Consider the following 143,744-nt stretch of genomic DNA (forward strand, 5'->3'; position numbering starts at 1 on the left):
TGACAAATGGCTGTCCAGCCTCGTCTTAAAGGCCTCCAGTGTGGGAGAGCCCACCACCTCCCCAGGTAATTGGTTCCATTGCCGTATTGCTCTGACACTCAGGAAGTTTTTCCTGATGTTCAGCCGGAATCTGGCTTCCTGTAACTTGAGCCCATTATTCCGTGTCCTGCACTCTGGGATGATCAAGAAGAGATCCTGGCCTTCTTCTCTGTGACAACCTTTCAAGTACTTGAAGAGTGCTATCATATCTCCCCTCAGTCTTCTCTTCTCAAGGCTAAACATGCCCAGTTCTTTCAGTCTCTCTTCATAGGGCTTTGTTTCCAGTCCCCTGATCATCTTTGTTGCCCTCCTTTGAACCCTCTCCAGCTTGTCTGCATCCTTCTTAAAGTGTGGTGCCCAGAACTGGACACAGTACTCCAGATGAGGCCTAACCAGTGCTGAGTAGAGGGGAACTAGTACTTCCCGGGATTTGGAAGCGATGCTTCTATTAATGCAGCCCAAAATAGCATTTGCCTTTTTTGCAGCCACATCACATTGTTGGCTCATATTCAGCTTGTGATCGACGACAATTCCAAGATCCTTCTCGCTCGTAGTGTGGTTGAGCCACGTATCCCCCATCTTGTAACTGTGCATTTGGTTTCTTTTTCCTAGGTGCAGAACTTGGCATTTGTCCCTATTAAATGCCATTCTGTTGTTTTCTGCCCAGCGCTCCAGTCTATCCAGATCACTTTGAATTTTGTTTCTGTCTTCCAAAGTATTAGCTATCCCTCCCAATTTTGTGTCATCTGCAAATTTGATCAGCATTCCCTGCACCTCCTCCTCCAAGTCATTAATAAAAATGTTGAAGAGCACTGGGCCCAGGACTGAGCCCTGCGGTACCCCACTCGTTACCTCTCTCCAGCTTGAGAAGGTCCCATTGATAAGCACTCTTTGAGTCCGATTCTGTAGCCAACTGTGGATCCACATGATCGTTGTTTCATCTAGCCCACTTCGAGCAAGTTTGCTCATCAGGATATCATGGGGCACTTTGTCGAAAGCTTTGCTGAAGTCGAGGTATATGATGTCTACAGCATTCCCACGGTCTACAAGGGAGGTGACTTGATCAAAAAATGAGATCAGATTTGTCTGGCAGGACTTGTTTTTGACAAATCCATGTTGGCTTCGAGTAATCACGGCATTGTTGTCAAGGTGCTTCCAGATGGATTGCTTTATGATCTGCTCCAGAATTTTCCCAGGGATTGATGTCAGACTGACTGGTCTGTAGTTCCCAGGTTCCTCCTTTTTACCCTTTTTGAAGATAGGGACAACGTTAGCCCTCCTCCAGTCATCTGGCACTTCCCCGGTCCTCCATGATTTCTCAAAGAGAATAGACAGCGGTTCTGAGAGTTCTTCTGCCAGTTCCTTTATTACTCTAGGATGCAGTTCATCTGGCCCTGGAGATTTGAACTCATTCAAAGTAATGAGGTGTTCCTTGACCATATGCCTGTCGATCTCAAGCTGCAATCCTGCCCCTTCAGCCTGTACTTCGCCTTTGCCAGGGGGGTCATAGACCCTCTTTTGGGAGAAGACTGAGCCAAAGTAGGAATTGAGCACCTCTGCCTTTTCTTTGTCATCTGTTATCATTTTGCCATCCTTATTTAATAGCTGAACAACAATTATTAGATCCTTATGCAAAAGCTGCCATATACTCAAGACCATTGCTCCAGCCCTCGCCAACCGGGTGTCCTCCAGATGTTAGACTACAACTCTCATCAACCCCAGCCACAGCCTTTCCCAGTCTTGACCTCAAGACCCTTTTAACACCAGGGATTGAACTCGGGGCCTTCTGCATGGCGCTCCACAACTGAACTGTACTTCGTGAGCCACCAGTTGTCAGCTAGTCAGTTGTTTCTTTCAAGTGCACGCAGAGACTGCCATGTGGCCCACTTTTAACACCCTGCTGTAGACCATGCTGGCCCTGATCATTCAGAACATAGCTTGCATCCACTGGGAGAGAAGTCCCTGGGTATTAGTCCTCTCAGGTAGGCAAAAGGGAGGCCAAGAGAGCCTCAACAGCCCCTATTTTAAGTGACTAGGTCAAAGGCGACTACTGCAGGGTTACTTTGGGCCAAGCCAGCTGGTCTAGACTAACAGACGGATGGACACGTGGGGCCAGATAGTCTGATTGTTCTCACTTCCTCTCTAGGGCCTCTCTGCAGGCAGCTGCTGCCCTACATCCCTTTTTCTCGAGGCTGTTCCTCTTGAACACCACCCCAGTCTAAACACATGCATAAGACCGTAAGAAAAGCCATGCTGGATCAGACCCAGGGTCCATCTAGTCCAGCGTTGTTCACACAGCGATGAACCAGCTGTCGACCAGGAACCCACAAGCAGGGCATGAGCGCAACAGCACCTTCCCACCCATGTTCCCCAGCAACTGGTGTACAGAGGCATACCAGCTCTGGTACTGGAGGTAGCACATAGCCATCAGGACTAGTAGCCATTGATAGCCTTTTCTTCCAGGAATGTGTCCAACCTCCTTTTAAAGCCATCCAAGTTGGTGGCCATCACTACATCCTGTGGTAGCGAATTCCAGTTTAACTATGCACTGTGTAAAGGGCTTCCTTTTGTCTGTGCTGAATCCTCCACCAATCAACCCCATTGGATTCTAGTATTAGGAGAGAGGGAGAAAAATGTCTCCCTATCCACACCATGCATAATTTTGTAGACCTCTACCATGTCTCCCTCATCTGCCTTTTCTCCAAGCTAAACGATCCCAGCTGTTGTAGCCTTCCCTCACAGGGGAGGTGCTCCAGCCCCTTGATCATTTTAGTCACCCTTTTGGGCAAACAGGGCTCACCCAAGGTCTGACTTGTTGATGCAACTACACCGCACTGGCCAACTCCTACGGAGCTCCTGGCAGATATGAGGTCTGAAGCGCGGGGGGGGGGGGGGGGAGGAGACACAGCTCAGGTTTTGGATACTAGGCTACACCAACTCTTATTTGCAAACAGGGCTATTTGCATTCAATAGTTCTGGGGCGACATCCAAGCAGCCACGAAAAGCCTGGGCCATAGATCCCCAATCACCCCATCAGGCCCAGGGGCCAAATCCAGCTCTCTGGGATTCCCCAGGAGCCCCCGCCCCTCGCCGGTCATTTGGTGGTTACCTGGCTTTTGTGCAGTTTTTTCTCCCAGTCCAGAAGGTCGAAATGTTTCTCCTGAGCTTTAGTTGCTGGCAGTAAGAGCTTTAAGTTTTTGGCCCGCCCATTTTGGCCCGCCCATTTTGCCTTCAGCCCTGCCCACCGCCGGAACGCAGTCCCCGAGAGCTTCTCCGAAATGGGATTCAGCCCTCGCGCTGCACCCTTGCGCTATGGGATAGGAAGGACAGATAAAAAAGACAAAGGAAGACAGGCAGGCAGGGTGGCAGATGTTTTGGTGTTTTTTTTTTAATTGAAACCAGACATTCCCAACTTTGCAGAGGGAGGCGGCTCTCACCTTGCAGGGCTTTTTTCCATTTTTTCTTCTGTAAAAGATCCTTTCGTTCCCATAACTTATAAACATGATTTACACTCAGTCTCTGGCGGTGAGAAGGAAGGAGAGCATGCAGAGATCCCCCCCACTATCTCCGCAGGGGGGGTGGCGGCAGGCAGGGCAGGTGTGTCTCTCTCTCTGTATGGTCCCATAGAGCTTCTCTGTCCACCGGGTGGGAGTTTTTTGGGGACCGGAGGGGGCGGGGGGGATGATGAGAGGTTAAGGGAGGGAAACGGTGCCATGACATCCAGCATACACAGAAGCAGAAAGATACCTCCTGCAAATCCTGATGCTGGCAGCAGCAAGTGGGAGAGGGGGTGGAGGGAAGCGGTGGCAATGGGAAACCCTGAAGGAAAAGCAGCCGGACAACCACACCAGGATTAAAAAATAATCGTACTAACACGGAGGTTAGAAAAACAGAGGGCTGGATCTGAGGTTCGAAACACTCCCTGGAACACATGCCAGGAAGGATCAAGTGATTCCTGGTGGTGGGAATTAAGGCCCTGAAGGTGAGGACCGGTCACCTGGACAGTTTTACAAAACCGTCAAAAGAGTACCTGTCCCTCCTGGCCAAGGGAAGGGGATGGGATGAATGCTTCTTTCTGAACAGAAAGAAAAAGGGGAGGAGGGAGGGGGGAGGGAAAAGCATACGGAGCCCTCCCCCTGATTCTGGGTACAGGAACCATAACCCCATGCTAAGCCTCACCAGCCCCAGGTCGTGTTCCTACCATCACCTCCTGCCTTGCATTAGCAGCCATAGATTCTGTGAGAATGAACATGCTTCCCCCATGCCCAAAGCAATACCTCCCTCTGGTGGCAGCAGGCAGGCAGAGCCGTGATTGCAGCTGCTTCTGTCATGGAAGCTTTTGCTCTTGCGAACCGTACCTCAGGGCAGAAGGAAAGGAGATGGGAAGAAAGCTCTTGCCCGAATCCCAGATTCCTGCCTCCAAGTTCCCTGAGAACCAGCTAACTGCTCTTTGTGGGTAGGTGGGGGGGAGGACTCTCACTGTTTAATACATCCTGCCCCCACCCCAACACCCCCCTGGGCTCCCCCCACGCCCCATGGAGGCCATCGCTGGCTGAACATGGATGCAGGTGGGAGGGACAAGGGGGCACGAGCTGCCCTGAATAAGTGGGGAGGAGGAGGAAGGGGCGCGCGTTAGCCAATGGTAAGGCCAAAACCACACTGGAATTTGTTCTTGCGGTGGTTGAGAAAGGCGCCCATGGCCAACGTGAGAGGCAATGGGAGAAGCTTCTTTTCCAGCGCTGCCCCCACGATCCAGTTGCTGTCAACAGAGCCTAAGGGGGAGAGGAGAAACACAGTCAGAATGTAACAGCATATTCAGACTAAACAAAAGAGTAGAGCTGAGCTCTTGAGATTAAGACTTCTTCTCCATCCCCTACCACCCAGTTAATCGCCCTGCCTAAAGTGGAGATTGATGTCATACCTCTGAAGAGCAGGTTGGCTTTGGGAAGATCCAGCTGGTACCCAAACGTTACACTTGTGTCCTGCATGCGAGTGCTGGCTTCAAATTCTACCCCTACCTGCAACTGGAAGACCACAGGGGGAAAGAGAGGGAAGAGCGTGAGGGTCCAAGGAAGCTGTAGGGAACACAGCCATCGTCACTGTCAATTACTTGTGCTCCTGTCCCAGCCCCATCCATGCTAAGAGCCCATGATGAAAAGGTCTTGTAGTAGATTTTTTTAAAAAACGCATCTGCTTGCTAAGCTTCAGGCACTATTGAAGCTTCCTGAACAGAAGATCAGGAACAAAAGAAGAGCTGTACTGGATCAGAAGACCAAAGGCCAGGGCCAGCATCAAAGGTTGGTAGGGTTGGGCACTTGGCAAAGGACTACACAGCTTGGGACCGCAATACCTGATGGCATACCTCTCCTGAAATGAACCTACGCTTATGCTACGTTCGGCATCTCAGGTCCGCCTCCAAGTGCCTCCTCCACGGGAAGCTCAGAAGGCGGCAGCAACGAGGGAGAGGGCCTTCTCAGTGGTGGCCCCCCATCTGTGGAACAAACTCCCTGATGAGGCCCGCCTGGCGCCAACATTATTATCTTTTCGGCACCGGGTTAAAACCTCTCTCTTTTCCCAGGTATTTGGCAGCACATGATGAGTTTTAATCGGTCCTGGATGTGTCTTTAAGTTATGACTGACGGTTCAAAGTTGTTTTTAGTTATATGTTTGTGTATATGGTCTGTGTGCTTTTACATAAATGGTTTTTAAACTTTTTATATGGTGTTTAATGTTTTAAGTTCTGTAAACCAGCCAGAGAGCTTCGGCCATGGGGCGGTATAGAAATGTCAACAACAACAACAACCCGCAGAAGGGGGTCCCTGACAACAGCCCCTGGAGTTGCTCCTCCTCTACACCACTGCAACCTGCTTGTTTACCTGCCTCTGGCTCTGGCCCAGTTAGCGGTGGTGCTGAGAAAGAGCAGGATGCCGCTGCCTACTTGCCCCCTGGCTCTCTGCCTGTCAAGCAAGCCAGTGGGAGTGAGGAGGAGGATCAAGAGCAGCCGGTGGCAACAGCAGTGAGAAGGTCCATCCGCTGAGGGAGGGGGCGCACGGAGGGTGTCTCGCCCAAGGACCCTCCTCAACCGGGAGCCAGCACTACCAACAGCCCATCTAGTCCAACGCTCTGCTTCTCACAGCGGCCAGCATGAAGGCGACAGGGAGCCAGTGTGGTGCAGTGGCGAGAGTGTTGGACTGGGAGCCAGGAGATCCGAGTTCTAGTCCCCACTCGGCCATGGAAGCTCACTGGGTGACTTTGGGCCAGTCACACACTCTCAGCCCAGCCTACCCCACAGGGTTGTTGTTGAGAGGCTAAAATGGAGAGGAGGAGGATTATGTATGCCGCCTTGGGTTCCTCAAAGAGGAAAAAAGGCGGGATATACATGTAATTAATAAACAAACAAACAAACAGTACCCGCCCCCTGCCACCAAAACTGGCATTTGGAGGCAGGCTGCCTCTGATCCTGCAATGCCTTTGGACCACTCTCAGGCTGGCACTCTGCTGAAGCCCCAAGCCAAGGGACGCATTCGTTGATTTCCATTCCATGTCCATTTTGCCTCTGTTCATTCACAAGTCTGTGCCGTTCCCACGATTTGCAAAACAATTTTTTAAACAGGACAACAATTCCCACTTAAATACGGACATACTTCCACAAAATATAAATGTTATATGAATTTTATCCTAGAAGACTCATTCTGGTACTTGTTTGGGGGAGTGAAGGATCGCACTGGGAAATTCGGAAAAGTGCAAATCTGGTTCGTTTAACAATGCAGACTGATCAAAATCCTCAAGCACCTGTAATGTCATCTCCCATTCTACAGTCTACTAGAAGCTACCAAGTACAATACAGACTTGCAACCGAACTACTCCATAAACACTCAAATTGGTGCCTCTCAGCAAATGTTAGTCGATGACACAAATAATTCCCTTCACAAGGGAACGCCTGTCTTCATACACATCAATTCTTTGTTTAAAAGACCCCGGATGTTGCCTTTAACATTTGTGCCCAAACTACTGACAACCAATAATGAAAGGAAGGTAAAGCTTTTCCTTGCTAAAATCTAACAAAGGTAATTTCAGTTGTTCAGCACTCCCCCCCACAACTCTGGAATTGCATCCCGAGGGAGATACATCTGGTGCAGACGCTTGTACCCTTTTTGGCACCAGGTGAAAGCCTTATTATTTGCCCAGGCATTTTAAATTATTGTAATTTTTGCTGGTTGTACAGCATTATTTCCTCCTAATGTTATTCTATTGTTTTATGTTTTAATATTGTATTGATTTAAAATTTGTATGCATCGTGCCTTGAAATCCACTTTTGGATTAAGACATGGTTTATAAATTCTACAAATAAAATCAAACAGGTTTTTGCACCCACCCCCTTGAACCTAAGGGTCAAACTACATAAACCAGGAAATGTGATCAGGTTTTACGGCCTCTTCTTTAACGCAACCATGGAGGGGTCTGTGTGATGCTTTTAACGCCTTTTCCCTCAACTGTTTTCCTGATCAAAACCTTCCCCCCGACCCACCAGCAAAAAGCTATTAGCCTGAAGGTGTGGGAGAGGAAAAGAAGACAGATGTTTGCATTGTGCTGGTCTTTTCTCCCTGGGGAAGCTTTTAGCATCTAGGGGATGGAGACAGGTTCAAACAAGGGGAAAGGGTTGAAAACCTCCTCCCCAGAGCTGCTGTGCTGAGCCAATGCCCACCTGCTGTTTTTAAGCTTTTAAAAAAAGCTTAAAGGGGTCAGTGTGGTGTAGTGGCCAGAGTGCTGGACTAGGATTCACAAGATCCACGTTCTAGACCCCACTCGACCATGAAGCTCACTGGGTGACTTTGGGCTAGTCATACTCTCAGCCCAACCTACTTTGCAAGGTTGTTGTTGTGAGGATAAAATGGAGAGGAGGAGGATAATGTAAGCCGCCTTGGGTTCCTTGCAAAGGCAGTATATAAATATAATAAATTAAAAGGTCATTGGGAGATTTGAACACAGATCTTCTACATCATGTATAAATTTTGGCCTTCAAGCACAAGAAGGGGAACACCGTTTAGCAAAAAATGTCTATCTCGCCTGTTAATTCACTTTATCCCTCCCCCTCAAGCAATCTCCACACGGAGACTTACCTGATCACTGGCTTTGTGGTAATATGTGGCGTGTGCTCCTGCCTGCCCTACTGTCAAGGTCCCAATCCAGTTAGGTGCTGCGGAGAGTAAATAAAAAGAAGTCTTACTTTTTCTGAGGAGAATCCACAAGTCCTGTCATGCATTCAAAAAGCATTAGGCCTGTTGCCTATGAATTTGAATCTATCAAGGGTCATTAGCTACAAAAGCTAAAACAGAACCTCCATGTTCAGAGACAGTATACCTCTGAGTAAAAGTCACTGAGAGGCAGACATAAAGGAGGGCGCCTTCCTTCAAGCCCTCCTTGTGGGATTCCTAGAAGCATTTGGCTTGCCAGTGTTGGAGACAGGATACCGGGCTGGATCAGGAGCGAAAGACCCAAGCCCTCCGGATGTTGTTAGACATAAACATATTGTTTTATGTTCAACTGTCCTGGCCCCATGCAAAGCCAATTCAAGCATGGAGCGAGATGGGGTGGGGAAGTGGAGAAAGGTGGTATTTCAAATATATAAAGGATTTTTTTTTTAAAAGAGTCACACTGGCCTCTAATCAGTCTCCTTGCATTATTAAAATAAGAGCTCCAGACCAAGGCAGAAAATGAAGGAGGGATTTTTATTTTTTTTCCTTTAGCGCTGTGAAACCTAAGGTTGAAACCCTATGATTGTAGGAAGAACCCAAATAAACTCAATGAGGCTGACTGCATGGGCCAGGCTATCAGGATGGCACCAGTCACCTGCCCCCAGGGAATGTTCAATTAAGCATTACCTTTTTAAAAAGAAAGCAGAAACGATTGAAAGCAGCAGCCCAATTCTTTCTGGCTCCATTCTGGCAGACAAGCCCAGTTCTACACATGCACATCTGTGCCAAACTATGCACACCAGAGCAGAAACAATACAGTACAAGTCAGCCCTAAATTTGCGCAGGTTCTGTTGGTACCTGTGTATTTCCCCGCTAGTGACATGACAGTCCCCTCCTCTCCTGGGCGCCGATGGTACACCAGCTCCCCACCCAGTGCCAGGCACGGCGTGATGCTCTGTAGGTAGTGCGCCACCAGAATTCCTGTGAAGCACAGAAGAGGATTTGTCAGTGACCCATTGGTGGATGTATGCCCAACTGAACAGCATCCTCAGGATAGACGAGTGACTTGGGTCAAAGGCCAGTCCAGTTGGGAAGACAGGGCTGCGCGAGGAGGGGGGGAGGAGAGGGAGCATGCCTTCTCACCTGAGCCCACTAAAATATCAGGGTTCCCTAGCGTGACGGCTGCAGTGAAGTCTGCGCCCCGGTATTCACCATCCACTTGCCAGTTCACAAACTTCGACTGCTCCGTCTGGGATACGAGGGCGTGCAAAAAGGGTAGAAGTGGTAGGGGGAGAAAAAGATTACATTTCTATCTTGTCTGAGGCAAGTGATTTCAAACCGATCAAAGGTGAGCCACTCAGCAACAGAGATGCACCTAGCAAAAAGCCAGCTCTGAACAGCCCACATCAACATGCCTGGTCGGCATTAAGAGGTCTCAAGCACCCTGGGTTATATGCAGGCACCCTCCGCCGATGAACACAGGTGGGGAAATGGTGAGACTGAACCTAAATGAAGGCGTGCCAGGGGCATGTCCTGGGCCAAACCGTCCCTTCCATCCCCCTAGGAACATAGCAAGCTGCCTTATACCAAGTCGAAGGCATACCAGGAGCATGTCCTGGGCCAACCCATCCCTTCCATCCCCATAGGAACATAGCAAGCTGCCTTATACCAAGTCGAAGGCATACCAGGAGCATGTCCTGGGCCAACCCATCCCTTCCATCCCCACAGGAACATAGCAAGCTGCCTTATACCAAGTCGAAGGCATACCAGGAGCATGTCCTGGGCCAAACCGTCCCTTCCATCCCCATAGGAACATAGCAAGCTTCCTTATACCAAGCCAGGACCATGGGTCCAGCTAGCCCAGTATTGTCAACACCGACCGGCAGCGGCTCTCTAGGGTTTGGGGCAGGAGATTTTCCAGCCCTACCTGGAGATGCCAGCGATCGAACCTGGGAGCTTCTGCATGGAAAGCAGGGCCCCCACCGAGCAACTGCACCCCCCTCCCCAACTATGAATCAAGAGGGGATGCGGAGGGGGCCAAGACTGAAGAGGAGGGGATGGGGAGCCTGGGGCCGCAAAGCAGCCCACCCATAAGAAGCCAGTTCGGCCTTGTGGATAAATTGTTTCCGTGGAATTTGCATGCCTCCTTTTCAGACAGGGACACGTAAAGTGGCTAACAAAGGTATAAAAATGTAAATCATCATTACCGTAATAAAGCACAATCACACAAACACTAAAAGCCAAACTGGATGGCAGATTTTAAAAACACACACAAACCAGACGAATTCTAAATTCTTGCTGGAACAAACAGGTGTTCAAAGGGCACTGAGAATTTACCAGAGAGTGTGGCGCCCAAGTCTCCCATGGCAGAGATTTCCAAAAATTGGACACTGCCGCAGAGAAGGCTCTCTCCTGCGTTCCCTTCCAACTATGTCTCAGATACACTTCACAACCAATCTTAAGGGGTGGGCAGAAGATACTACCCAAGCCTTCCCTAACCTGGTAACTTCCCTAACATTGGGCAAGCTGGCTGGTGTTAATGGAAGTCGAAGTCCAAAATATCTGGAGGGCACCAGGTTGGGGAAGGCCCTACTAGCCCACCTGCCTGCGGATACAAGAGGCTCATCATTTATGGTTTCCTAAAAAATTTAAAAAGGGGATTCCAGCTTTGCAAAGCATCCCTTCCTGGTCACCTAAATGTGATTCTGGCTGCCGGAGGCAACTAAAAGGGTGAGCATTTGCAAGCCTGAACTAGTCACAGGCCAGAAACGTACGCCATGGCTTAAAGGCCCAGACTCAAATGAGCCCTGACTCCCCAGAGGAGAAGGCAGCAGCTGAGCCCGTGGGGTGGGGTGGAGGGAAGAGGAGTTCAGCCCATGAATATGTACCTGGAAGGCCACCTTCGAGCGAACTTTGTTTGCGAGCTGGTGAATGATCTGTGCGTTGAGGCTGCCACTGTTATCCATATCGCCCACCAGCACAGGGAAGGCCTGTGGATCAACAAGAAGCCGTAATATATATTTATATCCGATGTTTTGTCAGTACAGCCTACAAGGAGGCTATCGCGAGTACATAAAAAACTCAGGTAACACAATAAAATAAAGAAATCCAAACTAACAGCAGCAAGCTCAATATGAACAGCAACAGAAGGGGCCTCGATTACCAGTCATTAAAAGCACTTTCAAATAAAACTTTTAGCTTGGCACTGAAACGAAGAAAGCCGGCGACATGCAAATGACCAGAGGAGGGTTATTCCATTGCTTTGGCGCCACTATAAAAAAGGCCCTGTCTCTAGCAGCCATCCTCCTGACTTCTGAAGGCCTGGATGGTGATCTCAGTAAATGGGTAGGCTCGCATGGGAGAAGGCATTCCTAACACAGATGAAAGTAGATTCCGAGTCGAGAAGAACCAAGTCCTAAGTTGCCCCAAATGAACAGAAATAGCATATATAGAGTCCCCACCGGGCTGCATACAAACTTACCTCTGTGGGGCTAAGCTGCTTTGTCCCGACATAGGTCACCCCGAAGTGGTAATTGGAGTCACCAACTGTGCTGAGAGCCACTGTGTGATTGACCTGAGGATGGCGAGAAGTGCATGAAACAGCAGCAGGGGCCACCAACTCATGGAAATAACTGCTAAGGCCTGACTTCTAAATACCTAGCACCAGGTCAGCTGTGACGAGCAAAGAGTGCCTCCAGGTGACCACACGATGAAGTTTTGTAAATTAAAGAGTTCCAGCTCTCGCCTTGCAGTCTGATGTGCCACAAATGATCAGCACAGACAGACCTGAGCAGGGAGGCAGGCAGGCAACATTTGCACAGGCTAGTATGCTGATGTAGTTGCAAAAATGGCTAAGGGCCGAAAACAGATCTCCTGACTTAAATTTTAAAGCGGTGTGTAACACTTATGAAATGTCCCTAGTCTAAGTTCTCTTCCCAAACTGCTATCAGCTCTAGAGGGGGCTAACAGCAGCTTCTGTGGAAAGGGGGCAGTTAGATAAAATAAAATGGAATGGGGGAAGGGTTAAAGACCCCTCCCTCAATTTGACTGCTGTGATCAAAATGGAAGTCCCCTACAGTGACTTAAAGGAAAACCAATACCAAAGGAAGTCACCATGGGAGATCCATGATTATCACCCATTCTGTACCCAACAGTGCAATCCTATGCACACTTACTTGGGAACAAGCTATATTGAACTCACTGAGACTTATTTCCAAGTAAACATGCATAGGATCCCACTGCAAGATACTCTCAACTGTGGAGTGGCTGAATAGAAGCCCAAGACAGAAGTGGATTATTAACAGGGGAAAATAATTAACTGGGGAAGCTTTGATGCAACTCAAGATGACAGTATTTTTGTAATGATTTGTTATATGTAACCAAGAGGACATCAGGGTGACATCCAATATATCCCACTGCCCAAAAGTCCAAGACAAACTATTTAACAATCCCCAGTGCAGCTCCTTCCCACTCAGAATTCTGCCTCGAGCTGTGAAAGTTTGCGATGCCTCAGAGCCAAAAACCTGTAATCGATCTTGAGCAAACCATAATAAGCACATGTGGGCAGGAACTAGGGATGGGGGGATTCGATAGGCTTAATTTTGCTCAGGTTCTCATTTTTTGACTGCTAAGTTTGTTCCATCCCGTTTCCACATTAGACCGCAGCTTGTTTTTTTGTCCACAGAAACTCATACATGTTTGTATTTCTCAAAATGTACACTTTTTTCCAAACGTATGCACTTTTTGTACAGACTATCTCACATTTTGTGTGCACCTTTTCAAATGTATACATTGTTTGTACGCATTGCTTTTGCAGAATGCATGGCACATTTTTTAAAAGTGCAGATTTTGACATCTAGCTGCCTTCCGGTGCATGTTCAAGTTTGTGTTCAGGTTTGCACTGAAATGCAAACTTAACTGATTTCTCACCCACTCCTACTGGAACTAAAGCACACCAGGGCTTGGCCTCAGAAGGTGTTTCCAAGGAAAGGGCTCACTCCTGAACATGTGAAATAACAGGGACAACAACATCTCCAAGAATATGAAATGTGCCTTCCCTTCACTACTGAATAACCACACCGTGGGATAAGGGGGTGGAGAAACTTACAGATCAGAGGGTGCAACCTCTAGGCAGGTTTCAGCCCCAGCACTTTCCTTTCAAGAAGTTAAGCACTGAACCTAACCATTCAAACCTCCTCAAGAGTCCAATACTTTTTCAGCTGGTTCAGATATCGCACCAAAACACGGCTAGGCAATACATGGGCAAGCCTAACAGGTCCCTGGAACTCCTTCCCTGGTGTAATTCGTTCCTTCCTTGGTCTGAAGCAAACCACGGTTTGTTGTTGCATCTAAACGAGCAAACCATGATTTGCCACTGCTCAGGATGGGAACCTCCTCTCCTTGTGAGCAGAGGAGGGCGTGTGGCAGCCCAGAGCTTGCACCCATTTGTGTATATTCAAAGGAGCCCCTCTTACCTGGAAGTGATTGCTGAGACCTTTGTTCACAGTCAGCTTCACACCCTCCATCTGGATGGGGAATAATTCTGAAACGTTGAGAAAAAGAGGGGCTCAGATGAGTGTAAAGAGTCAAGTTTTGTCTTACTGAGCCACACTTGTTCAGGAAGAGAGATCTTAGGGTCTTCCAGTAAGAAAACCAGAACCAAACCAGGAGATGGACAGCATGTGGGGGTGTGGATATGGAAAAAGCTTGCTCAAATCCCTGGTTGGCTGCAAAGCTCACTCAGCCTAGCCTACCTCACAGCTGTTGGGCTAAATGAGATGGCCCCAGGTATGCCTCAGTATGCAAGCCAAATAGGTTAACAGAAAAAGGGAACCAGGTAGAGCCATATCAGATTTTGGGGACTCTTGACATGAGACCTAGGAGCACAAACATCTTGTGGGAAACACAAGACCTGATTTGTACCATCTGAAATCTGGTCTAGTCTACACAAGCAGCAGAATAAGATGGTAGAATCCTGAGGTGACAGAGCAGACTGCATCTTCATGCTGCAGGGGGCTGGCATGGGGAGAAAGAATGCCATTTCTGAACACCTCCCTCGCGTTAAAAAGAAACTTCCTGCAAGTAACTATCACACCAAAGAGAAAGGCTCTAGCCCAGCCCCACTTCTTGATGTACTAGTTTTCTGCTTGCAAGGAGGTTTTCTTTCTTTTCATGCAGCCTGATATGGTGCAATTTGTCTACTCCTGTAAAAGACTACCACCTCATTCTACGGCATGTGTAAGACCAGGCCTAATACCATTCAAACAAAGGGCAGGAACACTACATGCTAGGAAGCAGTTGAACACCCTTCTCCAAACTGTGGAATGGACAAGATTCCTCCTCCCAACCTGTCATGCCTACCATTGGCCTTCACCTTTTGCACACCTGAAGCAGGATGTCAAAGAAAAGCACCTCAAAGAGGATACTGTAGAGCTGGCTTTTTAGTTTAGAAAAAGGTGAGCAAGGGGGAACATGATAGAGGTGTATAAAATGCATGGTGTGGAGAAGTAGATAGGGGCAAGTTTTTCTTCCTCTCGTACAATACCGGAACCCAATGGAGTCATCCAATAAAGCTGAATGGAAGGAGATTCAGGCCAGATAAAAGGAAGTATTTCTGCACACAGAGCACAGCTAAAACTGTGGAACCTGCTACCATAAGATGCAGTGATGGCTGCCAACATGGAGAGGATTAAAAGGGGATTAGACAAATTCATGGAGGATAAGGCTATCAATGACAGCTACTCATGATGGCTATATATGACCTCCATCTTTGGAGACACTATGCCTCTAAACACCAGTTGCTTAGGAACATGACCAGGAGGGTGCTGTTGCACCATGTTCTGCTTGCGGTTTCCCATAGCCATCTGATGTGATGCAGTGAGGCTCTTTTTATGGTGGACAGGTTTCACCTACTTCTGTATCATAGACTTATAATTTCTCAAAATGCAGGGAAAAGCCTACCTATAACACTTCCCATTTATATAATATCTGATAATATACGTTTAATATGTTATACAGACAGTTGTCAGGGCCTGATCTTAAAAGTAGAAACTTTGCTAAAGCTACTTAGGTCTGGATTTAGTCAGTGCCTGGACAGGAGATCAAGTGGGTACCCTACACGTTCCACCCTGAGCACCAACGTAACTGATAAAATTAAATATTCATTTTAAGCATTTCTATCTTGCCTTAAGTTTTAAAAAATCCAGCTTAAGTTTTAAGTTTTAAAAAATCCAAAAAATCACTGCATGCTTACAGTAATATGCATTAACAAAAATAAAAACTCAAAACCCGTAAGAGAGCAGTCAATAAAATAGTAACCCCCCCCCGATTTAGAAAATAGAAAGCAGCTTTTAAAATTTCTCAGCCATTCTTACAGCAAGTCTGCAAATAAAGTCAGTACTGCAAGCCACATATTATAGGTTTGTAGTGCAGAACTACAGCCAACACACCAGAGAGCATGCTCTGAACATGCATCTTGTCAGACAAAACATACATTTAACAATTTGAGATTTCTGCATCAGAGACAAGCATGCATTTCTGTTTAAAGCTTTGGAGTGAGGATGAGGGCCCCACATGGTAGATGCTGCCAGGTGTGGAGGAACTTTTTACCTTTGCATTTGCGGTGACATTCTTCAAAGGTGCCCGGGTTGGGAAGCTGGTCACACTTGTCTTCTGTGGTACGATCTTGTGCTGGGGGAACCAGCCCACTGACTGGAGGCATGGAGAAGCCAGGTGGCACTGATACCAGGCCAGAGCCTGGCCCTGGCACAGCAGGAGGGGGTGCCGGGGAGCTGGCTGCCAGGACATTGCCCATGGTGAGAAACTAGGAAGGAGAAAAGAAATTGCTCATCAAGTGGTAGTTTTTCCCAGACACCTCCCCCTCATTAGCAGCCGTTGCTTGGTGCCAGTGTGTGCGCTTTGCAATGTATAGAAGTCTCAGGTACAAACCCCAGCCAAATCTATTTAAAGTTAGAGAGTGGGGAATCAGGTGGTACAGAAGGAGTTTCAACAGGTGATGCTTTTTGCACTCCTGTGCATGACAAAGTGCACCTGCAAAATCCTTCAGCACAACAATCAGAAGGTACAGGAAGGAGCCTAGCTGTCTTCCTCTGCATCAGATGATCCCAGCAAGGAAAGGCTTTGCTCTGGGAACCTGAAAAAATAGCTGCTAATTCTGTTCAGTAACTGGTTTTGCTAGGCAGCCGCTATGAAAAAAGAGTATAAGGGAGGACTGGAGCAGTTCTAGGCCACGGACTCAAACCCACCTGAAGCTCTACTGACACGCTGCTTCCTCCACACTTTTCTCTTTGCTTCTGGGTTACTACCTGGAGCGTGTGCACACAAGTGTGTATGAGTGCAGATTGGCCAAAAGACCACCAGCATAGTCACCAGTTGTTAACTGTTAGCAGTACTGGGCTCAAAGAGGAACACCCAGAGGTTTGGCTCAACACAGGGAAGGGCTGTACCTCAATGGAAGAGCACATGCTTTGCATGCACAAAGTCCCACGTTCAGTCCCTGGTGGCATCTTCAGGTAGGGCTGGAAAAGACTTTGGTGTGAAACCTTGGGGGAGCTGCTACCATTCTGCATAGATGCACTGGGCTTGAGGGACCAGCCGTCTAACTCAGTAGAAGGCGGCTTCCTACAACCACCAGTTGCCAACCAGTTGCCATATTGGGCTCCAACATAGTAACATAGGACACTGCCTTATACTGAGTCAGAAACAGAGAAAGTACTCAAGTGCCAGAAAAAACTTTAATAGGCCCAACACATTTTAGAAAGAGATTTCCTTCTTCAGGGGCCACCCGTCTTTTCTGGGTATATCTGGCAAAATCTTATTTACAGCATTTATATATTACTCCACATCTAGACAGATTCCAGAGCGGTGAACAATAAAAGATAAAAAGAATAAAGCACCATTATAACACTTCTTTTTTTAAGAGTACCAATAAAAACCCTGGCTGATCAATCAAGGGAGGCATCTTGAAATAAATTTGTTTTCAGGAGACACCGAACATTAATCCAATGTTGGTGCCTGCCTGACCTCCAGATGCACGGACTTCCAGAGAAAGGGGGCCACCACACTGAAAGCTCCTCTCTGGGTGGCCTCCACGGGCTATAGGTCCATGCGGAACCCCAGGCGCATGCCTGCTGAGGACCTCAGCGACCAGGCCGGCTGGAATAGGGCGACTTGCTAACGCTTCCTGTTTCAAACAACTCTTATACCGAGTCAGAACTTTGGTCCATCTAGCCCAGTACTGCCAACAGTGACTTGCGGGAGCTCTCCAGGGTTCCAAGCAGGATCCTTTCCTAGCCCTGTCTGGAGATGCCGGGGACGGAACCGGGGGCTTTGTGCGTGCAAAGCATGTGCTCGACCACTAAGCGGCTCCCTCCAAGAAACAGACCAGCGGCCTGCTCGGTACGAGGCTCCCTGCTGCCGGCACCATGCGGCCTGGAGGCCAGAGGGGAGGCGCACCAGCGGCCGGGCTCTGCACGAAGGCCGCCAGTTGCTGACCGCGGGCGAAGCGCTAGGGACTATCGCCTTGGCTGAGGCGGCTCCCCGTGGCCGGCGGGGTGCGCGGGATTCCCTCCCGGCCGGCCCTGCCCTGCCCGGCGCTCCTCCCTCCCACGCCCCCGCCGCAGTGTCCATTTTGGTTTCCTCTCCCCGCTCGCCCCCCCGCCCCCCATTCCCCGGCCATGACCCCTCCGCCGGGCCCTCGCCCCGCCAGGCCGCCGGCCCTCCACCGCCCCGCCCGCGCGCGCCGCGCTCTGCCGCCCGCTCTCCCCTCTGCACTCACGCGGCGGCGGCAGGAGCGGCAGCGAGGGATGGAGCCGGGAGACACCCGAACCCGCCTGCTCGGAGGCCCCGCCCCCTCGCTGCCGCCATTGGCCCGCATCGCCTTCAGCTCCGCCCCTGCCCATGCTTCCACGACGCTACTGGCCCGTGACCCATCCAGCCACGCCCCCTCCTCCAAGACCTCATGGGTTACAGGCCTGGCCCATGGCCCACCGCTTCCTCTCCATAGCATGGTTTCTATTGGTCGGTCGCACACGGGGGGGGGGCACCCAAACCAGGCGTTCTGATTGGGCGGATTATGAACTTAATCTGGCCTCTGATTGTCTATTGGTGAATTTTTTCCTGCAGGCACCAAGGCTCGCCACATTGTCATTGGCTGTTTTTCAGATGGGGCGGGGAACACGGTTCTCTGCCATCCTCTCATTGGTTACATTTTTAATGAAGAGGCGGAGCGTCCCGCTAACTAAGCAAGGTCAGTTGCGAAAAGCCGGGGCAAGGTCAGGTGGCCGTCCCGAAGTGCATCACGGTGACCATAGAGAATACGGGCCAGAGCAGCCCGCGAAAACCATAGAGAAAGCAATAACTTGTGAGCGGCGCCATCTTTGTAGTAAAGGATGCTGGCTTCGGTCCCGCCCCTTCCGGGCGCCAATGGTTTCCATAGAAACCCACATGGGTGGTTTCTAGGCTCCTCTTTCTCCCTCCAATTACCAGGCAACGCTCAGGATTTTGAACCCCAGCCAATTTAGCTAGGCCATATTTTTGAAGAGGGTCCAATTTCTATCTCCAGTCATTCTCATAACAGATATATGTCAAAGTCTATACAGTTTCTCAAATATACACTCGTGCAATATGAGTTTCAAGGGTCCCCTTCAAAGCCAAATTCCACTAGCTGTATAAACAGCCACCGCCAAAGCATGACAGTTTTCTGGGCTCTCCATGCATAAAAGACAGTTTCTAGGGTGCCCTGCCACAGACACAGCAGTGCTCACACTGTGCAGCCTTATAGGGTTTATAAAGTAGTTTTTCAGGGCTTATGATGGAAATGCTGGAAATGGTCAGGCGTTAAGGGCCTAAAACCTATCATTCACTTCTGCATTTATATGGTGTATGTCACATCAGTTGACTTTGGCCATAGAGATGACTTAGACATTCAGTAAATAAATTCTGATTTGTAAGCGCTCAGGGAGAGCAATAATCAGTTAAAATAATAAAAGCCAAATTATAATGATTGAATCTCCTTCATCTCATGCTATCTAAATGCCAACGTGAATATGAACATGCTTTCCAGAAGTTACTCAGCCCCAGGCTTTGGTAACTCTCCAAGAGCCTTCATGTGTCACCCAGCTGAGTTTTTCTGCAATGAGTCTATCAGGTTGCTGTACAGGAATTAAGATTTGTACTAAATATTCCAGCTGTTTTGTTAGCTGTACCTCCTGGCTTGTAGAACAATAATTGTCAGACTTCCACCAATTACAGTTTCTAGAGCCTCCAGTAGCTGTCTCAAACATGACGCCTATTTTCATAATGCTGTGGTGCTTTACAAAATGCTTATTTTTGCCTGCTGTAATAGTGTCTTGCTTGGAAATTGTGTCCCACAATCTCAGAAAGCCAATGTAGTGTAGTGGATAGTGTTGGACAGGGAGACAGGTTCAACTCCCTACGTGGCCAAGAAGCTCACTGGTGCCTTTGGGATAGTCACTCTGCCTCAGCCTAAGCTACCTCACAAGAGTTGTTGTGGGGATAAAATGAGGAATAAACCAAAGTATGCTGCTCTTCCTTCCTTGAAGGATACGAAGGAGACAGTGTGAGCTGACTTTTGCAGTCTAGAACAAGGATCTGCAACAAAATGTTAGCCTCATTTTACCACCCAACAGGAGTTTCAGCCACCCAGCCGTGCCCTGCTATGGGTACTATAAGGTCTTAGGGGCTCAGGCACACCAGTTCATTCTCCTTCCTCCGTTTTCCATTTTTTCTTTTCAAACAGAAAACTCAGCATTCCATGGCTGTCACTTCCAATTGCACATACTTGGGTCTCATTGGGCTTCTTTTGGGGATGGTTGCCTCCTTTGGGTTAAAAAAAAAATTTTTGTACTTCTGAAAACTTCAGGGTTCTACTAAGCCAGCTGAAACCGCCCTCTTGATTTTCAGTAGTCCTATTTGTCTCTATTTATGTCAGCCTCAGAGAAGTGCACTGAGTTTTCTAGTAGAGGAATTGTAACAATCCAAATATGCTATACGGAACATGTACATTTCCTCCCAGTTAATATTCCCAAACCTCCTTGGTGGAGCACATCATGGAATCCTAGGCCAGTGGGTTTTGCTTTTTTAATTTGCTTTCCACCATACTATGGAATGAGGGTATGGCCACATTAGCTGTAAACCTCCCAAGCAGCTTTGCAATGCCATGTGGAAGGCACCACCGAAACACAAGACAACTGTCCTGGCCCTCCCCACCCACAGACCATGATGGTACCATCACGTGGGCTTGAAAAATATTTATTTTTAAGAAATAACATCAATAAAAAGTTTTTTAAAATCCACTTGTGTCCGCACTGAAATTCAACCACTCAGTAGTGTCAAGCGAAGGCACGTAAACGGCAGCGGGGGGAAAGGCATTGTGTGTTTGTACGCGTCAATCATTCCCTCCCCCAGACCCTGAGATTCAGGGAGTTAGTAGGATTGGTGCAGCTAGTACAAAATAATCATAATTATATTCAAAATCCAACAGCACCTATTTGTACCCGCATCCAGGGAAAACAGCAGCAGTGGCAGAGTGTACGGAGACCATGCCTTAGAATGGTTCAGTCAACTTATTTTATAACACGTTTAAAAAAGCAAAAAAACAACCCAAAAACCTTTCACATTTTCAGGAACCCAGAGACCCAAACACAATTGGGTGGCACCCAAGCTCTTGGGGTACAGCTTCAAAATTCAAGTAGTGACCGGAGCCTGGGACAGAACTATGGGGAAATTATGCCAGTGGCTGTTCGTTACACCAACCTCCTTGCCCCAAGGGAAAAGTTTTCTTGCATAAACAGGGGAGGTTCTCAGCAGATCATCTAATGCAAGCCCTTGCCATACAGCCTTCCCAGCCTGGAGCCTTCCAGATGTGTTGGACTACAACTCCCATCAGCCCCAGCCAACTGTTCCTGCCACCTTTTATAAGGGGTTGGGAAGGACCGCATGATCCATACTGGTCAATTGTTAAGATGTTTCTTGGCTGATCCATCTGCTCTTCACCCCGTTCCCTTGTTTGGCCAGAGCTGGGTGGTAGGAATGGATCATTCCCTATCCAGCACTCCTCTGCTTCAAGGTCTTACTGTAGGATCAGGTCCTGACAATGAAGCACAGTCCAAACAAGAGGTAGTTGCACAAAGACCTGTACAACTCCGTACCGCTTCTCTCCCTTCACTCTCCCCACTGCTTATGGGGCTTTGCTCCTCACATCTCCAGCTTGGCATTAAATCGCACCATCAGCAGTTTGAGAAGCTGCCTTCAGGGCACAGCCCAAGGTGGGATGTCTTAACCCTAAAGGCACTCTTGGCAAATGCGTCTACAGCCATTCCTCGAAAGCCTTTACAGGAGATGCAGCACACTTCCCCTTGGGCACTTATAGAAGGGCCACAAGGCTTTTTCTTGTCGCAGCAAACAGTACCCGTGGTGGGTTGGTGGGTATGTGCATGCTTGGGGAAGAGTGCCTGGATTTTAACAGAAGAGATTCTCCAGGACCTGGCTGCTATACTCCTTTATGATCAACATGACTGCAGAAGTCACACACACACTCATATTGAGGAACCTCAGCTCCTTAGGACTGGCATGGTATTGGTGCAAGGACACAATTTAAGTCCCAGATGTGCTTGAGGTGTAGATCTGTGTGTGTGGGTGCTTGGTGGGGGATGCCATTCAAAAATGTCAGAGTGTATGTTATCCTTTCGGGGATGCCATGAAGTTCTCCACTCCTAAGTGGAAACATTTAGCATCCAAACCACATGGATGGCTGCCATTGTGCAGTGGCTTTCAGGATCCTTGTAGACATTTCACGAGCCTCCTGGGGGAGTTTAAATATTCTTGAGGTGGTCATCCATGCAGGGTGGCCTTCTAGTCAGCTGAATTGTGGAGTTTGGCCTAGACAAATAGCTCATCTGGGGCCGTAAAATTGTTCCAGGATTGTGCCGCTTCAGAATGCAGGTGGAGGGAGGAGTTGCATCATTGCATCTTTTCCCACATCCAAAGCTCTCCACACATGGAGAACTAGATGTTGGAGAGAAGGCCCATACAGCCTAATCTTCACCTTACCCTGCCAGTTTTCTGTGTCTAGGATGGGGGGGGGGGATCAATCAAGCAACCTCCCATGTGCAATCTGAAGTGGTGTGGTCCAGGAGGAGTTTTACTGTGTGGTTCGAGCTTTTTGTCTAGACAGTCCAATGGCCCCAGGTATGAGAGGTTAATGCAACAGGAGGATTTGGAAATCCACCTCTTTTCCCTCAAACTGGCTTTAGAAGGAGGTTCGTTAGCATAGTATGGGGGCTACGCTGCAAGTTATACCTGCACCCTGCATCCACACACTGGGAGTGTTGTTGGTTTTTCTCGAGGATTCTCAACTCATTGTAAACAGACTAAGCAGCACTCAACCTCGTTCCTCAGGTGTCCAGATACTTGTCGGCTCAGAGTCAGGACGGACTGGCAGGAGGGCCTATTAGAGTTTGGGGGAGGTTGGAAACTGAAGCTGCTGCCAGTGGCAGGCTCATTTCAAAAGATCCAGAATGAAAAATCCAAGAAGGCACTATTCACATTTGGCATACTGCAGGGTTGGGGGGTTTCACTTCTTCCAGCATGGTGGAGGAAGGAATGGGAGAATTTAGAAGGCCTGATTTGAGCAAGGTATGCTCCGGTCCATCTAAGGCACACACGAAACCCAGGATTCCAAGACAATTGAGCCAGGCATCTAACTGGGATGTAGTGGCAAAGAAGCAGCATGAATCCAGGACAGACGCAAGATATGCCCACGAGCAGCATCCTTCCCTCTGGACCATGGCTGGAGATTCAACCTACAGGCTCAGACGTACATGGCCCTGGACATGACAAAGGCCTTGTCGGTTGCCATGGGTGTCAGGGCTGTCTCTTCCTCAGTGGGTGCGAAGGAGAGCGCATCGTAAATGGGGTTGATCTGATCCAAATACTCATCCTCCAGGCTGGCTCCAGCGTCGCCCACTGCCTCTCGCTCCTCCAGTGTCGGCAACTCATGGTATCGTGGGGCCTCCTGCAGAGGGGAGCAAACAGATTGGGAAAAGTATTTACTCACAGTGGCCTCTCCTGTTCTCCCGTTCCTACCTCTCCTTTGTTGTCTCCCATAACACTGAAATTTCGGTTGGGCCAGGGGCTGTGCCTAGATCTCCACGGGTGGAGGGGGGGGCGGGGGGAGAATCCACAGCCCGGTGTCCCTGAGGTCAGTTGCTGGAACTGGAGACTTGTACCTGAATCTGGGAGCAGCCAAAGGTGAAAGCTGGAGACTGAAGTACAGGTGGTATTGCTCTGTTGACCAAGAAAAGGCAAACGTCCAGCCTCCTAATATATTTACCAAGCCTGCCCAATCCAGAAGCTTCGTACCACCTGCCAGTCACAGGGGCCGATGCTGCGTGCCCCTATCCAGAGGCCCCTGAGGCTGGAACACACCCACACGGTAGCTGACTTGGCCAGACCTGAGCCCCAGGCTAGGAAGTTCCTAGTTAAAGTGGAGGGGCTGGTTAATTATGATACCCTTCCCTGCATGGAATGGTATTGCAACAGAGACATGCCAGGAATTATATGGTACCAATTTCTTGTTCTTTCTTGTTATGTGTGCAGGGTGGTTGGCGTGCACAGAATTTGTTCACAAATCTACACTTGTGGATTACCTGCCAAACATATCCAGAGCCAGCCCAATGCGGAGGGAACACAATTGGCTGTCTGAGGCAGGAACCAGTTTAAAAGGCAACACTATTGCTAAGCGCTATTGAAACAGTGTACAATCCAAGAGGTGAACCTCAGGATCTTATGCAAAGCTGCAGAATATCCAGAGGGGCACCCCGAAACGGTAAGCAGCATAATGCTTTTGTGTCTGCAAGGGAAGAAAGGCAAGGAAGTTTGGAAAACACAAAAGCTGCACCCCGCCCCCACAACTCCTACACACTCTGCTCTGTCCTCATTCTAGTTTCTGAAAGCTCACGGAGCATGGCCCACAGGTTTGCAAATTAACTGCTTCTCTTCACTGCCACAAGGGCCAGAAACTTGTGTTGCTTAAAAAAGAAGAAAAAAGCCAAGCATCTTAGGACTCTGAAATGTGCGCTCAGTAACCAAATTCCATGCTTTGGGAGATGTGATTTTAGACGTGGGATACATCCCAGGAGGTAGGTGCGCGCGTTTGATGTATTGATGTGCCTCTGGTTCCTAATGGGGCCTCAGGGTCAACGTGGGGCAGTTTTCTTCCCAAGGCAAACCCAATCCAGGAAGATCCGTTTCTGGCTGTCAAAGTTAATCCTATGTAAGAGGATTTGGTCACCTCATCGCACCCTCGGCACCAACTCCCCCTCACCTCCATTGTGGTGGTAATGACCCCTCCAAAGAGATCGTCTGTAATGCTGGGTTCAAAATAGGGAGTTTTGAGTGGGATACTCTCAGCCACAGTGGGTTTAGGAACCTGGAATAAACCAGAGATGTGATGAAGATGGGATAGTCTGAGCTACCAAAGGAAACCAGGACAGAGAAAGGAAAACAGAGTTGGAATAAAATCCAGGATACTGGATGGCCAATGAGAACCGGGCACCATATCCGTCCTTCCGATAGTTCCTCCCCATCCTTGGTCGCCTATGCCTTTCTAAAGAGCTTTTTTGATTTGGCCAGCCTCCTCATAATCAGCTGCAGAAAGGAGAAAGAAATTGCCAGAAACACACGGCTCCTTTGTCAACAGGCTTTCCCATGCTCTGCGTTGTCTTTTCATCCTCAGCCAGCTACTGCAAATTCTGCTATTCCACGCTAGCGCTGCACAGGTGTGGAATTCGCCACTGGGAGCAGAATTCAGTGTCCCGAGAAGCCCAGCTTTCCATTGAGAAAAACACACACAAGTTCCTAGCCCTTAAGGTGGCAAAGACAGGCGTGACTGAGCGTGAGCACTGCTTGCTGAAATCTCAGAAGCCGGAGAGAAGGGCTGGGAAAAGATTCCAGAGTGGGGGACAGGGCTTTATTGACCCGCAGAGCTCTTTGCCCTGCTTCATGACTAGCGGAAAAAAAATAGATTGTGCAAAACCGACGCAATTACACACATTTGCTGAATTTGGGATGATGTCAGGATTCTGCTTTTCTTAGCCCAAGTGGGGGGTTTTTAACCCCATTCCAAAGCAAAGTACTGACGGCCCCGGTGGCTGTGAGTTGGCTGGTGGAGGCAAACGAAGGAGAAGGATGGGTATTTGTAAGGAGCGGGGTCGGCATCAGCAGGTAGCTGCTGCGAGGTCTGCACCCTGACACGGTGCCTACTGCTCAACCACTGGACTGTGCTGTTCCTCCTCCTCCTCCTTTCTGGGTCTGTCCGTCCACCTGCCCTCTGTGACTGAGAAGCGAGAAGAGCGCGTGGGAGGAGCAGCATCCTCCAAACGCCTTGTGCTCTTCGTCTGGGTTGTGGCGCAGATTGGACCCAGAGGGGAAGGGCAAGCCACTGGGCACTGGCAACGGCAAGGAAGGGTGGGGGCTCCTCTGAAGGCACTTTGCCTGAGGGCCCCCCAAAACCTGGTGCCAGCACAGGAAGAGTGAAAGCACACAGCCCTCTGACCCTGTGCTCTGCCCTAGACTTCTTAATCTATCACAATTTTTGAAAATCCAGTCCTTCCTCCAAGGCAGGGACAGGGAACCCCTGGACCACAGGCTGGATTCGGCCCACCAGGCCAGCCCATGCAGGCCTTGAGCGAGACCTGTGCCACTCCCAAAGATCCTCCCCCCCTCCGGAGCCCTGTCCCCTCAGAGGAGGGAGAACGGCTGGGCTGTGAGGCTCAGCCTTCCTTGAGGCCGGGGTTCAGTCAGCGTACAGTCTACGGAGTTCAGTGTGGTGAACATGGGGATTATCTAGTGTGGAGCCAGAACTGCATACAAATTAAAGTCTTGGGACTTTGATCTGAGGATATCAGGGTTCAAATCCCCATTTAGCTGTGAAGCACACAGTGGGACCTTGGCCCAGTCACTATCTCTCGGCCTAATCTACCCGTGTGGGGCAGAGACCACTTTCCGGTGGGACGAAATGTAAACAATGATAGTAATCCTCCCGGCTACAATATTCTGAGAGATGGTCACTTGCCCAGGGTCACACAATGGAGTTTCCTGGCTGGGCTGAGAGGGATTTGAGCCTTGGTACTGGTCCAGCACCAGTTCCATTTTGAAACTCCAGCCCTCAGGTTCAGTAAGTGTGAATTCTATCTTCCCAAGGAGTCACTAGGATTACCCCCTTTTCATTTCAAAAATGCTGGTCCCCAGATGGCAGGATGGCCAATCAATCAGAATAAATCTGGCCTGGCTTGCTCTTATGTCTTTAACAGCAACGGAGCATGCAGAAACCACCAAGGGCATCTTTTCGCAGCATGGAGATAATGCTGAACACACGCTCAAGTTTGTTAAAAGCACAACTAAGTTGGCTGGTTGAAAAGTTGGCAACTTGAAAAGTTGGCCAAAAGCTGGGGTCAAACTGAAGCAGACTCTTTTGTGCCAGGGCTAAGCCAAGATGGAAGCTGGTGAGATTTGGCACCGGGTTGGGGAAAAGCTGAGCTAGCAGGTTGGCAACCCTAGCAAATATCTGCAATTTGCATTGTTATCATTTCATAAAAACCCAGTCAGGAGGTTAAAAATCCACATCTGTCTGCTCCCTCATCTTGTCCTGGGATGTAGTTCACCTTGATCCTTCTGGGCCATGAGGGGAGCAGGTCTGATACTTACCGGTTCTGTCTCCTCGGATAGCTGGCAGGGTGGGGGTGGCTTGTAAGCTGGCGGCCCTTCTAGGCTGCGGGGATGAAAGGAAGCGAGAGGTTCAGGTGAGGAAACTGGAACAATTGAGGCCCTGCCCTTCAACCCACCTCTCAATTCGTTCCTCATTAACTAGACAAATGTGTGTCTAGTTAATGGCAAATTGTGTGTGTTTGAGCATGGATCTGCTGCTATCACATAGAAACTGGGATGGGTCTAATTTTAAGAAACAAGAAAGGGGGGTGTATGTGTGAGGAATGCAGAACCCCTCTGCCCCTGTCCGTGCGGTAGCTCACTCTTGCTCCTCTTCTCAAGGACTTTTATATCCCCAGAGCTCACTTCCAGTATCAAAGCCTCGCTGTAGGGAAAAATGCCTGGGGGGAGGGAAGAGGCTGCAAGGAGATTTGTGGGGGGGGGGGGAATTCTGCACTTCCAGCCTGCACCAGCCTGCTCACCCCACAGGCTTCCTCTCTGCCCGGCTCCCCAGAGCAAATGGAGTCACTCACTCATCCTCCTCGCGATCTGTTCGGTTCTTCTGTTGTTGCCGGCAGATCAAGATGCCGGTAGCCAGCACAGCCAAGGCCACGATGGCTGCGATGAGGCCTCCGATTATGCCCCCTGTGGTGCCTGCCCCATCCGTGTTGGGCTTATCTGGACCAAAAACACAAACACACGCACACAAGACAGCAACTCCATCAACTGGACTGGAGATCCTTGGAAACGTGTAACACGCACCAGGAAACTACCAAGAGCAAAGGGAAGGTCTCTGTCAAGTCAGAGCGAAACACTTCATGCAACTAATGACATGGACTAGTCAAAGAAAGATTATGCCATCATTCGTTTATTTGTCTTTAAGGTGCCACAAGACACTTTCTTTGTTATTTCTGCTGAATTGTGGTGTGTGTGTGTGTATATATATATATATATATATACACACACACACACACCCCTGAGTCAAGCCCAGAGTACAGGGCCGGTGGCAAGGACAGGCATGGTCGGGCACTTGCCAAGGGCTCACACCCCTGCAGGGACCCACTGACAAGCATCCCCCGGAGCTGCTCCGCCGCTTCACCACTGCAACCTGCTTGTTCACCTGCCTCTCGCTTTGGTGGTGAGGAGGAGCAGGAGACGCCACGGCCCGCTTGCTCCCTGGCTCTCTGCCTGTCAAGCAAGCAAGGGGTAGCAGACAGTAGATTCGCTGAAGGAAGGGGCCCACTGGGGGCATCTTGCCCAAGGGCCTCCAAACCCTGGAGCCAGCACTGCTGGAGTAGGACTTGAACTGGCGTGGGTATGGATTGTGCCCCTTCTAAATTGGGCGTGCGGGGGGGGGGGTGTTTCATTTCAAATCTTTGGCCACTAGGTGGTGCCTTAATTCTGCACTGCAGATTGGCAACTGTGGGCTGAGGATACCGGCAGTTGCTGGGTGCATGGACTGGCCTGTGATTCTGTGATTCCCCTTCCAGGGAATGAGGAACTATAAGCAGCCAGGTTTCTGAGATCCCCTTCCCTCGACAGTTTCAGGATGTGGAGGCTGGTGGCTCTGATGTCAGTGGGGCAGTGAATCCGCTCCGGGTTTCAGTCAGAACTCTAAAGGAGCTATCCAAGTGCAAAGCAAAATCAGTGGAGCACTGTGGAGCACCTTGGATAACTCCTTTAGGGTTCTGGCTGGTTCTGGCTGAAACCTGGAGCAGATTCACTGCCCCCAATGACATGAGAGCCTCCATTGGTTTCAGGGATTGGACCTTTGAAAAATCTTGGTGGGTGCGAAGATGGGAGCAAAGTGCCCCTATCTTCTGGGCCTGGCATTCCTAGGTACCTGTGAAGATAGCATAGAATAATCGGTCAAAGGGAATGAACAATGGCTGTGAGGCTGGAGTCAAAATTCTCAGGATCCAAGTCCAGTTCTAAGGGCAGAAATCTAGTGATTAGGATTGGGTGGTTCAGAAAGGTCAAGAAAATGGGAACACCGCCGTCGTACCATGCAACAGCAGGAAGTGGTGTTGGCCGCAGGATTTAGCAGCCAGAGAGTCTCAGCTTTTGTGGCTTTCTTTTTTCTTTAACTAAAGTTTGTAATTCCTAAGGCTACAGCAACAGCTGATGAAAACTCAGAAGGCACAGATCAGAATTGCCACAAGCGAAGTGCCCTGCGTGGTGCTTTGCCTTTCGCACTGATTAGCAGGAGCAAAATAAATTATGCAAAATAGAGATATATAGAGGCGAATGAGCTCAACATGCATTATTCATACATGCTGAACTGTGTAGCTTTTCTTTGGCACATAATTATTATTTTTTTAAGACCATATGTAGCCCTGAGAGTGGATGCTGGGATTTCACCTTTCATTTTTTCTCAGCTCATTCAAGAGAGTGAGACCTAGTGGCTACAGTTTGTTGTGTGGGGGGAGCGGGCCGCGGGAGATAGATATACATCAGCATTCCTGGGTAACAGCCCTGCTTAAGAAAAAAAGGGGGTGGTGGTCTGGTGTTAAAACCATTAAGCTACATTAGTATAATTATGCATACAGAGCAAGAGGGTGGAGTGTGTAATCATGCTGGATTAACAAACGCAGAGTCCAAGAGTATCTGTCGCGTACAGCAGAGGTGGGCAGAAGGTAGATATTCGGATTTTTTGTACTTCAGCTCCCATAAGCCCCTGCCAGCATGGTCAGGGGCCTGGAATGCTGGGAGTTGAAGTCCAAAGCATCTGGAGAGCTACCTTCTGCCCACCCTTGCTCTAGGGCAGCCTTCTCCAAGTTGGACTACAACTCCCACCAACCCCAGCCATAACACTCATTGGCCATCCAGGCTTGGGAGGTGTAGTCCAACACACCTGGAGGACATTGGGTTGGGGGAGGGCTTCTGCAGAACATCCTGGCTTGATCCACCAGACACCGGAATCTTGTACCCGCCTGCCAGGAAAGAGTCTATCAGTGAAGAGAGAGCAAAGACAGAGTGTCCTCCTGAACACCATTAGAGGACTGTGCCTTCTCTTGATGTGGAAACTGAATCAGGATTAGAACCTTTGCTCGTTATGGTTCCTATTTATTTTCTTTAAAAGATTTTTAGGCTCCCGCTTGTTCTGCATTTTCTGGCTCTTTGGGGTCCGGTGGAGGAATTCTTAGATGAAAGCTCTATTTTTATGTTTTATGGAGAAAAAATGTAACTGTAAGCCACCCTAAACCTTAGGGATAAGACAGGATATAAATGGTACTGTATAAGCAGTAATTATGAATAAGAATTCTTATTCGGATCTTGCCTCTCCCCACCATCTGCAACATGAGAATAATAATCCTGACTTACTTTACAAGGCTGTTGTAAGGACAACTGCGATCATGTATGTAAAGCACTTTGAATGCTGTTAGGGTTTACAACAGACTAGAAACAACTGACCTGTCCCACTCCTGTGCCTTTAACAGCATCCTGGTGTGCAGAAATGAACAGGTGATGCTTTTCACGGCCTGCTAATGCCTGCAGATCAAGCTGCTGTTAAAAGCACAGGAACATATGCCAGTTTTAAAAGTTGGCAACCCTAAGCATATTGAAAATGATAACTATTATTTATTACACATTCCTCATGACCCATCAGCTTGCCAGAAAACCCTCCTCTTTCTAGACTCAGGGCAAGTATGGTGGTAAGAACCTTTATTTCCAGCAAAGTCCATCTGTAGTCCTTCCTTTGTGTAGGGAAGGACCAGAGGCACGTGCAGGGCAAGCCTGAGAAGTGAAACACAGGCCTTTCTGTGCCATCCTTTCGCTGCCAGCTTGGCGTGTTCATCCACCTACTGATCCCCTCCTCAGCTCTCCTGGGAGAACCCATAATTACATACAGCCCCATACATTATGCATGGACAAGCTTGGAGCAAGTGGCGGCTCGTGGCCTCTTTTGCAGCAGCTCAAAATTATTATTTTTAGGTTAAAAAGGAAGATTTCCAAAGGAATCCTTTTGATGCCAGCCTTGCTGCCAAGAAGCCGGGTTGCACCAGGAATACCAAATCCAGAGCGGAGGAAGAAACCCTGCAACCTCTGTGGAGTACAAAGGAGAGAATGCAGAATGCAGTCTGTGGTTAAGGTTGCCCTGTCTCTTACAGCAAAAGGAGAGAGAGAGAGAGAGAGAGAGAGAGAGAGAGGAGGAAGAAGAAGAGGAAGAGGAAGAAATAATAATAATAATAATAATAATAATAATAATAATAATAATGTTGGAAGATGTAGAAAGAAGGAAACATTTCCCATACTAGGAAAGACTTAAAGGATTAAGGCTGTTTCAAGCTTAGAAATGCAGATGACTGCAGAAGAGTATGACAGGCACACACCCAGAGTATGAAATTGGAGGATCACAAAAACAAGCCGAGACTGCATGTTGATCAAGCCCCGCTCACCCACCTCTGCCTGCACAACAGAATCCTTCACAAATAACAGTCAGACCACGGCATGCCACAGACAGAGACCAAGAGCAAACAAGAGGGCTGAGGGTTTGGGGTCCCTCAGGCAACCGGATCTAAGGGGTCCCCTTAAATACATTCAGAGGCACAGCCGATGAGGGACAGAAGGAGAGGGGCCTGTTTGGTATGGGTGCCCTGCCAGAACTAAAAGGGTGCTGTCTAAGAGTGCCCCGTGAGGGAAGGTGGGCACTTCTTGGCACAGGGCGTAGCCTAGCACAGTGTAGGAGTTTAATTTTAGCTGTGGTTTTATTTCACAGCCCAGGACACTTTATGTAGGCCCAGCTTTAGACGAGTCCCTACAAACCTCATCCTATAGGGGAGGCCTTGGTTTTCTAACTGCCTTCTTGCATTGAATAGCACAGTCAGGAAAAGCACACAATGTTTATTTACAAGGCATTAAGACAAAAGTCAACAAAAGGTACTGTGGTACTTTGGGGCAAAGTTTAGAACGGGGGGGGAAGAAACAAGACATACATTACGCATTACAGAGACGTTTAATATCTTATCTTGCATTTCCTTAAATATTGCATTCAATGTATCAGACTTGGTAATAATGCATCCTGAAACCTGATTGGCTTCTGCACCCATGATATTTTGACTGATTCCAGTCTACCCATAACTCCCCACCTACATTAGTTGTTTGTTCCCAAGTTTCCATTATAATTTCTGTCCCCAGGAAGTCCTCCAGACCACAAACCCGTCTGTTTGTTCCTTTTGTACTTGTTTTTTGACTAGTAAGTCAGCAGATGTCTTGTCCTTGTACCTTTCTGGGTTCTTCTTCTTATGATCAACTCCAGCTTTTCTTTGGTTAGGCTTGTGGTACAGCTGTGCTATGAAGCTTTTTGGTAGGGCTTTTGAGCTACGCTAACAGTTGCATGCTAGCAATATGATTAGGGCAGAGGATGAGATGGCTAGATAGCATCACCGATGCAATGAATATGGACTTGAGCACACTCCGGGAGAGAGCGGAGGACAGGAAGGCCTGGCGTGCTACGGTCCATGGGGTCACGAAGAGTTGGACACGACTGAACGACCGAACAACAACAATATGATTAGTGTGCTGATCAATTCTGTGATTAATAGAGGATATGTGTGTGTGACTCTTTGCATATATATGTTTTTGTTCCTCCGTTCTCCTTCATTAGGACCAAGGCTTGCACTGCCTCTGCCCAACCTGGGTTCTGTGCCAAGTGAGAGATGGTTCTTCCACTGTTGCTGGCAGATCGGACAATCACAGTCGCGACCTGGCTGCTATGCCCACCACAGAAAGTTGCCACATGGCAAATGGTCATATGCATTGACCCCTGAGTGAAAGGACATTGGCACACGTGGAGGTGGTGTGCTGTGATTTTATGTATGTATGTATGTATGTATTTTTAAAACATTTCTATCCCACCCTATATCATTAGGATCTCGGGGCAGCATACAGATAAAATCGATTTAAACAGTATAAAACAATAAATAAATTAAACACCTAAAAACAATTTAAACTATTAAACAAGCTAAAACCAGTTAAAATCTAAAACAATAAAACAGTTAAAACAATGTGCTGGGGAATGCATTTAGCCCTCAAAGGCTTTGGTAAAAAGCCATGTTCTTACTTGGCGCCGGAACAAGACCGATGTCTGCGCCAATCGGGCCTCCAAGGGGACAGCATTCCACAACCAGGGTGCCACAGCAGAGAAGGCCCTCTCCCATGTCCCACCATTGTGTATGTCTCATACTGATGGGACGCAGAGGAGGGCCCCTCCAACAGATCTCAGTTCTCGGGCAGGCATATATAGGGAGAGGCGCTCCCTCAAATAATGAGGTCCCAAGCTGCATAGGGCTTTAAATGTCATCACCAAAACCTTGAATTCCGACCAGAAGCGTATTGGCAGCCAGCGCAATTCCCTTAAAACTGATGTAATATGGTTTTGATGAGGTGTTCTGGTCAGCAGTCTAGCTGCTGCATTTTGCACTAGCTGCAACTTCCGAGTCGTCTTCAAGGGCAGCCCCATGTAAAGCGCATTGCAATAGTCTAATCAGGAAGTTACCAGCGCATGCACTACTGTGGCTAGGTTATCCCTGTGTTGCCATTCTTCAACATTCCACCCCGCTTTTTTTAATAACCACCAACAGCTTTCGAAGCACACCCCGCCTCTCAAACTGAGCATCGTGACATCACAGGACACCATGAAACAGGCAGAGCTTGCTTTAGAAAACAGGTGGAGCTGGATGAGGAACCTAGGAAGCTGCCTTATACTGAGTCAGACCATGGGTCCATCTAGTCCACTATTTTCAAAACTGACTGGCAGTGGCTCTCCAGGGTTTCAGGCAGGGTTTTTTCCTGCCCTAGCTGGAGATGCCAGGGATCGAACCTGGGATATTCTGCATGTAAAACATGAGCCCTAGCACTGAGCTATATATGGCCCCTATGGATTCCCACAGGCCTAGGTTGGTGGTGCAACCATGAGGCTCTCAAGGTGGTTTCGCTGTTGGTTTTTATTGCTGTTTTATTGCTATTTTTATTGTGTTCTTACTGTTTTATTGTGTTTTTATCGCCTTTAATATTGTATCAATTTTATGTTTTATTCTTGTACGCCGCCTTGGGAGGGCTTCTGCCCTGAAAGGCTGCCAAGAAATATTTTAAATAATGCAAATAAAAAGGCGTGCCATCTCACTGCCACTTTCTAGAGCTGCAGGGTGGTTCCCTTCAGTGTTCTAATTTGAAAAAGCAGGCTGCCCCAAACCGCACAGCCGGCACAGTGTTGGAGTGCTGGGCACATTCAAATCTTGCCAAGCACCTGTCAGGTATGACTCAGAGAAGCAGGGGAGCCAGCTGGGATTATATTTGATGACTACATCAGGTTGGTGCAACTGATAACCAGTGATGTAGCAGACATTCTGCACTGCAGGCGCTCATCATGGTGGTCCCCATAGCCATACCCACAAGGAGAGGGCAAAAATGCAGGCACCGGTTTTGATCAATATCAACTGAGTTCCAGCAGTTTTCACCTAGCAGTTCTAGCAGTTTTCAACAGGAGCAGGTCTTTTGTAATGCTAAAGGGTCATAATTACCCATTCAAGACCAGGCCACCCCCCAAATACTTTGTATTACAACAGGGATAGCTCACAACAATGGCCCCATTCACCATGGTTTGCTGCAGCTTGTGCCTGACGCCATTTTGAATATGCAACCTCCACTCAGGGCTTGCTTTTGTGATGTCCAAACTCAGACACTGTGGGTTAATTGTAGGTTAAACAACCAGCTAACCTAAGAACTAATTGCAGGGTAGGGTTACTGGCACACAGCAAATAATGGGATCAGAATTAGTGGCATGCTGTGGCAATCGTGGGTTAATTAACCCATGATTTGCTGCTGTTACATGTGAAATGGATCAATATATATTGTTGCTGGGAAAATCCATCTTGACCGAGCTGCTATGAGGGCTGCAGCTAAGTTCAGAGGGAACAGGGAAGGCTGAGGGGGTGGCAGATGATATCATTGTCCCTGCTAATCAAAAATTCCTGGTGCTTTAACCCTGCAAGCCCTGGTTCCACCACCCCACTGCTGATAACGCTGCTGTTAGACCTCAAAGTAGCAAGTGATTTCAGCTGAAGGGTCAGTGTGATTTACCTTCCAACCTGGCAGAGGAAGGCAGAACTGAGTTACTCAGATGCCCATGTGCCTTTTAGATCAGCAGGTAAACAAACTCCACCAGAAGTGGGTGCACCTCCTGAAGTCCCTTCAGCTATACAAAGGCAAAGGAGCTCTGTCCTTCTTGGTATCTGGTCACCTTAGAGCAGGGAGTGGGAAACCTGTGGTCCTCTGGATGTTGTTGGACTATGACTCCTGTCATCCCTGACTATTGGCCATGCTCGCTGGGTCTGATGGGAGTCTTACAATTCCCAAAGAGCCACCGGTTACCCAGCTCTGTCCTAGGTGTTCTAAGTGAGGCAGAGGTGGCTTGAGCACACATTTAATCTGAAATCAAATGCCACAGAATGCAGTTGAAACCACTTTTGCACCAGGTCAGGCTGTCTTCACGCATAAAGAGGAGCCAGCTGTGCATTTAATACATTTTCTGTGCTTGCGTTCTGGGAGCATAGGCATAAATGCATGTTCCTGGCTTGCTATTAGAAGTTCTCCCTTCCCCAAAATCAAGCCTGAAAAGGAACATCTGCCCCTGACTTCCAGGCTCAAGTGCAACTTCGCTTGCTCTGTGGGGTGAACATCTTTATGCCCCACATTTTGACTGTGCAAAAATCTCCCATTTTCTGACTTTACTTGGAACTTTACTTGACTTGGACTTCTGTATGTGCCAAACGTCTGCTTTCTGGGGGGCTTGGAAATTACCCTAACCCAGGGGCAGGAAACCTGTGATCCTCCAGAGGTTGTTGGACTCTGCCTTCCATCATCCCTGGCCATTAGCTACTCTGGCTGGGGTTGATGGGGGCTGAAGTCCAACAACCTCTAGAAAGCCGTTGGTTCCCCACCCCTGCCTTAACCATTGGGGGCAAACTTGGGGTCCCATTTTGAGGGACAAGGTGTCTAGTTGTCCCATTTTCAGGTTTTTCTAGTAAGCTGTGTCTCCAAGCATGTGTGTATACATTTTAGGGTTCAAGTGCAGCTGGAGGTTCCCCAACCATCTTGAGAGGGAGCAGTGAAGGACAAGGATCTTATATGCTGCTCCCTGTAGTGCAGGCTGAGGCTTTGGGAAACAAGCTCCTTCCAGGATGGACCCCTGGGTGAGTTTGGATTCAAATGAAGCCCTGTGTTCTCAAGGATGAAAGCAGAGCCTAAGCATACCAGCCAGACAGGTAGGGCGGAGGGGATAATCTACATTATCAGCAAGAATAATGCACCTTATCAGTTCTGTAACTATTCAAGAGGTACCGTCAGAAGGCACTGACTCAGCAGCCTGTATAGGACGTGATTTGGAGAATGAGCAAGCCAAAGGATAGGTGAGTCAGGGTTGAGCTGCGCTTTTGAAATCATACTATGGTAGCTGAAAGTGAGGGCAGGAAGAGGGAGTGGATGAGAGTGAAACCTCTCTGTTCAGGGAAGGAGAAGACTTTCAAGAAAAAGGAAAGCAGGGCAAAGAGAACTAGAGTCGAATTCCTCCTATCTGAGCCATGGGAGGTTCAAATTCCAGAGGGATGACGACAACATGGACAACATGCGTACTACCCAGTTTCAGCTCGTGCCCTCCCCCACACTGAGGTCCCTGGCATCAACCCACACTCCACAAAAGACGGCGGGAACAGCTGCTCTCCCTCCCAGACTCTCACTCTACAGCGCTGGAAAAAAAGTTTATCTTATCTCTGCTCCACCTTCCCCCACGCAAAGTCCAGTTTCTCTCTCCTCCCCCCTCGTTGCCATGGAGAAGGCAGGCAGGATCCTAGCATCAGGTACCCATCAGGAATCATCACAATTACTCCCCCAGTGTTGGGCTCTCAGGTCTGGAGGTGATGCCCAGAGATCTGACACCAGCAACCATAGGCTCAAGTCTCGAGGTTGGCTCCCACCTTAATGTGGACTAATTAAATGAGTGTCGATTACATTGCAAGAGGGCACAGTTTTCCTCTTCTTTCTGAACAGGACTCCGTCTTTGCTAACTGCACAAGCAGAAATTCAGCAGGCGAGGGTTTTGCAGGTGTGGAGGGGCCATGCTGAGGAAAATGTCACCTGTTTTTACAGTTGTGCAGCTATAAGGGAATAGGAGCGATCAGCTGTCAAATACACCTGTTGATCCTGATGGTGACCCAGCCTGGGAGAAAAGTGCAGGAGTAACAGGGAAGAGCAGGATGGCCAGAGGACGCAGCTGTGCATATGCTAGTGTATATGTATAGATGCAAATTCAGAATCAATTACTATAATTTGAGCCAGTGTGGTGTAGTGGTGAGAGTGTTGGACTGGGAGCCAGGAGATCCAGGTTCTAGTCCCCACTCGGCCATGGAAGCTCACTGGGTGACTTTGGGCCAGTCACAGACTCTCAGCCCAACCCACCTCACAGGGTTGTTGTTGTGAGGATAAAATGGAAAGGAAGAGGATTATGTACACTGCCTTGGGTTTCTTGCTAGAGGAAAGAAGGCGGGATATAAATGCAATCAATCAATCAATCAATCAATCAATCACCAACCATCCATAGTGGGAAAGACTGTGACCTGCGTGCTTGCTCAATCTGCTGTCCAGGTACTGTTGATGGACAAATTCACGGCCCCGGCTGCGCTCCTTTCTTACAGTTCTTTATTGTTAAACTGGACTTGAGGCTGGACAGCTCTGTCAATCTGTAAAGTCGGACATGTGGCCACCATAGGAAAGAGATGAAGCAGAGGCCTAACAGTCTGGATGAGGCACAGATATTTGGTGTCAGTAAGGAGAGGGCTAATCTTTAGCACACTTTAAAACATTGTCCATGTAGACAAAAACTGGCAAAATGCTGCCCCCTTTGCTGCATCCATATAAGCGAAGGGTAAAAAAGAACACCAGGAGTTTCTGGTGTGTGCACGCGCGTAGGCACAAACCTTCAGTACTGTTCACACACGTTTTAAGCATGGGAGAATATTCTCTGTACAGGACAACAGGCCCTAACTTTTCTATCATTCACACCAACAGCTCAGAAACAAGGGCAATCACTCCTGTCGCCTGGTTGTTAAAAGCACAAAGCAGAAGGGGTGAGGCTGCCACTTTTGTTGAAGCCCCTTCCCTAACCCAAGGCCCAGAGGGGGCGGTTATAGTTACCTCCTCTTTGGCAAGGGAAATGCACTCTGCACATGCTCAAAGGTACCTTTTTCTCATTCTTAGTCTCAGCCCTGAACACTCAGAACAGGTCTGGGAGACTGAGGTCTACCTCTTGCCGCAGTGGTGTTCTTACACCCAGCCTTCCACAACCTGGTGCCCTCCAGAAGTTTTGGATGGCTGCTCCAATAATGCTTGACCAGCTGCAGCTGATGTGAATTGTAGTCCAAAACATCTGGAGGGCCTCAGGTTGGGGAAGATGAGTCTCCCTCAGCCAGTAAACACTTCTACCACACTGCGTCTCTTTCTTAACTCCCCATCACATTTTTAAATTCAGTTCAGAGATGTTTCAAGGGGTGTGAGAAAACAAAACAAAGATAAGATAGGTTGGAATCAGCCCCCGAAGTTAAGAATCCAGCTAACTAGGCCTAGTTGTTCTTTGGCTCCTCTAAACACTATTTGCTCTTAAAAAAAAAAAAAAAAAAGCCTTTCTGGCGGCATTTCCTTAAACAGAAAGTATTCCCTCAGTATCAGCCCCTCCCTTGGGAATCTCTTCGCTCATGTTTACATGAAACTAGACAAAAGAGGAAAATAGACTGTACTTTCGGCCTCAGAGGAATGAGCTTATGTTACTTCCCTAGAGTCAGTGTCTGTCCACAACCAGCATTCCTAGCATGTGTGCTGAAGGAAGCCTGTTGAGCATAGGAGTTCAGCGCATGAATTCTAAGCTGGGAAGGCAAGATTTTAAGCCAGGCAAGCAAGACATTTTTTTTGTCATCCTAAGGATGCAGTTCTGCAATATGGAGGGATGATACTACCATCCTATCCCACAGGGCTGTTGTGAGGATTCCTAAGGCTCTATCTATATTTCCATCCACCTGCTATCAATGCTATATAATCACTTTAATAATCATAATAATTATCAGCATTATCATCCCTGCAGCCCTCTTCACCCCATCAAGTTTTCAGTGGGTGGCATTTTGGGGGTGCCTGTTTTTTCTTGACAGAGGTTCAGTGCCTTTAAATAGCTGCTCTACAAGCAGAAAGTAAAACAATTGTTGGCCAGGAGTGCATTTGCACAGCTGAGGCTAATGCACCAACTGCACCCATTCCTAAAAATGTCTGATCTGGCCACAGTCACAGATGTCTTAGTTACATCCTGTTCGGATTACGTGGGGCTGCCTTCAAAAACTGTTCAGAAAGTTCCGCTGTTTCAAAATGCTGTGGCCAGACCATCGACTGGGGCTGGTGAGACAGAGCATGCCACTTCCTTTTTACAAGAGCTTCACTGGCTACCAGTCTGTTTGTGGGAAGAATTCAAAGTGCTGATTATGACCTATAAAACTCTATACAGCTTGGAATCAGGCTACCTGAAAGACCACCTTCTCCCATACGAGCCTGTGCAGCTCTTAAGAGCTTCTGGAGAGGCCCTTCTCTCAAGACAGCCACCATCAGAGACACACTGGTGGCTGACCCCAGAGAAGGCCTTTTTCGTGGTCGCTCCCAGGCTGTGGAACTCCCTGGTAAACACTGGTGGAGGACACGGAAATCATACTGGGGTCCCTAGGTAGGACAAGATTACATTCATAGCTATGGCAGGTCTCAATCTGAGCTAAGGCCCTGCTGCAAACACTTTTCTGTGAATATGTAAAGTAAGAGGGTTGCCACCTGGCCAGCCAAAAACCAGCCTGCTCCACTCCTGCGCCTTTAACAGCAGACCAATGTGCAGAGAACAGGTGACGCTTCCACAACATGGAGACAAGCATTACAACCTGGTGATAAAAGGCACTGGAACAAAGGCTGACAGAAACATTGGCAATGCTAGAAGCGTGGCTATTTGCTAAAGGACTATCTCCCACCCTCTACTAGCAACTTGATAAAATACACTGCTGTTTGTGCTCTGTAAGAAAAGCAACTCAGGCAGATCCCTACCCAAAGGGAACATAAGTTATCCTCCAACTATGTTTTTAGTGGCTGTGTAAGTTCTGAAGATAGGCTACCATCAGCTTTAACGCTAGTCCTGGAACCTGTTTAAATCTTGAATGCCCCCCGCCCCTCTGCCTGACTTGTCCATATCCTGCATTACATGGAAGTGTTTTTCTTTGCATTCATAGCCTGCCTCACAGGAGTGTCTCTAAACATGTGCAAAGAGCATCTTGCTCAACAAGTAGCGGGGGGGGGGGAGGAGCATTTCCTTCAACTAGCAAGGTTTCCAGTATGGCCCCTAGGAACCTCTCATTCTCACAGATTAAGCACTGTATCCACTATGTCCCATTTCACAGCCAGAAACTGACCCCAGCTTCCTCCCACCTTATGTCAACATAGCCCGTGATTTGTACATTTCTCTCAGGTGAAAAAAATAGTAAAATTTTAACTTCGAGGCATTTTTTCTATCCACATCTCCAAGAAAATAGACCTTCACACAGCCACACTGGACTGTGTCCTGAGCAGGATAACTAAGTGATGGAATAATACAACCATAACCCTAAGAATAATAGAAGGTCCCAATGCGCATGATGGTTTACATAACAACAAACTAAAATGATAGATTCCTGCCCAGAGGAGCTTATGATCAAGTACTATGTATTTATTTATATAATTTCTAGGCCCCATTCAGTATAACATGCCGAAATGATATACCGTCAAAAGGGGTCTCCATCTTTGGTTCTGTGCTTCAGCTGCTCTAGTATCACTTCACAAACAGTGCCATGTAAAATGGTTAAGGATGCAATCCTGTGCATATTTAGACAGAAAAACGTCCTACACTTCCAGCATTCCCCAGCCAGCTATTCCGGCTGGGGAATGCTGTGAATTGTAGGACTTTTTTTGCACCCTAAATAAGATATAGTAAATACATGCATGAGAATTATAAATACAGTTGGCCACTGCTATCCTGGCTGAGTCTGTGTATTTAACAATGGAACCAATTCCCTAGGGAAGCGGTGGGCTCTCCCACACTGGAGGCATTCAAGACGAGGCTGGACAGCCACCTGTCAGGGATGCTTTGACTTGGATTCCTGCACTGAGCAGGGGGTTGGACTCGATGGCCTTGTAGGCCCCTTCCAACCCTACTATTCTATGAACAGCTGCACAACAGACAGAAAACTGAACAGGTGAAGTGTTCTCTCCCTCTCTCTTGCTGTAACTTGGACAGCTTCCAATGGCTGCATTTCTCCCTGTCCAGCAGATATTAAGAGGTACTGCACACTGATTTCTCCCACAAGTCAAGTCCAAGAGTTTGAATCAAGACCTTGTCTCCAGACAATGCTTGCCTTTAAATACTTGAAAGCTTTGAAGGTGGGAGAGGGGTGTTGTTTTGTCCTGGAAATTTAATAGGTAACTCCTTTGCCATCGCTAATCTCCATGCCAGGAAAAGCTTCACCTCCTAAATATTCATGTGCCCGGCTGCAACCAGTAGCCTAAACGTACAACTGTGTTGCTGTTTGGAAAATTTCCTGCATTACCTGATAAGTTGCCAGATTCTGTGACTACACACGGCTAATTATACTCTGCTATCTTGAGTTGTCTATTAATATCTCCCCCAATACAGCACACCATGCTATGAAGAAAGCTGCCTGACTTCTTGTAAGAGGGCTGTTTTTATATCTACTGAATCACAGCTAAAAGAATTTACTACTCATCTCTGGTGCTCATCTATTGGGTGAGCCCATGTAATGTTCTTTTTTATTTTAGGAACATAAGGAGCTGCCTTGTACTGAGTGAGACCATTGGTTCATCTAGCCCAGTATTATCAACGCTGACTGGCAGCTTCTCTCCAGGTTTCAGGCAGTTTTTCCTGCCCTACCTGGATAGGCCAAGGATCAAATCTTTCACCATTTTCACTGTCCTAGTTGGCTTTTCTTTAGTTGTTCAAGTGGTGCCAGGTCCTGCTCCATGTGTTTTCAAATGTTCCACTGTAGAAGTAAGAAAGACATATAGACCACCTTATGAATTTCTCACTGACATAATATTTGAAGAGGGGACTTCCTGCCTCACACTTTTCAGGTACATCTACACTACAAACGTATATTAGTTTTATACTACTTAATTGTCACTCCCCCACCCCAGAAATTGTAATTTGGCAAGGGTGCACAGAACGATGAATATGGTTGCCAGGTTAACTTTGTACATGCCCTCAGATGGTGCCTTTCAAACCGTGGACAACCTTTCCTGGAAAGAGAGCTCATTCACCATTACTGATCTTCCTCTAAAGCAGGGCTGAACAACTTGTGCCTCTCCATATTTTGGCCTACAACTCCCATCACCACTCATCATTGGCTATGCTGGCTAGGGCTGATGGGAGTTCTAGGCCCAAACATCTGGAGAGCCACAAGTTGTCCACCCTCGCCTAAAACCCAGAGTTGCAGAAGAGCAATGAATATTTTCTAGAATGTTTCTCACAGTTAACGTGGAGTTGGGGCCTGGCCATGAGCCGAGTCCATAGCCTAGAATGTTCCACCATTCCCAGAACCCTCTTCATCATGCATAGAAGCTCCTTAGCAGACAAAGAAGTTTGAAGTCACTGTGCTATACCTCTCACTTTCCTAGGCAGCGCCCTGGCACTGAGAACAAATTCTGAGACTCAAATAACACAATTTAATTTCATTTAAAAAAACTGTTGGCACTTGAGTCCCCAGCTGGGCCACACCCCAAAACAGCCAGTGAGCAGGAATGTCTCCAGCTGACCTTGCTTCAACCTTCCTCCACAGAGTTTAGCTCTCAAGCATGTTTATTGCCTTTTAAATAGAAACAGCTGCAATACCCTTGTTCCTTCCCAGGCTGCAGCACGGGTGGTTAAGGAAGATGGGAAATCAGTTATGGCCTTCCATGTCAGACCCTTAATCTGTCTGTGTGGAGGGACTTAACTTGATGTTCACGCTAGGATTTAATTGGATCATGCCGCATTGTGATCTGACAATGGATTATGACAAGTGGTGGGTGAGGGATCAAAATGCAATCTGGGAAGGTCTCGCCTATGTTTCTGGCAGCTATCCAAGGACAATCGCCAGCACTTGGTAATGTTCTGTTTGGCAACATTCAAAACCATATTTCATGGGGTATTTTGGTGGTGTTCGTTGTTTAAAACAGATGTTTCAGAGGTGCTTGAAGATCAAATGGAAATGATTATTATTGTGGATGGAACCCAGAAAAGAGCACCATTCCCATACCACCGGCTAACTTGATTTGGGGGCAGAACTCCCCATAAAACTTGAACACCAACACCTCTTTTCAATGGTGCGTATTTAGCACCCCCAGTGCTCAGTAATCTTTTCAACAACGCTTTTTGAGATTACAGATGTGAGTGATCCAGTATTGTTATGCCATGTTACAGATGAGAGTAGCGGCTTACCTAAGGCCAGCCTATGAGTGTATGGTTAAGCTTGAAGTTTGAAATCAGGGGCTCATCGTTCTTACCCATAACCGTTATGCAAGATGCTTAGAAATTAAGTGATGGCCCTTAGGTGGTTGCAAATTAACGAGCGAAGTGGCAGATGCCGAATTTATTTTTTTTTAATTTACAGCATTTATATCCCACTCCACATCTAAACAGATTCCAGAGCAGTAAATAATAAATGGGCATACTTCACTGCAGGGAGAATCAGGAGCTCCAAAAAGTGACTGGGAAGAAAGTTTCAGAAATAAGCAACTCTCTACTAAGCATCAGGCTCCCTCACTATTCTGGTTTTGCTTGTCTGCGTTGGTCATAGATGGCCAGTTTCCAGCCCAGAAGCTACAAGTGGCATAGGCAGGAACTACTTGCTCGCTCGCCTGGACAGAAACTGAAAGCTCCACAGGTGTGGCTAGAGTAGAAATTTCCCTGCTGCCTATTTTGCCCACGCTGCACGCTCACCTATGACCCTGGGGGGTCAGATGATGAATTGCAAAACCACACCAAGGCACAGAGGGGCTACGTATTGATACTGTGCATGAGACTGGCATCATCGCTGCCTGAGTGGCACACTGACCCAATGTAAGTTTACCCATCATTGACACAGATTGCAGACATTCTGGCCAGGGATTATCAGCTGCTTCATACATTATTGGTAGCTGACACTAGCACATACCCGTGGGGTGTCTATTTTCCAGTGGGCAGTAATATTGCTTTTTATAGCCACATATGTAATATTAGCTTGCCCTGTATCATAGCAACGTTCTGTGGGGTGTTTAAAGGTAAGAGGGATTCTGATGCCAGTTTTACAAAGCAGGACACTGTCAATTTGCCCGAGTCCTGGCATTTGACACATAATTTTGTTACTTTTAATTCCCAAGACATTTAGCCTTCATTTAAATGGACAGCGAAGAGTACAGTTCTAGCCCTCATGATGCTGCGTCTCTCTGGAGACATTCCAGAAGCATCAGAGGAATCTGTGTTTAGGAAGTTGCGTTCATGTTGTACCTCCCTTGGGAGTTCTGTTTCAAACCACCTAACCAACTCTCTCTTCCTACAACTGCACTGCTCTTTGCAAGAGATGGGAAAAAGTAAAACCAAATCCATGTTCTGCCAACAAAACAAAACCACCACTCTACAAAGATCCCTCAAATACCTGGTTCAGACTAAAGTATGTCACATGAACATTTATGCAAAATTAAGAACATTTGCATATATTGGTATGCACACATCTTAAGGCACAGCGCTTTGATTTCTTTTTTAAATGTAGAGCGGTGAGCAGCCCCTGCTGCTTTCGAACAAGGTATCCAGAGAGAGATCACATTTACAAGTTCTAGCAGGGGGCTTGAGGGAAATGAAAAGATGCCAAGAAGCGAAGTATCTGGGCTGTAAACCCTATCAGAGGTCCAGGGACTGATCATGCTGAAATCCAGCCTTGCCCACTGCACTATGTATGGGAGACATAGTGGGCGGGTACTTCATCACAACACATATAATTAACTAATGGAATTCACAGCCAAAAGATGATGTGGTAGCAGCCTCTAGCTGAGATGGCATATTTTTCTTTTTTTAAAGGATTAAGATAAATTCAGGAAAGATAGGCCTATCAACAGCCATTAGCAATGATAGCTAAATAGAGCCAGTCCATATTCAAATCCAGCAGACCAGATGCTGGCAGCCTTTCGTGTCCTGCTTCTAGGCTTCTTGGAAGCATATGTTTGGCCCCTGTTGGGAACAGGCTACTAAACTAATGGGCGCTAAGGTGCATTCCAGCGGCAAGGCTCCTCTGTTCAGGGTCAAGACCCCAGTTGCTAGAGAATTAACTGGGTGAGGCTGAGGAAGCCATGCCCCCTCAAGCCTAATTTGCATCATTGGCATTCTGTGTGCATACACACAAGCACGCACAAGGACAGCACGGCTGGTCTCTACTGTTCTCTCATGGTTTGTATATAGAAGTATAGAAGTGGGAGCTGCAACAAAATATTGCAGTGTGGAGTGTTCTTGTTCAGGATTCCGGCCAGACATGCCATTCTCCTTTCCTCTTGCTTTTACATTCCCCCCGCCACCTCCAGTCAGTTTTGTGCCCACGGTGCATGCACAGTCCTCAAGGAGCTGTTTATAGGACAAGCCTCCTTTTCAAAGCCCCCCACTCCAATTCTGCAAGCCTCGGGGTTTTCCCTGACCCTGCCGATAACTCCCCCTCAGTGTGTGAATGGTGTGCAAGGATCCACACTCGGAGAATGAGTTCACTATTAGTATGTGGCAGGGATAGGCAATCTGGTGCCCTCCAGATGTGTTGGACTTTAACTCCCATCATCCCCAGCCAGCATGGCTAGCGGTCAGGGATTATGGGAGTCATAACCCCAAAATCAAGAGGGCAGTGGCTTGTATACAGGATTCCCCCTACAAAGGGGATCATGCTAAGGCATGTGAGAATATCCCAGAATTCTCCTCCGCTCATAGAGAAAGTGACCTTCTCTCCATGGTGGACAGAAGATCCTGGGAAGTAGTGGCACAGGCCCTAGCCTGGAAACATAGCAGGTCAGGAGAAGACCATGACATATACTCTTTCCTCACTCCAACTCCTTTTCTCACTGAAAGAGGAATTAATGCATGTTAAGCAAGGTCATGAGAAATTTGACAGTCTTATAGACACTTTTGGCTTTCCTTGAAATGGCTCAGGTATTTCACCTGAACAACTCCCCACCGCCAAATTCACTTCAGCTGAGATTTCAGAGGCAGTGCTAGTGTTAAATAGTTCTTAAACTGAACTATTTGTGCAAAAATGACCAGGGCAGTCGTGAGGACGTTTTAAGATCACTTTCTACTGAGCTACAGAAAGCCATGACCTTAGAAGCAGTGTTTTTACTGGGTCTTGCTCCTGTTCCTCTATTAGCAGCCTAATATAGAGATGTTTAGAGGTGGCTCAGAAACCCCTTCCAAGGTCAGAGACACCATTCTGACCTCAGAAGGGGGAGTTGGAGATCTGACCGGGACTCTGACCCCTCGTAACCAGCACAGAGAACCATGCTGGCTGCCTCTCTGAGGACAGAAAATTGACTGGGTGGGGGGGTGTTCCAGTGGGAGTGGATTTATGATCTGATTTCTCCTGAGCCTTCTCCGGCCTCCTTCCCTCCCCCTCCAAAGCACCCTTGCTAGACAGGCTAAAAAGCCCATCTAGCAAAAATAAAGGAGATTGGAGGATGGGGCAGCAAAGATCAACCATGCTGCTCCTCCCATCCTGCCAGCTTCAGCCAGGCAGGGCATAGGAATCTCAGAGGCCTCTCGAGTTCAGGTGCTTCCGAGCAGCGAGGGCAGAGTCCATAGGCCTGTGCCCTTAGTTGCTGACGTTTTTTCCTTGTCATGGGAAAAAAGTGACACAGAGCGCTTCACAACCCAAATTTAAGGGTGTTCCATTTCAGTGTGCACAGAACCATTGCCACGGCTCATTTCAAGGTATGTTTTCATTGCCTGCACCTGCAGATGGGGCATCCCTACAGCAGCAGGCACACTGAACTGCTCTCCGTTTCTCCAAAACAGCACCTAAGCCACACCTGCTGTTACTGCTATGGCTGTTGCCTTTGACGGAAATACAAGCTCCCTCCTGGGGCAGACAGGTGGTCATGGAGACATGCAAAAGCTGATAGCTCAGGCTGGCTCTAAACCTCAGGCACCTGCTGCCAAGGAACACACACCCCCTCCATAACAAGAGATATTTTGGAGGCTGATTTAACAGCGCTACTGATCCAGTTCTGCTTTACCTCAGAGAGAAGGCCTTGGCAGCAAGATTCTGCTGAATAAGACAGTGAGAAAGGAAAGCGACCATGAGCAGGAAGCCCAAACAGGCCATCGACAATGCTGCCATCTTGGCTGACTGATGTAGCTCAATCTTGATATAGGCTCAAAATTGTTGTGTTCCATCACTTTAGAAAAACAAAGCTCTTGTAACTTCTTATGGTTGAACAGAAGCAAGAGTTTGGGGGAGACACATCTTCACACCCCCAATGCACCATGACAAGCTGGACGTGCCAAATATCCTCCCACCCCGCCACTAAGCATAGCTCCCAAATCAGGGATAGGCAGCTTCCAGCCTACAGGCCAAGTACGGCCCATGGGACTTCCCCACCCGCCCTGCCAGCTTCTTCCCCTCTCCCAGGAGGGAAAAGGTCTTATCTCTGCTGATCCAAGCTTCCCTGTAGGGATAGGTGGCAGTACCTAGGGAGGACGCTGCCGAGTGATTCAGTCCTGCTTGCTTCTGAAGCTTCTCCTGCAGAGGCTGGCACTGCTCACTTCTGAGTAGATACGCAGCAGTTTGGAATTCAGATGCTATTTGGAAGTGCTGCTGAGTGATTCAGACCTGCTTACTTCCGAGTTGGCGTAAAATCCGTAATAATCACATTTTGGCCCTGCACGCTGTCTTTGACCACACCCACAGATGGAATATGCCCCACTAGAACTTTCCCAGACTGGAATTCACCCCTTGGGCTGAAAAAGGTTCTCCATGCCTGTCCTGAAGATGCTTACACCTGGTTACGTTATTCAAGATGCCCTGTCCAGGAGCTGTACACGGGGGCCAATCTTGTGATGGGGTGGGGGAGAATCTCACTTTCAAACTAATATACTCTCTTAAAATAGAAGTTTTAACACATAACACATTCATTTACGGCAATGCTGTGCATGTTTAGTGCCTGATGCAGACTATAAAAAAATCCCAAAGGGGCTCTTTGCATTGATAAGCATGCTGGCATAAAGGAGACATTCCTCAAGGGATAACAAGTGGGGCACCCCCTCACATAGGAACCAATATTCTGGCACCAAAGCAACCATTGCAGAATGTCCGTAGGGCAGCCTTGCCCAGCTTGGTGCCCTCGAGATGTGTTGCAACTACAACTTCCAGCTGGCAGGGAGGATGCTGGGAGTTGCAGTCCAACATATCTGGAAGGTTCCAAGTTGGGCAAAGCTGCTCTAGGGACATGAATATATCTTTTTTATAACTTCATTCCCAAAGGGCACTATCTGTGCACATTCTGCTTCTCACCAGTATTTCCTTCCCACCTGACTAAGACAGTAATAAGGTACTTTGCCAAAGCCCGCAGGAGGAGGGGTTTGCTCTTTAGGTTCAAAATCTACCAGAAAAGAAGTGCAAGTGTCAAATCACAATGTGTTATCAATTACCCAAAAGTGAATCCCCCCAGCCGCAGAGTGCAAACGGGGAGACTGTGCCCACACACAAATGCATGTGCATTCACATGTCTGTGTGCTACACTCAAGATGCATCCACCCCCTTTGTAGGGTGGCCACTTAGGAATTGCCACAAAAAGAGAACACAAGAGGACACCAATTTGCATATACTAATATAGATACGCATTTAGAAATTTAAACAGAAATACAGGACATCATTCCACCATCGTGCAGAAGGCTGTGACCAGGTGACCGGTGTGGCTGGCTGTTCAGTCTGCTGCCCAGGTGCTAACTGTTGATGAGCAACAGTTTTTATAGTTCTTTATCTTTAACCCAGACTTGGACTGGACAGCCTTTCAAACAGAGGACACCTTCAAACAGAGGACCATCCTCTGTAAAAGAAGACACATGGCCACCCTACCCCTATGCAGAAATTTAACTTCTAGAAACCCAGGAGGAGGCCTGAAAACCTGAAGAATGACAACTTTTTTTAAAAAAAGTGTCAGCTGCTAAAGACATTCTAAAAATGTACCTAAAGGTAAAACCAGCAGCAGGAGGTCAGAAAACTCAGGATTGTCTCAAAAAATGGCACCATGCAGCATATGCAACCCCTTAGTTCAGGAGTCAGCAGATTTCAGGCTTGTCAGATTTTTTTTTTTTTTAATTAAAAACCCAATATCCACCAACTGGAACCAGGTGCAAAAGTCATAGAATTAAAGAGCAGGGTGGCTCTGTGCGTATTTGGAGCCTAGGAATTTGTTTCTAGTAGCAGAAGTGAACAGAACTCACAGCCCTTTCATACCAAAGTCCACTCCTGGTCACCCCAAGATCTCTTCATTTCAGCAGTCTAGTTTAGGTGGGGAAAGTCATTTTGTTGTTGCTGATAAACAACTGAGCACCTCCAATCTTTGCTGTTCTATGGCAAATCACCTAGAGTTCTGCCAGCAAATCCCAGTACCTAGAACACAATCAAGTGGTGCCTTCGACACTGCTTTTCCTGCAAATAATATTAGGAAGTACATTTTGCCTCTGTAGCAGGTGTATTGTTTTTTAATTGCAACTTCAGAGTTAATAAAAATCAATAGTTTCAGTGCCCTTCCAAGTTTGGAAGAAGGAGGCCATTATCATGATCAGCTGTCCCCTTAGAGCCTGCAAATCAAAGCCAGCTATCCTGAACTTCTATTCCTTCCCCTAATCCAAACATCCTCTCCTCTCATGTGGACAACCCAATCTCTCTCAACCTGAGCCCTTAGGACATTTCATTTGCAATTAATTATATCCCAAGGAAGCAGGTTTTAAATATTCATGCAGCAGCCTGGCTTCTTGTCAGAAGATGAGAGATTTGGTGTCACCATGGTCAAGAATCCCTCCTCCTTCAGCAATAGTCATCACATCACCCCAGTCCCCAAACCTCTTCTTGCCGGGGAAATCCAAGACAGACAGACAGGAGTCAGCTTTTGAGACAGCGTTTAATTACACACACAAAAGCAAAGACAGAGCCCACCGGGGACAACAAAAAACAACAGCCCAGTACGAAAATAACTCTTGTGCCTTTTTTTTGTTGTTGTTAAAGGCCAGGGTATTTACAGACAACTGGGGGCATGAGGGGAAAAAAACTGCTGGTCCCAGTAAGGCACAGCATGGGAGAGGGTATGAGTGAGGAAGAGAGGGAAATCCATCTTCTCCCTCCCCATCCCCACCAGTTCCACAAAACCCCACCCCCACCCCCCCATACAAAGATGGTGAATGATCCAGAGGAGATGGAGGGAGAAAATGGGACACGCCAAGCCAGGGGAAAAACAAGACTGACAAAACCCAGGCGAATTGATATTCTCTTTAAAAACAAGTTGTTTTTTGTTTTTAAAGACCATGGGCTGACAGCACGAGCAACACCTTCCTCTTCCCCCAACCCGGGCCTTACTCCCTGACAAAAGGTAGCTAGTTATGGTACAAAGGGCAGGGCAGCCTCAGTTACCTGCAGATGCAGGCAGGATGTAGGGTGTGTGGAGAAGGGAGCTCAGCATTTTAACAGGAGCTAGTTTCTTTCCCCCCAGCACCAGGCTGGGGAGATGCAGCACCAGCCAAGACCACTGGGTTAAGAGCACCAAAACCAGAGGGAGCCATTCAGGAGGGAGATTAGAAGCGCCAGAGTCTAAGATGTCACACTGGGTAGATAATGCCTCAAGGCCCTTCCGCAGGGGCCAAAAGTACTTTAATTCCTTTTCCGAGCTGCCCCGAACCCAGCTTTACATCTCCTTTTAACATTGATTAAAAACAAAAATTTAAAATCCTGTTAAGGCAGCAGCACAAAAATTCTCCCTGCGACAGAAGAAGAGAGAAGTCTTCAGGGTGAGGAATGTCCCCATTCTTTATCTCTCTTCACTTAAATCCCCAGTTTCCAGCAACTCCACCTTGTTTTGTCAGCTTCCCACCTGCTTCCCTGGGGACGTCGCTTGCAGCTGCCTCCCTTCTCGAAGGAAGGGCTTCCCCCAACAGAGTTCAGCCACACAGGGCCCATAAATTAAAAAAGAAACATTAAAAATTCTTGAGTCAGTCTAAAACTGTCTTTGCAAGGGCCAAAGTGACCTTCCCTTCCCCTTGGAGGTGCTGTTGAGGCAGGGTTCACACATAGACAGCTGTCTTTGATATGATGGAGCCATCGTGTTGGGACTCCATGTCGTCAAACTCGTAGCCGTGGGGGGCAGAGCCAAGCCGCAACATAGGGCCCAGCTGATCAAATCGCTCCTCCTCCTCCTCCAGGCGACGGGATGGGTAGCTGTAGGGCAAGTGCCGCCCCGCACACTCCTCTTCCTCATCGTACTCGTCATCCTCTTCCCGCCCCCTTCCTGGAGCAGCCTTCAGGGGCCGATCGAGTTCCGCGAAGTTGCAGGCAGGAGGTGGAGCCGTACCGTTGCCAAAGACCCGGGTCTTGGGGTCGTAGGAGCCTTTGGTGGCCTGGTGGCGGCGACGGCGGATGACGAAGAAGGCGCAGACTATGGCCCCCAGAAGAACCAGGGCCAGGATCCCCCCCACGATGGACCCGGCCAAGGCTCCAGCGTGGCTGCTCTGCCTCTTCGCCGGCTGGTCTGAGTAAAGAAAGGAAGACGGGGGAGTCACTCAGAGAAAAGCGCACCGTTAGCATTGCCAGCACTGGGGAAGGGGCAGAGCTGCAGATGGAGCCGTGGAAGGGCACATGGGGGCAGGGAGGTCTCAGGGACCCCCCATCACCAGCCTGGTGGGATCCTTTTGCAGGGGGCCAAATGAGTCTCATTGTTGTCCCAGGAGAACTGGGACGTTAGAGGGTCCAGAAAGCACCTCCTCGGTGCAGGTCTGCTCAAAAGCGATGCAGCCCAGCTAGCTCTCTTCTCCCAGCATGCTGCCTCCGCACCCATAATACATCTGGTTGGTGGCACATCCTATGCCACCACTTGGACCCACAATGCACTTGGTTGATCAGACCTCATGACATTCCTTGCCCCTCTTGCCCCACAATGCATTTGACTTTCAGGACATTCTAAATAGGTACGCCCATGATGTGAACACCTATTGAGTCACTAGCAATACCAGGAAAAGGCAGGCCTAAACCCATCTCCCTAGTATGTTAGTACTGTATATGTAAAGGAGTATTTCTTATGTGTGGGGGGCAGTAGGGAGAGCACTTACATTCAATTCTGCCCAGGAAATTGAAAATGGTACAGTCCAGCAACAGATGCATCATGGTTTTAGCTCTGTTTTTTAAAATCTGCTATTGCATTTTAAATCTCTGCACGGCTGCTAAATTTTACTCTGGTTGTATGTTTATACTGTAGTTTTAAGCTATTATATTTTATATTGTATTTTGTGCTGTATTTTGTGGTTTTAATTGTTGTGAACCGGCTATTGGATGGTATAGAAATGTAATAAGTAAAAAAACCGTGAGACTTCTGCTTATCTGTCTCAGCTCTCACTGCGTGCATGTGCATGCATGCATAAATATGCACAGCCTTCTCCCACAGAGGAAGCACATTTAAACTGCAGGCACTTGATCCCCAGAGCAGTAACAAAGGCACCAGGATACCTCAACTGCCCCACTTTCCTTCCATGCTCAAAATATCAGCCTGCCAGACTCCCATCTCCCAGAATGAAGTTCCCCCATCCAAAAGCCCCCTGCACCTTCAACACACTGCAACCCCACCATTCTTACCTCGGACAAAGACGACCTGTTCCGACGAGACCCGTCCCACCCGATTGGTGGCCTGGCAGATAAAAGTGGTGTTCACAGATGCGTCCACATTACGCACTATTAGTCGTTCACCCAGGACTTCTACAGACTTGGGGAGCGACCCGCTGGGCCTAGATAGGAGTAAGCGAGCAAGATTAGCTGAGAAATGGAATCCAGAACTCCTGTCTCCTAATTCCCGTTGTAAAATTCATCAAATGCAGTGCCTGGGTTCAGACGATCAGCGGGGGAAACAATGCAGTATGGGCTGTTTCCCACACGACCGGCATTTCCCTAATTACTCGCACTGTGTCACGGGGGGCCATATTGTCATATCTGGTGTGCAGTGCAGCAGTGGTGGCTTCTTACCCACCCTACAACCCCTGGCTTACAGTGGAAGTTGTAAGATGGGTGAAAAGCTGCCACCACTGCGTGCTGGGTTCGGACAACATGGCAACTCCCGACATAATGCAGGCAATTAGGGAAATGGTGTTGTGCGACTGGCACATGCAGGGGAAACAACCCATACTCCATGTTTCCTCGCTGACCGTCTGAACACGGCCAGTGTGTGTTCTGAATTTGAAGATTTTTACACCTCATGTGCATAAACATTATTCTGTTAGCATGGCTCAGACTGCTCAAGCTTCTCTCCACAACCATGACGACTAGAAACTTTTATTATTATTTTAAAGAAATGAATGCAATGAATGTTATTGTGCAAATCAATTACAACCTGCATAGAAAAGACATAGGGCAAAACATAGAGCAAAAAAAGGTAGGGGAGGGTGGGCACGCACTCACGCAAGCTATCAACAAGAGTTAAGATAGCTATCAGTGAGAATTAAATGTAGAATCCATTTTTCCTACAGCTGTATTGTTTTATGTAAGGATCTTCATGTAAGCCGTAGACATGGAGTAGCACATGAATGAAGTCTTCCCTGATGCCGTCTTGTGTTCAGTAATTTGGGCATTTAATGCCTGTAGTTCATTTATATTAGCAGGACGCCTCTTTTCTGCACAGCCTGGATACATGCCATGCCATCTATACATCCCAGACTAGACCACAGACTTACCACTCATGACTGCTCTGGTCATTCCCCCTCCCTTCTGCCTCCCCATGCTGCTTCGCTGCACTCACCCCTGGCTCCCAAGATGCCTTAAAGAACGGCATGGCAGGCTCCAGAACCCTGCTCTCTCCTGGCCTTTCCCCTGCCCCCAGCTAGAGCCAAAAGAAGAAGAAAGGATGTTTTTCTGTGGCAAGCCAGCAGAACCGGCTCAGCCTCATTCCACCCTGAAAGGCTCAGCACTCTCCCCCAGGCTCGGGGTAGAGGCTTTAAAGCACCTTGCTGAAGATGACAGAGCTGAAGCGCCTTATCCCACTGTTCCTTGGAGCAGGCCTGCGCAACGCTCCACCTAAGTGGAACGCAAGCCACTGGCTGCATACTGTGGCCCCTTGTATTTGAAAGCCACCCTGCTTTGTTATGCTGCAGTCCCAACGGGTGGCGAACACAGATTTCCCAAGCCTGATTGGGCTGGCATGCTACATTTGGAGGGTCACAAGTTATCCAGGCCAGTTTTAAATAGTGATTCAGCCTATTGTTTTATTTAATTAATTAAAAATATTTCTTGGCTGCCTTTCAAAGCAGAAGCCCTCCTGAGATGGCTTAAGGCAGTAAAATACAAAGAAATGCTTAAATATTAAAAGCAATAAAAACATAAACACAGTAAAATAGCAATAAAAACAACAAAAGCCAACAATAACACCAGCAAGAACAACAACGGCGATTGTAGTCCAACACAGCTGGAAGGTGCCAGGTCTGTTGGGAATGACTGGCTTAAGTGCTTGGACCAGTTTGCATTTAAGAAGAAAAGCTGCAAGTTTCTAGTTCTCAGAGGCACGGAAGCAAAGCTTGAAAACCCCTCAGTCAGCATCTTCAAAGGGCATTCAGGCCGACTGTGTACTTTCACCTTCTGAAGGTACCGACCATCATAGGGTGGAAAAAGCCATCTCTCCTCTTAAATCAGGAACAATTGCACATGGGAACATTAGTTATTGGGTGGATCAGAGATGTAATTAACTAATATCAACACTGTGACAGTGTGGAAACCACATTTGGATCACACCTCTGTGGGTGCAGAAGGGCACAGGCTGTTTAGCGGGCCACTCCACACAGATGCTTTGGTAGACAGTCGCGGGGGAGGCGAGACGGAGCATAGGGCAGACTTCCCCAGTCTGGTGTCCTCCAGATGTGTTGGACTGCAATTCCCATGATTCCCAGCAAGCATGGGAGTTGCCACCCAACACATCTGGAGGGCACCAGACTGGGGTAGCTGGTCTCAGGTACAGCACTCACGTGCTCCAGGTGAACTGGGTGGGCATGGGGTTCCCTTTGGCGCTGCAGGTGAGCGTAGCCTCATTGCGGCTCAAATACCAGTTGTCGTCGTAGCCTTGTATGGTAACCTCGGGAGGATCTGTAGGGAAAACAGCAAGAATACTCCACACTCATTCGGCTGTAGGAACTAGGAAGACCCAAGCACACTGCTTCCTTCTTCCACAGCTTGCGCTCTCCAGGAGTTACTGCCATCAATATCCCCAGCTGCTGCCAGACTCTATATCTTCCCTACAACAAGTATTCCATTCTTCTGTTCCCATGGTCAGGAACAGAATTCACCATTTTCCCTTGGGTTCCCTCCACCCCTGTGTCTCTCCTCTTCACATCATGCCATGGAAAAGGAATAAGAGACAGCCATCTAATTCCTCCCCATGTGCCATACTTCAGTTCTAACCATTAGGTACCAGGCCACTACACAAAAGCTAGGAATAGAATCCTGGTATCCAGATTCTCCACCTCTTGAAATATGATGCCTTCTTTTAACCACTCTACTCTGCTGGCTCAGGGTGGGGAACAAGGGGGAAACAAGAGCTATAATTTTCTTCTATCCAGCACATGAAAGCCAGCAAAGAAAGATTTCAAAGAATCAGCCTCATTCCCTCACCTATCTCTGACCACTAAATGGAAGAGTGTAAGCTAGCCTTCCCCAACCTGGTGCCCTCCAGATGCCTGGGACTACAACTCCCAGTAGTCCTGCCCATTGGCCATGCTGTCTGGGAAGATGGGAGATGTCATCCAAAATATCTGCAGGGCACTTGGCCGGAGAAGGCTAGGGCCCGTCTTCTCGTTTGCGCAGCTTCCTCTGTAAATCTCTAGGTGCATAATCTACTAATTAAAGCAAGGATGGGAAACCTCTGGAAGCCCAAGGCCTGGATTCAGTTTCAGAGAAGCCCTCAGGGGCTATGCTCCAGTGGTGGGTAGGGTGGAGGGCAAAAGGGGACCAAAAATACAAAAACTACCAACTTATTGTAGTTTAAAGCTCTTACTTCCTAGAACTTAGGAGAGGCATTTCAACCTTCTAGAATGGGGGGAAAACCTGCACAAAAGCTGGGAAGCCACCCAAGGAACAGTGGTCAAGGAAAAGGGGTGTGGGGTCAGGGGAAATGGGCGAGGCCTTTTGCAGAACCCCCGAGGGACGGATCTGGCCCCCAGACCTGCGGTTCCCTACACCTGGATTAAAGCTTGGAGCTGGAACTGAAATAAATGAGAGAGAGAGAGAGAGAGAGAGAGAGAGAGAGAGGGAGGGAGGGAGAGAGAGAGAGAAAAGCAAACCTCCTGGGCCTCAGAGGTATTTTCTTCCCCTTGCGCCTACCTCTGGATCCCAGCCACCTCCAGTCCCCAAAGCCAGGCCAAATCACTCACACAATATGGAGAGCGTCACTGGGATAGACTCTGGCTGTGCCAGTGTGTTGTGCTCGATCTCACAGGTTATGCGTTGCCCATTGGCCTCCTTGCTAGGCACCATGTTGTAATAGCTGGTGACCGTGACCGTGCCGTCCACATTTGTCACTTGCGAGACGGTGAAGTTGCCGTTCAGCCCCGACCGCCACGTGATGCGGGCAGGTGGCTTCCCATTGGCAGAGGTGCAGTTGGCCACAGGGACCTCGATCTTGCTAGCTTTCACTTCCTGGGCTTGAGCAGTGTTCGTGGGCTTGGCTGGAAGAGAGACAGAAGTGGGGTGAAACACAGTGCAGGATGTTGGACTGTGCTACTTTGAATTGCCGGGGGGGGGGGGATGGGGAGAGGATACAGGCTGGGATGCCCCCTAAATGGGAAAAAATACCTCAGTTCTCTGCATACAGAAAATGAGCACTTCACGAAGAACCCTTCTCCGACAGTTGTACAAGTTTTACAGTTGGGGAGCATTTAAGCATGCCTCCATGTCCCCAGCAGCGCAAGGTGGTACAGCCCAGGAAGAGCTTTCCCAGTTCATTCTTCTGATTGTATAAACTGGCCTCCTCTGGGCAGCAGGACTGACATGCATAAAAGGAGTGACTGACAGCTGTGTGCCATTAAGCGAATGATAAGAGCAGCGAAGTGCCTTTTGCCTGTGACCTCAAATGATTTGAACTGTGTAACAAGACAACAGCTCTGCCAAGGCCTCTCTTGCTATTCATCCTGGAGAAAGGGGTTTAAAAAAGAGCCTTCACCTGAGTCTGGACCAGCATGGTTACTGGGAGGTGCCATTGTTGCTGGTACTGCTGTCTTTGCTCAGTTAAAAAATGTGACCTTTAACTAGTTGCACAGAATAAACATTAAACTTTAGTTGCTGCATCAGGAAAAATTACTATGATGCATAGGTTCTTGCAAAATTCCCTTACATGGGGGACTTCCTCAACACTTGCTAGCTCTCTGCAGCAACACTCTCAGCTCAATGCCATGAATGGCAATCAAAGTAGCTCTTTTCCATCTTGGGGAAAGAGCTCTACAGTAGTACCATGGCCAACATGCTATCACTCTTGGCCCTAAAGTGATTTGAGTTTCCAAACAAGGAAGATGCCGGCAGGGGGGAAAAACAAGAGAGAGGAAAAAGTTATGGAGACATTTCCAAGGTTTCCTCCATAATCATAAGGGCTAGAAACTTGCCTTCAAAATGAAAATAGACTCAGGATGTGCAATTCAGTTCTGGATGGAATGCACACAACTCTGGCCTTATACCACTGGCAGAACTGTGTGGACTCTGCACTACCATATTTTAATTCTGCAGCCTTTTATATATAACACTCTGCAACATAACTTGCATAATGTAGCCTGGTTTTGCTAGTCTTGGGAAAGGGAAATGCAATAAGCAGGATGCTGAAGCCCTGCCTATAACCACTGGAAACCTTATTCAGCCACCCCTCTGGCTTCTGAGATTTCAACAAGTATCCCACACACATCCACAATGATCTTTGCAGCCATAAACTTTTTTTAAAAAAATTCTGTGCTCCTGCAGATTCGTAGCAGACTCACAACCCTTGCTTTTAAAAGCAGAAACTTCTACATGCTGCAGACGAGCCCTTAACCCTTAACAAAAGGTAATCTGAGGAATTCTCAGTCTAATTATACCTCAAGGTAGGAGGGGGAATCCCCCATCCCTAAAGATCCTTCTGTGATCAAATTAAAAATAGAAGTGAGAGTCCTAAATGACAGCTCAGTGAACTTATTGCTGAGCCATACAAGGTAAAGGTAAAGGTGTCCCCAACCAGTCGTGTCCGACTCTAGGGTGCGGTGCTCATCCCCGTTTCTAAGCCGAAGAGCCAGCGCTGTCCGAAGATGCTTCTGTGGTCATGTGGCCGGCATGACTGAACACTGAGGTGCACGGAATGCTGTTACCTTTCCCGCCGAGGCGGTACCTATTTATCTACTTGCAATTTCTTGCTTTCGAACTGCTAGGTTGGCAGAAGCTGGGACTGAAGACGGGAGCTCACTCCGTCACGCAGCACTCGGGTCTCGAACTGCTGTCCTGCCGACCTTCCAATTTGCAGTTCAGCGTCTTAACACTAAGCCACCATGGCCCTCAAGACATACAAGAGATCCCCCATAATTTGAACATGAAACACTATTGGGTCGCAGTTGCCCAAAGCCCTTTTGGGTTTGTTTGCTTTTTGCTCCAAAACTGCCTGTTAGGTAAGGGCTTATTACCACTGTTATTAGGCTCTCTGCTTGCAGAACCTTACAACGAACTGCCCATAATTAATTCAAGGAATTAAGACACGCTACTACCTTGCAGCACCAGAATACATGAGCCAGGGAAAGCATTTAAGTGGCTTGGTACAGAATCGCCCCAAGGAAGCAATTTAAGAATGAACAGATCCCCTCCCATCAGAATAGAGCCAGATGTAGGCAATCTGCATCTCCAAAAATAAACAGGCAGAGTGAGCCAGAACCACGGTCCTACTTCCCCATTCTGGGCTACATGGAATGCATCAATGTGGGGGTGATGACACAACTCAATACTCCTGGTCAACATTCCATATCCGCTGGCTATGTCTCTAGTGAACACCCCCTAGAATGGTCTACAGTGTAGTGGTTAGAACAGCCTCCCCCAACCTGGGGTCCTCCAGATGTTTGACTTCAATTCCCATCATCCCCAGGCAACATGCTCATTATCTATGCTGGCTGGGGGTGGAGCAAGTTGTACTCAAACACATCTAGAGGGCACCAGGCTGGGTTAAGAGTGTTGGGCTTGGAACACCAACAAAGGGTGAGACCCGAGTTTAGATCCTGGCTTAGTGATGGTGCTCATTGGCTGACCTTGGTCCAGTAAGCCTAGCCTACCTCACAGGGTTGTTGTGGAGGAGGGGAAAGCTAATGAGTATCCCATATTCAAAGCCCTGAACCCACTGGAGGATGAAAGGGAAGGAAATGAAATAATGGAGGACAGAGGCATTGGTGGCTAATAGCCCAGATAGCCAGAATCACAGTCTTTACATTCAGGAATGTATTGCTCTTGGATGCAAGGGACAGGTGAATAGCCTTAAGGCAGCTGGTTGCCCATGTTTAGAGATAGACAACCCATTTAAAGGGCCGCGGTGGCTTAGTGGTTAAGACGCTGAACTGCAGACTGGAAGGTCGGCAGGTCAGCAGTTCGAGACCCGAGTGCTGCATGACGGAGTGAGCTCCCGTCTTCAGTCCCAGCTCCTGCCAACCTAGCAGTTCGAAAACAATAAATTGCAAGTAAATAAATAGGTACCGCCTCGGCGGGAAAGGTAACAGCATTCCGTGCACCTCGGTGTTCAGTCATGCTGGCCACATGACCACGGAAGTGTCTTCGGACAGCGCTGGCTCTTCGGCTTAGAAACGGGGATGAGCACCGCACCCTAGAGTCGGACACGACTGGTTGGGGACACCTTTTAACCCATTTAACTGCATGTCTCTACTGGATGTCCGTAGCATTTTGCTATCCCATTTATTTATTTAACACATTTTTATGCTGCCTTTCCATCAAAAATGTCCAGGGCAGTTTATAATAGGGCTACGAGCCTCAGACAGACAACAGAACTACCCTGGAGTACGGGCTCTCTCACCGTGAGCCTCTTCACACAGTGCATAGTTCATTTGCTACCAAAAGGTGTGGTGATGACCAGTAGATGGCTTTAAAGGGGGATCAGACGAGTTCATGGAGGAGACAGCCATCAATAGATGCTAGACCCAAAAGCTGTATGCTACCTCTGCTATCGGAGGCAGTTTGCCTATATACACCAGATGGTGGGGAACATGGGTGCTTGTAGGTTTCACAGAGGCAGCTGGTTGGCCACCATGTGAACAGAATGCTGGCCTCGATGGATCTTGGTCTGATCCAGCACAGCTCTTCTTACGTTCTTCTGGTAACCTGTGGGGATGCACACCCAAGCCAGGAAGATTGATGGCATGGCGGCGAGCACATGCATCCTTACACAGATTGCTTTTTCTTACCCACTATTATCAGGTTGGTGATGCCGTCCTCATTGCCCAATGGGTACGTCGCAAACTCGCAGGTGTAGGTGCCCTCGTCAGTCATGAGCAGGGGGCCGATGATCAGCGTGGCATCCTCCAGGGATGGAGTGCGGAAGCGGATCCGCCTACTGTCCCTCTCCATCGGGTAGCTAGGCCCGTGGTCCGGGTGGTACACTGCCACGTTCTGTTTCCTGCCCCCCGTCTCCTTCACCCAGGTGACCTGGCTGACCTTGATTTCCGGGTTGTTCGTCGCAAAGTTGCATGGCAGAGTGACGTCCTTCCCCAGGTTGCCCGTGACCTCATTGAGGACCTTCACCCTCTGGGCGAGCACAACTGGAAGAAGGAAAGGATGAGCAAGTTGAGAAGTTGGGTTTTTAGAGCAGACCTACAAATAGCCCCTCGCCTTCATCAACTCTGGGAATTGGGAAATACCTCAAGGGAACCCAGCACAGGTGCTCGACCACAGGGCTTCCCAAACTCCCCATGCCTGCTTGAAAAACGTTAAGGAAGTGCAGACAGATATGCTAATAATAATTACTGCAAACCTCTTCACAAGGCTGCTTTTGAAGGCTGCAGTCCTATATCTACTTCCTGGGAACAGCTCCACTGAACTCAATGGAGCTTCCTTTAGAATGGACCTTTAGAACTGGACCTCGGGGCTATTATCCAAGGCCCTAGAACACCCCTCCCCCAAGTCCTCCCCCATGTGACCACCCAGAGTACAGCCGGTGATGAGGGCAGCAGGAGCAAACATTTTATTCCTGATGGTGCTATGACTGAAGTGAGCTTAAAAGGCAAAACTGCATACGCTCAGAGGGTTTTAAAAAATCAGGATTAGCTAGCAGTTTTGTTGTTGTTATTGTTCTACCATATCAAGAATGTAGAAGCAGTTGTAAAGCATGGAATTTTGGCAGGGTGGGGGGAAGAGAAACATTAGCTGTGTGCTTCACAACTGAAGTAATACAGGTGCCCTCCCCATAAGACCATTAAGTTCAAGTTCTAAAATTACCTAGCTGCAACACTGTGTCTGGTGTACACCGTATGTCTCTTGTACTGTGTGTTCAATTACATGTATGTACAAGGCTGTTCTGGCCACTGGCTCCCTAATTTACGTATGTTCTCAAATAATGAAATGATAAATTGCACCAGATTGGGCCAAAAGCCAGGGCTGTGGCTTTCTACAATTCAACACAAATGCAGATGCTCACATTGGGAATGTTGTCCAGTATCCTCAGAATCAAAACTGTAATTCAATTTTCTAACCCCTTCTTTCTCACAGAAACCCATCATTATTTCCTGGTCCTAAAAAAATGAATATTCGTTTAGTCTGGCCCTGTGTCAAAATTCCTCCTTACAATTATGACTACATGAAACAGGCTAGCTGACCAGTTTCCTGGTGAGCAAGTTACACAACAGTTCAATTCTTCAACTCTGCATAAATATGGATCCATCTGCAAGATGCTGCAGACTAGGTGTGGGCAAATCTCAGGCTTGGTGCATTACAGGAACACAGGAGGCTGCCTTATACCGCGTTAGACCCTTGGCCCATCTAGCCCAGTACTGTCGACACTGACTGGCAGCAGCAGCTCTCCAGAATTTCAGGAAGGAATTTTTCCAGCCCTACCTGGAGATGCTGGGGATCAAACCTGGGACCTTCTGCATGCAAAGCATGTTCTCTATGGGGTTTTAATAAAAAGCAGAGCCAAGTGGAAACCAGCCCGAGATCTAACAGTAGATCCCAGTCTACATTCTGCCCACCCCTGTGGCAGATGCCTTCCTCACATTTTGATTATGGCAGCTTGTCAAATTTGTACCACAAATGATGCTCGTGTTCATTTCTGTTTATTCAATTTGACCAAGTATTTATAATATATATTTATTATTCCGCTACCATTTGTGTATTAAGAGTTCATTGGGGGTGCTCTTATTTTTATGTCCTTCCTTCTTTCCTTCCCCCTTCCATTTAAAATGACATCAAGTTCACCCAGACTATTCCAGCAAAACTAGAGGGATCTGGCTAAATTGGCTAACCTAAGGCTACGAAGTGACCACTATCAAGAAAAACACTTAACATTTGTATAGCTTTCAAGTGTCCTAAGTGCTTCACAAGCATTATCCAGTAGTTTTCTTTACAACAATCCTGGAAGGGCAGTCGGTTTTATTATGCCCCTTATTGCAGATGGAGCAGGGTAGGCAATGTGGTACCTATGGGCAGCAATGTGCCCCCAGACACGCTCCTTGGTGCCCACCGAGGCACCCTATTCCTTCCCATTTTTATTAAAATAGTATATCTATATTTTCTTACCGGCAGCTGGAAGCTTCTAGCTGCTGCCATCTTAATTTCCCATGAATGCCTCTGGGCAGGTTACTTGTTTTTTGTGACCAGCCGTGCCTGCCCATGGCAGCCATTTTATGGTTGTGCCCAGGACAATTTCTCAAATGTCCAAATGTGTCCAGGGGCCCAAAAGTTTGCCTACAGCTGAGATAGGGGGACGGAGGGGAAGAGAGACAGGCAGACGGAGACAGAGAGACCCAGTCTGCATGATGAAATAAACCATCATGCAAACAAACCATGGGTTCTTCAGGAAGGTGCAGGAGCAAGTGAGTGGGCTTGCTCTGGCCCACTCGCCTACTTCCAGTGTGCTGAACAACCCAGGAACGGTCATCATTATTAATACCATTAGTATTATATAGCACCCCTTCATGGATCACTGCCTTGTTGTGGCGAAGGGGCTTGCGTAACTCAGTGAAGCCATAAGCTATGCCGTGCAGGGCCACCCAAGACGGACAGGTCATGGCAGAGAGTTCTGACAAAATGTGGTCCACTGCAGAAGGAAATGGCAACCCACTCCAGTATTCCTGCCAAGAAAACCCCATGGAACGTATCACAAGGCTAAAAGAGATGACACCGGAAGATGAGTCCCTCAGGTCGGAAGGTGTCCAATATGCTACTGGGGAAGAGCAGAGGGTATTTCCAAGTAGCGCCAGAAAGAGTGAAGCGGCTGGGCCAAACCCGAAAGGACACTCAGCTGTGGATGTGTCTGGTGGTGAAAAGAAAATCCGATGCTGTAAAGAACAATATTGTTTAGGAACCTGGAATGTCAGATCAATGAATCAAGGTAAGCTGGAGGTGGTCAAACATGAGATGGCAAGATTGAACATCGACATCTTGGGAATCAGCGAACTAAAATGGACAGGCATGGGTGAATTTAATTCAGGTGACCATCATATCTACTATTGTGGGCAAGAATCCCTTAGAAGAAATGGAGTAGCACTCATAGTCAACAAAAGGGTGGGAAAAGCAGTACTGGGGTACAATCTTTAAAATGATAGAATGATCTCAGTACGAATCCAAGGCAAACCATTCAACATCACAGTAATTCAAGTCTATGCCCCAACCACTGAGGCCGTAGAAGCTGAGGTTGATCGGTTCTATGAAGACCTACAACACCTTCTAGAACTAACACCAAAAAAAGATGTCCTCTTCATCATAGGGGATTGGAATGCTAAAGTAGGAAGTCAAGAAATCACCGGGATAACAGGCAGGCATGGCCTTGGTGTACAAAATGAAACAGGACAAAAGCTAATAGAGTTTTGCCAAGAGAACATGCTGATCGTAGCAAACACTCTTTTCCAACAGCACAAGAGGCGACTCTACACATGGACATCACCAGATGGTCAATATCGAAATGAGATTGATTATGTCCTTTGCAGCCAAAGATGGAGAAGCTCCATACAGTCAGTAAAAACAAGACCTGGAGCTGACTGTGGCTCAGGTCATGAGCTGCTTCTTGCAAAATTTCGGCTTAAATTGAAGAACGTCGGGAAAACCACTAAACCGTTCAGGTATGACCTAAATCATATCCCTGATGAATATACAGTGGAGGTGAGGAATAGATGTAAGGGATTAGACCTGATAGACAGAGTGCCTGAGGAACTATGGACGGAGGTCCGTAACATTGTTCAGGAGGCAGCAACGAAATCCATCCCAAAGAAAAAGAAATGCAAGAAAGCAAAGTGGCTGTCTGATGAGGCTTTACAAGTAGCTGAGGAAAGAAGGGAAGCAAAAAGCAAGGGAGAAAGGGGAAGATATACCCAACTGAATGCAGAGTTCCAGAGAATAGCAAGGAGAGACAAGAAGGCCTTCTTCAATGAACAATGCAAAGAAATCGAGGAAAACAACAGAATGGGAAAGACTAGAGATCTCTTCAAGAAAATTGGAGATCTCAAGGGAACGTTTTGTGCAAAGACGGGCATGATAAAGGACAAAGAAGGCAGGGACCTAACAGAAGCAGATGAGATTAAGAAGAGGTGGCAAGAATACACAGAAGAAGTATACAGGAAAGATCTGAATGTCCCTGATAGCCATGATAGTGCGGTCACTGAACTTGAGCCGGACATCCTAGAGAGTGAAGTCAAGTGGGCCTTAGGAAGCATTACTAACAACAAAGCTAGCGGAGATGACAGTATTCCAGCTGAGCTATTTAAAATCCTAAAAGATGATGCTGTTAAAGTGCTGCATTCAATATGCCAACAAATCTGGAACACTCAACAGTGGCCACAAGACTGGAAAAGGTCAGTTTACATTCCAATTCCAAAGAAGGGCAACGCCAAAGAGTGTTCAAACTACCGCACAATTGTGCTCATTTCACATGCCAGCAAGGCGATGCTCAAAATCCTACAAGCTAGGCTTCAGCAGTATGTGAACCGAGAACTACCGGAAGTACAAGCTGGGTTTCGAAGAGGCAGAGGAACTAGAGATCAAATCGCCAACATTCGCTGCATCATGGAGAAAGCAAGAGAATTCCAGAAAAACGTCTATTTCTGCTTCATTGACTACGCTAAAGCCTTTGATTGTGTGGATCACAACAAACTGTGGCAAATTCTGAAAGTGATGGGAGTACCAGACCACCTTACCTGTCTCCTGAGAAACCTGTACGAGGGTCAAGAAGCAACAGTCAGAACCAGACATGGAACAACCGATTGGTTCAAAATTGGGAAAGGAGTACGACAAGGCTGCATATTGTCACCCTGCTTATTTAACTTATATGCAGAGTACATCATGAGAAATGCCGGGTTGGATGAATCAGAGGTCGGAATTAAGATTGCTGGGAGAATTATCAACAACCTCCGATATGCAGACGATACCACCCTAATGGCAGAAAGCGAAGAGGATCTCAAGAGCCTCTTGTTGAGGGTGAAAGAGGAGAGTGCAAAAGCTGGTTTGACACTCAACATTAAAAAAACGAAGATCATGGCATCTGGCCCTATCACTTCCTGGCATATAGAAGGGGAAGAAATGGAAGCAGTGACAGATTTTACTTTCTTGGGCTCCAAGATCACCGCAGACGGTGACTGTAGCCATGAAATTAAAAGACGCTTGCTCCTTGGGAGGAAAGCTATGGCCAACCTAGACAGCATAGTAAGAAGCAGAGACATCACCTTGCCGACAAAGGTCCGTCTAATCAAAGCTATGGTTTTCCCAGTAGTAATGTATGGCTGTGAGAGCTGGACTATAAGGAAGGCTGAGCACCGAAGAATTGATGCTTTCGAAATGTGGTGCTGGAGAAGACTCTTACGAGTCCCCTGGACTGCAAGGAGGTCAAATCAGTCCATCCTAAAGGAAATCAACCCTGAGTGCTCATTGGAAGGACAGATAATGAAGCTGAAGCTCAAATATTTTGGCCACCTAATGCGAAGAGAAAACTCCCTGGAAAAGACCCTGATGCTGGGAAAGACTGAAGGCAAAAGGAGAAGGGGACGGCAGAGGATGAGATGGCTAGATAGCATCACGGATGCAATGAATATGAACTTGAGCACGCTCCGGGAGAGAGCGCAGGACAGGAAGGCCTGGCGTGCTATAGTCCATGGGGTCACGAAGAGTCGGACACGACTGAACGACTGAACAACAACAAATTATATAGCAGCATATATGTACATGTTGCTTTCTGGAGAACAGATATGGCAGGTGCCCTGCCCCTAAGGGAGCAATCCTATGTGGATAGACAGATGCCTCCAAACTTGGAGGCGACCGCCTATCCAGTGCAGGGTGGGAGGAGAGCGGAGGGAATTGTCTCCTCCATGCTCCAGCTGCCCTGCATTCACAGCTAGACAGCTGATTTCAGCTGTCTAGCCAGGGGATGTCGGAGTGCAGGCTGGGAAGGCCAGACGAAGTGTCGTACCTGCACTTACGAACTCCCCGCCCAGCCCCTGGGAATGCCCCATTTTGCCCCTGTCCACACTGCTCTTCCAAGCACGGAGCATGGGGACGATCCACACCGCCTACAAGGAGGCGGAGGAGGGGGTGGAGAGGTGGTTCTCTGGAACTGACCAATCCTATGGCTGTCTAGTGGCCACAGGATTGCCCCCTTAGGGGCTTACAATTTAAAACAGACACAGGGAAACTACAGAGGAAGAGGAGAATTGGAGGCATGGGTAAGCAGAGGAAGAATATGTGATGATTTCAATTGCACATACTTTGGCTTAGTTACAATTATAGGGGCTAGGGGATGACCCAAAGGCTTCTCGGAAAAGGTGAGGAGGGACTTAAAGGAAATAAGGGAGGTCGACCCACAGAGGTGTTCTGGGAGGCAGTTCCAGGCATGAGAGGCAGAAAAGAAAGCTTTATTAAAAACAAAACAGCTTGGGGATGGAAGCTTATTGACAGGACTTATTTATTTAAAATATTTCTTGGCTGCCTTTCAGGGCAAGAGCGCTCCCAAGGCAGCATACAATAAAACACATAATAAAAACTGATGCAGTATTAAAAATGATAAAACACAATAAAACAGCAATAAAAACAGAAACAACAGCAAACATATCAGGGTAACACCAGAATAAAATACTATGTTTTCAGGGTCTTCTTAAAAGCCTGCAATCGTGGGGCCTGCGGACCCCTGATGGCAACTTATTCCAGAGGTATGGGGCCACTGTAGTAAAGGCTCTGTCTCACATGGTCGCCCACCTAATTGCTCTACAGGTGGGCAAATGAGAAGGGCCTCTCTTGGTGATCTTAAAGTGCAGGCAGGCTGATAATGGGTTAAGGTGGTCCATCAAGTAATTTGGTCCCAAACCGTTTAGGCCTTCAAAGGTCAAAACCAGCACTTTAAATTGGACTCAGAAACACACCAGTAACCACCACAGCTGGTGCAGTGTACACGTTATATGCTCGAATCATCTTGCCCCACCAACACTCTGGTGGCCGCATTCTGCAGCAGCTGAAGTTTCTGAACCATCTTCAAAGGCAGACCCACATACAATGCATTACAGTAGTCCAGACTAGGTGTCACTAGTGCATGGGTAACTGGGGCAAGGTCCATCTCCTCCAGATAGGCAGGAATGCCAGCTGTGGCCCTAAGCTAGTAAAATGCACTCCTGGATAGTGCTGCCACCTGGGTTTCCCAAATTAGTGCAGAGTCCAGGAAGGCTCCTAAATTATGCACTTTGTCTTTTAGGGAGAGTGCAACCCCAACTAAGACCAGTTGTAATCCTCCATCCAGAATAGCTGGTTTCCCAATCCACAGTGCCTCTGTCTTGTCTGGATTACATTTCAGTTTGTTTACCCTCATCCACCACAAAACAGCCTCAAGACACTGGTTCACACATTCGACAGCCTCCCTGAGATGTGCAGATGGAAACGAGAGATAGAGCAGAGTATCATCTGCATACTGAAGACACTTCCGCCCAAACCTCTTGATGACTTCCCCCAGTGGCTTTATGCAGATGTTAAAAAGCATGGGGAACAGGATGGAACCTTGTGGCACCCCACAGGCTAATGGCGATGGGGTGGAACAAAAGTCCCCCAGCACCACCTTCTGAGACTCCTCCTCCAGGAGGGAGTGGAACTCCTTTAAAGCCATGCCTTCCAAGTCTAATCCAGATAAACAATCCATGGTCAATGATATCGAAAGCTGCTGAGAGGTCCAGAAGAACTAACAGGGTTGCGCTCCCCACATCCATTCCCCAGTTTTATTTATTTATTTATTACATTTTTATGCCACCCAATAGCCGAAGCTCTCTGGGCAGTTCACAAAAATTAAAACCACAAGTATAGCATACATCATCAACCAGGGTGACCAAGGCTGTTCCCGTCACCTTTTTCAAGTGAAAAGATGAAGGAGTAAAGGGCATGCTAGGAGAATGCAAATATTAAAAGGGAAAGAAAAACAAAATGGTCATGAGACTGGCAGCAGAAGGGCAGAGTACAAACTCCACTGATAGAGCTTCGCATTCAGAGTGTTCAAAGTATGTTACATACGCTAGGAGGGAAAACTACTTTGGCAGCAATCCTATAGGATCAGCACAAAACATGATTTTCTGGAGAAGGAACATCTAGAGTACAAAACATGCTTTCCTGGAGGAGCTGACTGACTAGAAAACATTGGTATTTGGGTAGATTAAAATATAATAGATGATGATGACGACGACAGACAGACAGTTTTATGATACAGCAAAAAATAGCCAATACTAAAAGCCATGTTTAAAAAAATGCTACAGAACAACATGCTAACAGGATAGTAAATCTCCCATTTCAAGTTGGATCAAACTAAGCCCAGCCTTCTGTGTGAAATATGGATTTCAGTTTCCCCAGGACCACCCAGTTGATCAGGCTGAGAGGTTTGGGATCTTATGAGGTGGAGAAGAACATGCCCACAACCAACGTAGATGAAAGAAAAAGAGATTTCTTGAAATAAAAAAAATAAGCAAAAGTAGAACCACCCCAAAGAGTTGCACACTCTCTGAGGCTGAAGAGGTCACACACCTCTCAGGCACAAACTTGATTACAAACAAATCTCAGAGAGTTTCAGGCTCTCTGAAGCTCTGTCTCTGATGCTCTCTCCAACAGAGGACACCTCATGAGCAAGGCATAATGGAAATCTGACACAACATTTGACCCCAGCACCTGATACTCAAGAGGTATGGTGCCACTGTACATGGAGGTTCTATTCATGGCTCAGCGCTGGAAATATTCTCATCATAAACACCTGCAGCGTGCCCCAGGAACAGCCATGTTCATTATTTCGGCAAGGTGTGCTCGTTGACAAGACCAGCCTTGGATCTTTGGCCTAAGTAAGAGACCCTGCTATAATGCAGCAGTCACATCTACCCAGGCACCTAAAGACATTTTGGACGCCACAGAGTCAGTTGCCTAAATATCAGTGAGTAATATTTGACAGCATAGTAAGAAGCAGAGACATCACCTTGCCAACAAAGGTCCGTCTAATCAAAGCTATGGTTTTCCCAGTAGTAATGTATGGCTGTGAGAGCTGGACTATAAGGAAGGCTGAGCGCCGAAGAATTGATGCTTTCGAACTGTGGTGCTGGAGAAGACTCTTACGAGTCCCCTGGACTGCAAGGAGGTCAAATCAGTCCATCCTAAAGGAAATCAACCCTGAGTGCTCATTGGAAGGACAGATAATGAAGCTGAAGCTCCAATATTTTGGCCACCTAATGCGAAGAGAAAACTCCCTGGAAAAGACCCTGATGCTGGGAAAGACTGAAGGCAAAAGGAGAAGGGGACAGCAGAGGATGAGATGGCTAGATAGCATCACGGATGCAATGAATATGAACTTGAGCATGCTCCGGGAGAGAGCGCAGGACAGGAAGGCCTGGCGTGCTATGGTCCATGGGGTCACGAAGAGTTGGACACGACTGAACGACTGAACAACAACAACAACAAAATATTTGACAGTGGCTTCTTAATAATGGGATTGCAACAGAAAGCCAGCCTAGCCAGGCAGACTTGCCTCACCTGTCAGGAATGGGGTGGTGCTATAGCTGTGTCAGGTAGAGCCACACACTGGCCATTCTCTGCTCTTGGTCACAGGCTCAGGAAAGGCATGGGGGGGGGGAGAGAAAATCCACCCTCCTCGTGTTTTAATCGCATGAAGAAGCACCAACATTTGCCCAACTTGCAGTATGCTGGTTCTGCACACTCAAAGGGCTCATTTACTTGTTTCTAACAATAGTCTGTACAAAGGTACAAATTCCTTTGCTTGAAAGTGGCAGGGGGGCTGACAACTGTATCAATAAAGTCAGTGCCAGTTCCAGATTTGGGGGACCCCTGGCCAAAGCACCCTCAATGGGCCCCCTCCCTCAGTGAGTCTACCTTCTCATGGGCATTTTCTCAAGCTGTTCTTGGTCCTCATCCTCTCATCATTGCTACCACTTACTTGCCTGACAGGCATAGATCCAGGGAGTAGGTAGGCAATGACATCTACTGCTTTTCCTTCTCACCACCACCATTATCTGGGCTGAAGCGAGAGGCAGGGGAACAAGGAGGTTGCAGTGGTGAAGAGGAGGAGCAGCTCCGGGGGGGGGGGGGGTCTTCCCAGTGCAGCCCTGCTGGGATGTGGACATTTGGCAGGTGTCCAGCCATGCCAACCCTTGATGCTGGTCCTGGACAACGCTGCTACAAGTATTAGTTATACAGAGGTAATCATAATACATCCTCTCTTAAAATACTCTGCTTTTGCCTGGTGTGTATGTGTGTGGAGTTAACATCCAGGAGTGGATATATTTAAACGTAGGTGAAAGTCTTGTCCCATACCACCCCATCCTGATCATATACATATACCTCTAGGACAAGGGGGGCAAAGCATTCCAGAAGCTAGTTTATTAAGAACTAGGTAAGACTGTCAACCTTATATCCAAACCAAAGTTACCAACACAGCCAAAAAATGTGCCAGAAAATGTTAGAAGATATATAAAAAAATACATGCTATACAAGCCTGGCCTCTTCACGGATCACTGCCTTGTTGTGGCGAAGGGGCTTGCGTAACTCAATGAAGCCATAAGCTATGCCGTGCAGGGCCACCCAAGACGGACAGGTCATGGCAGAGAGTTCTGACAAAATGTGGTCCACTGCAGAAGGAAATGGCAACCCACTCCAGTATTCCTGCCAAGAAAACCCCATGGAACGTATCACAAGGCTAAAAGAGATGATGCCAGAAGATGAGCCCCTCAGGTCGGAAGGTGTCCAATATACTACTGGGGAAGAGCAGAGGGAATTTCCAGGTAGCGCCAGAAAGAGTGAAGCGGCTGGGCCAAACCCGAAAGGACACTCAGCTGTGGATGTGTCTGGTGGTGAAAAGAAAATCTGATGCTGCAAAGAACAATATTGTTTAGGAACCTGGAATGTAAGATTAATGAATCAAGGTAAACTGGAGGTGGTCAAACATGAGATGGCAAGATTGAACATTGACAACTTGGGTATCAGCGAACTAAAATGGACAGGCATGGGCAAATTTAATTCAGGTGACCATTATATCTACTACTGTGGGCAAGAATCCCTTAGAAGAAATGGAGTAGCACTGATAGTCAACAAAAGGGTGGGAAAAGCAGTACTGGGTTATAATCTTAAAAACGATAGAATGATCTCAGTATGAATCCAAGGCAAACCATTCAACATCACAGTAATTCAAGTCTATGCCCCAACCACTGAGGCCAAAGAAGCTGAGGTTGATCGGTTCTATGAAGACCTACAACACCTTCTAGAACTAACACCAAAAAAAGATGTCCTTTTCATCATAGGAGATTGGAATGCTAAAGTAGGAAGTCAAGAAATCACCGGGATAACAGGCAGGCATGGCCTTGGTGTACAAAATGAAGCAGGACAAAGGCTAATAGTGTTTTGCCAAGAGAATATGCTGATCATAGCAAACACTCTTTTCCAACAGCACAAGAGGCGACTCTACACATGGACATCACCAGATGGTCAATATCGAAATCAGATTGATTATGTACTTTGCAGCCAAAGATGGAGAAGCTCTATACAGTCAGTAAAAACAAGACCTGGAGCTGACTGTGGCTTAGATCATGAGCTGCTTCTGGCAAAATTTCGGCTTAAATTGAAGAATGTAGGAAAAACCACTAAACCATATCCCTGATGAATATACAGTGGAGGTGAGGAATAGATGTAAGGGATTAGACCTGATAGACAGAGTGCCTGAGGAACTATGGACGGAGGTCTATAACACTGTTCAGGAGGCAGCAACGAAATCCATCCCAAAGAAAAAGAAATGCAAGAAAGCAAAGTGGCTGTCTGATGAGGCTTTACAAGTAGCTGAGGAAAGAAGGGAAGCGAAAAGCAAGGGAGAAAGGGGAAGATATATCCAACTGAATGCAAATTTCCAGAAAATAGCAAGGAGAGACAAAAAAAGCCTTCTTAAATGAACAATGCAAAGAAATAGAGGAAAACAACAGAATGGGAAAGACTAGAGATCTCTTCAAGAAAATCGGAGATATCAAGGGAACGTTTTGTGCAAAGACAGGCGTGATAAAGGACAAAAAAGGCAGGGACCTAACAGAAGCAGATGAGATTAAGAAGAGGTGGCAAGAATACACAGAAGAAGTATACAGGAAAGATCTGAATGTCCCTGATAGCCATGATAGTGCGGTCACTGAACTTGAGCCGGACATCCTAGAGAGCGAAGTCAAGTGGGCCTTAGGAAGCATTACTAACAACAAAGCTAGCGGAGATGACAATATTCCAGCTGAGCTATTTAAAATCCTAAAAGAAGATGCTGTTAAAGTGCTGCACTCAATATGCCATCAAATTTGGAACACTCAACAGTGACCACAAGACTGGAAAAGGTCAGTTTACATTCCAATTCCAAAGAAGGGCAACGCCAAAGAGTGTTCAAACTACCGTACAATTGTGCTCATTTCACATGCCAGCAAGGTTATCCTTGCTACAATCCTCCAAGCTAGGCTTCAGCAGCATGTGAACCGAGAACTACTGGAAGTACAAGCTAGGTTTCGAAGAGGCAGGAACTAGAGATCAAATTGCCAACATTCGCTGCATCATGGAGAAAGCAAGAGAATTCCAGAAAAACGTCTATTTCTGCTTCATTGACTACACTGAAGCCTTTGATTGTGTGGATCACAACAAACTCTGGCAAATTCGTAAAGAGATGGGAGTACCAGACCACCTTACCTGTCTCCTGAGAAACCTGTACGAGGGTCAAGAAGCAACAGTAAGAACCAGACATGGAACAACCGAGTGGTTCAAAATTGGGAAAGGAGTACGACAAGGCTGCATATTGTCACCCTGCTTATTTAACTTATATGCAGAGTACATCATGAGAAACGCCGGGTTGGATGAATCACAGGTTGGAATTAAGATTGCCAGGAGAATTATCAACAACCTCAGATACGCAGACGATACCACCCTAATGGCAGAAAGCGAATAAGATCTAAAGAGCCTCTTGCTGAGGTTGAAAGAGGAGAGTGCAAAAGCTGGTTTGAAACTCAACATTAAAAAAACCAAGATCATGGCATCTGGCCCCATCACTTCCTGGCATATAGAAGGGGAAGAAATAAAAGCAGTGACAGATTTTATTTTCTTGGGCTCCAAGATCACTGCAGACGGTGACTGTAGCCATGAAATTAAAAGACGCTTGCTCCTTGGGAGGAAAACTATGGCAAACTTCGACAGCATAGTAAGAAGCAGAGACATCACCTTGCCGACAAAGGTTTGTATAAACAAAGCTATGGTTTTCCCAGAAGTAATGTATGGCTGTGAGAGCTGGACTATAAGGAAGGCTAAGTGCCGAAGAATTTATGCTTTCGAACTGTGGTGCTGGAGAAGACTCTTATGAGTCCCCTGGACTGCAAGGAGGTCCAATCAGTCAATCCTAAAGGAAATCAACCCTGAGTGCTCATTGGAAGGACAGATACTGAAGCTGAAGTTGAAATATTTTGGCCACCTAATGCGAAGAGAAAACTCACTGGAAAAGATCCTGATGCTGGGAAAGACTGAAGGCAAAAGGAGAAGGGGACGGCAGAGGATGAGATGGCTAGGTAGCATCACCGATGCAATGAATATGAACTTGAGCACGCTCCGGGAGACAGCAGAGGACAGGAAGGCCTGGCGTGCTATGGTCCATGGGGTCATGAAGAGTTGGACACGACTTAACGACTGAACAACAACAACAACAACAATAACAATACAAGCCTGACAAGAGTAACTAAACAGATGCAAAACAACAACAACAAAGAATCTTGTGGCACCTTAAAGACTAACAAGTTTATTCTTTAAGTTAGACTTTAAAGTATCACAAGACCCTTAGTTGTTTTTGCTGCAACAGACTGGCATGGCTACCCCTCTGGAAAATGTAAGCAGATGCCATTTTCATACTACTGTACAACCTTGTGTAGTTACTATTGAGAAAATGACCCAATCTCATCCACAGGCCGGAGAAGGGACAGCTATAAGGAGCTTGCTTCCCCCCTCCCTTCCAGAAAGAACACTCTCCTCCAAATACCAGTTGCCCAGGGTCACAGATAGCTAGCCTTGCTACCCTTTAAATTGTAGACACCAGGAGTGAACCTGGGACCTTTGGAATGCAAAGCAGGTGTTCTATCACTGAGCTGGAGTCCCTTCCCTAAATAAACCAGCAAAGCCAAAAAAGATAGTTACATATCAAAATATTGGTCCAGTTCACACAATATGACTACCTAGGGTTAGCTCTCAGCCACCTGACTGCTCTTGCTGCAAACGGGAGGAGCTAAACAACCCAGGGACAGTCTATCCCTGGGTTATTTATTATGACATCTGAACCCAGAACTCTGGGTTGTCAGGGAAGAGGCAATCCAGAGTGGCCTAGATGCAGGTGTAAACTTTTTGTGGCTACTAAGCAACACCAAGGTGCCTCAGCTTCCATCCCTAATTGGGCAGAAAAGACCCCTCCCATAATCCACTGATGCTATATAGGTGCAACAAGCCTAAATACTCTAGAGTCTAGAACCATCTAAAAAGTGAATAAGCAAAGCATAGAGAAGGTAGCTCCTAGTTTGGGCAGAGGGGGACAGAAAGAAGATGGGGGTTGACTCTAAACCATTACAAAACTGTACTAAAAAAAGGTTGCTCCTCTTCTCTGCTCTGAAGTGGGTCCTGCTGCATCACCAACTGTCACGTTCAGGTTAGCAGGAGCCCTTCGAGAACCACAGGCTGCCTGAAAGCAGTGCTCCAACAGCTGCTGCTCAACAGACGACGATCTCTTCCGACGGGCAGGCCATGAATAAGTAAAAGGAGGAAAGTGTGCATCTTGCAAGTGCTGGCGCGCTTTGCCCCTGGTGATGCACACTCAAACAACTCACGCAGACCAAGAAACTAGGAGATGCTCACACACAGAGAGGAGACTCTCAGCACCAGCATTTGGGCTCCCTGGGTTACAACAGCAAATCAGGCCACACTCCATTTAATGCACACCCCTGCGCCCATTTTGTACACTGTGTGCACTGGCTAAATGGTGAAAATGGATGCTTCCCCCAGGAACCCTAATGCCTTCACCAGAGAAAGGGAGAGAGAAAGAGACAAAAATATAAGCAAACGTATACTCTCTTAGGGTAGCGATGCACCAACTCAGAAAAACTAGAAATTTGCACCAAGCGCGCTTGTTGTATAAAGCCACCTTTCGCTAAAAAAAGTGGACATTAAAATGAATTTGCATCTAATTTTTAGTTTTGCAGTTCAGCTTCTGCAAGTAATGGTGAAGGGAGAAAAATTGTGCAATGATCCAAAAGTTCTCCCTCGCAATTACTGGCTGTGCACACTGACTTCTCAGATTTCACCAGGCATTGGCTGCACATTTTCAAGGCCATTACCACATCCATAAGGGTTAGAAACCTTTAAAATTTAAGTAGAGATGCGGAGTTTAGCAGAAGACACCAACATCCTCCTGCTGCTCTCATGGAATTCAGTCTTGCTTATTCCTTCCCACACTCTTTCTCCTTGGCACACAGCTCCACCAACCTTCCTCAACTGCACTAGCTACCCCAAGATAATTATTCGGCACAATCTTCTTCTTCATCATCATCATAGAGCACAATCACTACAGTCATGAGCTATTCCAGTGGGGTGAGGCTAGGGAGGAGAGCCCCAGGCTGCATTCACTTTAATAACAGAAGTACTTAGTATTGACATTGCTCAAAGCATTTCACATACATTATTATCTTTGTAATCCTTACAACAAGCCTGGAGATAATACTAACCTAGCATCCCCATAATGCAGTTGGGAAGGCGGGGTGCGGGGAGAGGAGCAGCACCAAAGTAGAGAGACAGCAGTCTTCCTAAAGTCACCCAGTGAATTCATAGCCAGACAGAGATTTTGAACTGAAAACTTTTGGCTCATAACAGTTATGCTCTACTAATGCTCCATAGCTTAGCATAGGTGTGTTCCATATTATGTTTATGAAGAGATTTATCTGGAATGCTTAGTGCTTCCTAATAATGACCTGGCTCACACATAACATGTTGCCTTACCCAAGGTTTGTCTGGCAGACAATTGAACAACCCATGGTTTGTTTTCTCAATCCCTGGGTTGTTTATTCCCCTCCTCCTTCACCTGCTCCCTCCCTGTATCCCAAATGCCTTTGTGGCACTGTAGTACTGGCATGTAGGGCAGCTGGGGTTTTTGACCACTCTTGCACACTGGCTCTGTAGCTTGGTGAAACAACCCATGGTTCTGGATTCACACATAAACAACCCATGATTTAAACAATCCAGAGTCTACAACCCAACAACAAACCATGGGTTATTTTTCTGGGTTCCTGGTAACTATGGTTTGCTAACATGGCTGGGTTCACAGCACATGACAACCTAGAATTCAACATCCCACACCATGGGTTAGCATTATATGTTAACCCAACCAATATGTCAGCAAGAATTAAGGACAATGTAATACAAGAGTTTCCCTATTGTTAAAATACCTGATTTTGTAAGCTTCACCTGCTGCCATGGCAGGGCTCAGCCCAACATACCCAGCAGTGGACATAAATTCTTTCCTTGTCCTACTCACAATAGGGCATAAGCAGTTCAGGAGCCAGATGGTGTCTGGCTGCAGCCTACCCACAGCAGTATGGCACGCATGTCACATTCAAATCCTGGCTTACTGTGAATGAGCTGTGTGCTGGTTCTCCTATTAGCGTGAGTGGCTAAACTGACCAGAAACTGAAAGCTTGCCATGCTGTCTAAACCAGGGTTCCTGATTTTTTACACCATTTACAAGCCTGGATCATAAACCAGGGATTGTTCTTGGTTTACAAATCCAGGCTTGTAAAAGGTACAACAAACCAGGATCCTGGGTTTGGATGTTGCGGCAAGCTTTTGATGCCTGGTTAGTTTAGCTCAGGGGTAGGCAACTCAGTGGCCTCCAGATGTTTTTGTCTACAACTCCCATAATCCCTGACCACTGGCCATGCTCGCTGGGGCTGATGGAAACTGTAGTCCAAAACATCTGCAGGGCACCAAGTTGCCTACCTTGGTTTAGCTGCACACGCTAGCAGGTGAGGCCAAGTGGGAGAGAATGGCAAATCTTGGCTCACTGTTCAGTGTGACCATGGCCATTGCAGAATGATGGAGAGAGAAGGTGATGCAGTTCTAGGACACTCTGAAGCTAGCGTGGCACCTGTGTGTCTCACTCCACGTAGTGGCCAACCTAGGGGCAGCAGATTTTGAGGGACCATTAAAGGGAAGCAAATTGAAAGTGCAGTTTGTTATATTTTCTGCATTAGCCACCAAAAGGTCTTGGGCTATCTTGGTGATAATCATGTCACACACTAGCAAAATTACCCTAGACTACTGCAATATATCTGAAAAACTAGGTATCTAATATAGTAGTATATCACAGTAGGACGACACAGGCAGTAGTCTGCCTATCCCATTCACAAATAAGAGTTTGGGGCTCTCCTTGAAACTCAAGCCTTTCAAAGAGCTATAGAATTCCACCTGCATTGGAGTTCACTGAGGCCTGGCCCACAGCAGAGCCAGCCTCATGGGGAATCCTGCTTACATCTTGTACTACAACTTTCGAGGCAGCTCAGGTACACTGCAACATTGGCCCAGGTAAGCAAAAAACAGCTCCAGGAACTGGCCATCCAGGGGGGAGGGGGGACTGACAAGGAAGCTTCATGTTCACCCCAGAGGCAGGAGTGAGTTTGTGCGTGCACGTGCAGGTAAGTAAGGAATATTTCAGCTAATAAACTCTTCACACTTCACAACCCAGCAGAAAGAGGTAGGGAAGCCTCGCCATGCATGCTGCGGTTATTAATTCCCCATTGTTTTATTTATAACAATCAAGTATGACAGAAACAGCAATCCTTGCTTCCACCCCACCCCACCCCAACACACACATGCACACACGCTATAGCAGAGGTGGACAGAAGGTAGGTTGGGATAACTGGCAGTTCTATGAGTGATTTGCAATAGATTGGCAAGGATTTCTGACTTCCAAATTTGTAAGAACAGTAACAACAAAATGACTCCCCACTGCCCAAAGTTATACTGCAGAAATGAAGATATCTGTGGGCAAGGTGTAACTGGGAGTTGATTTGTCTGTGGAAGGGCTGTGACTTCTGTTCAGTTCTGGTACTCAAAACAAATTCCTGGTTTCAGAATTATTTAATTCTAAGTGCCCATCTTTTGCACCTGGCTCCAGTTGGTGGATCTCAGGGTTCTAGAAGAAAAGCAAAGGGTCCCCCAACCCTGCACTATATTACCAATTCTGTAACAAGCCGAGGGATTTCAGCTCCATTTTGTCAATGGGGCAGTGCAAAAGCTCCTGTTCACAAAAGCTGCCAGCACAGCAGATTGCCAGGGTTCTATGTTATCAGTTCACTGAAGACTTTTGAACAACGGCTTCCATTACAGAGCTTTGTTACACAGCAGCAGGGGAGGCAAGGGGGAGGGATGGGACAATTCCCAGCCACACAGTCTGGAGTGGGACAGAAAGTGGGTATGGACTGCTGGGTGAGGGGAAGACCGGTTACCGCTCCAGAATCTACCAGTCCACCAGAATAGAAGGAGAGCCTGACCACAACAAAAACAAGGAAATGGGCACAGATTAAGAGGGAGAGGCACTTTAAACAGACTTCGTTTTTCTATTTTGGCGTAAAGAGAGTGGCTGGGATCCAAAGAGCTACTTTAAAAGATTTCAGAAACAGCCTGCCACACAGCACAGCGGCCACTGCTTAAAAATAGTAATTCAAAAACCGCCCATGACCACACTGGACTAGGACAGTTCCTGGTTAGAATCACCATCTAGCAAGGTAGAATGCAAAAGCAGAAAAAGCAGCATCAGCAGCAGGGAGAAAAGGAATAGGAGATCCAGAACATTCTGATGCCCACTGTAGCAGGGATTCAAAGGAACAAATGAGGGCGAGGGAAAAGAGGCACAACTCACTTCAAGGTCAAAAGAGGTGTGTATACATTGTGCTGGCACAACTATGGATCGCTAAAGTTTGCCATCTTCACTCCCCATCATCCAAACCCAATGTTAGCATGGGCAAACTCTTCTCTTGCCACAGGGCTCAGACTAGGCATCTTCCCTCAGGGACTTCCTTCCAAGAATAATGCCCCATGGCTGCAGAGGGGCAGGAGTAATTGTGTATGTGCTTCCTCCATTGATTAGATTAAAGGGAGTGGCTTCCACAGACCTAATGAAACATGCAAATGCCTGCGTGGCTGCCAAGTTACTGCCCAGCCAGCTAACCCATGAAGGTACCTGTACATTGCCCAGTTCAGAGCCTTGGTGAGAAATAAGGCCAGATCCTGAAACATTCCCACCCAGATGGTTCAACAAGTTCAGATTTCACCCGGGCAATCTTCATGGCACCTTTTGTTTTACATACTGGTAGCTAATTATCTTCCAGGATACAGCTCTTGCTGTGTATAAACAACTTGATTTAACTTAACCAAGTAGCAAGGAAGCTCCCTAAGGTTTCCTTTCATTCTCCAGAGTCAAACTATTGTCCCATTTGGTTTACCCCATCCTGAGTCCAGTCTTTGAACTCACGAGTCCTTTGTGCTCTTTATTTTGAAGTCTGTAACTACCCAAGTTTGGACACCAGTTTTGTTTGTTTGTTTGGGGGGGGGGGGGTTGCTTTGGCATCCCTCATGTCCGTGAATCAGCTCTAAGATTAATCCGCAGTTCACTTGGTCTCCAAGATCGTTCCTCATGAACCTTTCCTAGCCCAATTCCCTGCTCCACTGTGGCACTTAACCAATGTTCCCAGGGACACATCATCCATCTCTTACTCTGAACCACCTTGCTTGCCTCAACAGAGAGACCCGTTTGCCTTGTATATCCAGAGAGATAGCTTTACCTCCTGATAAGGCACTAATTGAGTCCAAAGCCAGACTCCAAATATAATGCAGCATAAGCAGTTGAGCGCTCTACTTCCATTGTTGGTGCCTTGCAGTGGACTGTGACTCAAGTATGTGTTGTCTTTGCCCAATGGTAGTGGTCAAGCAGGTGATCTAAGGACAGGGAAACTGCTACCAAAGGTCTCATGTAATGTGCATGAAGTGCACCCTCTTTAAATCTTTTGGGGCAACTTTTAGCTAGTCCCCTCCATTGCCTCCTTCCCTACCCCCACCCCCTCTTGCCTTTCTCCATGTTTATTATTTTATTTGGTATAGTCAGGTTCTGAGGAGAGGCCCTGCTCTAAGGTTCTCCATTTTGAAATTCGGTTTTTGTTTTCAAATTGTGGTGGCTCTGGGGCCCTTAATAGTAGCTAAACCTCTATTTGGTCTCACCATCGTTTCCCATCCAAAGGCCTTTCCTTTGGGAGTTTAGTTAACATGGCACAGTCCATTATCTATAATACAATTTGGCCTGAGGTTTTCCCCCCCTTTTTAAATTCTTAACTAAAGGCTGAGAGACCTGGGGGGTAGCCTGTGCCCAGTGTATTTTTCCAACGATCTGTGACCAACTTGGAAGTGAAATCCTTTAGGCTCCCCTTACTCTGAAGCCATGTAATTATAACCCATTGTACTCTATTTCTTTTCCTCCTCTAAATCTATCCATTTCACTCCCGTGGCCCATCATTTTCACCAGCATTCCCACTTTCTTTGGATGTATAGTCTCCCGATTTCTTGCCTTGCCATTTCCATTGCGGCTCATTCCACTCCTTATTGGCAAATGCTAATTTCCCCAATCTATGTCTTTATTTCCATAATAGGACTATTAGAACTAGTATACTTGGTCGTGTGCTAGGGGATTGGTATACTAACCAAACTGTTTTTCTCTTTTGTATTGTGTGTGTGTGTGTGTGTTTTAAAAATAAGGTCAGTAAAAATAAAGTCTATATTTCTGGAATTTAATGGTTGTTTGAGCTAGTTTTCCCAATTTAGAAGTAGCTTTTCCCGACTTGGTTAAAACACAGTGCAGAAATATATCCTGTGTGAGCACCGCACCACACCTCTGGTAAAGGTCCCTATAGTCCTGCATGCATCATTAGACATGCAAATTTGTGTAAGCGTGTGAGCAAAGATACACGGCAATGCCAGTTTTAAGTCACTTCTTTCCCCCTCGCCCGCAACAGAATCCCACCTCTCCTGCCCTTCTCTCACTTGGGGACTATGAGCTGGGATGCACACTATTACTGTCACCATGGAGATCAGTATCTTATGGCAGGTACCATACACAACATGTACAAGCATCTTCCATGTGATGCGGCATCACATTATATGCGCTAAGAGATTTTGCAGCAGTGGGAGCCTCTGGCAGTAATTGGCAAAGCTGTTCTGATGTCTGTAGGTCTAGGGAAGGAGTGGCAGAGGGTCCAAGAAAGGAAGCAGCAGAGACCCTAATAAATGAGACACAGTCCACAGGAATGATGACATTTCAGGTGGGAGAGAGGTTGGCAATCAACCCACTTATGGCTTCTAATACTTTAGAAATCACTTTCTCTTCGCCTAGCTTACTTCTCAAACTTTGTCTGTTGTGAACCTCTTCCCCTACTCTGCTGCACCATGAGTTATGATTCCAGTGGAGATGTGGAGATGCAGAACTCGGAGAGCAATGGGGCCTGGAGGAACTGGGGAGTGGAAAGATTGGGGGCATCTGCGAGCAAGTCCCAGGTACAACAGTTACTTCCAGACTCAATGACTCTGCTTTTACGGTTCCACAAAGGGCAGCCTGTAAAACCCAGGCAAATTTTAGGGAGGGAGAAGAGGATGCATACAGAACATGTTCAGGACCTCATAAAAACAAGGGAAGCTATGGCAAAGCAGGGAATGGAATCTGGGAACCCCACAAGACCACGCCTCAGGCCTGAAGTTCCTATTTTCTCCATGTGCATGCATGCACAGGGGGGCAAGCAAGCAAGCGCGCACACACATACAGGAAGCCAGTCAATCAGCACCAGATGCAATGAACTTGGGGTCTGAGAACACCTGTGCTAGACAACAGATAAGCTCAAAGGTTAACTTGCTAGGGGTTCCCACAGCCCTCTTGAAAGCCTGTCTGCCCACCTTCTGCCACTCACACTTTTAAAACCCTATTGTTCCTCTTTCCCCCTCCATCCCCAGCAGCTGTTTTCCTGTTTGTTTTGAGAAGCATCTTCCATGTCAGAGAAAGAGACACAGAACAATGTAAAAAGTGAAGCGGAAGAGAATTTACCAGAGAGAGAGAGAGAGAGAGAGATGGATGGGGGAGGGACAGAGAGAAATCAGATGGATTATTTGGGGCAGCACCAGCCTCCTCCAGTTCAGGATGGGTGGAGGGAAGGGACAAAGAACAAGAGGTACTAATGCTGACCTACCGCTGTGTCATCATTCATCCTATTGAGATGATCTTTTCCAAACTCATGTAAACCCTGCCAGGAAGAGGGTGGAATTCTTTGCAAAAAACACATGAGTATGTAGACGCCATGCTTTGCCTTCATTCCCATGGCAGCATCCCTCAATCCCACAAAGGTGAGTCACAAGGAAAACTGCCATCGTATGCACACTCACAGAGTAGTAAGTCCTACTGAACTCAGAAGGGCTTGTTTATAAGAAAGCGTGCAGAAGATCAGGTTGCAAGTCCCACTAAAATCAGTGGAGTTGATGTGGGTATTGGTTGGTCATTTGAGGGCTGCAACATTACATAGCTATTTGCATGTGTGAATGGGCCACTGCAGATACAATAGCTAGAATTAGAGTTCACACAGATAGCGGTCAACCCTGTCAAGCATACAGAGATCATGCAATGTACATGTATGTGTGGCCCGAGCTTGTCCTGTTCCATTGCTTTCAGTGGGACTTACGGCATTTTACTTTGTCACTGACAAGACTGTGGGCATTTTGTTTTTAAACACAGACAGAGAAGGTTCTGAGACTACGCAAGTGTCCAATTAGCATAACTCTTGGGCCTGGTTCACATGAACAGTTACTTCAGTTTCAGTTATGACAAGCCCATGCAGCCAAATCATGGCAAGAATATCCCACAATTCTCCTCTGCCCCATAGTCTACAGGAAAAAACGGCCTCCCTCTTCATGATGGACAACCCTGGGAAGGGGTAAATTGGGTCCTGTTCAGGTATGAGGAAGCATGCATACTCCTCTTAAAGAAGGGGATATTCCTCACTAATAGAGGAGTGAAAACAAAAGAAGGAGAATAAGAATACAGTTAAAAACAAAGTAATCGCTCCTTATGAAAAAAGCCCAAGCACTAAGCTAGCTGGATATTTTACAGCATCCCAGAACCTTCACTACCCCCATTTTAATAAGTGCAATCTTGAGTGTACAAGACTATGATCTAGTTCTCATGATCAAACAACCCACTGTTTGTTAACCATGTGGGAGTGCTGGTTTCTGCCCGCTCACCCGCTTCAGCTTGCAATTAACAACCCAGGAGCAGTTGTTTCGTGAAGTGTAAAACCAGAAATTCTGGGTTTAGCGGTTAAACAACCCAAAGTTTGTTGTTGGGTTAACTCTGGATTGTTTAACCCCTAAACAGCCCAGAGTTTCTGGATCCACATGTTACAAAACAACTCAGAAATGCCCCATTATTGTTAATTGAAAGTGGAAATGGCAAGTGGGCGGGAGGCAGTGAGCTCACTTGCTCCTGCATGCACACACACACCCTCCTGTCATTTACTGGGCTAAACACCCCAGGAATTGGCCATGACGTGCAAACTGGGCCTGTGAGCTGGGAATTCCTTGGTTCAAATCTCACTTCGAGGTGAGCCATTATTCTCTCGCATTCAGCTCCCCATCTGCAATATGCAAAAGTGTACTGACCTTCCATACAGGATTTTGTAAGGATTACCAAGATATGTAGGTAAAGCACTCTGAACACTCAGAAAAGCGCCAAGTAATACCATGGTAAGCGCAAACCTTTCAGAGTGAAATTAAATTCATTCTGTTTATATGCAGCATCTCAGTGCAAGTATACCAACCTACCAGCCCCACAGGAGATGGCAAGCCAACCAGATGGCAATCACTGCTGCTACATCTCCTGGGCATCTGCCACCACTTCCACCCCAGATGCGTGGTTGGCAGCGTGCAGGTTTCAGCCCCAGCCTGGCTTTTTGACAGTTCTTTTAATACTTCAATTCTTTTAAAACTGAGGGGAGAAGCAGGGAAATGTTTCTCCCACATGCAGTTAAGAGTCTGGGACAAAACAGACAGAGGAAGTGTGAGAAGGTAAGAGGAGAGAAGCGATACGGATTCATAACCTTGTCAAAGATGCCTCCACATCTAACAGTTGGCCTCAAAAATAAATAATCTCTGTTTTATATAAAGCCAGATCAGAAACAGTAGAGCTGATTCCACCAAGGAGAAAGATACAGTTTTGCCAGTAGTTATGCTTACAATGCCATAATAAGAAAAATGTTGCAAATGAAGTATTTCACACTCCTGGTTTCCTAGACCTCCTTAAACCAGATGTGTACCGAGACAAAATCCTCATGATTGAACTCTTATTCCAAGTTCTACCCACCCACGCACCCTATCTGGCCTTTTACTCCTGTTTTTTTTTTTTAAGAGTCTTGTTCCCCAGCATTCTAAATATTCCCAAGGCTTTTTGTATTAATGAGATGGCTGTGTAATTGTGTGCTGGTTCCTCTCCAACCCAACCTGCATTTAGGATACTTAAGCATGACAGGCAGTTATTGAAGCTGATGGATGCAAGAGGGAAAAGGAAGGATTTAAAAAAATCAGCAAGCTACAGTTCCAGAAATGGGTCCTCTGGAACCCAGGACCACATGTAAATCAATCAACATTGTTAAGGTATCATGGCCATCTTTCCTCACCCATTTGAAGAGGAGGTGCTCATCACAGTCGTACAATGCTCTTCCCAGCCTAACGAAGGCAAGACAGCAAACAAGGAAGGAGTTGCTACCTGTTACATTAGGCCAGGGGTTGGTTACTTGTACCTCTCCAGATGTTTTGTCAGCTGGTTTGATAATCCAGCCCCGGTCAACATGGTGTCAACCTCAGTTATCGGGGTGGGGGGATCAAGTGCAGGGCCAAGAATGGATATTCTTGACTGTTCCTCAACATTTCTGTGGACTACCTGAATGGGGCTCATGATACAGACCATAGTTTGATAATATCTGCTCTAGGGCACACTCTCTATTCACATGAGGATGACATCGAGACTCAACAGGCCTGGACAGCACTCTGCATGAATTGACTATGCACCCTACAGATCATGCCCTATAACCTTCCATAACTCAGAAGGATTCCACAGCACGCAAGCAGATGTGGAAAAAGATTCCCTGACAGTAAGATGTCCGAAAAACCACTGCAATTGGGTTTCCTTCTGTTCAGGTGACTAAATGAATTCCTAGACCACATTATATCCCCCACAGACATTGCTCCTGAGCTCCTCTGAGGAAGATGGGATACAAGTCACCATCCAAAGGCACTCGAAGTGACCTATAGCGTTAAAGTACAACAAATAATCATGTTTATATACACCACCCAGAGAACTTGTTATGAGTCAGCATACAAACATCACAAATAAATAAATAAAATATTAGGGTTTATTAATATCCCCTCTCCCTACAATGCCCCCACCCATACATGAATCCTCCACCACCACTCCATTCATCTGCATTCAGAGTGTGATAAGTTGATCTGCCAGGAGAGCAGATCCTATAAACGCACCTGCCAGCTCACCCATATTTGAGCCCCGGGCCTGAGGTCCTGCCTTATGTCCAAACCAGGAGTCCTGGTTTGAACATAGCACTAAGCTCCCCGCCGCCCTGCCCTGAGGATTTCCTGGTTACTGGATCTGCTCCTAGTGAACGATATGCCACGATTCCTGAGAATTCTGGCTTTTCATTTTGTGCCTCTCTCTCAGTCTGATGTACTTTACCAAGTAGTTATGAGGAGAAAATGGCGGCGGGGGGGGGGGGGGGAGAGAATCGTATTAGCTTCTCTGAGCTCTTTGGAGGAAGGGCAGGATAAAAATTGAGATTAAATGGCTGAGGTGCAATTAAAACAGGGAATTTCCTGACTCTTAGCTCATGCTCTTAGCCACTACACTGCAGCAGTTCTCACAAATCACCTCCCCCACCTAGTTATAGGAGCTCTCTTCACACACCATTTTGCTGATTCAAACTTTCTGTATATTACCAAGACTATATGTAGCTGAGAACCTGGAGGAGGGGTTCTTTGTGACTATTATGCCACCACCAGAGTGTACAAGTCTGACCCGTGTTTTTAACTGCATGGGTTGAAGTGTGGGTAGTTTGTTTGTTTTTTTAAATAACTTAATGAGGTTGGCTATGGCAGACATTTGAGGAGCCCTCAATTAAAATATATGCATCCCACACAGAAAGCCAGGACTCAAAAATAAAATGTCAAACAGACTTTTAGCTTAGTCACCATCTCCATTGTTGGCTGCCTGGCTTTGGTCTCTCTCATCCATCCACACCCTCCTGCCTAGCCAAGCAAGTTAAGCAGAAGGGAAGGAAGAGGAAAGAACAAACGAAAAGCAGCCAAGAGGTCACACGCATCACACACCACTACCTGACAACAGGCCTCCAATTCCCAGAATCACCACAGAACAGCAGTGCTTGTTAAACTGAATCTCGCCTACACTTGCGACACCTGTGTTTTGATTTCCACATCTCCTCAAAGCCCGGCCTCTTGTGGGACTGATTACTTGAGGTTTCATGTGCAGAGGCACTCATGTGAAAGAACTGACATGGGGGGATAGCAGGTCCCTCACAAGTCACTGCCCTAGTGGTCCAAGGTGGCAAGGTTTTGATATTCATGTGCTTTCAAAACAAGTCACTTATGAAAGAATGAGCCAGTAGCTGTCCGGTGAAGGGGTTCTGCCATCCCAAGAGTGTGTTCCAGCTCCTGGGATGAGGCGACACTGGCATGGGCAATTAACTGTGTTGGGGGTCTCTCCCATACTACTTCAGGGTTCTTCAGCTGCCAGAGCAATATGAAACGAAACCATACCGCAGCAACTTCCGTATTGCTGAGGTAACTCAAGAAAAGGGCCTTAATTGGTGGAGATTTAAATTGGCTCCAACTGTTCAGCCTATTCTTAGAATATTGCCTTGCACTGTCTTTTCCCTCCTAATTTCTGGCTTCAGTGTGTGTGTTTTTCTGTTGTAGAAGAGAGAAAAAAAGGTAACACAAAGCCCTAGCCTCACCTGGCCTTAAGCAGGCCATGCTTACATGCAGGTCTTTAAAGATTCTACCCCTAATTAAGTCCAGATTTTACATCGAGGTTAACCGAGCACCTGTGATACAGAAAGCTGAACTCTGACACCTGATTAAATATGCAGATTAAGTAACTTGCATAAAACATGTTTACTTTGCATGATTAGTTTTACTTTTCCCAGCCCCGAAAAGGCAAAGACCTGTCGAGGGCACCCAAATCCTGCTCAATTCCCCTTCTGGCTTTGAGATCTCATCAGGTTTTAAGCCTACTTTTATTGCTGTCTTCCCCGAACCTGGTGCCCTCCAGATGTCTTGGACCGCAACCCCCATAATTCCCTGCTGACTGGGAATGATGCGGGTTGCCGCCCAACACATGTGGAGGGCACCAGGTTGGGGAAAGCTCTTTTACAGTCTTAAGAGCCAAAACCATTTATTTATTTACAGGGCACATTTCTGCATATAAACCTTCAAATCGACTAGAAGTTGTTTAAAAGATAAAATGCAACACAAAACAGTAAAATAAACTAGCAAGGAGTAAAGTCTTAGATTCCAGACTCCATAATATATCGTGGAAGTTCCACGCTGTTCAGAACATATACTTCTCTAACAGTTCAGCTTGTTGGGATGGGCAGACAAATGTACTCACTCTCAAGGTGACTCTATCAGGCTTCCTAGAAGGGAGAAAGGAAGCGGTGGGTGGGCCCCAACAACCAGGGCTGGGCCTCAACTAGTTACCTGAGAACATTTCTTGTGGTACCAGAGAAGCATGTCTCCTTTTTGGTAATCTTTGCAAAAAATAAAATAAAATAGTGTCTTATTAGTCATCATATAGCCAAATCTTATTGGTTGCGTTAAGCCACCTGATTTTATTTACCTTAGGGAGCGCCTCCTCCCCTACGTCCCGGTCCGTCACCGACGGTCCTCTGAGGACTATCTGCTGTGGTTGCCTAATGTGAGACTGGCAGCCTCACGAAAGAGGACCCTTTCCTTTGCCGCTCCTCAGTTGTGGAATGACCTGCCAGTTGAAATGCGCCTGCTGACATCGTTGAAGGTTTTTAAGCAGGCATTAAAGACGCTATTATTCCGGCAGGCCTTCCCTTTTTAGAACTCCTGTTCATTCTGCTGACTTTTGTATACTGTTTTAAGCAGTGTTGTTTTAAGCTGTGTTTTATTGTTGGATTTTTTTTTTAAAAAAAACGTTTTTAGTGCAAAGTTGTTTTAGTTATGTTATTGTATATATTGTCCGTATGTTTTTATGTAAATGGTTTTTAAACTTTGTATACTGTATTTTAATGTTCAGACTTTTGTAAACTGCCCAGACAGCTTCAGCTATGGGGCAGTATAGAAATATAATAAATCAATCCATATTTACTGAAGTCTGGGCATGTCATCACAGAAGCAGCATCCCATCATCCTGATTAGCACACCATCCTCGATGAAGATGGGTCACCACTGTAGCTACCCAGGAAGGAAAAAGCAGCCGCAATGGCCCCGGACAATGTCAAATGAAGTGAACATTCACATGCAGTTTCTACCCTGCTAAAACTGCTAGTTATGACTCAAGAATCTAAAACTGGTGAATATGCCACACAGCCCTGTGTGCATTTGATGACAATTGTGTCATAAGCAGATCCAGAATGGTAGATGAGAGAGGCCATTGCTTTGCCCCAGTGTGGCAGTTCTTGTGCTTCCTTACTCGGAGGATAGTTTTAAAAATAGACCATAATTATGTTCCTCTTCATTTCAGTATTCGGCCAGAGAAGAAGGCTTCAGGCAGGTTTTGCCAAACAATTCCACTCTGGAAGAAAGATTTAGCTAAGGAAACAGACAAGCCACAGTTTGGCTTTTATAAAAATAGTCACAGAATAACAAAGTCCTCACCCCTCCGCTCTCCTCCCGGCTGGCAGCTTCCACATTCTGAAGGGGGTTTTGTTGTGTTTTGTTTTAAGAAGTCCATCCCACCCTAGGACAATTATCCCAGGGAGCCAAGCACACAGGCCTCTGCCCCTAATGGAAAGCGACATTCCCCTCCGTAGCCCCGCACTGCAGTCAGGGCAATTCGGAGAGCGTGAATGAAGCTCCCTTTAATTTAATAAGGAAACAGATCGAGCATGAGACGGGAGCATTAAAAATTCAGCTTTTACATGTGTGTGTGCATGTGCGGATTAAAAAAAACTGAGAGGGTAAAAAGAGGGCAGATGCAGGAACAAGTAACCCTGTAGGATTTGGGTATACCAAAGAATGCACTTTTCCTGAATAGATACAAAGGGATAAGGTCATACTTAAGCCACAGTCACTTTAATGTATATCAGAGAGCATGGCTGTCTGCATGGCAAAATTCTGTAGAAGTGCAGAATGTGATATGGACCATGGAATTCACCTTTCTTAAAAAGGAATGTACAAGTTTCTGCCCCTCATGACTGTGAAGATATGCTTGTGGGCAACACCTGGCACCCGATGCCAGGTTCCACTGCATAGCATTTCACTGCTTGAAAGTAAGTTATACAGATACAGTCAAAGTGGCAGAAGAGTTTATATAAACATGCATACATTTATCCAGGCCACATAATTTGGCTTTCCTTGTCAACCCATTAAAAAAATTAGTGCCAAATACAGAGAGTTCAGGCTATATATTTATTGGTACAGTACTATATTAGAGATGCACAAGGTTTTCTAAATCTCATCCCTCCTTCCTCCACCTCAACACATCCTCAACTGGCCTATAAAGCTGTCTTGCAATGATTAAAGTGGTTGCTGTGCACCACCCTGGACACCATCAATTTGGTAAAAAGGGTAGGATTTACTACAGAGTATACTGGGGGACCCTCCAGTCACTCTGGAATCCAGATTATGTGTATTTTGGAGTTGGGTAAGGAAGAGTTATAAGTACGTCCAGTCGTCCCCATCCCTTACACCAGCTTCAAAGCAGGTCCTGTGGGGGAAATGCCTTACTGCTCCACGCTGGTGGTGGCAGCGGAAGCAACAGCACCCCAAAGATGGAGCCACTCATTGACTGGGCAGTGTATATTCTATAATTCAGCACACGCACAGGTGGTGGTAATGGGAGCACAGTTTGGCTTCCTGAGAATCTGAGCCTTCATTTTAGTAGTAAATCAGGTTTTAACCTTTATAACAGCTGCCCCGGAATACAACTCCCACCATCTGCAGCTGGGACACACATGTGCTGCCTGGGAATGATGGGATTTATAATCTAACCCATCTGGAGGGTGCCAGGTTGGGGAAGGCTGCCTTCAGGCCATGAAGATGGCCCTGGAAACGTGCCAGCATCACTGGTGAAATCTCATGAAACCAAAGGTGTAGCTGAATGAGATTCCCAATGATCAGTGTGGGTGGGGAACAGGTACTACCTACACACCATTTCCAAGCGTATATTGCAACTGATCAAAAGGGTTAGAAACTGCTAATATTCTCACAATTGACCTAGGAAGTTAATGATTGTGAGACCTAAAAACCTTGACCTCTGGCTTTAATCAACAGATCAATCATATAAAACTGTGCAGGGGCAATTTTAATAGGCAAGGCTGATGAACAGAGGAGTTTGCCTTGTCTCAGCTCAGACTGTTGCTCCGTCTGGCCCTAAACAACTCAGAACAAGGGAACCTAGCAAACTGTCTTCCCCTATATGTATAGCAAATCCACCTGGAAGATCTTCTGAAGAGGCCTGGTTGGTCATCCGAGGATAAACAGCGTGTCATCAAGTAGCAGTACATAAGCGGGCCTTTTCAGTAGTGGCACCCACCCTCTTGAACGCTCTCCCACACGTGGTCCGAGGGATGGGAACTATGGTGAATGTTATAATGCTGCTTGAAGACACACCTGTTTACTCAGGCTTCCCCAACATGCAATTGTACTGCTGATTTACTGTTTCTGTAATGTTTTTAATGTATTTATTATTTTATATTGTTTTTATATTGGCTTCTATATTTTATGCATTTCTTCTGTAAACTGCTTAGAGATCTTATGATATTAAGCAGCATATAAGCAGTTTAAATAAACAAATAAATAGTGCAGTATTATCTATACTGACTGACAGTGGCTCTCTAAGGGTTCAAGGCAGGGGTTTTTCCTGGCCTACACTAGAGATGCCAAGGACTGAAACTGGGACCTTGCACATGCAAAGTATATGCTCCACAAATGGGCTACAGTTTCAATTGTGGTGTTATAATAAGGAATGGCAAAGGGAGAGTCAAGGAAATGTTAAAGATCACCTCTCTTTCCAACAATGAATGGCAGATTTTATCTTGTGTTTTCTTCAATGTATCAAGGAAAAGCATCTATACCGATGTTGTGGTAACGTGCAAATGCATTTAAACTTGACAAACATGATAAATTACTTGAATAAAGTGGCAGGACAATGAATCAACCAAACATTCTTTCATTGGTCGATAGCTGTACTAAAAACATGATGCTGCCACCCAAGAAAAGGACATATTTTTCTGCATCTTAATGGCTTGCTAGTAGGAGTTTATACTTCCAAACACACAGATATGTCCAGGAGTACAAGCTAACGAGGGAGTATCAAGTCAATCACCTCTGCCTCTATTTCCTCCTCCCTCTGGGTTTCTGAGCTGACTGAGGGAAACAGGAGCCACGGCTGCAAAGAGAACAAGCCACTTCCAGCCATTTCTCAGCAAGACAGCAGTCAACAGCTGACTTTATGCTGCCCCCACCGGGCCTCTGCCCAAAGCTGGCGTGCGCCAGCTGCCACGGGAGTGCTACGGAGGGTGGCAAATGAGGGCAGCGGCCTGACAGAGTCACAAGTGTTGGGCAAGTGGACAACAAGCGGAGCACTTGGTACCCCAGGGCAGGATGGAGATGAGCAGCCTCAAAAACCAGCAGAGAGATGCAAACCTTACTTGCTAGGAGCTCAAACACACTGGGAACAGACTAAGCAGCCTCTGGACTGAACTATGCTAGGAAACAGAGTCCTGTTTTAGCACTAGATAAAACTCTAACTGCTCTAAACCTACAGTCAAAGTCTAGATTGGTTGATACAAAAATCAGTGTGTGAAGATGTGAGGATCTTCACCACTGCTGGCCCTTTGGTTTTGCTGTCCATTCAAGTGTCATACAGCAGGGGTGAGCAGAAAGTAGGTTATCCAGATTTTTTGGACTTCAGCTCCCAGCATTCCTGACCATTGGCCAAGCTGGCAGGGGCTTCTGGGAGTTGAAGTCCCAAACATCTGGAGATCTACCTTCTGCTGATGCAGTTCCTTCCCATCCCAAGGCCCTGCATGAGACTGACTCTTTACCTCCTTAGTACCCCCAACTCACTTTCCTTCTTCAGCAATCCCAACACTGAGTCCTCTCTCTACTCTGTTTTCTAGCTCTCACTCTACCTGCTTGTCTAGTCTCACTTCCTGCCCTTCTCTTATCCTGCTAAAAATGCACATAGCTCTGCCCTTTGGCCAACCCTCTATGAACTTTTTCCAAACCAAGCTCTGTAAACAAATATTTGCTGCTGTTTGTTCTCTTTCCATAGGATGGCCTACACTAGCCTTCCCCAACCCAGTGTCCCCCAGATGTGCTAGACAACAACTCCCAGCATGCACCAGCCAGCTGGGAACTGTAGTCCAACACATCTGGAGGGCACCAGGTTGGGGAAGGCTGGTCTACACATTATTTTGTAACCATGCTTTTTTACTTTCTATTTAGCATGGCAATAAAGATAGAATGGGTCCAGTAAAGCCATCCAGTTCACCTTTCTAGTTATTAAGACTAGAACATAATCATTCCCAGTTCCAAACATTATTGCCATTTTAAGGAAAGGGAATGTTGGGTATAAACTTCAAAAACCAAGCCAATTATTCTCCATCATTGCCACAGATTTCTGCACAGCAGAAGAGAGAGAAAACAGAGCTGCGTGTGAAGCTACATGCCAAATGAATAATAATTCTGATATGTCCAAGACCAATGCTCTAATCTTAGAAGATGTTGAGGGGGTGGAAGAGAGAGGCCCGCTGATGCTTAATCTTCCTTGGCATGCTAGTCCAAGAAGCACCAGAGACAGGCGTTGAAGGTGAAAAGGTTGCCTAAACTCAGCCTGCAGGCCTGGTTAAGACAGACAAGAAGGAAAAAAGAGATCCCAAGAAGACACAGAACAGTGTTAGCATTCCACATAGTTTAGACTTGGTCAAGACTTCTTGCTTCCAGTTTTAGGATGTTGGACTAGGATGCAGAATTCCCAAATTCCTTTCTCAAGACAGAGACAGGGAGGAGCCTCACGAGTTAGTGCAAGAAAGCAGCAAAGAAAGAAGGATCTGACACTTGCAGTACTCAAATGATCGTGGTCTATTGACCAAAGCCAGAAAAGGCCGTAGGTTAACTTCACCCCGACCTCTCTCCAGAACATCCTGCATCAGAGGGCCACTACCCTTCGCAGCTACTAGCTTCCCAAGCGCAATGGCCTTACCCAGCAGTTACCATATTGGAAAGAATTGTTCTCTCTTAGAAAACCGCTAAAATGAGGGTGAAGCCAAATATGCCAATCTTTTGGCTTCAATGCATGCCTACCCTCCTAGCAGTCATCACTCCCCCACAAAAATGGAGAGATGGAGCTTCTAACCTGCCAGGTGCTACCAAGACAAAGATTCCTGTTCCTTCAGACATAAGTAATGTGGTTGGCCCTCTCAAGACAAAGCATAGAACTTTGTCCAATCTTGCATTTGGCTTAAACAAGATTCATGAAACTCCATCCAATCCTGATGCCCAGCCTACCACCAAGAACTGCCAAGGTGCCACTCTTCCACCTGACAGGGAAGGGCCATAGCACAATCAGTGGCAGAACACATGGCTTTGCATGCAAATGCTCCCAGATACAACCCCTGGCATCTCCAGATAAGACTGGAAGTAAGCAAAAGCCCCTTCTCTGACTGAGACACTGGAGAACAGTTACCAGTCAGAGTATAATACTGTGCCAGGTTCCCAAGCTGCTCTTAGACGAGTCTGTCCATTTCCCCATGGTGGTGGAATTCGCTCCCTAAACCTGCACATGCTGCCCCCTCCCACTCTTTCCTCAAACCCACCTTTTCCATGAAACCCTTGCTGTGGGCCCCACCCTTCACTGCCAGCCACAACAAAGTCTGTGGAAGCACATTTGCTCACCTTAGTCCTACGTGACCTGTGACTTTCCTTCCCCCTTCATAAAATTTTATACTGTAAGCTCCTAGGGGCATAGGTCTGCCTTCCCCCAACTCCTCATTTTTATGTGTATCATAAAACCCACCTTTTCCATGAAACCCTTGCTGTGGGCCCCACCCTTCACTGCCAGCCACAACAAAGTCTGTGGAAGCACATTTGCTCACCTTAGTCCTACCTGACCTGTGACTTTCCTTCCCCCTTCATAAAATTTTATACTGTAAGCTCCTAGGGGCATAGGTCTGCCTTCCCCCAACTCCTCATTTTTATGTGTATCATTGGCCGGGTAAAAGAACAGTAGGGAGTGAGGCTAGACAAACAGGTAGGCTGAGGGCTCCCACTCATCTCTTCCAGCTATTGTCTGTGGGTTAAGAAATGTTTCTTCTGCCACAAATCCTCTTCCCAGGACAGGCCTCACAGACCACAAATCTAACCAATTCGCATTTACAGACAAAAGAACTGTAGATTTTCACCAAGGTCGTGGAAAGCGGGAACACTGCAAGGATCCTGGAAACTTGGCACCTCACACTTACAAGGTCATTCCGTGGGGGATGTGGCTCCCTAGGCCTTTTACTTATGGGAGAAATCGGGTGAGATGATGTGACCGAGAGAATATGGGCTGGGCGTCAAGAGAGGATCAATACAGCTTAGCCACAGACCAAGCATCCCTTGAGGGGATGGATTTTTACATATCTTAATATACATGCAAATTAACTGGGAGAATTAAGTAGGTCACACTACCATCACTACCGTTACAGACTGAAAGGGAAGTGAGTGCATGTGTGTACAAATAACGTAAGAGATATGGCAGCAGAGAAACCCCAAGCCATTGGGGGAAGGAGTGGGGGAAGGCAGAGGGGACAGCAGAGCCTAAAGTGCTGTTTGGTGTTCAGCAGCATGCAAACAAAGCGGTTAAATGGAGCAAGCTGTTAGGGGGAAAATATAGAGTTTGAGAGCAGGGAACACCCCTCCCAAGCTACAAAACCTTGTTTCCAGGCTGCAAGGGTAAGGGAAGATGGCAAACAAACCAAGCAGGAGACATCAAGATGAGATCTTAAGGAGCTGGGGGTGGGGGTTAAAGAAGAGGCATGGCAGGAGGCCAGAGGTGTCCTTGAGGTGTTGGAAAGACACCATTAATTTCTTCTGGTGCTCTCTCATATCCTGGGCGTACACCTTATGATTCTCCCTATGCTTCCCTCTCCCCCTCCCTTCTCAGTTCTCCCCCACCAGTTCTCGTAACTCAGCACCTCCATTTTTGTTTGGCTTCAAAAGACTGAAAGAAACAGATCTGAGGCTGGAGGCGGGGGGAGATGCTCCACAAGGTCAGGCCTCTAGAATGGCTCAGGCAATCTTTTTGCAACTCCATGGAACGCAAGAGCAGCGTGGTTTCTCGAGAACATTAGCTGGCCACATTTCATTAAATGCATTTTCAATTTTGTACAAAAATAAATAAGCATATTTATTTTATTAAGTTTATTAAACGCCCATCTGGCTGGTCACCTTTGCATATTGTTACGAAGATCCAAAGCATCCCCCAAATTAAAAGAATACAAGTGGAACCTGCAATAAAATGTTGCAGTATATCCTCACCCGCTAATAGGACTGCTCCTGTTCCAGGTTCTAGCCAGCCAGCCCATTTTTCTTTTCTGCCTGATACTCAAGATTCCACAGCTACTGAGCATGCTCAGTCCTCATATTCCAGCAAACCTTAGTGTTCCCTTGAGCATGCTAATATCTCTCCTCTTGATTTTCAGTGGTCCCATTTTGACCCCAACCCTTGTTGGCACTCACTCACCTTAGTTTGCTATTAGAGGGCGCAATTCTACATTAATATGGTAGGCTGCAAGAAGTCACTGAGATATTTAGTTGTTTTTTTAAAATCTGAAAAAAGGAGGCCAGGCTCATTATCTTGATGTAGTGGTGTGCATTCCTGAAATAGTCAGTTTCAAAAAAGAGCACAATTCTAAGAACATAAAACAGCCATGCTGGATCAAACCAAAGGCCTATTTAAGTCCAGCATTCGGTCCCACAGGGGCCAACCAGATGCCCAGTGGGAAGCCCAGAAACAGGATATGAGTGCAATGCCACCCACCTTCCTGCTTGTGTATTCCAGCAACTGGTATTGTTCTCGCCCTCATGTTTGCCCACATGCGGGCCCACCCATGATTCAGCACTAGCAATGGTGTTTTAAAACCAATCTATTAAGGCTCTCCAAAGTTTACTTCAGCTTTTTAAAAGGTATATAACTATCAAGATAATGCACCTGGACAGATAATACTAAATTATGCAAATTAATCACATTTGTATATATTCACTACTGTTTTAAAATTTATTCTGCTCCATTATTGAAAGGCTATGACCACAAATAGGTAAACAGGGCTCTGAAGTCTGTGGCCCCTGGAAATCTAGACCCACTGCTGGCATCTGAAGTAACACTAGGTATTACTTTCACTTTCTAGCCCAAGGTAGGCAACACAGTGCCTTCCAGATGTTTTAAGCTGTTGTTCAGTCGTTAAGTCGTGTCCGGCTCTTTGTGACCCCATGGACCACAGCACGCCAGGCCACTCCCATAATCCAAACATCCAAAACCTCTGGAGGGCGCCAATTTGCCTATCCTTATTCTAGCCCATCTTCATAGCCTTAAGGGCTAGAAACCAAATATTCCCAGAATGCTGAACACACTGGGTTTACACAAAACACTAACCTACCCAATGTGGGTTGTTGTTGAACCATGGGTTATTGTGCTGTCTGAATGCAGCACGTTTTCTGCAGGGATGCTCATTAACTATGCAGTGTGGCCTATTAACCACCCTGAACAACCCAGCACAAGCCATGGGTTCTCAAGGTGGCCTGTTCGAGAAAAATAAACCACACTGAATGTTAACAAGCCACCCTGTGGAAAACACACTGCGTTCAGATAACACTATAACCCATGGTTCAGCAATGACCTACACTGCGTTCAGACAAGATGTTAACCCACCCTGCAGAAAATGCGCTGCATTCAGACAATACCATAACCCTATTATAATCTACGCACAGGCACAGCGTCATCAGGAAACACATACCAGCAGGCCTGTTTGTGTTGAGAGATTGTTTGCCCCACATCTGCCCATTTCTGGAAACAGAAGACACTGGGGAAGATGTTGGGGGCTAGAAATGGAAAGCAGCTCCCCCTGCAACCTCATCCAAGTAACTCAAGCGGGGGGGGGGGCAATGGTAGTAGTTAAAAACAGTATTTTTATATGGAATAGTATAAGGCAGGATTGTATTTAAACAACTTACCTGGTGGTCACAGGCAACCAGGAATTCCAGGCAGGCAAGTGCAAAGACTAGCAGAGGCAAGATGGATCACTTTCTCCCTCTCTGCCAGGCTCCTTGGTAGAAGGCCTTTTAAAAAAAGATCTCCAACCAAGGGGCTAGTAGGCTGTGTTTCCATGCTTTGGAGGAAAGGACTTGTCGTCCTTCGCAGCCAGCATGGAAATGCAGACTAGTCTCTTAATAGGCTAATATTGTTGGGTTGTTTTTCTTTGCAGACCAGTAATTTTTGTGTGTTTATTTACAAGGCTGGGTGGGGATCTTGTACAGATTCTGTTATTCTTGGATTTGTAGCCCCATCTTTCCTTTAGCCACACCTATTTAGCTAAAGGAGCTAAATATCCCCTGCATCAATGTCTATGTCTCTTCTTTACAGTGATATGATTGTATATACAAAAACTTTATTATACAAAATAGGGTTCAATGTGCCGGGGAATATCTGTCTTAAAATGCATATTTCAACCTGATTATGTTGTACGTTTGTCATGACCAATGGTTTTTAGCAAATACATTTAACTATACAAAGAGTACCTCTGAGCAACAGCATCTTTCCCACACACTTCAGTTTAAGCATCAGGGCTCTCATGTAGGCCTAAGCTCCCAACACCGTCAGCTTATCTTGACAACATTCTGAGAACACAATCCAAAATATTTCTGAAGAATTTAAAAACTTAGCAAAGGAGAGCTATACTCTCAAACAACCACAAGTGCTCTGCCCGAACCATGAGCAGGATACACTAAATGCATGAAAAGGGGAGAACAGAGCAAAACTATAGCTGTACGGCCTACCTCACCCTCCACCTGTTCAGCCAAAGGGTGCAGCTGCAGCCAGAATTATTATTTATATGTCCGGATTTGGGTGCACATCAACAAATATTATCTGGGTGGCTTGTAGAATGAAATGGGTACACCCATTCAGTGTACCCCTTTTGTGAACAGGTCGATCTTATACCACCTGCACTCTGCACAGGACCGTACCCATTCATTTCCACCTTCACTACTGACACCAGGTGTATTGGCTTGCCCCAGTGTGTGTTCAGTAGTCACCAATACGGGACCCAACCGAGTCTCCAAGAGGAATGAGCATTAGCTCAGCGCAGGGACAAGGGGGGAAGTGTGCATGGAGCAGGAAGGGGGCTTAGCTCATCCACGTCCATAGAGATTACACTTCTCCTAGTTCCACTGGGCCCAAGGCAATGCAGAGTCCACGGTGAGATTTCAACAAGCAGAGACAGTGCTTCACGGTTCATCTTTTCAGCTCACTATCAAGCAGCCAGCTCCTCCTCTGTCCTTTGCTCTTCCTAGCCCTCTCTCCCTTCCACCCAGCATAAAGGGAAACCTCAAAAGTTGTAGGAGAAGCAGAACTAAGGCGTAAGACACTGAAGCAGCAGTAGCATTTCCACCTTCTGCACACAAAACCTCCCAATGCAAGACCCTCTATTTGTTTAAAACACAGGAGTTGGGGGCTGCATTATCCCTTCAGGTAAGTACTTGGGAGGGCAGGAACCCAGCTAAACTGAATTTCCAATGCAGATATCTCACCAATTGTCATCAACATGTTCTTGGTTTAGGGAGGAGTCCTTGGTTACATAAACATTATTTGAAACAACTGGGGCGAGAAGTCCACTTTTAACTCTTTGTTTAGCATCTTACTGGAATGTTAAAGGATAATTACAATGTCAGGAAAAGAGTATCTAACCCAGCAGTTTCCAAAATAAGGGGCGGAGGGCATACAAACTATTGGGGGGGGGGGTTTAAGTTCCAGGAAAGGATAGGATATTGAGACATTCTCCCCATGTCAGCGTTGGATTAGTTCTCAAAATCACAGATCCTACCATACAGGAACACGCAAGAATCTTCACGTGTATGGAAAATATTATTGTTGTTAAAGTAGGGCACTGTGCAAAAGGTCAAGAAAGTTCAGAAGTGGTGACATTCAACTAACCAGGGGATAGTCCCCTGGACTGCAAGGAGGTCAAATCAGTCAATCCTAAAGGAAATCAACCCTGAGTGCTCATTGGAAGGACAGATACTGAAGATGAAGCTGAAATATTTTGGCCACCTAATTCGAAGAGAAAACTCTCTGGAAAAGACCCTGATGCTGGGAAAGACTGAAGGCAAAAGGAGAAGGAGAAGGGGACGACAGAGGACGAGATGGCTAGATAGCATCACCGATGCAATGAATGAACTTGAGCACACTCTGGGAGAGAGCGCAGGACAGGAAGGCCTGGAGTGCTCTGGTTCAACAACAACAACACAACTGGAACCCCATGGACTCAATCCACCCTCTGGAGTTTTTCAGTTTGCCCCCAGCAATATTCCCAATCCCGGCCCCCTTTATCATGACTTTAACTGCTTTCTGCCATGCAAGCAGACCACAAAGGGCTGTTCCCCCTCCCACTCCAGTGTCAACAGCAACCCGGGCTCTGTGAGAAGAAACACCCTTTATACACTTCATTTACGTATGCGTCTTTGCTTGCCCACACAGAGGAATGTGCAACTGAAGTGCATAAAGGGAGGACCCTTGCTGCAGACACGGGGAAGGGGAAGGTTAAAGCACTGTCTCGCTGGTGCGGGACAGTGTTCCTGGCTCTTCAGCCATTCCCAGTGCAGAACATGGCCCCCCATTACAGATCTGTTGCATCTGATCAGGGAAATAACTCTTTCCCGCTGTGGGCCAATTCACACTTTTTATGGTGTTCTCTGCTCTTGCCTCAAAGTGTTTGCAATTGACATGCACTAAGTTGCTGTGGCAGGTCGAAGCACCCCCTCCCCACCCCGTGTTTTAGACTTTAAGCCAGCTCCCCAAGTCTCAACTGCTTCCTAAACCGGGGGCAGATTCAGACAGAGGTCTTGAAACAACCCTGCCAACTACAAGCCCCCTATTCTTTCTCAGTTTTGATCACTGGTGTCTCTGTTCCCCATGCTAAGTTTTGTGTCTCAGAGCCCATCAGAAAGAATGGGGGCGGGAGGCACACAAAACCGCTGGCTGAGGAATGTTATCGGCAAAGGGAACAAAGGCAAAGGGAACAAAGCGATGGTGAGCTGGGATTAAGCTTGGTTTATGGAAAAGCAAATCAGTGATGAAAGGCAAGAGTTGAGGGGAGGGGTAGGCCCCTGGAGCAGGAATAGCACATGTTTCCTTAAAGGCTGTTCGAACAGAAAGAGAGCAGGAGATGCCGCCAGGCGCATTTCAACCGGAGAACAGCAAAGGACACACACACCAGGCAAACCACTATGGCCACCTGAGAGGGAGCGGTGGTAATCTGCACGAGGGCACCACATAGAACTTGTAGCATTATATGGTTTCCCCCCTGTATACACACAGATCTGAGCAGGGTAGAGGAGAGGAAGAGCTCCACACATCTCTTGCTATGGTAGTTTATCCTCAGTACAAGCTAACACCACCAGTCAGCCTAGATGACAGTTGGACAAGCTGGTTTTAAATTACTGTTCAGCTACATTTGTCTGAGAAGCAAGCTAGAAGGTGCTCTTCATCAGAGGCCTAGTTCTAAGATGGTAGAATTACACCTGGACTGTACCACTTCAAAGAGACAGGGGGAGGGGGGAAGCAATTGCTTGAATTCACTTACACATGTACTGTTATTACTTATACATGGAAGATTAAATGACAGAGAAAAAATGGCTACCTTGGATCCCCCCCCCCCGGACGTTCATGCCTAAGGAATACCACCCCCAGGCCACAAGATTCCCCCCCCTGGACGTCTGTGCCTAAGAAGTACCACCCCCAGGCCACAAGATCCCCCCCGGAAGTTTGTGTCTAAGGAATACCACCCCCAGGCCACAAGATCCCCTCCCCCGGAAGTTTGTGTCTAAGGAATACCACCCCCAGGCCACAAGATCCCCCCCCCCGGAAGTTTGAGTCTAAGGAATACCACCCCCAGGCCATAAGATTCCCCCCCCCCGGAAGTTTGTGTCTAAGGAATACCACCCCCAAGCCACAAGATTCCCCCCCCCGGACGTTTGTGTCTAAGGAATATCACCCCCAGGCCACAAGATCCCCCCCCCGGAAGTTTGTGTCTAAGGAATACCACCCTCAAGCCACAAGATTCCCCCCCCCGGAAGTTTGTGTCGAAGGAATACCACCCCCAAGCCACAAGATCCCCCCCCAGAAGTTTGTGTCTAAGGAATACCACCCCCAGGCCACAAGATCCCCCCCCCGGAAGTTTGTGTCTAAGGAATACCACCCCCAAGCCACAAGATCCCCCCCCCAGAAGTTTGTGTCTAAGGAATACCACCCCCAGGCCACAAGATCCCCCCCCCGGAAGTTTGTGTCTAAGGAATACCACCCCCAAGCCACAAGATCCCCCCCCCGGAAGTTTGTGTCTAAGGAATACCACCCCCAGGCCACAAGATCCCCCCCCGGAAGTTTGTGTCTAAGGAATACCACCCCCAGGCCACAAGATCCCCCCCCGGAAGTTTGTGTCTAAGGAATACCACCCCCAAGCCACAAGATCCCCCCCCCGGAAGTTTGTGTCTAAGGAATACCACCCCAAGCCACAAGATCCCCCCCCGGAAGTTTGTGTCTAAGGAATATCACCCCCAGGCCACAAGATCCCCCCCCCGGAAGTTTGTATCTAAGGAATACCACCCCCAAGCCACAAGATCCCCCCCCCGGAAGTTTGTGTCTAAGGAATACCACCCCAAGCCACAAGATTCCCCCCCCCCCGGAAGTTTGTGTCTAAGGAATACCACCCCCAAGCCACAAGATCCCCCCCCCCCGGAAGTTTGTGTCTAAGGAATACCACCCCAAGCCACAAGATCTCCCCCCCCGGAAGTTTGTATCTAAGGAATACCACCCCCAAGCCGCAAGATCCCCCCCCCCGGAAGTTTGTGTCTAAGGAATACCACCCCCAGGCCACAAGATCCCCCCCCCCCGGAAGTTTGTGTCTAAGGAATACCACCCCCAGGCCACAAGATCCCCCCCCCCGGAAGTTTGTGTCTAAGGAATACCACCCCCAGGCCACAAGATGCCCTGTTCCCTGCCCCCCAGACACATGCTTACAGTCTGAAGTGGTACAGTCCAGTTCACTGCCTCATCTACTGTTTCTGTGATCTAAGCCAAGGATTGAGTTGCAAGATCTAAGTCCCATTACTTGTAAACCAGCTAGCTTTTCACACAGGAGGGTGGGAAAGACGTTGTATTTAAGAAATGGGGAAGTGAAAGCATTGCTGTTCCATTCCTTCTTAGCAAGTAAAAAGCATGCTGAGTAAGCTGCTCACACGCATTTTTCACTACACAGGACCTGTTCAGTTGACGGTAGAACCTAAAACAGAAGATGACGTCTGTACATTTAATGGCTACATGGGTCCCAGTTTCTCCCCAATATACACATAGCCTGTTATCCTGTAGCAGCAACCCCACAGAAAAGGCAATCTAGTGTCACAGTCATAACCCTTAACTAAAGATTTGTGGCTCCTCCCCTAGACTGTTGAGGTTGGTGCTTCACCGCAAATTCTCTGGACCCACCTTGCTACAGTTTACGATCACTTCATCCAGCACAAAAAAAGTGAAGGAATGTGAATCAACAGCACCAAATTTATGTCACGTTTTGGACTGCCTTCAGTCTCTATTAATGCCTTAAAATGGAGAAAAGCAATTCCAAAGCTGACAGAAGTTATGGGGTTGTCATCTCCAGAACTGCCACACCTACATCCAATTTCCTTCTGCAAAACTGGGCTTGCGCCTTGAGGCCTCATGGGGTATTCAGACCCCTGGCATGATTGCTAATAAAAGAAGCTCATCTACCTCACAGAGGAGTGGGGAAAGAAAAGGCCTACGTAAGGTTCCCGGTTGCCATAGCAATGGGGAGACAGAAGCTGCGGGCCTGGCTCCCAGGACAAAATTGACACAACTGCGTGTCTGCCATGCCTGATCTTCTCAGGGAGGAACCCCAGGGTACCCCAGAACACTAGACTGTAGCTCAGTGGAAGAACATGTACAAGGCCTCCAATTCCTGGCATCTCCAGAGAAGGCTGGAAAAGCCTCCCATCTGAACCCTCAGAGAGGCGCTGCCAGTCTGTGGAGACCAGCCTTAAGAATGTAAGAAGAGCCCTGCTGGATCAGACCAAGGGTCCACCTAGCCCAGCATTCTGTTTACACAGTGGCCAACCAGCTGTCGACCAGGAACCCACAAGCAGGACATGAATGCAACAGCAGGCTCCCAACCAGGCTCCCCAGCAACTGGTGTAGACTAGTAGCCATTGACTAGTAGCCTTCCCAACCTTGTGCCCTCCAGCCAGCAGTGTAGCAGTACATTTTGAAGGTCAGGTGCTCATCATAAGGGTCCCCATAGCCACACCCCCAAGGGGAGTCCAAACATTGAAGAAGCTTTGTTGGTCTATATCAGCAGTAGTTCCCCATAGTAACCTATGGCTGCGAGAGCTGGACCATAAGGAAGGCTGAGCGAAGGAAGAGAGATGCTTTTGAACTGTGGTGCTGGAGGAAAATTCTGAGCGTGCCTTGGCCTGCAAGAAGATCAAACCAGTCCATACTCCAGGAGATAAAGCCAGACTGCTCGCTTGAGGGAATGATATTAAAGGCAAAACCGAAGTACTTTGGCCACATCATGAGAAGACAGGATACCCTGGAGAAGATGCTGATGCTAGGGAAAGTGGAAGGCAAAAGGAAGAGGGGCCGACCAAGGGCAAGGTGGATGGATGATATTCTGGAGGTGATGGACTTGACCTTGGGGGAGCTGGGGGTGGCGACAGCCGACAGGAAGCTCTGGCATGGGCTGGTCCATGAAGTCACGAAGAAGAGTCAGAAGCAACTAACCGAATAAACAACATCAGCAAACAAGCTCTAGGAGTTTTCATCTCCACCAGGAGCAGTTCTTTTGTAAAGGGAATGGGTCTTAATTGCCCAGTCAAGACCAAGCCAACCCCGAAATACTTTGCATTACAATAGGGAACAACATGCTGTTGCCAAGCTTACAGGCAACAGGTATGTCTGGGCAGGGTGGCAGATGACACCAGCTTCCCCAGTAATTTAAAAAAAAAAAGTGCTGGTGCTGCATCCCTGTGAGCCCTGGCTCCGGTACACCATGGCCTCCAGATGTGTTGGACAGCAATTCCCATCTTTCCCAGCCAGCACAGGGCATCAGACTGGGGAAGGCTGGTGTAGACAAAACTGTGCTAGATGGAGGAATAGCCCGATTCCGTATAAGGAAGCTTCCTGTGTACAGTTTGAAATCACTGAGAGATTGAGTTCAAAATTCACAGCTCAGTCTTAGCTCTCAAGAAGAGTAACTGCCATGAAACCCCAGTGTAGCACCAGAAATACTGAAGACAAAGCTCTCTCATTATATTTTGTGCACACACACTCTGGCACAACACGCCAGTCACCTCCTTGCATGCTCAGACTCAAAGCCATAGTAGGATAAAACCACAAGAAAACCTGCCAGCAGGATACAACAGTTCTTGGAGAAACAGATGAGCTAACATAGTTTGTGTGAAAACAAAAACAATGATGAAAAGACATGGAGATTTGGGCAAAGGCAGGGGCATACAGGAGCACCTCCATGCTCTTGGCTTCTAAAACACACACACACACACACACACACACACACACCAACAACTCTCAAATAGCCTGGAGGGATTTGCCCAGAGTGGTAAACCGGAGGGATTTGCCCAGAGTGGTAAACCGCAACTCAGCAGGGGCAGGAGAGGGTTAACCCTCTACGTGCTACAATTGCCTCCTCTGGGCCATAGCTTGTAGAAGGCTTTTTTCATGCTAATGATGAGTTCTGGCTCCTGGGCAGACAGAGACAGAGAGAGAGAGAGAGAGAGAGAGAGAGAGAGAGAGGGAGGGAGAGAGAGAGAGAGAGAGAGAGAGAGAGAGAGAAAGAAAGAAAGAAAGAAAGAAAGAAAGGAAGGAAGGAAGGAAGGTTGGGGGATGGGGAAAAGGAGGAAAAAATTACATTCAGACAGATTTGGGGCTCTGGAGAGTTTGTGAATGAGCTCATAACACAGAGCATTTGCTGCTGGGAGGGGGAAGACTGCACACAGTGAGAGAATTTAAAGGGTATTTTATCAGTCATACATTGAATATCTTATAGGCTGCTTAAGAAGGCATACAAGCTTCAAAAAGATGCGCCATTGCTGTTACATATTTCTTGTCCTACATTGTCCTAAAGGATCAAGATGGCTTAGATTAATAAACCAACCACGAACCAGTCTGCTTGATCTGGATGTCAAGCATTGTTGCGGAAGGATGGAATTGGATCCATTTTATATCATCCAAGCCAAGTGATGCCTTTGCTTTAAATCTCCTTTATAGTGTTCTGTCTGTCCATCAGTAATATGGCATCTATCTTGAACACTGTGATACAGGAATAAAATTTGAGGTGAACATTTGGGACATAATTCTACATTTCAAGTTCAGATGCCAGCTCAACACACCAGACACATGACGATTTTCAAAGGGGGGAAACCCGAGCTCCTTACAGCTTATAGAATCCTAGAGAAAGGAACACAGGACATAGTAAACCACCTTATACTGACTCAGACCATTGGTTCATCTAGCTGCATATTGTCAACACTGACTGGCATTGGTCTGCAGGGTTTCAGAAAGGAATTTTTCCAGCCCTACCTGGAGATGCGGGGGATTGGACCTGGAACCTTCTGCATCAAAGCATGTGCTCTCCCACTGAACTACAGCCCTCCCCCTGGCACAGCTAGCTGGCATACCGAACAGAAGCTGAACATGTTAGAAGGTGAGAATGTGCTGCAAGATTTTATTGTGAGTCCCACTTATCTCCTTTTGAGGCTGAAAAGGTTGTGGTTTATCCAAGTGAGATTCACGGCCAAGTAGTAATTTGGATCTGGGTCTTCCCCACTGAAACTGAACACTCTAGTTCAGGGCTTGCCAATGCGGCTCCCGTGGGTGCACTGGCGCCTGCCAAGTCGCCCTAGTGTGCCTGCCAAACCACCTTGTGCTCCCCTCCCCCTCTCCCCCACAATTCACCTTCCCCACCACCTTCTTTAGCCTCTGTTCAGGATTTCCTTCTCTTTCCCTGCTTCTGCCACCTACCTTCATGCTCACAGCAGCCCCTACAAGGAACAGGAAGTTGGCAGATCAGGAGACTTCTACTGCCCCTTCATCCTGTTTCCTTGTTATGGCTGCTGAGCTGAGCACAGACACAGGTGGCAGAAGTAAGGGGACGGAGGGAGGGCGGGCTGGCCCTACCATTAGGCAGAATGAAGCAGTTATTTCAGGCAGCAGATGGTGGGAGGTGGCAGTAAGGTGTTGGAAGAGATAGCTATGTGCCAAGCGGCCTGCCATGTGCCCCCTAAACTAGCCTGCTGCCTTCAGCTGCGGTGGATGATGCCTTTCCATTGCCAGTGTTGAAGAAACAGTCCAGTCGGCATTTGTACATGGAAGGGGAGAGGGTAGCATCTTGTTCTTTGCCTCAGGCAGCAAAATGTCTCAGGCTAGACCTGGGGGAGGAAATCCCAAGTGGGGTGGGGGGTGGGGAATCCCAAGCAGAGAGGCAGGAAATCCTGAGGTCGGCAGCAGAAGGGGGAACATCCCAGGCAACGGCGGGGAAGATGTGGTAGTGGTGGAGAGAAAGGGCTGATGGGAATCCTGGATGAGAGCCAGGGAAAGCTCAAGAGATAACTCAGAAGGAAAGAGAGAGACTATGGGGAGCGGAGGCAAGGAAAGTCAGAATCCAGAGAAGGGGAAGTAAGAAAAGTCAGAATCCAGAGAAGGGACCACTCCCAACATTTTGAGATTGGCCATCATTCCTATGGAAATTTGTGGTGCTGCCTGGGACACTTATGTAAAATGTGCCCTTGGGCCCAAAAAGGTTATCTTCCCCTTCTCTAGCTGCACTACCTAGTCATGGGACATACTAATTTATTGTCCAACGTGAAGAGATGAGCTACTCTCTAAGCTTCTGCATAGCTACCTTTTATGCCTAATGCCTACTCCAAGGCATCAGAGTGCATGCTACCCTGGATAGTGGCCCTGAAGAAAACCACTCTGCAGTTTTGCACCTGGCTGGCAAGCAGCAGCCTTGGGGAGCAGCAAGGGCATGCTGTTGCTTTTGGGGAGGACTGATGTTGTTTCAAAACAAGCACTGCTTGTGTTCTACCTGCTTGTTCTGTAGATTCTTAAGTAAACCGAAATTGTAGAAACACCAGTTTACTTGCAAGGAAGGTGGCCCTGCAAAAAAAAAAAATGCCATTAACATTTTTATTGCTTGGGAAGTGAGGAGTGGAAACACTGAATGGCTTCAATACAATAATCAAGTAACTGGCATATGATTTACACCTGTAAGTGATATATGCACATTTGTGATGCTCTAAAACAATGCCATATGTACCCACAATATTGTAGTTTTCACTACACATAAAAGCAAGCCAGCTGTCAAAGCTCCTGGAGTAAGTATTCTCAGTAATTGCTTTCATTTTTGTAACAGCTTGTTTTATTGTTTAGTAGTCTGCTGGGATTAGATGGGTTCTTGAAAGTACTATAGAAATATTTCTACAAAAATGCTCTTTATGTACGGGGTTACAATAGTTCTTAAAGCCCCCCCTCACTGTCCACTGCAGCCCTGAAAAGTTGACAGACTATCATAATTATTGCAACTTTGGATGCTCCTCCCAAATTCAGAGTGGATACACCAGGAACAGAACAGAACACACCAGGAAGACCAAGTTCACACCCACACAATTAACCTCTAAAAGCATTTTCAGGCCAAAAGTAAGGGTCCAAAGTGCGATAGCCAACACAGAGGCCTTAGTGGAAGAAGTCATCATTTTGAGCCTGCCCCCTCCTTATTTGCACCGTGACTAGTCAATAGGACGACCACCCTCTGTTGTTAGAACTTGTGGCACCTCAGATTGAGCACCTCTGAGCATGCACAGAATGCTAAGTAGAATCAAATTCTTTGAGGGGAAAAGGACTAGAGGCCAACGTTCTTTTGAGTAAATGGAAACTGCCTTTTCCTTGTGAGAGAAAGGGTTTTCTTTTCTTTTTAAAAAAGGGAGGATTCAGAGTCCTCCCTCAGAATGAAACCAACTTTTCTGTTTTGTAAGAGAGAGAAAAATACCCTATATGTTACCTTACAGAAAGTATGGGAAAACAGCTTGCACAAACAATACAGTATTGTCCTCACCCTTTAACTTTCTACCTTCTTCTTCTGGTAACTCGCTAGGAGGATAAAATTCTGGCTAGGTAGCAACCTTACAAAGCAGCATGTTGCAATAGTTAAAGCAGATTGCTACTCTACTACCCTGAAAAAAAAAATCAAATTGCAACTTGGTGTCAGCATCACATTTCACAGAGCCAAGGCAAACAAGAGCCAGAGTTTCAAGCCATATCCTGACCCTCAGGCCCAGTTCTCCCAATCCAAACAAGGAGAGACCTCACTCTTAGCCGCTTTGGGTCGACAAGGAAACCCAGGGCCTTTGTGACTCCCACTCAGGCTCCAATTGGTTCCCAGGCCTCAGGCTGCCATGAATCAACTTCTTGGGCAACATCAGGCCTTGACCTGAATCTACTGACACAGCCTCAGCCATCTTGGCACCAGTACCGTTTCAGAGCTATTTCCCCCGAATGTGAGCGGAGGACATCAAGTTCATTTTTGCCAGAGGTTGCTGTTGTGTAGAGAAAGACATAACGCGTGAAATGGCCTTCCACCCCATTCACTTGCTAGTCCTGCGCCTCAGATCTCCATATTTCTCATCCACGCTGCCAAATGTTACTTAGTTTCGCAAAGCCAGTACTGGTTTGATCCTCAGAACTAGAGGAAGCTGTTCCACTTCCAGGCACCTGTTCCCCCCTCTACAAGCCAAAGTCCCATCTTTTTCCCTTTCAAAACCAAGAGATGTAAAAGGTGTAAGTCGAACCTTGGAACACAAACTGCTTCGAGCATCACTTTGGTATAAGGAAGGCCCACTCCTCTTAGATCACACTACTCTTGTCACAAGCAGTACAGTCTCTAAACCTTACAGACTGAAGTTGTTGTGTATGCGAACTTTCATGTTATACAAAACTCAGGCAGGAAGAATGGAAAGCAGCTCTGCTTAACTTAAAAGCTTGCTTATCCTCACAATAACCAGACATTGCTCCAAAGCAATGGGGAAGGTGGAGTTGGGGAGAAGAGAAAGCAAGTCAACTTGTACTTGCTCCAACCTCTGATTCACTTCTTAAGCAGGTCAACAAATCAGAAAAAGCTGAAGCAGGTCGGAGGTTTGGCAACTGCAGTGAACATTTAATGGGCAACACAGGTGTATGAGAGAAAAAGAGAACTCGCACACGTGAGTCAGAAAAGGTATACAAGCGCCACAGTTTGGTGCCGTGCAACTTGGCATCAAAGGCTTTTAAAAAATAAATATAAATAATATAAATAAGTATGACTTTCAGGTACGTCACTCCCTATTTATGCCAGGTTGTGGTGCAGCAGGGTGCAGCCAAAGGTAAATATTTTCTCAAGGGGCTGGGCAGGTGAAGTGAAGGTTGTTGTTTATGGGTGGCATCAGCAAGAACTACATCGCCATTCAGCAACTTAAAAAAACCAAACACGCCAGTTTTCTTCCACATGCGGAAGGGCGCAATCTCCAGGGCGTAGGAGCTTGCTTTCATGTGTCAACAGACTATGTTCTGGGGATCCAGGGCAGACTCCTTTCCCTTTGGAAGGGAAGGCAATTACCTCAGAACTACCTCAGCAAAAAGGAAAGGTGTGTACCAGATGTCCTGCAATAACATAATTGCCAAATACCAACAGTCTTCAACTGTACCGAGTTATTTCTCTCTGGAGAAGAACTGCTTTGTATCAGAAATGCAGGCCTCAAGGTAATGTGAGAATTCAGCCCCAGCTCCATCCAAGTCCCCAAAGCCATCACGGAAGGTGAAAATACATTCACATGTTAAAATGGAAGGTGAAAATACATTCACATGTTAACGTGCCCATCTATACTTAAGACTCCACACAGCTACTAACTACTTAATCCACCACGGTGACTTTACAGAAGGGTGACATTACAGAAGGAAGTGGTTTCTCTCAAAAAGAACTGATCTGACACTACAAAACAACCTACTTGAGTGCTTAGAGATAGGAGGAGCACATATTACAGCCGTTATGATGCTTCTAAGAGACACACCAAAAATGAGAGCTGGTGTGGTTATGAGTGTTCAGCTTTGAGAGAAGAAACACAGACTCAAATCCCCACTTAAGGCACAATCCTGTTGTTGTTGTTGTTGTTGTTCAGTCGTTCAGTCGTGTCCGACTCTTCGTGACCCCATGGACCATAGCACGCCAGGCCTTCCTGTCCTGCGCTGTCTCCCGGAGCATGCTCAAGTTCATATTCATTGCATCCGTGATGCTATCTAGCCATCTCATCCTCTGCCGTCCCCTTCTCCTTTTGCCTTCAGTCTTTCCCAGCATCAGGGTCTTTTCCAGGGAGTTTTCTCTTCGCATTAGGTGGCCAAAATATTGGAGCTTCAGCTTCATTATCTGTCCTTCCAATGAGCACTCAGGGTTGATTTCCTTTAGGATGGACTGATTGGACCTCCTTGCAGTCCAGGGCACTCGTAAGAGTCTTCTCCAGCACCACAGTTCGAAAGCATCAATTCTTCGGCGCTCAGCCTTCCTTATAGTCCAGCTCTCACAGCCATACATTACTACTAGGAAAACCATAGCTTTGATTAGACGGACCTTTGTCGGCAAGGTGATGTCTCTGCTTCTTACTATGCCGTCTAGGTTTGCCATAGCTTTCCTCCCAAGGAGCAAGCGTCTTTTAATTTCATGGCTACAGTCACCGTCTGCGGTGATCTTGGAGCCCAAGAAAGTAAAATCTGTCACTGCTTCCATTTCTTCCCCTTCTATATGCCAGGAAGTGATAGGGCCAGATGACATGATCTTCGTTTTTTTAATGTTGAGTTTCAAACCAGCTTTTGCACTCTCCTCTTTCACCCTCAACAAGAGGCTCTTGAGATCCTCTTCGCTTTCTGCCATTAGGGTGGTATCGTCTGCATATCGGAGGTTGTTGATAATTCTCCCGGCAATCTTAATTCCGACCTGTGATTCATCCAACCCGGCATTTCTCATGATGTACTCTGCATATAAGTTAAATAAGCAGGGTGACAATATGCAGCCTTGTCGTACTCCTTTCCCAATTTTGAACCAATCGGTTGTTCCATGTCTGGTTCTTACTGTTGCTTCTTGACCCTCGTACAGGTTTCTCAGGAGACGGGTAAGGTGGTCTGGTATTCCCATCACTTTCAGAATTTGCCACAGTTTGTTGTGATCCACACAATCAAAGGCTTTAGCGTAGTCAATGAAGCAGAAATAGACGTTTTTCTGGAATTCTCTTGCTTTCTCCATGATGCAGCGAATGTTGGCGATTTGATCTCTAGTTCCTCTGCCTCTTCTAAACCCAGCTTGTACTTCCGGTAGTTCTCGGTTTGCATACTGCTGAAGCCTAGCTTGTAGGATTTTGAGCATCACCTTGCTGGCATGTGAAATGAGCACAATTGTGCGGTAGTTTGAACACTCTTTGGCGTTGCCCTTCTTTGGAATTGGAATGTAAACTGACCTTTTCCAGTCTTGTGGCCACTGTTGAGTGTTCCAGATTTGTTGGCATATTGAATGCAGCACTTTAACAGCATCATCTTTTAGGATTTTAAATAGCTCGGCTGGAATACTGTCATCTCCGCTAGCTTTGTTGTTACTAATGCTTCCTAAGGCCCACTTGACTTCACTCTCTAGGATGTCCGGCTCAAGTTCAGTGACCGCACTATCATGGCTATCAGGGACATTCAGATCTTTCCTGTATAGTTCTTCTGTGTATTCTTGCCACCTCTTCTTAATCTCATCTGCTTCTGTTAGGTCCCTGCCTTCTTTGTCCTTTATCATGCCCGTCTTTGCACAAAACGTTCCCTTGAGATCTCCAATTTTCTTGAAGAGATCTCTAGTCTTTCCCATTCTGTTGTTTTCCTCGATTTCTTTGCATTGTTCATTTAAGAAGGCCTTCTTGTCTCTCCTTGCTATTCTCTGGAACTCTGCATTCAGTTGGGTATATCTTCCCCTTTCTCCCTTGCTTTTCGCTTCCCTTCTTTTGTGAGCTACTTGTAAAGCCTCATCAGACAGCCACTTGGCTTTCTTGCATTTCTTTTTCTTTGGGACGGATTTCGTTGCTGCCTCCTGAACAATGTTACGGACCTCCGTCCATAGTTCCTCAGGCACTCTGTCTATCAGGTCTAATCCCTGAAATCTATTCCTCACCTCCACTGTATATTCAGAAGGGATATGACTGAGGTCATACCTGAACGGTTTAGTGGTTTTCCCGACGTTCTTCAATTTAAGCCGAAATTTTGCAAGAAGCAGCTCATGATCTGAGCCACAGTCAGCTCCAGGTCTTGTTTTTACTGACTGTATGGAGCTTCTCCATCTTTGGCTGCAAAGGACATAATCAATCTGATTTCGATATTGACCATCTGGCGACGTCCATGTGTAGAGTCGCCTCTTGTGCTGTTGGAAAAGAGTGTTTGCTATGATCAGCATGTTCTCTTGGCAAAACTCTATTAGCTTTTGTCCTGCTTCATTTTGTACACCAAGGCCATGGCTGCCTGTTATCCCGGTGATTTCTTGACTTCCTACTTTAGCATTCCAATCCCCTATGATGAAGAGGACATCTTTTTTTGGTGTTAGTTCGAGAAGGTGTTGTAGGTCTTCATAGAACCGATCAACCTCAGCTTCTTCGGCCTCAGTGGTTGGGGCATAAACTTGAATTACTGTGATGTTGAATGGTTTGCCTTGGATTCGTACTGAGATCATTCTATCATTTTTCAGATTGTACCCCAGTACTGCTTTTCCCACCCTTTTGTTGACTATGAGTGCTACTCCATTTCTTCTAAGGGATTCTTGCCCACAATAGTAGATATGATGGTCACCTGAATTAAATTCGCCCATGCCTGTCCATTTTAGTTCGCTGATTCCCAAGATGTCGATGTTCAATCTTGCCATCTCATGTTTGACCACCTCCAGCTTACCTTGATTCATTGATCTGACATTCCAGGTTCCTAAACAATATTGTTCTTTACAGCATCGGATTTTCTTTTCACCGCCAGACACATCCACAGCTGAGTGTCCTTTCGGGTTTGGCCCAGCCGCTTCACTCTTTCTGGCGCTACTTGGAAATACCCTCTGCTCTTCCCCAGTAGCATATTGGACACCTTCCGACCTGAGGGGCTCATCTTCCGGCGTCATCTCTTTTAGCCTTGTGATACGTTCCATGGGGTTTTCTTGGCAAGAATACTGGAGTGGGTTGCCATTTCCTTCTCCAGTGGACCACATTTTGTCAGAACCCTCTGCCATGACCTGTCCGTCTTGGGTGGCCCTGCACGGCATAGCTTATGGCTTCACTGAGTTACGCAAGCCCCTTTGCCACAACAAGGCAGTGATCCATGCTGGCTGGGGAATGCTGGGAGTTGTAGGACTTTTTTTTCCCCTAAGCATGCACAGGATTGTGCCCTTAACTGATTTTAATAAGTCAGGTTTTAAAACTGTAAATCAGATCTTTTTAAAAAATCAGTTCTATTACATGTCCCTTAATATATATATATAACACTGGAATGTAATCCAAAATAAACATATCAACATGAAACATTGATTTAAACCACTTATTTCAAATTGGGCCTTTTTCTTTGGGATTTAAATCAGTCCACCCCAAGGTATTCCCTGCAACTAAGGTGGGGAGGTTCAGGCATGGGGTCCCAATCCAACCCTCCAGCTTCCCCGGATGGTCATGTCCCCTGCCTCCACCCCTTTCCAAAAACCATTGACTGTTTGGTGGTTTCCCAGGTTTTGTGCAGTTTTTCCTCCCATTCTAAACAGGCTGAAATGCCTCTCCTAAGGCTTAGTTACTGGCAGGAAAAACTTTAAACTACAATATGGTGGTATTTTGCCCTCCCCTTGCCTTTGGCCACACCCACCATTTGAATGTGTGTTCCCCTGCCCCTCTTCCCTGAAACTGAATTTGGTCCACGGTTTGAAAGAGGTTCCCCACTCCTGCTTTTTCTGATTTGTTGACCTGCTTAAGAAGTGCACACTGGTATAGCTGAAATAGCGTGGGAACGCTGCAAATGGAAACTTCAGTTTTTCGTGGAGAAACAGATTCAGTGCCTAAGCCATAATCATGATCAAACACTAGTTCTTAAGAAAAAATCAGAGGTCCAAAACAGGCACGCACATAACAGCCTGACAACAGCACATCTCCAAAGCCGTCTGCTTGAATATCCTGCAAGCATGTGCTCTATGAACGGGTGACAGTACCCAGACATCCATAGGTTAGCCACAGAATTATGAGAAGAAATCTCTCAGGCTCCTAGGAAATTTGAAATATTTGTTCAGCTGGGCTAGCTCCTAAACATTTGATGTCGGCTCCCAAACACTGCTGCTGAAGTACATCACTGTGGTTTTCAAGCTGTGTTGCAGGGAACCCCCAAGGTTTCTCCATGAAAAGATGAGTCATAGAAGGCACAATTCCCTGGATGGCAACCCTTACCCTTCTCCACTGCCCATCTTCCTCTGCAATACGCAGCCATGGGGAAACACTGGGTATATTCTGGGGTAACAAGGAGGCCCAATGGGCTTGTATCCTGCTATTATAAACTACTTGCCAAGCCTGAGAAAATGCCCCAGAATTCTCTGCAGCACTCAGGGGTTCCATGGTAGATGCTCAAGAGCTCCACAGCAAATAAGTCATCACAGGAAGGTTCCCCAAAGAAAGAGGGTTTGCAAAGCAGATGGAACATCAGAAGCTACCATATTACCAGGTGGGGCGTATTTGTCCACTTGGCCCTGTAATGTGTACTCTGATTGGCAGTTGCTCTCCAGGGTCTCAGGCAAAGGTCTTTGCCACCATAGAATCTCTCTCTCTTTAAAACTGGAGTTGATGGGGACTGAAGCTGAAATTCTGTAATCAAAGCACGTGGTCTACCAATAAGCTCCAGCCACTTCTCAAGGGACTGTATATGAGCCAATAATGTGATGTGGCTGCAAAATAGGCAAATGCTATTTTGAGCTGCATTAATAGAAGCATAGTTTCCAAATCCGGAGAAGTACTAGTTCCCCTCTACTCAGCACTGGTTAGGCCTCATCTGGAGTACCGTGTCCAGTTCTGGGCACCACACTTTAAGGAGGACACAGACAAGCTGGAGAGGGTTCAGAGGAGGGCAACAAAGGTGATCAGGGGACTGGAAACAAAGCTCTATGAGGAGAGACTGAAAGAACTGGACATGTTTAGCCTTGAGAAGAGAAGACTGAGGGGAGATATGATAGCGCTCTTCAAGTACTTGAAAGGTTGTCACAGAGAGGAAGGCCAGGATCTCTTCTCGATCATCCCAGAGTGCAGGACATGGAGTAATGGGCTCAAGTTACAGGAAGCCAGATTCCGGCTGAACATCAGGAAAAACTTCCTGACTGTTGGAGCAATACAACCATGGAACTGATGACCTAGGGAGGTTGTGGGCTCTCCCACACCGGAGGCATTCAAGACGAGGCTGGACAGCCATCTGTCGGGAATGCTCTGACTTGGATTCCTGCACTGAGCAGGGGGTTGGACTTGACTTGGAGGCCCCTTCCACCCTACTATTCTATAACTCTGGTCTAAAAAGTGGCTATTATTACACCATGACAGGTAAGGATAGGAGCTGCACTTTCAGAAGCAATATGCCCCCAATCACCAGACCCTGGGGACAAATAACAGGGGCTGGGGTAGGGTATAAAACCTATCATCCTGTCCCGCCAGCAAGCTTCTTGGCAGAGTCTCCATGGCGGCTGTTAGAGAGACAGAGTTTTAAGTTATGAAGATGGAGATTCGGTGTGACCCAGACACTGCAATCCTTACGGTTTTAATGGAGTCTTCCATTCCTTAGTGAAGATGCTGACAAGAACCAGGCTATGGAGGTGGGCAAGGACCCTCCCTTAGCAACTACTCAGTCGAGAGCCATACCGCACGAATACAGCCTTTGATCACACACCAAGAACAGCAGGAGTGCATGCTGAATCCTAGGCATCACTGCTGGATACAAAATAATAAGCAGCAGAGCGTGGCGGCGGAGGGGGGAATAAATGGTGCACCAAACACACGAAGCTTCTGCCAGCCATATACTATAGTTTCATGGGGGGGGGGGGCGGGGAGGATAGAATCCAAGCAACTATTTCTTACAGCGGTGCAACCTACAGGTACGGTGTTTAGTCACAGAGCTGTCATGCTGTGTGTGTGCTGCGCGCGTGTTTAGGGAACTCATGCAGATCTCTCCACTAGAAGCCAGGAAAGCTTCCCACCATTCGGAGCCCATTGGCAACCTCGGACACACGAAGGAAATAAGTTACAAGCCTAGAACACCTAAGCCTGCCCCAGATTCCAAAGGCAGAGATTCCCTCCTTAGGGGGGCAAGCCCAGCTGGTTCGGACCGGGCTTTCTCCCGAGCACTGCACTTCAAGACCGGGGCGTCGGAGCCTCCGCAGTTAAGGGAGCTCGGGGGCAGTCGAGCCCAGAGGAAGATGGATGGGCCCTACGTTTCCCCACCTCCTCTAAAATTCTCCAGATTCCTGCGGGGGGAGGAACGGATCACAAGCGAGGGGAGGCTGCGAGGGGAGGGGCGCCCCTGTGGGAAGTGGGACCCCCAGCCCCGAGTGCCGCCCCAGGGCGCCCGGCCCAGCCCGGCCAGGTGAGAGAGGCTCAAGAGGCGTCCGCGCTCCCTTTGCCCTCACCCGCCTTTCCCAGGGCGGCCAGCCAGAGAAACAGGTTCTCCGGGCTGGGCCTCGCCATCTTGGGAGGGAGAAAGAAACTTTATCCGGCAATTAAGGGGGCAGGGGGCGAGGGCTGCAGGAGGGGAGATCGGGATCGAGGGGCGAGGCGCGCGCGCAAAGCCCGGGAGGGGGGAAGCGGCGAGGCTGCCCCGAGGTGGGGCAGGTGCCGACGATTCCGGGGAGCGGGCCGGTCTCGGGGGAGAACCGCGGAGGCACAAGGGCCAGGGCTGGCGGCGGGGCAGGCAAAAGAGGGTCACGGCCGGAGCGCGCGACGAAGCTCTGAGCCGGCTGTGCGGGGGGAGGGAGGCAGGAGGAGGCCGGCAGACGGGGCGGGGGGCGTGAGGGGCTCGATCCCTCCTCCAGGGCGGCCGGGGGCTGGATGGGGCCACGGACTTACCGGAGAGCAGGCAACAGAGGAGGCTAGCGAAAGCGCACGAACGCCGAGGCGCGCCCATGGGGCGGTGAGGGTCCCAAGCACAGATCTAACCCCGGCTGCTCCTCCGCCGGCGGGCTGGCGACGCGTCTCAGGCCCGTCTCCTTCGAGGACAGCGCCCGCCAAACTCCGGCTGCGTCTCGGCAGCGAGCGCGTCGCTGCTGCTGGTGCCGCTGCCCGGCGCGCTCCTGGCGCCGCCCCTCCGGGGGAGGGCGCGGATGACCACGCCCGGCCGGGCCCCCCGGCCCCGGCCCCGGCACTCGCGCTGCCCTTCGCACGGTGTTTGGTGGAGGCGCCGCTCTCTTCCCCTGCCTCGCTCAGGGGCTCGCGCACATCTTTCCCGGCGCGGAGGGTTGGGTGTATATCGCGATCGTGCCCCGCGTTGCGGAAAACCCAGTGGGGATGGGATGGGGGAGCGGGGTTACGCGCCATTTGTGTGTGTAAAATCACGTCCAGGCGAGGCGAGGCGAGGCGGGGCGGGGCGGGGCGGGAGCGGGGAGTCATTTCTTCACTTCCATATTTTTGGTGAGAAACGTCGAAGCGATTTTCTTCCCGTTTTGGGTCTTTCTAGCGGATTGCCATTGCGGGGGTTATGGGGAAGTGTGTCCCTACACACCCTCGGGTAAGATCGGCTTCATGTGAGGGATGACCTCTCGCTCTCATACGCACACCCGCGCGCGAAAGAAAGAAAAACATATTTCCCTTGATTCTTGATGATGCGCACCTGTACACAGGTGTGCATCATCAAAAATGCACCTGTACACAGGTGTGCATCATCAAAAATGCACCTGTACACAGGTGTGCATCATCAAAAATGCACCTGTACACAGGTGTGCATCATAAAAAATCAAGGGAAATATGTTTCTTGCTTTAGAACAGCCTCCCCAACCTGGTGCCCTCCAGATGTGTTCAACTGCAACTCCCATCATCCATGCTGGCTGGGGATTATGGGGGCAGCTGTTTGACGCATCTCGGGGACTCCAGATTGGGGAAGTCTGCTTTATTCCTTCATTATATTTTTAATTTCCCCCAATAAGCATTCCCTGGGTTATTAGAAACAGTTAAAAGACTAAAATGCCATGCAAACAATTAAAAATATAAAACACAATATAATATTTAAAAGAGTAAAATACAATACAATTGCACACAGGAGACATGCCTCTTCTGAAAAGGCCACCACCCACTACAACATGCACATGCAAAATGCACATGGGGTCCAGGGGCACTTTTGCCTGAAGTGTAGCCCAGTCCTATGAAGGCTGAGTTCAGTGGGGCAGGTATGTGTACGACTGGAGCCTATTGGGGAGCTCCTGCCCTGAGCTCCACTGGGATCTGCTTAAGTTTAATATACAGTTCATTGAGTGCTGCAGTCCTTGGAAAGGAAATACAGTCAAGCAATCATATGAGTTTTTAATCAAATGTCTATCAGTCACATTTGCGTTTGGGTAAAAATCCTATTTCTAAACCAAGAAACATAGTTCCCTTGATTTTAGATGATGCCCATCTGGGTTGTAGTAGATGATGGACTTTTACAGAAGAGGCATTTCTCCTGTGTGTGAGAATTCCACTTCTTAAGCGGTGCTTCACATCTGCAGTTTTTATAAACTTTTATTTAATTCTGCAATATTAATCAAGGGCAAGTTTTGGGTTAATTATAAACTTTTAACAGCACAATCTTATCCATGTCTACTCAGAAGTAAGTTTGATGGGGCTTCCTCCCTGGAAAGCAAGTATAGGATTGTACCATCTTGCAATTTTGCACTTCCCTAATTTTTCCCTCTTAGATTAACCACTGCTTTGCTTTCTCGTAAATTACTTTTCAATGGTGCTGTCATGAGTAGCTAGTTTGAAAAACCATCTCTGATGCACTTCCTTATCTGTGGGATGTTGCTGAGAGAATCTCTCCTTTGGGCAGCCAGGTTGTGCAGTGTTTTAGCTCCTTGGGATTGGGAGGAAGGTACCAAAGACCTATGGGTGAAATCTGTGCCTCAATATTTCCTTGCATATTTTCCCCTGGCTCTCGCCCACCCACCCCCGTCCCCTAATCTAACCCCATAGGCATCACCATGGGTGACGTTTCTAAGAAAAGTTAACCAAGGGGATTTCCAAGGCCTGAAACCCATAGCTCTCAAGTGGCCCTGAATGTCAGGGATTTCCATTAAAGTATTGTGTCCCTAATTGTTTAAAAAGTCCCCGATTCTCATCACGTCTTCTAGATGGTGACATAGTGCATTGTATCACTTAAGTGATGGGAAATGCCAGTTTTGAGTGTTCCCGCAATGTTAAAAAAGCCAAAAACCCTCCCTGAAAAAAAATTCCTTGAAAACTCCCTGAAAGTAGAAAACTAGCACAGCAGGGTGTTGGCTGTGTTATATTTTTTCTGCCTGATGGTCTAGATTTCTGCTTGTAGGGATGTTTTGTTGTTGATTTTTACATGGTGGAACAGTCAAAAGTGGTATCTCCCAGCTGCAGTCTGAAGTGGCAGAGTTCACTATCAATGCCGGAGTCAACCACTTCATTTTGTTGACTCTGTCGCCCCGCCTCAGTTGCTTCTCTGTTCGGTCCCCTCTTTTTTGCTGCCTGGTCTCCCTCAGACCACTGCTTCCACACAGACACACCTCCTCTTGCCAATTTTGTGAGCACCTCACGCCCTCTGCTGGTTGAGGCCTTGCAAGCAATACAAATAATAACGGGGTTGCTGCAACCTGTACAGTTGTGTTTTTTTTTTTAACAAAGTACAGGCGCGCACAACTGCATCTTAAGATGAGCCCCAGAATATATTTTGTCTGTCACAGCATGATGTGGAAATGATTGGAAGTTAATTATTTATTGCTTGAAGAAGTTCTCCCTTTTGTCCATCCTGAGCCTGTTACTGGACAATTTAATTATTAAATTTCAGGTGTTCAAAGCGCTGCACGTACGTGTCCTCAGTCATCCTTTTATTACAGTCCTGTAAGGGAGGCCAGCATGATTGTCCTCATATTACAGATGGGGAAAAATTGTTGTTCAGTCGTTCAGTTGTGTCCGACTCTTCGTGACCCCATGGACCATAGCACGCCAGGCCTTCCTGTCCTGTGCTCTCTCCCGGAGTGTGCTCAAGTTCATATTCATTGCATTGGTGATGCTGTCTAGCCATCTCATCCTCTGTCGTCCCCTTCTCCTTCTCCTTTTGCCTTCAGTCTTTCCCAGCATCAGGGTCTTTTCCAGAGAGTTTTCTCTTCGCATTAGGTGGCCAAAATATTTCAGCTTCAGCTTCAGTATCTGTCCTTCCAATGAGCACTCAGGGTTGATTTCCTTTAGGATGGACTGATTGGACCTCCTTGCAGTCCAGGGGACTCGTAAGAGTCTTCTCCAGCACCACAGTTCTAAAGCATCCATTCTTCGGCGCTCAGCCTTCCTTATAGTCCAGCTCTCACAGCCATACATTACTACTGGGAAAACCATAGCTTTGATTAGACGGACCTTTGTCAGCAAGGTGATGTCTCTGCTTCTTACTATGCTGTCTAGGTTGGCCATAGCTTTCCTCCCAAGGAGCAAGCGTCTTTTAATTTCATAGCTACAGTTACCATCTGCGGTGATCTTGGAGCCCAAGAAAGTAAAATCTGTCACTGTTTCCATTTCTTCCCCTTCTATATGCCAGGAAGTGATGGTATCATCTGCATATCGGAGGTTGTTGATAATTCTCCCGGCAATCTTAATTCCAAGCTGTGATTCATCCAACCCGGCGTTTCTCATGATGTACTCTGCATATAAGTTAAATAAGCAGGGTGACAATATGCAGCCTTGTCGTACTCCTTTCCCAATTTTGAACCAATCGGTTGTTCCATGTCTGGTTCTTACTGTTGCTTCTTGACCCTCGTACAGGTTTCTCAGGAGACAGGTAAGGTGGTCTGGTACTCCCATCACTTTAAGAATTTGCCACAGTTTGTTGTGATCCACACAATCAAAGGCTTTAGCGTAGTCAATGAAGCAGAAATAGACTTTTTCTGGAATTCTGCTTTCTCCATGAACCAGCGAATTTTGGCGATTTGATCTCTAGTTCCTCTGCCTCTTCGAAACCCAGCTTGTACTTCCGGTAGTTCTTGGTTCGCATACTGCTGAAGCCTAGCTTGTAGGATTTTGAGCATCACCTTGCTGGCATGTGAAATGAGCGCAATTGTGCGGTAGTTTGAACACTCTTTGGCGTTGCCCTTCTTTGGAATTGGAATGTAAACTGACCTTTTCCAGTCTTGTGGCCACTGTTGAGTGTTCCAGATTTGTTGGCATATTGAATGCAGCACTTTAACAGCATCATCTTTTAGGATTTTAAATAGCTCAGCTGGAATACTGTCATCTCCACTAGCTTTGTTGTTACTAATGCTTCCTAAGGCCCATTTGACTTCACTCTCGAGGATGTCCGGCTCAAGTTCAGTGACCGCACTATCATGGCTATCAGGGACATTCAGATCTTTCCTGTATAGTTCTTCTGTGTATTCTTGCCACCTCTTCTTAATCTCATCTGCTTCTGTTAGGTCCCTGCCTTCTTTGTCCTTTATCATGCCTGTCGTTGCACAAAACGTTCCCTTGAGATCTCCAATTTCCTTGAAGAGATCTCTAGTCTTTCCCATTCTGTTGTTTTCCTCGATTTCTTTGCATTGTTCATTTAAGAAGGCCTTCTTGTCTCTCCTTGCTATTCTCTGGAACTCTGCATTCAGTTGGATATATCTTCCCCTTTCTCCCTTGCTTTTCGCTTCCCTTCTTTCTTCAGCCACTTGTAAAGCCTCATCAGACAGCCACTTGGCTTTCTTGCATTTCTTTTTCTTTGGGATGGATTTTGTTGCTGCCTCCTGAACAATGTTACGGACCTCCGTCCATAGTTCCTCAGGCACTCTGTCTATCAGGTCTAATCCCTGAAATCTATTCCTCACCTCCACTGTATATTCATAAGGGATATGATTGAGGTCATACCTGAATGGTTTAGTGGTTTTCCCTATGTTCTTCAATTTAAGCTGAAATTTTGAAATCCCGGTTATTTCTTGACTTCCTACTTTAGCATTCCAATTCCCTATGATGAAGAGGACATCTTTTTTTGGTGTTAGTTCTAGAAGGTGTTGTAGGTCTTCATAGAACCGATCAACCTTAGCTTCTTCGGCATCAGTGGTTGGGGCATAGACTTGAATTACTGTGATGTTGAATGGTTTGCCTTGGATTCGTACTGAGATCATTCTATCGTTTTTGAGATTGTACTCCAGTACCGCTTTTCCCACCCTTTTGTTGACTATGAGTGCTACTCCATTTCTTGTCAGGGATTCTTGCCCACAGTAGTAGATATGATGGTCACCTGAATTAAATTCACCTATGCCTGTCCATTTTAGTTCGCTGATTCCCAAGTTGTCGATGTTCAATCTTGCCATCTCATGTTTGACCACCTCCAGCTTACCTTGATTCATTGATCTTACATTCCAGGTTCCTAAACAATATTGTTCTTTACAGCATTGGATTTTCTTTTCACCACCAGACACATCCACAGCTGAGTGTCCTTTCGGTTTTGGCCCAGCCGCTTCACTCTTTCTGGCGCTACTTGGAAATACCCTCTGCTCTTCCCCAGTAGTATATTGGACACCTTCCGACCTGAGGGGCTCATCTTCCAGCGTCATCTCTTTTAGCCTTGTGATACGTTCCATGGGGTTTTCTTGGCAAGAATACTGGAGTGGGTTGCCATTTCCTTCTCCAGTGGACCACATTTTGTCAGAACTCTCCGCCATGACCTGTCCGTCTTGGGTGGCCCTGCACGGCATAGCTTATGGCTTCACTGAGTTACGCAAGCCCCTTTGCCACAACAAGGCAGTGATCCATGAAGGGGCGGCTAAAAGAATAGTGGCACTGCTAAGTCTGCCTGGTGAGTTTGTGACAATGGTGAACAGCATTGGCACTCACCAGCACTGCTCCCCGTCAGCTCCCAGACTAACAGAAACAGTTAGTATTGCTAGTTTTAAGAAAAAACGAATGATTTCTCTCAAAAAGTAGAGTTTTGTGACACCTTAAAGACTAACAGATTTATTGTGGCATAAGCTTTCATGGACTAGAGCACATTTCTGTATCTCTCTATGTGTAGATAGATACGTACACACACACACACACACACACACGAGCTGCAAAAAACTGTTTCAGTGTATCATCACCCCTAACAGGAGGTTTTCTGTTCAGGCTGCCAACCGGCCTGCCACGCCATTCTCCAGGATACTATAAGTTATAATAGGTTCAAGCAGGATGTTCCGCCATTTTCCCATTTTTCTTTGCCAGATGATACTCAACATTCCATGACTACTGAGCATGCTCAGTCCTCATATTTTTGGGTCTCTCCCCTCCTTCATTAAAAACATTTTTTTTTGGTCCTTCTGCAAACCTCCAGCTCCTCCAAGCATGCTGATACGTATCTCTTGTTTCTCGATGGCCCTGTTTTGATTTCAGTCCTGTTGGCACTCACCACCTGAGCTCGTTATTAGAAGGAGTGATAATCTGAGGGTAACAGACTTCATGCATTTGGTTAAGCCCAAGGAAGCATATCATGCCTCAATCGACTGGTAAGTCGTTAAGGTGCTACAAGACCCTTGGCTGTTTTTGCTGCAACAGACTAACAAGGCTGAAATTTGATTTGTCTGTATTCACTCTCATCATGATTATATACAACCTTAAACATGCACCCCTTAGTCATTTAAAAATTAAGATGGAAAACTTCAGAAACACATCCCCTTTTGTACACCTTCTCCAGGTACTGGTGGGAAGCTGAAATTAAAAGTGCAATATTTTTAGCTGGCATCAACAGGAGTCACATTCAGAGACTTTAGGAGTTTGAGGTTACACCTGTGGGAAAACCTTGACTCTCCCAGGCTCTGTTGGTGAATGGATTTATAGCATTTTCCCATAGAAGATGGAGAGGCATTGGTGATCTATTATCCCGTAAGGTCAGCCATTCTTTAAGTTAGTCACCCCCAAACTTTCCTACCACTTTGAGGCCTGTTATCAGAGTCTTGGTTTGTTGATCATTGTCTTGATGTGAGGACTGCTTAAGCACCCAGAGAGGTAAAGATGAAGCAAGGAGGAGAAACCTGTTTAGCCCAGAAAATGTAAAGACTGAGTTCTGGTACAGAGCAAGGGTGAGGAATGGGTAGGTGAGGAGAAATGGCTTAATATCCCAATCCTAGCTGTGTTTGTTCGGAAGTAAGTCCCACCCTCAAATAAGTGTGCATAGGGCTGCAGCCTTGGCAGATAGATGGAGGGGTTGGGCAACTGTTCCTGTGCTTCCACTACACCAGCCACAGCTAGGCCAGGAGTAACACCAGCACAACATACAGTCAGGGCCAGAAATATTGGAGCAAGGATAACTGTTTTGGCAGTTGCCCTCTGTACACCACCACACTGAAGTTGAAAGGAAACACCCAGATGAGAGCGAAGTCAGGACTTCCAACTGTAATTCAAGGGGTTTGACAAAAGCGGGGCACTAACCATTCAGGAAGGACAGCCAGTGGCATAACACACACACACACCCCCATCGTTGGGGGCTCATAAGTAATGGAACAAACCAACATCATTTCAAACTTAAGGATCGCCTTTAATATCTGGATGAAAATCCTTTGCAGTCAATGACTGCCTGAAGTCTGGAACCCATGGACATGACCAAATGCTGAGTTTCCTCCCTCGAGATGCTTTGCCAGGTCTTTACTGCAGCTGCCTGCAGCTGCTGCTTGTTCGTGGGTCTTTCTGCCTTCAGGCTTGTCTTCAGTAAGTGAGAAGCATGCTCTGTTGGGTGGAGATCAGGTGACTGACTTGGCCATTGAAGAACATCACACTTCTTTGCCTGGAGAAACTCCTGGGTAGCTTTTGCTGTATGTTTTGTGTCATTATCCACCTGCAATATGAAGCAGCGTCCTATCAGTTTGGCAGCATTCGGCTGAATCTGAGCAGAAAGTATAGCCCTATACACTTCAGAATTCATCCTGCTGCTTTGATCAGCAGTCAGGTCATCAATAAACACCAGTGACCTGGTTTCATTGGCAGCCATACGTGCCCATGCCATAACACTGCCCCCACCATGTTTGACAGACGATGTGGTATGCTTTGGATCATGAGCTGTTCCTTTCCTTCTCCCTACTTTTCTCTTCCCATCATTCTGGTACAAGTAAATCTTGGTTTCATCAGTCCAAAGAATCTTATTCCAGAACTGGGCAGGCTTTTTTAGGTGTTTGCTGGCGAAGGCTAATCTGGCCTTTCGGTTCTTGAGCGTTACCAGTGGTTTGCACCTTGTTGTGAAGCCTCTGTATTTACATTCATAAAGCCGTCTCTTGACTGTAGATGTTGACAATGACATGCCTACCTCCGTACGAGCGTTCTTGACCTGGCTAGATGTTGTGAAAAGTTCCTCTTCACCATGAGCAGAATTCTGCCGTCATCCACCTTAGTTGTCTTCCGTGGTCTTCCAGGCCTTTTGCTGTTGCTGAGCTTGCCAGTTAATTCCTTCTTTTTCACGATGTTCCAAACTGTTGTGTTGGCCACTCCCACTATTTTTGCTACCTCTCTGATGGGTTTATGTTGTTTCCTCAGCCTAATGATGGCCTCCTTCACTCGCATGGACACCTCTTTGGACCTCATGTTGGGAGTTCCAGTGAACAGCTACCACATGCAAATGTAACACTCAGAACCACCTCCAGGCCTTTCATCTGCTTGATTGGTCTTGATTTTTGTGAACTGCCCAGAGAGCTTCGGCTATTGGGCAGTATAGAAATAAATAAATAAATAAATAAATAAATAAATAGGTCATGGGATGCCCAGGAAACTGTACCCAGGTCATGGGGTACCCTGGCCATGCAGCTGCTTGTCAGCCATTTGTTCCATTACTTATGAGCCACCAACAATGGGGGGGTATATGGCTGTACTTCCTGAATGGTTCATGCCCCACTTTTGTCAAACCCCTTGAATTACAGCTGAAAGTCCTGACTTCGCTCCCATCTGGGTGTGTTTCCTTTCAACTTCAATGTGGTGGTATACAGAGGCCAACAGCCAAAACAGTTATCCTTGTTCCACTATTTCTGGCCCTGACTGTATTTAGGATCCTTTGCTCCCCCAGGAGGAAAGGACAGTGGTACAAACAAACAGTGTTTCCAGAGAACGCTTTTATTGTGCAATCTGCCTGCCTCATTCATGGAATTTTACAGGGGGTCCAGATGATGTTGTCTTCTACTTATGGTGCTGTCTCCTGTGTTTCCCCACTGCTTCTTCCATCGTTTTTATTTCGGCAAAAACCCATTAAGGAGAAAAAGATGGAATAGCTGCTGATGGGTAGATCCAGGAGCCCCCCCTCTAGAAACACCCCAAAGCAAACATAGTAACTGGTGACAGCCATTCCCACAGTGGCCCTGTGTGTCATATCCCCGGAGCCCAGCAGTGACCTGGATGCTGAGGAACCAGTAGGGTCTACAGAGGAGGCACGGGGCCAGAACACTACTGAGAGACCCCCGAGGCGAAAACACCAGAGACTCCTACGTAAAATTTATTTATTTATTTACTTACTTACTTATTTCATTTCTATACCGCCCAATAGCTGAAGCTCTCTGGGTGGTTCACAAAAATTAAAACCAAAGAGCACACAATAAAACAATACAAAATATATTCTGAGAGTGCCTTGGACTGCAAGATCAAACCAGTCCATACTCCAGGAAATAAAGCCAGACTGCTCCCTTGAGGGAATGATATTAAAGGCAAAACTGAAGTACTTTGGCCACATCATGAGAAGCCGGGATACCCTGGAGAAGATGCTGATGCTAGGGAAAGTGGAAGGCAAAAGGAAGAGGGGCCGACCAAGGGCAAGGTGGATGGATGATATTCTGGAGGTGACGGACTCGACCTTGGGGGAGCTGGGGGTGGCGACGGCCGACAGGAAGCTCTGGCGTGGGCTGGTCCATGAAGTCACGAAGAGTCGGAAGCGACTGACCGAATAAACAACAAACAAACAATACAACCAGAATAAAACCTAGCAGCAGTGCAGGGATTTAAAATACAGATTTAAAACAGCAAAGCTAAAAGTCTATACAGCTGAAATGCCTGGGAAAATAAAAAGTTCTTCACCTGGTGCCGGAAAGAATACAATGTAGGTGCCACACGAACCTCACTAGGGAGCTCATTCCACAGCCGGGGGGCCACAGCAGAAAAAGCCCTCCTCCTACTAGCCACCCGCTTCACTTCCTTTGGCAGGGGCTCACGGAGGAGGGCCTCTGAAGATGGGAGAAGGGCCTCTAAAATCCATTCCGTCTGTGTTTTGTGGATTTCCTTGAAGAATCCACCAGTTGGATTCATCAAAATCCAAACTCATTTGGTTCCATTGTGGATTTCTCCGACATCCCTACTCCTAAGCTACTGAACCCCAAGCCTAGATGGGCTACCTCGAGGTTCTGGAAGGCCCTTGGGCAAGACACCCTCGATGGGCCCCTTGCCTCAGTGAGTCTTCCTTCTCACTGTCGTTTTCGGCTCCTCCTCCTCTTCCTCCTCTTCCTCCTGCTGGCTACTGCTTGCCAGCTTGACAGGTGGAGAGCAACTGGGCAAGCAGGCCGTGGCCTCTGCTGCTCATCCTTCCCACCACCACTGTTGTCTGGGCCAGAGCGAGAGGCTGGGAAACCAGCAATCTGCAGTGGTGAAGAGGAGAAGCAGCTCCCAGAGTCTCTTGCCAGTGGGCCCCTGCTGGGGTGTGGCCCTCCACAAGCGCCTGGCCCTGCCTGGCCCTGTATTCCTTGGTAGGCGGAAACAGAAATAGAAAGAAGCTCGGCTGTTTTTGTATTGACAAAGTTGGAAATAACTTCAGATGGTGTAGTGGGGGGGGAGTCGATGGAAGCCAAATTGGGCCATTTTACCTAACGGTTGGAAGGGAATTGAGATTTGGAGAGGCTTCTTGACAAATATTTGCGTGCTGGGGGAGTGGGGAGCTTTACCCCAAATTTATTTCTGTCCTGTTTTCATTACTGTTTCTTTTTAAATCTCCAAATAAGCTGTTAATGGCAGATCAAATAATACTGGAGTACCATACTCCACAAAAATGAGCTCCGGCCAACATCCTGGCTGCAATACTTGCCACCAGCTGTAGTCTTGGAACACTTTTCAAAAGCAGCCCCATGCAGAGGATATCATTATAGCTCAGGTCAACCTTTCCCAACCTGGTGTCCACCAGATCTGTTGGACTTCAACTCCCATCATCCCATCTGGAGGAATGGGGAAGGCTGGCTTTGGCAAACATGGATACAACCCAGGCATTTGGGACCGTGGCTTTTCTGGACGTTGCATTAAGACACCGTGCAATGTGATATTCCAGTTCCCCCTGGAGGTGAGGGAGAGATCCCGCTGCCCCACTGGTGGAATGGTTGCCATACCTTCTATCTCAGCGGTATTGAACCCAAGGCCTGTGGGCCAACCCCGGCCTTCCGTGTCTCCCCAGAGGGATGCATCTCCTTGCCTTGGCCGCTCTCAATTTCCCCACACTGCTGACCATTTGGTGGTGTCCGGCTTTGGTGCATCCCCCCACCCCCACCATTCTAAAAGACTGAAATCCCTCTCCTAAGGCTTAGTTACTGGCAGGAAACACTGCAAGCTAAAATACGCCGCAATCTTTGGTTTTGGGGCACCACCCCTTTTCCTTTGACCCACTACTAGAATGAAGCCCCTAAGAGCTTCTTTGGAATTCAGTTTGGCCCTCAGGGTGAAAGAGGTTCCACCCGCCTCGATACACGCTCAGGCTGGGAGGGGAGGGGGAAACACACAACGCAGAAACTCCCCAAACAGTGCAAAACAAAAACAGAGTCAAATATGCCCACAGCACCCCTAGAAACACTGCCAAAGCCCACCAACCCACGACTGCTCTGCTGGCGACAACACCCCCATGCCACCCTTCTGCAGAGGGAGCCAACCGACTCCTGACAATGAGGAGACACAGGCGCACCCAGCACACAGCCCTGCATCGCCAGGCGCACCGCACCCCAGCGGAGGCTGGTGGCTCCGATGTCAGTGGGGCGGTGAATCTGCTCCAGGTTTCAGTCCGAACCAGTCAGAACTTTAGAGTTCTGACTGAATCCCAGAGTGGATTCACCGCCCCACTGACATCGGAGCCACCAGTCTCCACCGCCACATACAAAACGGCGCCACTGTGGCCCCAGTCTGTCAGAGCCCATGGTGCAGCTAGCAACAACCCTGGTGCTGCAAATCTTATTGCACCTCAGATGGCATAACTCTGGCACAGGATTGCCGGCTCTGTTGACTGCCTAGTACTGAAAGAACTTTGCAGCTCTCACCATCTAGAAGAGACAGGAGTCTGTTGTGGAACGTGAGAGTTAATATTTCTTCACATTTCACATTCTCTTTTGGCAGTAGATACTTTCAGCCCGGCCTGTCTGTTTGCTTCTCCTTTGCTTGCTGCAGAGAGAGGGCGCGATTCAACAGTGTGTTATCCATATCAGACTGCGGATTTTAGAAGATATTTCTTGTGCTTTATACACTGGTGCTGACTTAACAGAAAGATACAGTTTAATGGTCTCTGGCATTTCATTGACTTTCCATAACAGTTGTATCGGAATGCAAAGCTCAGATTTTGCTTGTGAGCTTCCCCCTTTTTTCTTTTGTGAGGTTAATACATTTCATGTGTCAGTTTTCATACCTGCCTTTCTTTTTGCCTTAAAATTCAGACATAAGACTTTAAGATTTCAGTGTTTGTTTTTAAGTGCCTCTCCAAATCAAAAGTTCCAGTTCCTATTCTGGTATTTCTTAGGAACATTTCCAGTCTCTGCAAAATGCCACTGCCGCTCCTGTTGAGCTCTGTCAATAAATCAGGCTTGCAGGTGTTTTGGTCATGCGGCGTCTTCTGACCAGCACCATACATCAGCTGCCCCCAACCTGATGTGCTGGAGCACCTCCAGCAACACCAGACAGGCCGCTCAACAAGATCAGCCTCGGATGGCCTTCTCTCTGTCCCATCAGCCAGGACAGTTCTCTGTGGTGGCCCCCACTCTGTGGAACTCCCTCCCTAGGGAACTCCGCCATGCCCCCTCTTTAATGAGCTTCCACCACGCATTAAAAACATGGTTGTTCAGGCAGGCATTTGGGGTGGGTTAGGGTATTTTTAGAAATACGATGTTTTAATGTGTAATTTTACTGTTTTAAACTGTTTGTACTGTTGTACATTGCCCAGAGTGGCTGGGTGACCAGCCAAATGGGTGATAAGAAAGAAAGAAAGAAAGAAAGAAAGAAAGAAAGAAAGAAAGAAAGATGCATGCTATGTGATGGCCAATGCTGATGATGAGAGTGTGGACCACAAGCTGGGAGCTGCCTGTGCTAGGTGCCAGATAAAATTCCGGACAGCTCCAGACAGGGCTGGGAAGACTCCTGGAAAAACACGCCAGTCAGCACAATGGAATCTGGTGGCTCTGATGTCAGTGGGGCGGTGAATCCACTCTAGATTTCAGTCAGAACCAGTCAGAACTCTAAAGGAGCTATGGAAAGTGCTTTGCGGTGCTCCACTGACTTTGCTTCATACTTGGATAGGTCCTTTAGAGTTCTGACTGGTTCTGACTGAAACCCGGAGCGGATTCTCTCCCCACTCGATTTCACTCACCATAGTCCCCTCCCCGTCTGCAATATCAGGAAATAACAATACTGACTTACTTTGCAAGGTTGTTGTAAGGATTACAACTCCATAATGCCTGCAAGGCGCTTTCAACACTTGAAAGTGCTACACAGACATCAGGTATCGTAACTTAATGATTCTTGGGGTGGAAATCCATAATTTTTGTGAACCACCCAGAGAGCTTCTGCTGTTGGGAGATATAGAAAATAAATAAATAAATAAATAAATAAATAAATAACTAACTAACTAACTAACTAACTAACCACCACCTACACAACACGCCACAGGCAGCAACTAAACTGGAGCAGCTTCTCTCTCATCACTTCATATTCATGCCGGGGGTGATGGGAGGGAGAGAGGAGGAAGCCAAACCTGTTGAATTCTTTCCTGCCAGGCAGCTGTTAAGAGCCCTCCCGGAAAGAGGTGGAGACCCCAGGCGTTTATAGTTTCCTGAACGGGTTATTTAGATGCCACGGTGCATGCTGAATTCTCACCACACGGTGTCACTGGTGCTCTACAGAGAGAGGTCAGGAAGGATTAGGAACACGTGTTTTTTTCTGGCTCATTCGTTACTTGGCTGGCCGTAAATATCGTCTGTTTGCAGCCCCCAACCTGGTGCCCTCCAGATGTGTTGAACTGCAGTCCCCGTAATTCTCATGCTGGCTGGGAATTATGGGAGGTGCGGTCCAACACATCTGGAAGGCACCAGGCTGGGGGAGGCTGGTTTACACATACAGCAGACAGCAGTTACCAAGACATTTAAGCGGGGTTAGTTAACAAACACGCATCCCAGAACGTGCGCGCGCGTGCCTGTGAATGTACATTTCCCCTCGCAGCTCATGACAGTGTTGATTCTTGCATTTTTGCACAGCGTGTTTGCTATTATACATTTAGCAATATATGTTACCATGGATGCCTCCCATTTCCCTATGGATTTATTTTCATTTAAAACCTATGTTTCCTGCCCTTCCCCCACAGAGCTTAGGTTGGTGTCCGAGAGGTTATTTATATTTGGAATTTCTTTTCTCAAATAGCCCTCAAAACACAGTCAGCACTACACACACAGACACAAACAACTAAACAAGCAATACAGGTAGCGGAGGCTACCGGCTCCAGTGTCAGCGGGGTGGTGAATCCGCTCCGGGTTTCAGTCAGAACCAGTCAGAACTCTAAAGGAGCCATCCAAGGTGCTTCGGGGTGCTCCACTGACTTTGCTTCATACTTGGATAGCTCCTTTAGAGTCCTGACTGGTTCTGACTGAAACCCGGAGCGGATTCTTTCCCCACTGACATTGGAGCCACCAGCCTCCACTGAATATAGTAATGTCGGTGATTTGAAATTAACAACCAGTTGAGCAGGTCAGCAGCAGTTAAAACCATCCTGAAGTCAGGGATTGTCCTCCCCGTTTTTAATCCTTGCAACAACCCAGTGAGCTAGGCCAGGCCGAGAGATGACCGCTTGCCCAAAGCCACACAGCAAAAGTTACTGACGAGGAGGGGTTGTGAAAACCGGGCCTCCCGGGTCCATGCCTGAGACTGTTTCTCTACCGAAGGTTCCCTGCCTTAAGAAAAGTTCTGTGTCACTCGAAAGCCTGCTCCTGGCATTTGGAGGAGTAACTGGCCATCTGATGAAAGTTTCTCAGCCCACACATCTGACTTGTGCCCCGGCTTGTGTGCCTCCATTTCCCATACCCCTGGTTTGTTGATGCCTTACTGAAAAACAGGAAGCCCGCAGGAAAAGGAGTATGAAATGACACGAGGTTTCTCATGCCGTCAGAGCTTCTTTATCTGCCTGGACAGTGAGGCCTTCTACAGCCTGTGATCCCCCAGCTGGTGTGTTGGCAGGAGGACACAGTCTGGCCATGACCAACGTGCAGGTTGCAGGGCTCAGACTGCTGAGGGAAAGCATCTCGGCCTTTGCAGATGCCCTCTTTTCATCCTGTATACCAGCCAGATCAGTGGTGCAGCTGAGGCGTTTCTACACGAGGCTTTTATCCCGCACTTTTACTAAAGCTTCTCCTTCCAGATTCTTTGCAGGATCTAGAAACAAAGCCCTGATCCACAGACGCTCACACGCGGCAGCAGGATGCAGAGGCCTGGGTGCAAGCCTCACTGGGGACTGTTACAGGATTGTGGAGAGGTCGGATAAGTTTGGAAGGGGCAATGATGCTGAGCAGAGGAAATATTTCAAAAAGTATTTTGGGACAGCAATATTTCTATTTCCCACATCCTTTGACAGTTAAAATAAACACTCTCATCATGAGCCTGACGGCATCAAATGAAAAATAAATAAATAATGAACTATAGACCAGAGGTCGAACATGCGGCTAGTTATTTCGGATCAATGTGTGAAATTCAGCACAACCCGTCTCTCCAGTGCTCTCACAACGGCTCCACAGAAAGCAGATTCAAACACTAAGAGATGAGATCTGTGGCTGGAATCCAAAGAGCTACTTTAGTGTGAGGTTGAAGGCTTGGGTGAGGCCGCTTGGATTTCTGACTTTTATGCTGCACCTTTACTGAGACTTCTGCTTCTGGATTCTTTGCGGGATTAAGATCGGCTCCTTCGTGCTTTTTTTCGGGGTGGGGGTGGGGTCTTTCTCTGCTTTTTTATATGTTTCATTATACAAGCACTAGGTGGCACTGTGGTATAGCAGAATTGTGCAATTATACGAGATTCTCATTCCACCATTTCTAAATATTACAGACTTACTTTGTTAGAGGAAAAAACATGATAATGGTTGCAAAGCACAGGAGAGGCCCTGGGGGACGATGACATCATGTAAATGACCTCAAACTACCATGAGTGAATAATCACAAGTGTACAATAAAAGCCTCATGTAGAAAAGCTCTTAGATCCTGGACCTTATGGTCTTTGGAGCTCCCTTTAGCTAGCCATGTGTATTACCTTAGTTGAGAAGCTCACAACTAGCATTTCTCTCCCCTCTCCCACTGCCATTCCATGCTTCAAAACTGCTTTTACATTCCTGACACATTAAACAACAACATTCTTTGACAGCCCTAATTAAGAGAAACACTCTGACCATGTGCAGTTCTGCATTTTAAACTCACTTAAATACTATCACCACAATGACTACAGAAATAAAGTTTGCGTCTTCACCCAGTCCTTTGTCCCCCACCCGCAGGCTTTTGGGCTCTTTGGACTTTGGCCTGAACGACCAGCCCTGGCTGCACCACTGCCCCAGATATGGGAGGTGCCGTCCAGCACATCTGGATGGTGCCAGCTTGAAGAAGGCTGCTGTACCTTAATAGCAAGCTTAATCTCCAAGTGCTGGTCCACATGAAGCCCAAAGAGCACCATCCATGCACAAGAGGGAGAAGGCAGGTTTGGGAGGAACTCCAAAGTTTGCAGCAGTACAAAAAAATGGGGGGGGGGACTAAATGGGGACCCCTTAAAACCAGTGGGGGCTGATGGCTCCAATGTCAGTGAGGCAGTAAATCTGCTCCAGGTTTCAGTCAGAACTCTAAAGGTGCTTTATACCTTGGATAGCCCCTTTGGAGTTCTAACTGGTTCTGACTGAAACCCAGAGTGGATTCACCCATCACTGACATCAAAGCCACCAGCCTCCACTGCTAAAAACAAATCAGTGAGGACAGAGCATGCTCAGTGGCCAAGAATGCTATTTGACTATTGGCACAGGGGGGAAAGCAAGGGGAAAATGGAATGGAATAGCCTTGGAAAGAATACGGCTGGCTGAAACCTTGAAAATGTGCCCTCCACAATGCAACATGTTGCTGCAGGTACCACTTAATAAATCTATTATTTAGATTGATAGTCTGCCTTTTCTCCAAGGAACTCAAGGAGGCACCCGTGGTTCTCCGGTTTCCCCTGCTTTATATCCTCACAACAGCACTGTGAGGTAGGTTAGGCTGAGAGAGACTAACTGGCCCAAGTTTCGTGAGTAGCTGTGGCTGAGTGGGGATTTGGAATGACATGACCCAGTGATAGCCTGACAGTCTGACCCTTTTGCCACACTTGCTCTCATGTGTTAAGGTTCATCTGATGGCTGTGGTATTAAGGGGTGCCCAGCCTATGCGCCCCGATGGATCAAATGCCACAAGCAGACCTTTCATATCATGAGAACCTCAGGCTAACGTGACCAGCCCCAAGGGAGACAGACTAAGGTGACTCAGACTCAGGTGACCAGCCCCAAAGGAGACGGGCCTCTCTTGGACCTTCAACCATTGTGAAGGAGCTCTTCTCACCTCCGTGTGACAAGTTGGACTTATCCCACGGTCCTCTTCTACGGAGTTGGCTGCTGCCCATTGCACCTCCCTCAGACACAGTTGCTTCACCCCAGAAGTCATTCAGGTGTGAGTCGACCGGTTAGGCATTGAACCATGAAAACACATGTGTGAATCGCTGTTATTCGCTGGGATGAGTGCAGCAACAAATTTGCACCCGTAACCAACTTCACGCCCTCTGTAGCTCAGAATAAGCTTCCTTTCCATTCAACTTGATAAAGAGCTCGGTGTGACCCCCAAACCTTACATGCAAACTCCTTGCTTCGGTCCCACATAATGCAGAGCTCTGTGTGACTCAAAACCTTACACATGCTCCCTTGCTCCAATAAAAGCCACATCCCCGGCCCCATTCTCTAGGACCAACACATCAGCATGATGCTGCCGTGAGAATATGGGATGTTGATGGGGCTGGCGTGCTCTGAAAACAAGGGACATCCCTTTGATCACAGGAAGTTTAGCAACCATATCCACTTTGCCCTGTTTGTTGAAACCTTCCTCTGCCAACCACAGAACGTTAGTGGGAAGCTGTATTTCCCCTCCTCTGTAAAAACAAAAAAACGAAACAAGTTCCACAGGGCAATTGCAAGCACACCTCCTTTCTTAATCGATACGATGCACCTGATAAAGTTGGGTGTTACCTACGGAAGCTCAGGTTCCAGGAAACCAGTTTGCCTCCAAAGCCTAGCTTCTGAAGCTGTATGTGGCAGCCCCTGGGGAGGGGTGACCTGTGATGGGATTCTGGAAATGATCTGTCTCTCCTAGAAGAAACGTGCTGGCTGAGGATCATCCCTCTCTCTTGGAGACCCCAAGAGGAAACCCTGCAAGCAAGCAGCAGCTCTAACAATGAGCTGGTCAGTTCCTATCCTATCCGTCAGTGCCTAGATCAGTCAAGGAGGCAGTGGGGGCTGGTGGCTCCGAAGTCATTGGGGCAGTGAATCGGGCAAACCAGTCCAAAAAGGTGGTGCCAGGAGACTTTTGCTCGGTTCTTTCGCACCTGAACATTTGAAATTGCTTTATCCCAAGTCAGGCCGTTGGTCTATCTGGCTCACTCAGTGCTGACTAAGTGGGGACTGGTGCTTCTGCACCTTGGATAGCTCCTGTAGAGCTCCGACTGGTTCTGACTGAAACTCTGAGCGGATGCACTGCCCCAGTGACATCGGAGCCACCAGGCCCCCCTGCAAGGAGCCCCCTTGCCCGGCAAAGGAGTGTGGTGGTGAAGTGGGCAAGGGGGAGGGGGCAGTGCTCTTGCCAAATATAATCTGTCATATCCATTCACCTCGAGCTACGGATTCTTGCATGGAGCAGCAAGATGCATGCTAACATCTCCACACGCTCCCCACCCAGCCTCTCGTTCCTTCTTACTCACAATTACTTACATGGATTAGAACTAGGGTGCAGAATTTCAGGCCCCGGGGCCGAATCCAGCCTGCCGGGTGTCCCGAACTGGCCCTACAGGGTTCCCCTGATGGCCACACCCCTTCCCTTGGCTCTCCCACGCTGGAGGCATTCAAGACGAGGCTGCACAGCCACCTGCCAGGGATGCTCTGACTGGGATTCCTGCACTGAGCAGGGGGATGGACTCGATGGCCTTGCAGGCCCCTTCCAGCCCTGCTATTCTATGATCTATGATACCCCGTTTCTTCCGACCACCAGTCATTTGGTGATTTCCCCATTCTTTGCACATCCCCCATGCCCAGTCTAAAAGGTTGAAATGCTTCCCCTACTGCTGAGTTACTGGCAGAAAGAGCTTTAAGCTAAAATATTATGGGATTTGGGGGGCATTTTGTCCGCGCCCTTTTTGCCTTCAGCTCCACTGAGTTTGAATTTGGCCCCTGAGAGCTTCTCTAAATGGGATTCGGCCCGCAGGGTGAAAGAGGTTCAATGCCCCGGAGAGAGAGAATCATGTTCAAAGATAGACCTGAACCCCTGCGCTTTTGTTTTCTAGAAACAAAGCAGAATAAAACTGCCAATATCCCTATACAAATCTATGGTGCGACCACACTTGGGATACTCTGTACAGTTCTGGTCACCACACCTAAAAGGGGATATTGTAGAGCTAGAAAAAGTGCAGAAAAGGGCAACTAAAATGATCAAGGGGCTGGAGCAACGAGAGAAGGTGGGATTGTTTAAGCTTGGAAAAAAGGAGGGTAAGGCGTACAAAATTATGCATGGTGTGGAGAATGTGGATAGGGAGACATGCTTCTCCCTCTCTCCCAATTCTAGAACGCGCGGTCATCTTATGGAGCTGATTGTTGGGGGATTCATGACAGATGAAAGGAAGTCCTTCACACAGCACAGAATTAAACTATGGAAGTCGCTACCACAGGATGTAGTGATGGCCACCAACTTGGATGGCTTTAAAAAGGGGTTGGACAAATTCCTGGAGGAAAAGGCTAACAATGGCTACTAGTCTTGATGGCTATGTGCTACCTCCAGTACCAGAGGCAGTGAGCCCATGTACACCAGTTGCTGGGGAACATGGGTGGGAGGGTGCTGCTACGCTCATGCCCTGCTTGTGGGTTCCTCATCGACAGCTGGTTGGCCACTGTGTAAACAGAATACTGGACTAGATGGACCTTTGGTTTGATCCAGCAGGGCTCTTCTTGTGTTCTTACATTCTTATGTTCAGGGGCTCTGATTCACAGGGTCTCACACGTGGCAACAGGATGCAGAGGCCTTTGTGCAAGAACATCCCCACTGGGGACAGGCATGGAGTTGCAGGGAGGTAGGATAGGTTGATGCTGAGCTAAGGAAATATTTCAGAAATTTTGCTGTCCCAGAATACTTTTTATTATCCACATCCTTTAATAGTTGTTTTTTTTTTAAATCTCATCATGAGACCAACAGCATCTAATGAAAAAACATATACATAAGGAACTATAGACCAGAGGTCAATTATGCAGCTAGTTATTTCAGATCAGTGTGTGAAATTCAGCACAACCCATCTCTCCGCTTCTCTCACAATGGCTCCACAGAAAGCAGATTCAAACACTGTAACAGAGATGTGATCTGTGGCTGGAATCCAAAGAGCTACTTTAGTGAGAGCTTGAAGGCTTGGGTGAGGCCACTTGGATTTCTGACTTCATATCTTTGAAGAACAGATCCCCCTCTGCCATATCACAAATTATTTTGGGAAGCTGGCCTCAGTTTCAAAAATGGCTTGCCACATGGCATGAATCCCAGAGCACAAGAAAATGAACTGCACAGGTTTTTCGTTCCTGACCCATAAGTCTCATTTTAAAGACTAACCATGAAAGCAAGGAAAGAAGAACTGTTCCTGTGTTTTCTATGCTCTTTTTTGATGTCTGAAGTGGTTCTAATCATCACCATTCCATGACTGAGTCCTTCCTCCTCAGTAGTTAGAATGTTTTTGAACATTCTGTGACTTTACAGCAGGAGATAGTGACCATTGAGGTAGAAGCTGGGTAGGGCCACTAAAGCCTCATTTACTTCTTGCTCTGCCAGGAGACACACCACCTAATCTCCCACTGCAAGCTCCCTAGAGCCACAAGGACAAACAAGTTAGTGATTAATGGTGCAAATCCATGCATGTTTAGACAGAAAGAAGTCCTACAGCTCCCAGCAACCCTCCAGCCTAGGCCATGCTGGGAATTGTAGAACTCTTTGTCTAAACATGCATAGGATTGCAACTTAAGAGGGGTGAAAGAGGAGAAAAGAGACATGATCAGAAAGCAAATTATGCATTAGATTTAGAAGTCCAGGTTTGGCACTTCACACGCAGACACACAGAACACACTCTGCACCAGTAATGTCTTTTGGAGAATCAAGTTTCAGATAATGGCAGTTTTACAGCAGTCCAAATTTCAGGAAAATCCATCCATTAGGTATATAAAACGTGAAATGCATTACTGCAGTTTTGGTTGGCAGTTTCAAAATGCCACACATTACCTTTGTCCCAGTTTTCAGTGAGCTCTTTTGAGGTCCCTCTTTGGCAAGGGATTCTAGTTTTTACACACACGCGCACACACCAATCTTTCAGTAAATAAACCACAGACATGGTTAAGCAGGTGGCTTCCAACCTGTGCTTTGGAGCACGTTGGAACTGCCTCTTTGTACAATGAGTGTTGATCTCACCTTAATGAACCTGCCAACTTGGAGCCCATTAACAGCAAACAAACAAACAAACAAAAGGATGCTCTTAAGCATCCCTTCACTGGAAATTTTCTTGGTCCCAAACGGGATTTGAAAGTTATCTCTGTAGATCAGGAATGATAGCAAGAGCAAGTGCTGTCTCTAGTTTGGGGGGTTCTTGGGCAAGACACCCTCCATGGGCCCCCTCCCCCAGTGAATGGACCTTCTCACTGCCATTGTCACCAGTTGCTTGGCTTCCCATCCTCTTTCTCATTGTTGCCACCGCTTGCTTGCTTGCTTGCTTGCTTGGCAGGCAGGGAGCCAAGGACCCAGTGGACAATGGTATCTCCTCCTCCTCCTTACCACCACCACCACCACTCTCTGGGCCAGAGCAAGAGGCAGGTGAACAAAGAGGTTGCAATGGTGAAGAGGAGGAGGAGGAGGAGGAAGTCCAGCAGGGCTCTTGTCAGTGGGCTCCTGCTGGGGTGTGGGCCGGCCCTGACAAGAGTGCTTTCAGAGGAGACTTTGATTGCCCTGCCTGAGTCACAGAATTTTACAGAGGGCACAGCGTGTGTGTATGGGGTTTCCAGACATCATCTTACTCTTGTAACCCTCCTGTATTTTCCCACTGCCGCTTCCATTTTTTTTCTTGCTGCAGAAAATCTGCTCAGGAGAAAAAGATGGAATAGCTGCACAATGTCTTCTAGTTGGTGGGGTTAGGAGCCCTCCCCCCGGAAGCAGCCTAAAAACTTACAAAAGCTGGGTTGCCTCAGAACGAAATAATGAAATGTACTCGCCGGTAACTTTGCTCATTTCCAGCTACTGACCGTTCTTGTTTTGTTTCTGTTTCAAATGGTACATTTAGGTCCGGCATTACCTTGTGTGTGTTGATGCAGTTATCTGCTACTTCCAAATATCCTGGCACAGATCCGGTCTTGTGCTTTGGAATTACTGGCTCCATTGCCAAGTGGTTCTGTGCATGGAGGTCTGGCTATTCTTTGAAGAATAGTCCACGAGGACATGAGGGTGTGTATGGGGTGAGGTGGGGCAAAGCGTCAAATACAGCGTTACCCTTTTGACATCTGGCTGGCTGAGGAAAGCAGGCATACTTGATATGAGGACTGCTGAAAGAACACGAACCGTGTGATCATATGCATGTTTACTCAGATGTAGGTCCCACTGTGTGTTCAGCGGTAAGCAGCATGTCTTACTTCTTGTTAAGTGTGCATAGGATTGCATAGGTTTAAGCACACTTTAAGTTCTCTGTTGAGCCACCAGCAACCACTGAAGGCATCTGTTATCCATCCTTGCCCAACCTGATGATCTCCAGATGTGTTGGACTACAAAACCCACGATCTCCAGACAGCCTGGCCATTGTCATGTTGGGTGGGGAAAATAGGGCTTGCAGTCAAGCACAACTGGAGGCCACCAGGATGGGCTAGGCTGCTGATTTAATGCTCCCCCCAGCCCCATGTTCACTTTGTGTTACAGTGAGGGCCTGAGTCCATGAGGCTTTTATTGTGCCTACACGAGGCTTTTATTGTGCGCTCATGATTGCTCACTCACAGTAGTTTACAGGTCCTTTAAACAACGTCATCATACTCCAAGGCCTCTCCTGTACTTTGCAACCATTATCACATATTTTTTTTGTAACGATGAAATTCTGGTAGTATTTGGAAATGGTGGAATGAGAGTCTTAAGTAATTGTGCAATTCTGTTATACTACAGCGCCATCTAGTAGTTGTATAATGAAACATAGAGAAATGCAGCAAAAGAAAAACCTTGAGAAAAGGTACATGTAAAGGAGTTGAACTTAATCCTCATAGAATCCGGAAGCAGACACCTCGGTAAAGGTGCAGGATAAAAGCCTCATGTAGAAATGCCCCAAATTACCTTGAATTATGGCTGCTGCTGCTGCCCCTTGTTGTTTCCACCTCGACACCTTGTGTCTTCCCAGTGACATTTGATTTTCTTTTAAGCGTATTGTGATGTGTGGAATTCCGCTGCTCACGTTCCAGTTCTTTGGCTGCCCTTTGCACAGAGGAGACATGCCGGACCCAAAATAGCCTCAGAAAACAAACAAGGGTGATCTTAACTCTCAGCATCACCCATTAAAACTAACCCTACCAATTAATCAACTCAATTTTAGTTGATTAATCTATACCTTCATCTCAATGTCCATTGCAAGCAATGAGATCTATACACTAATTTAAGGCAATGACAAGTGTTCCTGCTGGGATACTTCAAGGATGAATTCTACATTTCTAAACTATTTATTATTTGATCTTAGATGTACCTTTTAAGCTATATATCTCCTGCTTAGCATTTTTTGGCAATGGAGCAGCTCAGCTTTAGCAAAGTTTATCTTTACCAAATCACAGCACAGCTCAGGTCTTGCAAGGAGTTCTACTCCATTTCATAAAGTTTCCCCATCCCTGTAAGGAGCTTTTCCTCACCCCCAAATATTTACTTTGGTCCAGCAGCTCATTTTGTTGCAAAGTTTACAGTGCAATCCTTTATATGTCTACTCAGAAGTAAATCTCACTGTGGTCACAAGGCTTACTTCCAGGTAAGTGAAAATATGATTGCAGCCCAAATTGCCCAGGTACTTACCTTTAACTGGCCAGGACCTCAGGAGATAAAAATTAAAAGAGTGCAGGAAGGAAAGCAGTTTTAAAATCAGGTGCATTTTGCTGCATGAGGCAAAAAGCAAGACACCACCTCTCTCCCATTCCATGTACAGAAGCTGACGGGATTGCCAGCTGAATTTTATTTCAGTACTGGTGATGATGGGCTAGCATCCTCCACCACAACTGAGGACAGGTGGTATGTGTCCTCTTTTACAGAGGACAGTCCTTTATTTGGAGGGCTGCCAGAGAACTGTCCTCCATTTTGAAGGAGGTCCATTTTG

General features: G+C 47.3%; 3 protein-coding genes across 6 annotated transcripts in view; all 3 read right to left on the bottom strand.

The window, feature by feature from the left end:
* Positions 1-3,395: 3,395 nt before the first annotated feature.
* TOMM40 (translocase of outer mitochondrial membrane 40) lies at positions 3,396-18,091 on the bottom strand. Of its 2 annotated transcripts, XM_084815023.1 has the most exons (11): positions 18,031-18,091; positions 16,499-16,558; positions 15,843-16,056; positions 13,709-13,776; positions 11,716-11,808; positions 11,123-11,224; positions 9,378-9,483; positions 9,093-9,215; positions 8,160-8,236; positions 4,961-5,063; positions 3,398-4,811 (listed from the first exon to the last, which is right to left on the bottom strand). In XM_084815023.1, exons 3-11 carry the CDS (start codon positions 16,045-16,047, stop codon positions 4,672-4,674), a joined length of 1,017 nt encoding a protein of 338 aa, XP_084671149.1. In that variant the 5' UTR covers positions 16,048-16,056; positions 16,499-16,558; positions 18,031-18,091; the 3' UTR covers positions 3,398-4,671. The 2 variants fall into 2 exon arrangements, with proteins under 2 accessions (XP_084671150.1, XP_084671149.1); XM_084815024.1 differs by lacking the exon at positions 16,499-16,558 and having other exon boundaries at positions 3,396-4,811.
* A 2,418-nt stretch (positions 18,092-20,509) lies between these two features.
* Positions 20,510-118,982, bottom strand: NECTIN2 (nectin cell adhesion molecule 2). Of its 3 annotated transcripts, XM_084815025.1 has the most exons (9): positions 118,805-118,982; positions 60,727-61,080; positions 56,692-56,985; positions 55,291-55,408; positions 52,922-53,070; positions 27,515-27,659; positions 26,982-27,045; positions 24,601-24,705; positions 20,510-23,289 (listed from the first exon to the last, which is right to left on the bottom strand). In XM_084815025.1, exons 1-9 carry the CDS (start codon positions 118,860-118,862, stop codon positions 23,086-23,088), a joined length of 1,491 nt encoding a protein of 496 aa, XP_084671151.1. In that variant the 5' UTR covers positions 118,863-118,982; the 3' UTR covers positions 20,510-23,085. The 3 variants fall into 3 exon arrangements, with proteins under 3 accessions (XP_084671151.1, XP_084671154.1, XP_084671153.1); XM_084815028.1 differs by lacking the exon at positions 24,601-24,705; XM_084815027.1 differs by lacking the exons at positions 20,510-23,289; positions 24,601-24,705; positions 26,982-27,045; positions 27,515-27,659 and adding an exon at positions 49,407-51,824.
* Positions 118,983-139,565: 20,583 nt separating this feature from the next.
* Positions 139,566-143,744, bottom strand: part of LOC146337635 (uncharacterized) — a 13,887-nt gene continuing 9,708 nt past the window's right edge. The window contains exons 4-5 of the mRNA XM_084814327.1: positions 142,727-142,864; positions 139,566-140,240 (exon numbers count right to left, since the gene is read on the bottom strand). Of these exons, the coding sequence (XP_084670453.1) occupies positions 140,219-140,240; positions 142,727-142,864 (160 nt within the window). The 3' untranslated portion in view covers positions 139,566-140,218. The remainder of the gene's footprint in view (positions 140,241-142,726; positions 142,865-143,744) is intronic.

This window comes from Heloderma suspectum, chromosome 10 (assembly GCF_057233095.1).
Source record: "Heloderma suspectum isolate Gila_16-S chromosome 10, 16-S_ref, whole genome shotgun sequence".
NCBI lineage: Eukaryota > Metazoa > Chordata > Lepidosauria > Squamata > Helodermatidae > Heloderma > Heloderma suspectum.

Excerpts from the sequence above, each read along its gene's own strand:
- TOMM40 (XM_084815024.1), bottom strand. The coding sequence starts at position 16,047 with ATGGGCAATGTCCTGGCAGCCAGCTCCCCGGCACCCCCTCCTGCTGTG. Across the intron at positions 13,777-15,842 it reads ATGTCACCGCAAATGCAAAG|AATTATTCCCCATCCAGATG; the intron begins GTAAAAAGTTCC and ends TCAACGTTTCAG. Across the intron at positions 11,225-11,715 it reads AGCAGCTTAGCCCCACAGAG|GCCTTCCCTGTGCTGGTGGG; the intron begins GTAAGTTTGTAT and ends GTTGATCCACAG.
- NECTIN2 (XM_084815025.1), bottom strand. The coding sequence starts at position 118,862 with ATGGGCGCGCCTCGGCGTTCGTGCGCTTTCGCTAGCCTCCTCTGTTGC. Across the intron at positions 27,046-27,514 it reads ACAGATCGCGAGGAGGATGA|CCTAGAAGGGCCGCCAGCTT; the intron begins GTGAGTGACTCC and ends TCATCCCCGCAG. Across the intron at positions 23,290-24,600 it reads TCATTACCACCACAATGGAG|GAGGCCCCACGATACCATGA; the intron begins GTGAGGGGGAGT and ends TCCCCTCTGCAG.